At 51.5% G+C, this 105,904-nt stretch overlaps 5 protein-coding genes across 11 annotated transcripts in view; 1 reads left to right on the top strand and 4 right to left on the bottom strand.

The window, feature by feature from the left end:
• The first annotated feature begins 10,480 nt into the window (after positions 1-10,480).
• On the top strand, positions 10,481-35,087 carry cmas (cytidine monophosphate N-acetylneuraminic acid synthetase). The gene is made up of 8 exons (NM_001097281.1): positions 10,481-10,635; positions 10,721-10,863; positions 29,399-29,554; positions 29,680-29,810; positions 30,672-30,766; positions 31,025-31,193; positions 31,408-31,564; positions 34,885-35,087. Exons 1-8 carry the CDS (start codon positions 10,481-10,483, stop codon positions 35,085-35,087), a joined length of 1,209 nt encoding a protein of 402 aa, NP_001090750.1.
• Positions 35,088-36,308: 1,221 nt separating this feature from the next.
• Positions 36,309-50,146, bottom strand: slco1a2 (solute carrier organic anion transporter family member 1A2). 6 transcript variants are annotated; one of them, XM_031897539.1, is made up of 15 exons: positions 50,026-50,146; positions 48,863-48,989; positions 47,992-48,133; positions 46,876-47,008; positions 46,654-46,757; positions 46,342-46,488; positions 44,134-44,232; positions 43,823-44,053; positions 42,485-42,649; positions 42,055-42,250; positions 41,507-41,669; positions 41,250-41,446; positions 40,712-40,776; positions 36,713-36,830; positions 36,309-36,639 (listed from the first exon to the last, which is right to left on the bottom strand). In XM_031897539.1, the coding sequence occupies exons 2-15, from the start codon at positions 48,929-48,931 to the stop codon at positions 36,474-36,476; spliced, it is 1,995 nt and encodes a 664-aa protein (XP_031753399.1). In that variant the 5' UTR covers positions 48,932-48,989; positions 50,026-50,146; the 3' UTR covers positions 36,309-36,473.
• Positions 50,147-54,441: 4,295 nt separating this feature from the next.
• Positions 54,442-72,996, bottom strand: slco1b3 (solute carrier organic anion transporter family member 1B3). 2 transcript variants are annotated; one of them, XM_031897985.1, is made up of 15 exons: positions 72,865-72,996; positions 66,003-66,147; positions 64,077-64,218; positions 63,866-63,998; positions 62,211-62,317; positions 61,810-61,956; positions 61,397-61,495; positions 59,693-59,902; positions 59,448-59,612; positions 57,765-57,960; positions 57,081-57,246; positions 56,256-56,440; positions 55,613-55,677; positions 55,397-55,514; positions 54,442-55,053 (listed from the first exon to the last, which is right to left on the bottom strand). In XM_031897985.1, exons 2-15 carry the CDS (start codon positions 66,123-66,125, stop codon positions 54,837-54,839), a joined length of 2,073 nt encoding a protein of 690 aa, XP_031753845.1. In that variant the 5' UTR covers positions 66,126-66,147; positions 72,865-72,996; the 3' UTR covers positions 54,442-54,836. The 2 variants fall into 2 exon arrangements, with proteins under 2 accessions (XP_031753845.1, NP_001027493.1); NM_001032322.1 differs by having other exon boundaries at positions 72,879-72,919.
• Positions 72,997-78,315: 5,319 nt separating this feature from the next.
• Positions 78,316-91,501, bottom strand: slco1c1 (solute carrier organic anion transporter family member 1C1). The gene is made up of 13 exons (XM_031898427.1): positions 91,357-91,501; positions 90,453-90,585; positions 89,827-89,951; positions 88,241-88,387; positions 87,826-87,924; positions 87,246-87,488; positions 86,642-86,806; positions 85,306-85,501; positions 84,782-84,944; positions 82,560-82,747; positions 82,379-82,443; positions 80,533-80,650; positions 78,316-78,836 (listed from the first exon to the last, which is right to left on the bottom strand). The coding sequence occupies exons 2-13, from the start codon at positions 90,515-90,517 to the stop codon at positions 78,620-78,622; spliced, it is 1,791 nt and encodes a 596-aa protein (XP_031754287.1). The 5' UTR covers positions 90,518-90,585; positions 91,357-91,501; the 3' UTR covers positions 78,316-78,619.
• Positions 91,502-100,739: 9,238 nt separating this feature from the next.
• The window catches only part of pde3a (phosphodiesterase 3A), a 109,964-nt gene continuing 104,799 nt past the window's right edge, over positions 100,740-105,904 (bottom strand). Inside the window, exon 16 of the mRNA XM_031898094.1 lies at positions 100,740-102,954. Within this exon, the coding sequence (XP_031753954.1) occupies positions 102,773-102,954 (182 nt within the window). The 3' untranslated portion in view covers positions 100,740-102,772. The remainder of the gene's footprint in view (positions 102,955-105,904) is intronic.

The raw sequence follows: 105,904 nt of genomic DNA, 5'->3' as shown, positions 1-105,904 counted from the left end.
AAAGAGAGAGATGGACATTAGATATGTAGCTCCTGGGGCAGGGGCTGATGGGAATGGGATAGGGACCTTAGATTGTAAGCTCAAAGCTCACTGGGGCAGGGGCTGATGGAATGGGATAGGGACCTTAGATTGTAAGCTCACTGGGGCAGGGGACTGATGGGAATGGGATAGGGACCTTAGAGTTGTAAGCTCACTGGGGGCAGGGACTGATGGGAATGGGATAGGGACCTTAGATTGTAAGCTCAACTGGGGCAGGGGCTGATGGGAATGGATAGGGACCTTAGATTGTAAGCTCACTGGGGCAGGGGCTGATGGGAATGGGATAGGGACCTTAGATTGTAAGCTCACTGGGGCAGGGGCTGATGGGAATGGGATAAGGGACCTTAGATTGTAAGCTCACTGGGGCAGGGGCTGATGGGAATGGGATAGGGACCTTAGAGTTGTAAGCTCACTGGGGCAGGGGCTGATGGGGAATGGGATAGGGACCTTAGATTGTAAGCTCACTGGGGCAGGGGCTGATGGGAATGGGATAGGGGACCTTAGATTGTAAGCTCACTGGGGCAGGGCTGATGGGAATGGGATAGGGACCTTAGATTGTAAGCTCACTGGGGCAGGGGCTGATGGGAATGGATAGGGACCTTAGATTGTAAGCTCACTGGGGCAGGGGCTGATGGGAATGGGATAGGGGCCTTAGATTGTAAGCTCACTGGGGCAGGGGCTGATGGAATGGGATAGGGACCTTAGATTGTAAGCTCACTGGGGCAGGGACTGATGGGAATGGGATAGGGACCTTAGATTGTAAGCTCACTGGGGCAGGGCTGATGGGAATGGGGATAGGGACCTTAGATTGTAAGCTCACTGGGGCCAGGGGCTGATGGAATGGGATAGGGGACCTTAGATTGTAAGCTCACTGGGGCAGGGCTGATGGGAATGGGATAGGGACCTTAGATTGTAAGCTCACTGGGCAGGGGTGATGGGAATGGATAGGGACCTTAGATTGTAAGCTCACTGGGGCAGGGACTGATGGGAATGGGATAGGGACCTTAGATGTGTAAGCTCACTGGGGCAGGGACTGATGGGAATGGGATAGGGGCCTTAGATTGTAAGCTCACTGGGGCAGGGGCTGATGGGAATGGGAGAGGGACCTTAGATTGTAAGCTCACTGGGGCAGGGACTGATGGGAATGGGATAGGGGCCTTAGATTGTAAGCTCACTGGGGCAGGGGCTGATGGGAATGGATAGGGACCTTAGATTGTAAGCTCACTGGGGCAGGGACTGATGGGAATGGGATAGGGACCTTAGATTGTAAGCTCACTGGGGCAGGGGCTGATGGGAATGGGATAGGGACCTTAGATTGTAAGCTCACTGGGCAGGGGCTGATGGGAATGGGATAGGGACCTTAGATTGTAAGCTCACTGGGGCAGGGGGCTGATGGGAATGGGATAGGGACCTTAGAGTGTAAGCTCACTGGGGCAGGGGCTGATGGGAATGGGATAGGGACCTTAGAGTGTAAGCTCACTGGGGCAGGGGCTGATGGGAATGGGATAGGGACCTTAGATTGTAAGCTCACTGGGGCAGGGACTGATGGGAATGGGATAGGGACCATTAGATTGTAAGCTCACTGGGGCAGGGGCTGATGGAATGGGAATAGGGACCTTAGATTGTAAGCTCACTGGGGCAGGGGCTGATGGGAATGGATAGGGACCTTAGATTGTAAGCTCACTGGGGCAGGGACTGATGGGGAATGGGATAGGGACCTTAGATTTGTAAGCTCACTGGGGCAGGGGCTGATGGGAATGGGATAGGGACCTTAGATTGTAAGCCTCACTGGGGCAGGGACTGATGGGAATGGGATAGGGACCTTAGATTGTAAGCTCACTGGGGCAGGGGCTGATGGGAATGGGAAGGGACTTAATTGTAAGCTCACTGGGGCAGGCTGTGGAAAGGGATAGGGACTTGACTGTAAGTCACTGGGGCAGGGGCTGATGGGAAATGGGATAGGGACCTTAGATTGTAAGCTCACTGGGGCAGGGGCTGATGGGAATGGATAGGGACCTTAGATTGTAAGCTCACTGGGGCAGGGGCTGAATGGGAATGGGATAGGGACCTTAGAGTGTAAGCTCACTGGGGCAGGGGCTGATGCGGGAATGGGATAGGGGCCTTAGATTGTAAGCTCACTGGGGCAGGGGCTGATGGGAATGGATAGGGGACCTTAGATTGTAAGCTCACTGGGGCAGGGGACTGATGGGAATGGGATAGGGACCTTAGATTGTAAGCTCACTGGGGCAGGGGCTGATGGGAATGGGATAGGGACCTTAGATTGTAAGCTCACTGGGGCAGGGGCTGATGGGAATGGGATAGGGGCCTTAGATTGTAAGCTCACTGGGGCAGGACTGATGGGAATGGGATAGGGACCTTAGAGTGTAAGCTCACTGGGGCAGGGACTGATGGGAATGGGATAGGGACCTTAGATTGTAAGCTCACTGGGGCAGGGGCTGATGGGAATGGGATAGGGACCTTAGATTGTAAGCTCACTGGGGCAGGGGCTGATGGGAATGGGATAGGGACCTTAGATTGTAAGCTCACTGGGGCAGGGACTGATGGGAATGGGATAGGGACCTTAGATTGTAAGCTCACTGGGGCAGGGACTGATGGGAATGGGATAGGGACCTTAGATTGTAAGCTCACTGGGGCAGGGCTGATGGGAATGGATAGGACCCTAGATTGTAAGCTCACTGGGGGCAGGGGCTGATGGGAATGGGATAGGGACCTAGAATTGTAAGCTCACTGGGGCAGGGGCTGAATGGGAATGGGATAGGGACCTTAGATTGTAAGCTCACTGGGGCAGGGGCCTGATGGGAATGGGATAGGGACCTTAGATTGTAAGCTCACTGGGCAGGGGCTGATGGGATGGGATAGGGACCTTAGAGTGTAAGCTCACTGGGGCAGGGACTGATGGGAATGGGATAGGGACCTAGATTGTAAGCTCACTGGGCAGAGGGCTGATGGGAATGGGATAGGGACCTTTAGATTGTAAGCTCACTGGGCAGGGCTGATGGGAATGGGATAGGGACCTTAGAGTGTAAGCTCACTGGGGCAGGGACTGATGGGAATGGGATAGGGACCTTAGATTGTAAGCTCACTGGGGCAGGGACTGATGGGAATGGGATAGGGACCTTAGATTGTAAGCTCACTGGGGCAGGGGCTGATGGAATGGGATAGGGACCTTAGATTGTAAGCTCACTGGGGCAGGGCTGATGGGAATGGGATAGGGACCTTAAGATTGTAAGCTCACTGGGGCAGGGGCCTGATGGGAATGGGATAGGGACCTTAGATTGTAAGCTCACTGGGGCAGGGGCTGATGGGAATGGGATCGGGACCTTAGATTGTAAGCTCACTGGGGCAGGGCTGATGGGAATGGGATAGGGACCTTAGATTGTAAGCTCACTGGGGCAGGGGCTGATGAGGAAATGAGTGATAGGGGACCTTAGATTGTAAGCTCACTGGGCAGGGACTGATGGGAATGGATAGGGACCTTAGAGTGTAAGCTCACTGGGGCAGGGGCTGATGGGAATGGGATAGGGGCCTTAGATTGTAAGCTCACTGGGGCAGGGACTGATGGGAATGGGATAGGGACCTTAGATTGTAAGCTCACTGGGGCAGGGGCTGATGGGAATGGGATAGGGACCTTAGATTGTAAGCTCACTGGGGCAGGGGCTGATGGGAATGGGATAGGGACCTTAGATTGTAAGCTCACTGGGGCAGGGACTGATGGGAATGGGATAGGGACCTTAGATTGTAAGCTCACTGGGGCAGGGGCTGATGGGAATGGGATAGGGACCTTAGATTGTAAGCTCACTGGGGCAGGGGCTGATGGGAATCGGGATAGGGACCTTAGAGTGTAAGCTCACTGGGGCAGGGCCTGATGGGAATGGGATAGGGACCTTAGATTGTAAGCTCACTGGGGCAGGGGCTGATGGGAATGGGATAGGGACCTTAGATTGTAAGCTCACTGGGGGCAGGGCTGATGGAAATGGGATAGGGCCTTTAGAGTGTAAGCTCACTGGGGCAGGGGCTGATGGGAATGGGATAGGGCCTTAGATTGTAAGCTCACTGGGGCAGGGGCTGATGCGGAATGGGATAGGGACCTTAGAGTTGTAAGCTCACTGGGGCAGGGACTGATGGGAATGGGATAGGGGCCTTAGATTGTAAGCTCACTGGGGCAGGGGCTGATGGGAATGGGATAGGGACCTTAGATTGTAAGCTCACTGGGGCAGGGGCTGATGGGAATGGGATATAGGACCTTAGAGTGTAAGCTCACTGGGGCAGGGGCTGATGGGGAAATGGGATAGGGACCTTAGATTGTAAGCTCACTGGGGCAGGGAGCTGATGGGAATGGGATAGGGACATTAGAGTGTAAGCTCACTGGGGCAGGGACTGATGGGAATGGGATAGGGACCTTAGATTGTAAGCTCACTGGGGCAGGGGCTGATGGGGAATGGGATAGGGACCTTAGATTGTAAGCTCACTGGGGCAGGGGCTGATGGGAATGGGATAGGGACCTTAGAGTGTAAGCTCACTGGGGCAGGGACTGATGGGAATGGGATAGGGACCTTAGATTGTAAGCTCACTGGGGCAGGGGCTGATGGGAATGGGATAGGGACCTTAGATTGTAAGCTCACTGGGGCAGGGACTGATGGGAATGGGATAGGGACCTTAGATTGTAAGCTCACTGGGGCAGGGGCTGATGGGAATGGGAAGGGACCTTAGATTGTAAGCTCACTGGGGCAGGGACTGATGGGAATGGGATAGGGACCTTAGATTGTAAGCTCACTGGGGCAGGGGAACTGATGGGAATGGATAGGGACCTTAGATTGTAAGCTCACTGGGGCAGGGACTGATGGGAATGGGATAGGGACCTTAGATTGTAAGCTCACTGGGGCAGGGACTGATGGAAATGGGATAGGGACCTTAGATTGTAAGCTCACTGGGGCAGGGACTGATGGGAATGGGATAGGGACCTTAGATTGTAAGCTCACTGGGGCAGGGGCTGGGAATGGGATAGGACCTTAGATGTAAGCTCACTGGGGCAGGGACTGATGGAATGGGATAGGGACTAGATGTAAGCTCACTGGGGCAGGGACTGATGGGAATGGGATAGGGACCTTAGATTGTAAGCTCACTGGGGCAGGGGCTGATGGGAATGGGATAGGGACCTTAGATTGTAAGCTCACTGGGGGCAGGGGCTGATGGGAATGGGATAGGGCCTTAGATTGTAAAGCTCACTGGGGCAGGGGCTGATGGGAATGGGATAGGGACCTTAGATTGTAAGCTCACTGGGGCAGGGGCTGATGGGAATGGGATAGGGACCTTAGATTGTAAGCTCACTGGGCAGGGGCTGATGGGAATCGGGATAGGGACCTTAGATTGTAAGCTCACTGGGCAGGGGCTGATGGGAATGGGATAGGGACCTTAGAGTGGTAAGCTCACTGGGGCAGGGGCTGTGGGAATGGGATAGGGGCCTTAGATTGTAAGCTCACTGGGCAGGGGCTGAATGGGAATGGATAGGGACCTTAGAATTGTAAGCTCACTGGGGGCAGGGGCTGATGGGAATGGCGACTAGGGACCGTTATGAATTGTTAAGCTCACTGGGGCAGGGGCATGGGATGGATAGGGACCTAATGAGCCACTGGGCAGGACTATGGATGGATAGGCCCTTAGAATTGTAAGCTCCCACTGGGCAGGGGCTGATGGGAATGGGATAGGGGACCTTAGATTGGTAAGCTCACTGGGGCAGGGACTGATGGAATGGGATAGGGACCCTTAGATTGTAAGCTCACTGGGGCAGGGGCTGATGGGAATGGGATACGAGGACCTTAGATTGTAAGCTCACTGGGGCAGGGACTGATGGGAATGGGATAGAGACCTTAGATTGTAAGCTCACTGGGGCAGGGACTGATGGGAATGGATAGAGACCTTAGATTGTAAGCTCACTGGGGCAGGGACTGATGGGAATGGGATAGGACCTTAGATTGTAAGCTCACTGGGGCAGGGACTGATGGAATGGGATAGGGACCTTAGATTGTAAGCTCACTGGGGCAGGGACTGATGGGAATGGGATAGAGACCTTAGATTGTAAGCTCACTGGGGCAGGGACTGATGGGAATGGGATAGGGACCTTAGATGTAAGCTCACTGGGGCAGGGGCTGATGGGAATGGGATAGGGACCTTAGATTGTAAGCTCACTGGGGCAGGGACTGACGGGAATGGGATAGGGACCTTAGATTGTAAGCTCACTGGGGCAGGGGCTGATGGGAATGGGATACGGGACTAGGAAGGACTTAGAGTGTAAGCTCACTGGGGCAGGGACTGACGGGAATGGGATAGGGACCTTAGATTGTAAGCTCACTGGGGCAGGGGCTGATGGGAATGGGATAGGGACCTTAGATTTTAAGCTCACTGGGGCAGGGGCTGATGGAATGGGATAGGGACCTTAGAGTGTAAGCTCACTGGGGCAGGGACTGATGGGAATGGGATAGGGACCTTAGATTGTAAGCTCACTGGGGCAGGGGCTGATGGGAATGGGATAGGGACCTTAGATTGTAAGCTCACTGGGGCAGGGGCTGATGGGAATGGGATAGGGACCTTAGATTGTAAGCTCACTGGGGCAGGGGCTGATGGGAATGGGATAGGGACCTTAGATTGTAAGCTCACTGGGGCAGGGGCTGATGGGAATGGGATAGGGGCCTTAGATTGTAAGCTCACTGGGGCAGGGGACTGATGGGAATGGGATAGGGACATTAGATTGTAAAGCTTCACTGGGGCAGGGGCTGATGGGAATGGGATAGGGACCTTAGATTGTAAGCTCACTGGGGCAGGGGCTGATGGGAATGGGGATAGGGGCCTTAGATTGTAAGCTCACTGGGGCAGGGGCTGATGGGAATGGGATAGGGACCTTAGATTGTAAGCTCACTGGGGCAGGGACTGATGGGAATGGGATAGGGACCTTAGATTGTAAGCTCACTGGGGCAGGGGCTGATGGGAATGGGATAGGGACCTTAGATTGTAAGCTCACTGGGGCAGGGACTGATGGGAATGGGATAGGGACCTTAGATTGTAAGCTCACTGGGGCAGGGGACTGATGGGAATGGGATAGAGACCTTAGATTGTAAGCTCACTGGGGCAGGGACTGATGGGAATGGGATAGAGACCTTAGATTGTAAGCTCACTGGGGCAGGGACTGATGGAATGGGATAGGGACCTTAGATTGTAAGCTCACTGGGGCAGGGGCTGATGGGAATGGGATAGGGACCTTAGATTGTAAGCTCACTGGGGCAGGGACTGATGGGAATGGGATAGGGACCTTAGATTGTAAGCTCACTGGGGCAGGGACTGATGGGGAATGGGATAGAGACCTTAGATTGTAAGCTCACTGGGGCAGGGACTGATGGGAATGGGATAGGGACCTTAGATTGTAAGCCTCACTGGGGCAGGGACTGATGGGAATGGGATAGAGAACCTTAGAGTGTAAGCTCACTGGGGCAGGGACTGATGGGAATGGGATAGAGACCTTAGATTGTAAGCTCACTGGGGCAGGGACTGATGGGAATGGGATAGAGAACCTTAGAGTGTAAGCTCACTGGGGCAGGACTGATGGGAATGGATAGGACCTTAATTGTAAGCTCACTGGGGCAGGGACTGATGGGAATGGGATAGGGACCTTAGATTGTAAGCTCACTGGGCAGGGGACTGATGGAAATGGGATAGAGACCTTAGATTGTTAAGCTCACTGGGGCAGGGACTGATGGGAATGGGATACGGGACCTTAGATTGATAAGCTCACTGGGGCAGGGGCTGAAATGGGAATGGGATAGGGACCTTAGATTGTAAGCTCACTGGGGCAGGGACTGACGGGAATGGGATAGAGGACCTTAGATTGTAAGCTCACTGGGGCAGGGGCTGATGGGAATGGGATAGGGACCTTAGATTGTAAGCTCACTGGGGCAGGGCTGATGGGAATGGGATAGGGACCTTAGATTGTAAGCTCACTGGGGCAGGGGCTGATGGGAATGGGATAGGGACCTTAGAGTGTAAGCTCACTGGGGCAGGGACTGACGGAATGGGATAGGGACCTTAGATTGTAAGCTCACTGGGGCAGGGGCTGATGGAATGGATAGGGACCTTAGATTTTAAGCTCACTGGGACAGGGCTGATGGGAATGGGATAGGGACATAGAGTGTAAGCTCACTGGGGCAGGGACTGATGGGAATGGGATAGGGACCTTAGAGTGTAAGCTCACTGGGCAGGGGCTGATGGGAATGGGATAGGGACCTTAGAGTGTAAGCTCACTGGGGCAGGGGCTGATGGGAATGGGATAGGGACCTTAGATTGTAAGCTCACTGGGGCAGGGACTGATGGGAATGGGATAGGGACCTTAGATTGTAAGCTCACTGGGGCAGGGGCTGATGGAATGGGATAGGGACCTTAGATTGTAAGCTCACTGGGGCAGGGGCTGATGGGAATGGGATAGGGGACCTTAGATTGTAAGCTCACTGGGGCAGGGGCTGATGGGAATGGGATAGGGACCTTAGAGTGTAAGCTCACTGGGGCAGGGACTGACGGGAATGGGATAGGGACCTTAGATTGTAAGCTCACTGGGGCAGGGGCTGATGGGAATGGGATAGGGACCCTTAGATTGTAAGCTCACTGGGGCAGGGGCTGATGGGAATGGGATAGGGACCTTAGATTGTAAGCTCACTGGGGCAGGGGCTGATGGGAATGGGATAGGGACCTTAGAGTGTAAGCTCACTGGGGCAGGGACTGACGGGAATGGGATAGGGACCTTAGATTGTAAGCTCACTGGGGCAGGGACTGATGGGAATGGGAGAGGGACCTTAGATTGTAAGCTCTCTGGGGCAGGGACTGATGGGAATGGGATAGGGACCTTAGATTTTAAGCTCACTGGGACAGGGGCTGATGGGAATGGATAGGGACCTTAGATTGTAAGCTCACTGGGGCAGGGGCTGATGGGAATGGGATAGGGACCTTAGATTGTAAGCTCACTGGGGCAGGGACTGATGGGAATGGGATAGGGACCTTAGATTGTAAGCTCACTGGGGCAGGGGCTGATGGGAATGGGATAGGGACCTTAGATTGTAAGCTCACCTGGGGCAGGGGCTGATGGGAAATGGGATAGGGACATTAGAGTGTAAGCTCACTGGGGCAGGGACTGATGGGAATGGGAATAGGGACCTTAGAGTGTAAGCTCACTGGGGCAGGGACTGATGGGAATGGGATAGGGACCTTAGATTGTAAGCTCACTAGGGCAGGGGCTGATGGGAATGGGATAGGGGCCTTAGATTGTAAGCTCACTGGGGCAGGGGCTGATGGGAATGGGATAGGGACTTAGAGTGTAAGCTCACTGGGGCAGGGGCTGATGGGAATGGGATAGGGACATTAGAGTGTAAGCTCACTGGGGCAGGGACTGATGGGATGGGAATAGGGACCTTAGAGTGTAAGCTCACTGGGGCAGGGACTGATGGGAATGGGATAGGGGCCTTAGAGTGTAAGCTCACTGGGGCAGGGGCTGATGGGAATGGGATAGGGACCTTAGATTGTAAGCTCACTGGGGCAGGGGCTGATGGGAATGGGATAGGGACCTTAGAGTGTAAGCTCACTGGGGCAGGGGCTGATGGGAATGGGATAGGACCTTAGATGTAAGCTCACTGGGGCAGGGACTGATGGGAATGGGATAGGGGACCTTAGATTGTAAGCTCACTGGGCAGGGGACTGATGGGAATGGGATAGGGACCCTTAGATTGTAAGCTCACTGGGGCAGGGGCTGATGGGAATGGGATAGGGACCTTAGATTGTAAGCTCACTGGGGCAGGGACTGATGGGAATGGGATAGGGACCTTAGATTGTAGCTCACTGGGGCAGGGGCTGATGGGAATGGGATAGGGACCTTAGATTGTAAGCCTCACTGGGGCAGGACTGATGGGAATGGGATAGGGACCTTAGATTGTAAGCTCACTGGGGCAGGGGCTGATGGGAATGGGATAGGGACCTTAGAGTGTAAGCTCACTGGGGCAGGGACTGATGGGAATGGGATAGGGACATTAGAGTGTAAGCTCACTGGGGCAGGGGCTGATGGGAATGGGATAGGGACCTTAGAGTGTAAGCTCACTGGGGCAGGGGCTGATGGGAATGGGGTGGGGTTGGATTATTACAGGAGACTGTAGGAGGGCCCCAGTGCTTGGGGGGGAGGGGCTATCCCAGCTTAGTCACATGACTCTATGACGCTATATTCATACAGTAATTATAATAAAGCCGCATTTCAGCCCCTCCCCTCACATCTCCCAGCCCCGCCCCTCACATCTCCCAGCCCCGCCCAGGAAGTGCTCCCAAGCGCCACACAGGAGTCAGGTGAGCGAGGTCCCGGCATGCAGTGCGAGCGCTGAGCTGGAAGGGGCGGGACAAGATGGCGGACGGGGAGCGGAAGAGACACCTGTGCGCGCTGGTGCTGGCCCGGGGGGGCAGTAAGGGGATCCCCCTGAAGAACATCAAGGATTTGGCGGGGAGACCCCTGATTGGCTGGGTGCTGCGCGCCGCACGGGATTGTGGGGGATTCGATAGGTAACGCTGTTCCCATAGTAACGGCTGTGTGAGAGGGGGGCGGGGTGTGGGTCGGTTCTGACTCCCGGTTCCGTTCTGTTTGCAGCGTGTGGGTCTCTACTGATAGCGATGATATTGAGAAAGTGGCCCGGGAGTACGGAGCGCAGGTCCATCGCAGGAGCCCGGAAGTCTCCAAAGATACCACTTCCTCCCTGGATACTGTCATGGAGTTCATGGAGCACCACCCAGGTCTGTCTGTGTGGGGGGGCCTGTACCCCAATATGTGCCCCAACATGTGTCCCAGTATGTGCCCCAACATGTGCCCTTATATGTACCCCAACATGTACCCCAACATGTACCCCAGTATGTACCCCAACATGTACCCCAATATGTACCCCAATATGTACCCTAATATGTACCCCAGTATGTACCCCAATATGTACCCCAGTATGTGCCCCAACATGTGCCCTAATATGTACCCCAACATGTGCCCTAATATGTACCCCAGTATGTACCCCAATATGTACCCCAGTATGTGCCCCAACATGTGCCCTAATATGTACCCCAACATGTGCCCTAATATGTACCCCAGTATGTACCCCAGTATGTACCCCAGTATGTACCCCAGTATGTGCCCCAGTATGTACCCCAGTATGTGCCCCAGTATGTGCCCCAATATGTGCCCCAATATGTGCCCCAATATGTACCCCAATATGTGCCCCAATATGTACCCCAACATGTACCCCAGTATGTGCCCTAATATGTACCCCAATATGTGCCCCAATATGTGCCCCAATATGTGCCCCAGTATGTGCCCCAGTATGTGCCCCAGTATGTGCCCCAGTATGTGCCCCAGTTTGTGCCCCAGTTTGTGCCCCAGTATGTGCCCCAGTATGTGCCCCACTATGTGCCCCACTATGTGCCCCACTATGTGCCCCAGTATGTACCCCAACATGTGCCCCAATATGTACCCCAGTATGTGCCCCACTATGTACCCCAGTATGTGCCCCACTATGTGCCCCAGTATGTGCCCCAGTATGTGCCCCAGTATGTGCCCCAGTATGTGCCCCACTATGTGCCCCACTATGTGCCCCAGTATGTGCCCCAATATGTGCCCCAATATGTGCCCCAATATGTACCCCAGTATGTACCCCAGTATGTACCCCAATATGTCTAATAGTGCTCTGTGCTGGGGGAGCCCTGTACCCCAATATGTGCCCCAATATGTCTAATAGTGCTCTGTGCCGGGGGGGCCTGTACCCCAATATGTAGTAATAGTGTTATTTACTGTGCCGGGGGCCCCTGTACCCCAATATGTACCAATAGTGCCAGTCACTGTGCCGGGGGCCCCTGTACCCCAATATGTACCAATAGTGCCAGTCACTGTGCTGGGGGCCCCTGTACCCCAATATGCACTAATAGTGCCAGTCACTGGGCCCTGTACCCCAATATGTACTGATAGTGCCAGTCACTGTGCCCTGTACCCCTATATGTACCAATAGTGCCAGTCACTGTGATGGGGGGCCCTGTACCCCAATATGTACCAATAGTGTCAGTCACTGTGCCCTGTACCCCAATATGTACTAATAGTGCCAGTCACTGTGCCGGGGGGGGGGCTGTACCCCTATATACACTAATAGTGCCAGTCACTGTGCCGGGGGGGCTGTACCCCTATATACACTAATAGTGCCAGTCACTGTGCCGGGGGGGGCTGTACCCCTATATGTACTAATAGTGCCAGGTCACTGTGCGGGGGGGCTGTACCCCTATATACACTAATAGTGCCAGTCACTGTGCCGGGGGGGCTGTACCCCTATATACACTAATAGTGCCAGTCACTGTGCCGGGGGGGGGCTGTACCCCTATATGTACTAATAGTGCCAGTCACTGTGCCGGGGGGGCTGTACCCCCATATACACTAATAGTGCCAGTCACTGTGCCGGGGGGGGGCTGTACCCCTATATACACTAATAGTGCCAGTCACTGTGGCCGGGGGGCTGTACCCCTATATACACTAATAGTGCCAGTCACTGTGCCGGGGGGGGCTGTACCCCTATATGTACTAATAGTGCCAGTCACTGTGCCGGGGGGGCTGTACCCCTATATACACTAATAGTGCCAGTCACTGTGCCGGGGGGGCTGTACCCCTATATACACTAATAGTGCCAGTCACTGTGCCAGGGGGGCTGTACCCCTATATACACTAATAGTGCCAGTCACTGTGCCGGGGGGGCTGTACCCCTATATACACTAATAGTGCCAGTCACTGTGCCGGGGGGGGGCTGTACCCTATATACACTAATAGTGCCAGTCACTGTGCCGGGGGGGCTGTACCCCTATATACACTAATAGTGCCAGTCACTGTGCCGGGGGGGGCTGTACCCCTATATACACTAATAGTGCCAGTCACTGTGCCGGGGGGGCTGTACCCCTATATACACTAATAGTGCCAGTCACTGTGCCGGGGGGCTGTACCCCTATATACACTAATAGTGCCAGTCACTGTGCCGGGGGGGCTGTACCCCTATATACACTAATAGTGCCAGTCACTGTGCCGGGGGGCCTGTACCCCCATATACACTAATAGTGCCAGTCACTGTGCCGGGGGGGGCTGTACCCCTATATACACTAATAGTGCCAGTCACTGTGCCGGGGGGGCTGTACCCCCATATACACTAATAGTGTCAGTCACTGTGCCGGGGGGGCTGTACCCCCATATACACTAATAGTGCCAGTCACTGTGCCGGGGGGGCTGTACCCCTATATACACTAATAGTGTCAGTCACTGTGCCGGGGGGGCTGTACCCCTATATACACTAATAGTGCCAGTCACTGTGCCGGGGGGGCTGTACCCCTATATACACTAATAGTGTCAGTCACTGTGCCGGGGGGGCTGTACCCCCATATACACTAATAGTGCCAGTCACTGTGCCGGGGGGGGCTGTACCCTATATACACTAATAGTGCCAGTCACTGTGCCGGGGGGGCTGTACCCCTATATACACTAATAGTGCCAGTCACTGTGCCGGGGGGGGGGCTGTACCCCTATATACACTAATAGTGTCAGTCACTGTGCCGGGGGGGCTGTAACCCCTATATACACTAATAGTGCCAGTCACTGTGCCGGGGGGGGGCTGTACCCCTATATACACTAATAGTGTCAGTCACTGTGCCGGGGGGGCTGTACCCCCTATATACACTAATAGTGCCAGTCACTGTGCCGGGGGGGGGGCTGTACCCCAATATGTACTAATAGTGCCAGTCACTGTGCCGGGGGGGGCTGTACCCCTATATACACTAATAGTGCCAGTCACTGTGCCGGGGGGGGGCTGTACCCCTATATACACTAATAGTGCCAGTCACTGTGCCGGGGGGGCTGTACCCCCATATACACTAATAGTGCCAGTCACTGTGCCGGGGGGGGGGCTGTACCCCTATATACACTAATAGTGCCAGTCACTGTGCCGGGGGGGCTGTACCCCTATATACACTAATAGTGCCAGTCACTGTGCCAGGGGGGCTGTACCCCCATATACACTAATAGTGCCAGTCACTGTGCCGGGGGGGGGGGGCTGTACCCCCATATACACTAATAGTGCCAGTCACTGTGCCGGGGGGGGCTGTACCCCTATATACACTAATAGTGCCAGTCACTGTGCCGGGGGGGCTTTACCCCTATATACACTAATAGTGCCAGTCACTGTGCCGGGGGGGCTGTACCCCTATATACACTAATAGTGCCAGTCACTGTGCCGGGGGGGCCTGTACCCCCATATACACTAATAGTGCCAGTCACTGTGCCGGGGGGGGCTGTACCCCTATATACACTAATAGTGCCAGTCCACTGCCGGGGGGGCTGTACCCCCATATACACTAATAGTGTCAGTCACTGTGCCGGGGGGGCTGTACCCCCATATACACTAATAGTGTCAGTCACTGTGCCGGGGGGGCTGTACCCCCATATACACTAATAGTGCCAGTCACTGTGCCGGGGGGCTGTACCCCCATATACACTAATAGTGCCAGTCACTGTGCGGGGGGGCTGTACCCCCATATACACTAATAGTGTCAGTCACTGTGCCGGGGGGGCTGTACCCCCATATACACTAATAGTGTCAGTCACTGTGCCGGGGGGGGCTGTACCCCCATATACACTAATAGTGCCAGTCACTGTGCCGGGGGGGGCTGTACCCCCATATACACTAATAGTGCCAGTCACTGTGCCGGGGGGGCTGTACCCCCATATACACTAATAGTGTCAGTCACTGTGCCGGGGGGGCTGTACCCCCATATACACTTATAGTGCCAGTCACTGTGCCGGGGGGGCTGTACCCCCATATACACTAATAGTGCCAGTCACTGTGCCGGGGGGGCTGTACCCCTATATACACTAATAGTGCCAGTCACTGTGCCGGGGGGGCTGTACCCCTATATACACTAATAGTGCCAGTCACTGTGCCGGGGGGGCTGTACCCCTATATACACTAATAGTGCCAGTCCACTGTGCCGGGGGGGGGCTGTACCCCTATATACACTAATAGTGCCAGTCACTGTGCCGGGGGGGGGGGCTGTACCCCTATATACACTAATAGTGCCAGTCACTGTGCCGGGGGGGCTGTACCCCTATATACACTAATAGTGCCAGTCACTGTGCCGGGGGGGGCTGTACCCCTATATACACTAATAGTGCCAGTTACTGTGCCGGGGGGGGGGGCTGTACCCCTATATACACTAATAGTGCCAGTCACTGTGCCGGGGGGGGGGGGGCTGTACCCCCATATGTACTAATAGTGCCAGTCACTGTGCCGGGGGGGGCTGTACCCCTATATACACTAATAGTGCCAGTCACTGTGCCGGGGGGGGCTGTACCCCCATATGTACTAATAGTGCCAGTCACTGTGCCGGGGGGGCTGTACCCCATATACACTAATAGTGCCAGTCACTGTGCCGGGGGGGGCTGTACCCCTATATACACTAATAGTGCCAGTCACTGTGCCGGGGGGGGGGCTGTACCCCTATATACACTAATAGTGCCAGTCACTGTGCCGGGGAGGCTGTACCCCTATATACACTAATAGTGCCAGTCACTGTGCCGGGGGGGGGCTGTACCCCTATATACACTAATAGTGCCAGTCACTGTGCGGGGGGGGGGCTGTACCCCTATATACACTAATAGTGCCAGTCACTGTGCCGGGGGGGGCTGTACCCCTATATACACTAATAGTGCCAGTCACTGTGCGGGGGGGGGCTGTACCCCTAATATACACTAATAGTGCCAGTCACTGTGCCGGGGGGCTGTACCCCCATATACACTAATAGTGTCAGTCACTGTGCCGGGGGGGCTGTACCCCCATATACACTAATAGTGTCAGTCACTGTGCCGGGGGGCTGTACCCCCATATACACTAATAGTGCCAGTCACTGTGCCGGGGGGGCTGTACCCCTATATACACTAATAGTGCCAGTCACTGTGCCGGGGGGGCTGTACCCCTATATACACTAATAGTGCCAGTCACTGTCCCGTGGGGGGCTGTACCCCTATATACACTAATAGTGCCAGTCACTGTGCCGGGGGGGCTGTACCCCTATATACACTAATAGTGCCAGTCACTGTGCCGGGGGGCTGTACCCCTATATACACTAATAGTGCCAGTCACTGTGCCGGGGGGGGGCTGTACCCCTATATACACTAATAGTGCCAGTCACTGTGCCGGGGGGGGGCTGTACCCCTATATACACTAATAGTGCCAGTCACTGTGCCGGGGGGCTGTACCCCTATATACACTAATAGTGCCAGTCACTGTGCGGGGGGTGCTGTACCCCTATATACACTAATAGTGCCAGTCACTGTGCCGGGGGGGCTGTACCCCTATATACACTAATAGTGCCAGTCACTGTGCCGGGGGGGGGGGGCTGTACCCCCATATGTACTAATAGTGCCAGTCACTGTGCCGGGGGGGGCTGTACCCCTATATACACTAATAGTGCCAGTCACTGTGCCGGGGGGGGGCTGTACCCCTATATACACTAATAGTGCCAGTCACTGTGCCGGGGGGGGGGGGCTGTACCCCTATATACACTAATAGTGCCAGTCACTGTGCCGGGGGGGGGGCTGTACCCCCATATGTACTAATAGTGCCAGTCACTGTGCCGGGGGGGCTGTACCCCTATATACACTAATAGTGCCAGTCACTGTGCCGGGGGGGCTGTACCCCTATATACACTAATAGTGCCAGTCACTGTGCCGGGGGGGGCTGTACCCCTATATACACTAATAGTGCCAGTCACTGTGCCGGGGGGGGGGGCTGTACCCCCATATGTACTAATAGTGCCAGTCACTGTGCCGGGGGGGCTGTACCCCTATATACACTAATAGTGCCAGTCACTGTGCCGGGGGGGCTGTACCCCTATATACACTAATAGTGCCAGTCACTGTGCCGGGGGGGGCTGTACCCCTATATACACTAATAGTGCCAGTCACTGTGCCGGGGGGGGCTGTACCCCCATATGTACTAATAGTGCCAGTCACTGTGCCGGGGGGGCTGTACCCCTATATACACTAATAGTGTCAGTCACTGTGCCGGGGGGGGCTGTACCCCTATATACACTAATAGTGCCAGTCACTGTGCCGGGGGGGCTGTACCCCTATATACACTAATAGTGCCAGTCACTGTGCCGGGGGGGCTGTACCCCTATATACACTAATAGTGCCAGTCACTGTGCCGGGGGGGGGGCTGTACCCCCATATGTACTAATAGTGCCAGTCACTGTGCCGGGGGGGGCTGTACCCCTATATACACTAATAGTGCCAGTCACTGTGCCGGGGGGCTGTACCCCTATATACACTAATAGTGCCAGTCACTGTGCCGGGGGGGGGGCTGTACCCCATATGTACTAATAGTGCCAGTCACTGTGCCGGGGGGGGGGCTGTACCCCTATATACACTAATAGTGCCAGTCACTGTGCCGGGGGGGCTGTACCCCTATATACACTAATAGTGCCAGTCACTGTGCCGGGGGGGGGGGCTGTACCCCTATATACACTAATAGTGCCAGTCACTGTGCCGGGGGGGGGGCTGTACCCCCATATGTACTAATAGTGCCAGTCACTGTGCCGGGGGGGCTGTACCCCTATATACACTAATAGTGCCAGTCACTGTGCCGGGGGGGGCTGTACCCCTATATACACTAATAGTGCCAGTCACTGTGCCGGGGGGGGGCTGTACCCCCATATGTACTAATAGTGCCAGTCACTGTGCCGGGGGGGCTGTACCCCTATATATACTAATAGTGTCAGTCACTGTGCCGGGGGGGGCTGTACCCCTATATACACTAATAGTGCCAGTCACTGTGCCGGGGGGGGCTGTACCCCTATATACACTAATAGTGCCAGTCACTGTGCCGGGGGGGCTGTACCCCTATATACACTAATAGTGCCAGTCACTGTGCCGGGGGGGCTGTACCCCTATATACACTAATAGTGCCAGTCACTGTGCCGGGGGGGGGCTGTACCCCTATATACACTAATAGTGCAAGTCACTGTGCCGGGGGGGGGGGCTGTACCCCCATATACACTAATAGTGCCAGTCACTGTGCCGGGGGGCTGTACCCCTATATACACTAATAGTGCCAGTCACTGTGCCGGGGGGGCCTGTACCCCATATACACTAATAGTGCCAGTCACTGTGCCGGGGGGGGCTGTACCCTATATACACTAATAGTGCCAGTCACTGTGCCGGGGGGGCTGTACCCCATATACACTAATAGTGTCAGTCACTGTGCCGGGGGGCTGTACCCCCATATACACTAATAGTGCCAGTCACTGTGCCGGGGGGGCTGTACCCCTATAATACACTAATAGTGTCAGTCACTGTGCCGGGGGGGCTGTACCCCATATACACTAATAGTGGCCAGTCACTGTGCCGGGGGGGCCTGTACCCCCATATACACTAATAGTGCCAGTCACTGTGCCGGGGGGGGCTGTACCCTATATACACTAAAGTGCCAGTCACTGTGCCGGGGGGGCTGTACCCCCATATACACTAATAGTGTCAGTCACTGTGCCGGGGGGGCTGTAACCCCCATATACACTAATAGTGCCAGTCACTGTGCCGGGGGGGGCTGTACCCCTATATTACACTAATAGTGTCAGTCACTGTGCCGGGGGGGGCTGTACCCCCATATACACTAATAGTGTCAGTCACTGTGCCGGGGGGGCTGTACCCCTATATACACTAATAGTGCCAGTCACTGTGCCGGGGGGCTGTACCCCCATATACACTAATAGTGCCAGTCACTGTGCCGGGGGGGCTGTACCCCCATATACACTAATAGTGCCAGTCACTGTGCCGGGGGGGCTGTACCCCCATATACACTAATAGTGTCAGTCACTGTGCCGGGGGGGCTGTACCCCTATATACACTAATAGTGTCAGTCACTGTGCCGGGGGGGCTGTACCCCATATACACTAATAGTGTCAGTCACTGTGCCGGGGGGGGCTGTACCCCTATATACACTAATGTGCAGTCACTGTGCCGGGGGGCTGTACCCCCATATACACTAATAGTGCCAGTCACTGTGCCGGGGGGGCTGTACCCCCATATACACTAATAGTGCCAGTCACTGTGCCGGGGGGGCTGTACCCCCATATACACTAATAGTGTCAGTCCACTGTGCCGGGGGGGCTGTACCCCTATATAACACTAATAGTGTCAGTCACTGTGCCGGGGGGGCTGTACCCCCATATACACTAATAGTGTCAGTCACTGTGCCGGGGGGGCTGTACCGCCCATATACACTAAATAGTGCCAGTCACTGTGCCGGGGGGGCTGTACCCCATATACACTAATAGTGCCAGTCACTGTGCCGGGGGGGGCCTGTACCCCCATATACACTAATAGTGCCAGTCACTGTGCCGGGGGGGCCTGTACCCCTATATACACTAATAGTGTCAGTCACTGTGCCGGGGGGGGCTGTACCCCTATATACACTAATAGTGCCCAGTCACTGTGCCGGGGGGCTGTACCCCCTATATACACTAATAGTGCCAGTCACTGTGCCGGGGGGGCTGTACCCCTATATACACTAATAGTGCCAGTCACTGTGCCGGGGGGGGGGCTGTACCCCTATATACACTAATAGTGCCAGTCACTGTGCCGGGGGGGGGGGCTGTACCCCTATATACACTAATAGTGCAGTCACTGTGCGGGGGGGGGGCTGTACCCCTATATACACTAATAGTGCCAGTCACTGTGCCGGGGGGGCTGTACCCCTATATACACTAATAGTGCCAGTCACTGTGCCGGGGGGGGCTGTACCCCTATATACACTAATAGTGCCAGTCACTGTGCCGGGGGGGGGGGGGCTGTACCCCTATATACACTAATAGTGCCAGTCACTGTGCCGGGGGGGGGCTGTACCCCCATATGTACTAATAGTGCCAGTCACTGTGCCGGGGGGGGGGGCTGTACCCCTATATACACTAATAGTGCCAGTCACTGTGCCGGGGGGGGCTGTACCCCCATATGTACTAATAGTGCCAGTCACTGTGCCGGGGGGCTGTACCCCTATATACACTAATAGTGCCAGTCACTGTGCCGGGGGGGGGGCTGTACCCCCATATACACTAATAGTGCCAGTCACTGTGCCGGGGGGGGCTGTACCCCTATATACACTAATAGTGCCAGTCACTGTGCCGGGGGGGGGCTGTACCCCTATATACACTAATAGTGCCAGTCACTGTACCGGGGGGGCTGTACCCCTATATACACTAATAGTGCCAGTCACTGTGCCGGGGGGGGGCTGTACCCCTATATACACTAATAGTGCCAGTCACTGTGCCGGGGGGGCTGTACCCCTATATACACTAATAGTGCAGTCACTGTGCCGGGGGGGGGGCTGTACCCCTATATACACTAATAGTGCCAGTCACTGTGCCGGGGGGGGGCTGTACCCCTATATACACTAATAGTGCCAGTCACTGTGCCGGGGGGGGCTGTACCCCTATATACACTAATAGTGCCAGTCACTGTGCGGGGGGGGGGGGGCTGTACCCTATATACACTAATAGTGCCAGTCACTGTGCCGGGGGGGCTGTACCCCTATATACACTAATAGTGCCAGTCACTGTGCCGGGGGGGCTGTACCCCTATATACACTAATAGTGCCAGTCACTGTGCCGGGGGGGCTGTACCCTATATACACTAATAGTGCCAGTCACTGTGCCGGGGGGGCTGTACCCCTATATACACTAATAGTGCCAGTCACTGTGCCGGGGGGGGGCTGTACCCCTATATACACTAATAGTGCCAGTCACTGTGCCGGGGGGGCTGTACCCCTATATACACTAATAGTGCCAGTCACTGTGCCGGGGGGGGGGGCTGTACCCCTATATACACTAATAGTGCCAGTCACTGTGCCGGGGGGGCTGTACCCCTATATACACTAATAGTGCCAGTCACTGTGCCGGGGGGGGCTGTACCCCTATATACACTAATAGTGCCAGTCACTGTGCCGGGGGGGGGCTGTACCCCTATATACACTAATAGTGCCAGTCACTGTGCCGGGGGGGGGGGCTGTACCCCCATATGTACTAATAGTGCCAGTCACTGTGCCGGGGGGGGCTGTACCCCTATATACACTAATAGTGCCAGTCACTGTGCCGGGGGGGCTGTACCCCTATATACACTAATAGTGCCAGTCACTGTGCCGGGGGGGGGCTGTACCCCTATATACACTAATAGTGCCAGTCACTGTGCCGGGGGGGCCTGTACCCCATATACACTAATAGTGCCAGTCACTGTGCCGGGGGGGCTGTACCCCCATATACACTAATAGTGCCAGTCACTGTGCCGGGGGGGCTGTACCCCTATATACACTAATAGTGCCAGTCACTGTGCCGGGGGGGGGCTGTACCCCTATATACACTAATAGTGCCAGTCACTGTGCCGGGGGGGCTGTACCCCCATATACACTAATAGTGCCAGTCACTGTGCCGGGGGGGCTGTACCCCTATATACACTAATAGTGCCAGTCACTGTGCCGGGGGGGGGCTGTACCCTATATACACTAATAGTGCCAGTCACTGTGCCGGGGGGGCTGTACCCCTATATACACTAATAGTGCCAGTCACTGTGCCGGGGGGGCTGTACCCCTATATACACTAATAGTGCCAGTCACTGTGCCGGGGGGGGGCTGTACCCCCATATGTACTAATAGTGCCAGTCACTGTGCCGGGGGGGCTGTACCCCTATATACACTAATAGTGCCAGTCACTGTGCCGGGGGGGGCTGTACCCCTGTATACACTAATAGTGCCAGTCACTGTGCCGGGGGGGGCTGTACCCCCATATGTACTAATAGTGCCAGTCACTGTGCCGGGGGGCTGTAACCCCCATATACACTAATAGTGCCAGTCACTGTGCCGGGGGGGGGCTGTACCCTATATACACTAATAGTGCCAGTCACTGTGCTGGGGGGGCTGTACCCCTATATACACTAATAGTGCCAGTCCTGTGCCGGGGGGGGGCTGTACCCCTATATACACTAATAGTGCCAGTCACTGTGCCGGGGGGCTGTACCCCCAATATACACTAATAGTGCCAGTCACTGTGCCGGGGGGGCTGTACCCCCATATGTACTAATAGTGCCAGTCACTGTGCCGGGGGGGCTGTACCCCTATATACACTAATAGTGCCAGTCACTGTGCCGGGGGGGGCTGTACCCCTATATACACTAATAGTGCCAGTCACTGTGCCGGGGGGGCTGTACCCCCATATGTAACTAATAGTGCCAGTCACTGTGCCGGGGGGGCTGTACCCCCATATACACTAATAGTGCCAGTCACTGTGCCGGGGGGGGGGCTGTACCCCTATATACACTAATAGTGCCAGTCACTGTGCTGGGGGGGCTGTACCCCTATATACACTAATAGTGCCAGTCACTGTGCCGGGGGGGGCTGTACCCCTATATACACTAATAGTGCCAGTCACTGTGCCGGGGGGGCTGTACCCCCATATACACTAATAGTGCCAGTCACTGTGCCGGGGGGGGGGCTGTACCCCTATATACACTAATAGTGCCAGTCACTGTGCCGGGGGGGGGGCTGTACCCCTATATACACTAATAGTGCCAGTCACTGTGCCGGGGGGGGGGCTGTACCCCTATATACACTAATAGTGCCAGTCACTGTGCCGGGGGGGCTGTACCCCTATATACACTAATAGTGCCAGTCACTGTGCCGGGGGGTGCTGTACCCCTATATACACTAATAGTGCCAGTCACTGTGCCGGGGGGGCTGTACCCCTATATACACTAATAGTGCCAGTCACTGTGCCGGGGGGGGGGGGGGGGGCTGTACCCCCATATGTACTAATAGTGCCAGTCACTGTGCCGGGGGGGGGGCTGTACCCCTATATACACTAATAGTGCCAGTCACTGTGCCGGGGGGGGCTGTACCCCTATATACACTAATAGTGCCAGTCACTGTGCCGGGGGGGGCTGTACCCCTATATACACTAATAGTGCCAGTCACTGTGCCGGGGGGGGGGGCTGTACCCCCATATGTACTAATAGTGCCAGTCACTGTGCGGGGGGGCTGTACCCCTATATACACTAATAGTGCCAGTCACTGTGCCGGGGGGGCTGTACCCCTATATACACTAATAGTGCCAGTCACTGTGCCGGGGGGGCTGTACCCCTATATACACTAATAGTGCCAGTCACTGTGCCGGGGGGGGCTGTACCCCTATATACACTAATAGTGCCAGTCACTGTGCCGGGGGGGGGGCTGTACCCCCATATGTACTAATAGTGCCAGTCACTGTGCCGGGGGGGCTGTACCCCTATATACACTAATAGTGCCAGTCACTGTGCCGGGGGGGCTGTACCCCTATATACACTAATAGTGCCAGTCACTGTGCCGGGGGGGCTGTACCCCTATATACACTAATAGTGCCAGTCACTGTGCCGGGGGGGGCTGTACCCCCATATGTACTAATAGTGCCAGTCACTGTGCCGGGGGGGCTGTACCCCTATATACACTAATAGTGTCAGTCACTGTGCCGGGGGGGGCTGTACCCCTATATACACTAATAGTGCCAGTCACTGTGCCGGGGGGGCTGTACCCCTATATACACTAATAGTGCCAGTCACTGTGCCGGGGGGGCTGTACCCCTATATACACTAATAGTGCCAGTCACTGTGCCGGGGGGGGGGCTGTACCCCCATATGTACTAATAGTGCCAGTCACTGTGCCGGGGGGGGCTGTACCCCTATATACACTAATAGTGCCAGTCACTGTGCGGGGGGGCTGTACCCCTATATACACTAATAGTGCCAGTCACTGTGCCGGGGGGGGGGGGCTGTACCCCCATATGTACTAATAGTGCCAGTCACTGTGCCGGGGGGGCTGTACCCCTATATACACTAATAGTGCCAGTCACTGTGCCGGGGGGGGGGCTGTACCCCTATATACACTAATAGTGCCAGTCACTGTGCCGGGGGGGGCTGTACCCCTATATACACTAATAGTGCCAGTCACTGTGCCGGGGGGGGGGGGGCTGTACCCCTATATACACTAATAGTGCCAGTCACTGTGCCGGGGGGGGGGCTGTACCCCCATATGTACTAATAGTGCCAGTCACTGTGCCGGGGGGGGCTGTACCCCTATATACACTAATAGTGCCAGTCACTGTGCCGGGGGGGGCTGTACCCCTATATACACTAATAGTGCCAGTCACTGTGCCGGGGGGGGCTGTACCCCCATATGTACTAATAGTGCCAGTCACTGGTGCCGGGGGGGCTGTACCCCTATATATACTAATAGTGTCAGTCACTGTGCCGGGGGGGGCTGTACCCCTATAACACTAATAGTGCCAGTCACTGTGCCGGGGGGGGCTGTACCCCTATATACACTAATAGTGCCAGTCACTGTGCCGGGGGGGGCTGTAACCCCTATATACACTAATAGTGCCAGTCACTGTGCCGGGGGGGGCTGTACCCCTATATACACTAATAGTGCCAGTCACTGTGCGGGGGGGGGGGCTGTACCCCTATATACACTAATAGTGCAAGTCACTGTGCGGGGGGGGGCTGTACCCCCATATACACTAATAGTGCCAGTCACTGTGCCGGGGGCTGTACCCCTATATACACTAATAGTGCCAGTCACTGTGCCGGGGGGGGCCTGTACCCCATATACACTAATAGTGCCAGTCACTGTGCGGGGGGGGCTGTACCCCCATATACACTAATAGTTGCCAGTCACTGTGCCGGGGGGGGGGCTGTACCCCTATATACACTAATAGTGCCAGTCACTGTGCCGGGGGGGGCTGTACCCCCATATACACTAATAGTGCCAGTCACTGTGCCGGGGGGGGGGCCTGTACCCCCATATACACTAATAGTGCCAGTCACTGTGCCGGGGGGGGCCTGTACCCCCATATACACTAATAGTGCCAGTCACTGTGCGGGGGGGGGGGCTGTACCCCTATATACACTAATAGTGCAAGTCACTGTGCCGGGGGGGGGGCTGTACCCCCATATACACTAATAGTGCCAGTCACTGTGCCGGGGGGCTGTACCCCTATATACACTAATAGTGCCAGTCACTGTGCCGGGGGGGCCTGTACCCCCATATACACTAATAGTGCCAGTCACTGTGCCGGGGGGCTGTACCCCTATATACACTAATAGTGCCAGTCACTGTGCCGGGGGGGGGCTGTACCCCTATATACACTAATAGTGCCAGTCACTGTGCCGGGGGGGCTGTACCCCCATATACACTAATAGTGTCAGTCACTGTGCCGGGGGGGCTGTACCCCCATATACACTAATAGTGGCAGTCACTGTGCCGGGGGGGGCTGTACCCCTATATACACTAATAGTGTCAGTCACTGTGCCGGGGGGGCTGTACCCCCATATACACTAATAGTGCCAGTCACTGTGCCGGGGGGGCCTGTACCCCCATATACACTAATAGTGCCAGTCACTGTGCCGGGGGGGGCTGTACCCCTATATACACTAATAGTGCCAGTCACTGTGCCGGGGGGGCTGTACCCCCATATACACTAATAGTGTCAGTCACTGTGGCCGGGGGGGCTGTACCCCCATATACACTAATAGTGCCAGTCACTGTGCCGGGGGGGCTGTACCCCTATATACACTAATAGTGTCAGTCACTGTGCCGGGGGGGCTGTACCCCCATATACACTAATAGTGCCAGTCACTGTGCCGGGGGGGCTGTACCCCCATATACACTAATAGTGTCAGTCACTGTGCCGGGGGGGCTGTACCCCATATACACTAATAGTGTCAGTCACTGTGCCGGGGGGGGGCTGTACCCCCATATACACTAATAGTGTCAGTCACTGTGCCGGGGGGGCTGTACCCCTATATACACTAATAGTGCCAGTCACTGTGCCGGGGGGCTGTACCCCCATATACACTAATAGTGCCAGTCACTGTGCCGGGGGGGCTGTACCCCTATATACACTAATAGTGTCAGTCACTGTGCCGGGGGGGCTGTACCCCTATATACACTAATAGTGCCAGTCACTGTGCCGGGGGGGCTGTACCCCTATATACACTAATAGTGCCAGTCACTGTGCCGGGGGGGCTGTACCCCTATATACACTAATAGTGCCAGTCACTGTGCCGGGGGGGGGGGCTGTACCCCTATATACACTAATAGTGCCAGTCACTGTGCCGGGGGGGGGGCTGTACCCCTATATACACTAATAGTGCCAGTCACTGTGCCGGGGGGCTGTACCCCTATATACACTAATAGTGCCAGTCACTGTGCCGGGGGGGGCTGTACCCCTATATACACTTATAGTGCCAGTCACTGTGCCGGGGGGGGGGCTGTACCCCTATATACACTAATAGTGCCAGTCACTGTGCCGGGGGGGGGGCTGTACCCCCATATGTACTAATAGTGCCAGTCACTGTGCCGGGGGGGGGGGGCTGTACCCCTATATACACTAATAGTGCCAGTCACTGTGCCGGGGGGGGCTGTACCCCCATATGTACCTAATAGTGCCAGTCACTGTGCCGGGGGGGCTGTAACCCCTATATACACTAATAGTGCCAGTCACTGTGCCGGGGGGGGGCTGTACCCCCATATACACTAATAGTGCCAGTCACTGTGCCGGGGGGGGGCTGTACCCTATATACACTAATAGTGCCAGTCACTGTGCCGGGGGGGGGCTGTAACCCCTATATACACTAATAGTGCAGTCACTGTACCGGGGGGGGCTGTACCCCTATATACACTAATAGTGCCAGTCACTGTGCCGGGGGGGGGGGCTGTACCCCATATACACTAATAGTGCCAGTCACTGTGCCCGGGGGGGGCTGGTACCCCTATATACCACTAATAGTGCCAGTCACTGTGCCGGGGGGGCTGTACCCCTATATACACTAATCAGTGCCAGTCACTGTGCGGGGGGGGGGCTGTACCCCTATATACACTAATAGTGCCAGTCACTGTGCCGCCGGGGGGGGGCTGTACCCCTATATACACTAATAGTGCCAGTCACTGTGCCGGGGGGGGGCTGTACCCCTATATACACTAATAGTGCCAGTCACTGTGCCGGGGGGGCTGTACCCCTATATACACTAATAGTGCCAGTCACTGTGCCGGGGGGGCTGTACCCCTATATACACTAATAGTGCCAGTCACTGTGCCGGGGGGGCTGTACCCCTATATACACTAATAGTGCCAGTCACTGTGCCGGGGGGGGCTGTACCCCTATATACACTAATAGTGCCAGTCACTGTGCCGGGGGGGCTGTACCCCTATATACACTAATAGTGCCAGTCACTGTGCCGGGGGGGGCTGTACCCCTATATACACTAATAGTGCCAGTCACTGTGCCGGGGGGGGGCTGTACCCCCATATGTACTAATAGTGCCAGTCACTGTGCCGGGGGGGGGCTGTACCCCTATATACACTAATAGTGCCAGTCACTGTGCCGGGGGGGCTGTACCCCTATATACACTAATAGTGCCAGTCACTGTGCCGGGGGGGGCTGTACCCCTATATACACTAATAGTGCCAGTCACTGTGCCGGGGGGGCCTGTACCCCCATATACACTAATAGTGCCAGTCACTGTGCCGGGGGGCTGTACCCCCATATACACTAATAGTGCCAGTCACTGTGCCGGGGGGGCTGTACCCCTATATACACTAATAGTGCCAGTCACTGTGCCGGGGGGGGCTGTACCCCTATATACACTAATAGTGCCAGTCACTGTGCCGGGGGGGCTGTACCCCTATATACACTAATAGTGCCAGTCACTGTGCCGGGGGGGGCTGTACCCCTATATACACTAATAGTGCCAGTCACTTTGCCGGGGGGGCTGTACCCCCATATACACTAATAGTGCCAGTCACTGTGCCGGGGGGGCTGTACCCCTATATACACTAATAGTGCCAGTCACTGTGCCGGGGGGGCTGTACCCCTATATACACTAATAGTGCCAGTCACTGTGCCGGGGGGGCTGTACCCCTATATACACTAATAGTGCCAGTCACTGTGCCGGGGGGGCTGTACCCCTATATACACTAATAGTGCCAGTCACTGTGCCGGGGGGGGCTGTACCCCCATATGTACTAATAGTGCCAGTCACCTGTGCCGGGGGGGCTGTACCCCTATATACACTAATAGTGCCAGTCACTGTGCCGGGGGGGGCTGTACCCCTATATACACTAATAGTGCCAGTCACTGTGCCGGGGGGGGCTGTACCCCCATATGTACTAATAGTGCCAGTCACTGTGCCGGGGGGGCTGTACCCCCATATACACTAATAGTGCCAGTCACTGTGCCGGGGGGGGGCTGTACCCCTATATACACTAATAGTGCCAGTCACTGTGCTGGGGGGGCTGTACCCCTATATACACTAATAGTGCCAGTCACTGTGCCGGGGGGGGCTGTACCCCTATATACACTAATAGTGCCAGTCACTGTGCCGGGGGGGCTGTACCCCCATATACACTAATAGTGCCAGTCACTGTGCCGGGGGGGGCTGTACCCCCATATGTACTAATAGTGCCAGTCACTGTGCCGGGGGGGCTGTACCCCTATATACACTAATAGTGCCAGTCACTGTGCCGGGGGGGCTGTACCCCTATATACACTAATAGTGCCAGTCACTGTGCCGGGGGGGGCTGTACCCCCATATGTACTAATAGTGCCAGTCACTGTGCCGGGGGGGCTGTACCCCCATATACACTAATAGTGCCAGTCACTGTGCCGGGGGGGGGCTGTACCCCTATATACACTAATAGTGCCAGTCACTGTGCTGGGGGGGCTGTACCCCTATATACACTAATAGTGCCAGTCACTGTGCCGGGGGGGGGCTGTACCCCTATATACACTAATAGTGCCAGTCACTGTGGCCGGGGGGGCTGTACCCCATATACACTAATAGTGCCAGTCACTGTGCCGGGGGGGGCTGTACCCCTATATACACTAATAGTGCCAGTCACTGTGCCGGGGGGGGGGCTGTACCCCTATATACACTAATAGCGCCAGTCACTGTGCCGGGGGGGGGCTGTACCCCTATATACACTAATAGTGCCAGTCACTGTGCCGGGGGGGGGGCTGTACCCCTATATACACTAATAGTGCCAGTCACTGTGCCGGGGGGGGGCTGTACCCCTATATACACTAATAGTGCCAGTCACTGTGCCGGGGGGGGGGCTGTACCCCCATATACACTAATATTGCCCTGTTGCTCGTGTTGCCCCTCCCTGTGCTGAGTTTCTCTCTCCCTATTGGACAGAGGTGGATATCGTAGCGAATATCCAGGCCACCTCCCCCTGCCTGCACCCCGAGACTCTGAAGAAGGTGATAGAGATGATGTGCCGGGACGGCTACGACTCCGTGTTCTCTGTGGTCCGACACCATCTCTTCCGCTGGACCGACGTGAGCAAAGCAGGTACGTGGGGGCTCATCAGCAGTCACGGGGTTAATTGCCCCCCATGCCAATATGTGTAGCACCTATGGGTGGGTTGGGGTTTGCCCGGGACCCCCCTGTAGCAGTAACTGCTGTTCCCTGTGTAGGGGGGCTCACCAAACCGCTGAACTTTAACCCCGACCGGCGGCCCCGGCGACAGGACTGGGACGGGGAACTCTATGAAAATGGCTCCTTCTACTTTGCCACAAAGGAACTTCTTTCCCAGGGCAAACTGCAGGTTGGTACCGAGTCTGCCCCCTACTGGGCCCCTTGGCGCTGGGTACATGGACCCGCATTGTGCCTCCCCCTGGCTCCACCCCCTCTCTCTCTGTGTCTCCACCCCCCGTCTCTCCCCTCCCCTCCCTGTCTCCTCCCCCGTCTCTCTCTCTCCCCTCCCCTCTCTGTGTCTCCTCCCCCGTCTCTCTCTCTCCCCTCCCCTCTCTGTGTCTCCTCCCCCCATCTCTCCCCTCCCCTCTCTGTGTCTCCTCCCCCATCTTTCTTTCTCTCCCCTCCCCTCTCTGTGTCTCCTCCCCCCGTCTCTCCCCTCCCCTCTCTGTGTCTCCTCCCCCCGTCTCTCCCCTCTCTGTGTCTCCTCCCCCCGTCTCTCCCCTCCCCTCTCTGTGTCTCCTCCCCCCGTCTCTCTCTCTCCCCTCCCCTCTCTGTGTCTCCTCCCCCATCTTTCTTTCTCTCCCCTCCCCTCTCTGTGTCTCCTCCCCCCGTCTCTCTCTCTCCCCTCCCCTCTCTGTGTCTCCTGCCCCCATCTTTCTTTCACTCCCCTCCCCTCTCTGTGTCTCCTCCCCCCGTCTCTCTTTCCCCTCCCCTCTCTGTGTCTCCTCCCCCCATCTCTCTCCCCTCCCCTCTCTGTGTCTCCTCCCCCCGTCTCTCTCTCCCCTCCCCTCTCTGTGTCTCCTCCCCCCATCTTTCTTTCTCTCCCCTCCCCTCTCTGTGTCTCCTCCCCCCATCTCTCTCCCCTCCCCTCTCTGTGTCTCCTCCCCCCCTCTCTCTCTCCCCTCCCCTCTCTGTGTCTCCTCCCCCATTGCTCTTTCCTATGAGATTTGCTACAGTTTCCTAATTTCTTGGGTTTTTTTTTTCTTTTCAGGGGGGTAAAATTGCTTATTATGAAATGAAGCCGGAACACAGCGTTGATATTGACGTCGACATCGACTGGCCAATCGCAGAGCAGAGAGTTAAAAGGTACAGCTATAGCCGGAATCCTATTGGGCGCTGGGAGTGGTTATTTATAGGAAGAGATGCCGGGTTATTATAGGGTGTATTTGCCTGCAGTGGCAGTGGGATTCCTCTAGGGGGCACCTCTGTACGTCTGTATCTCCCCCTACTGATATTTATACCCATCATTCCCTGGGGCTGGCAGCTTGTATAGAATGGGCCAATGAGGTTCCTAGGTAGGAGGTGCCAACTTCGGGGCTGTAATTGCTGTATTTGCCCCTGTAGGTACGGGTATTATGGGAAGGGGAACCCCAAGGTGGTGAAGCTGCTGGTTTGCAACCTCGATGGCTGCCTGACCGACGGGCGCGTCTACGTCAGTCTGAACCACGACCTGCTGTCCTACAGCCTCAGGGATATGGACGGGATCCGAATGCTGCAGAGGAAAAATGTGGAGGTGAGTGATACCCCCCCCCCGTAGTCAGTTGTGCCCCCCAATGGGGCAGCAGTTTCCCAGCACACTGGCACTTGTGATTGGCTGCCTCTGGGGTGTGGCTGGGAGGGCGTGGCTTGAACTATAAGGATGCCCCTACATCCTTAGCTGCATGTTGCGCCCCCCGGTGGGGGAATGTGCTGCTGTTTCTCACAGGGGGGGGTCTCTGTGCCGATAGGTGCGTCTCATCTCAGAGAGAACTCTCAGCTCGGCGCTGTTGGACTCTCTCAAACTGCCCTGCAGGGTGGAGCCCGACGTGAGCAACAAGCGGGAAACAGTGGAGCAATGGATGGCGGAGCTGGGACTCTCCTCCTGGGAGCAGGTCGCCTATATGGGTAAGTGGCAGGAATTGCCCCCAAGTAACTGCCCTGAATCCGCACTGGGCTGTGTGTGTGCAGAGCCAACAGCTTGGGGCAGAACGGATCAGAACCAGGATCTGTCGGGGCCCAAATCGCTCACATCCTGGTTATTGCACTAATTATATTCCCTTTGGCAGCTCCTCTGCCCCAGCTGGGAGCCAACTTGCCCCTGGGCTAGGGTGTCCGCCATTCCTACTTGTTCTTGCCAAGGGGGGGGGGTGGGGGGAGGGTCACTATATATAAATATATAAGGGGGGGCAGTAATGAAATAGAGAAAGTACAGGGAAGAGCGACTAAGCTGATAAAGGGAATGGGCTCAGTTATGGGGAAAGGCTGGCCCAGTTGGGATTGGTTACACTGGGGGGGGGCAGTTAAGGGGGGGTCACTATATATAAATATATAAGGGGGGGCAGTAATGAAATAGAGAAAGTACAGGGAAGAGCGACTAAGCTGATAAAGGGAATGGGCTCAGTTATGGGGAAAGGCTGGCCCAGTTGGGATTGGTTACACTGGGGAAGGGGCAGTTAAGGGGGGGGGGTCACTATATATAAATATATAAGGGGGGGGGCAGTAATGAAATAGAGAAAGTACAGGGAAGAGCGACTAAGCTGATAAAGGGAATGGGCTCAGTTATGGGGAAAGGCTGGCCCAGTTGGGATTGGTTACACTGGGGGGGGGGCAGTTAAGGGGGGGTCACTATATATAAATATATAAGGGGGGGGGCAGTAATGAAATAGAGAAAGTACAGGGAAGAGCGACTAAGCTGATAAAGGGAATGGGCTCAGTTATGGGGAAAGGCTGGCCCAGTTGGGATTGGTTACACTGGGGAAGGGGCAGTTAAGGGGGGGTCACTATATATAAATATATAAGGGGGGGCAGTAATGAAATAGAGAAAGTACAGGGAAGAGCGACTAAGCTGATAAAGGGAATGGGCTCAGTTATGGGGAAAGGCTGGCCCAGTTGGGATTGGTTACACTGGGGAAGGGGCAGTTAAGGGGGGTCACTATATATAAATATATAAGGGGGGGCAGTAATGAAATAGAGAAAGTACAGGGAAGAGCGACTAAGCTGATAAAGGGAATGGGCTCAGTTATGGGGAAAGGCTGGCCCAGTTGGGATTGGTTACACTGGGGGGGGGGGGCAGTTAAGGGGGGGGGGTCACTATATATAAATATATAAGGGGGGCAGTAATGAAATAGAGAAAGTACAGGGAAGAGCCACTAAGCTGATAAAGGGAATGGGCTCAGTTATGGGGAAAGGCTGGCCCAGTTGGGATTGGTTACACTGGGGGGGGGGGGGGCAGTTAAGGGGGGGTCACTATATATAAATATATATGGGGGGGCAGTAATGAAATAGAGAAAGTACAGGGAAGAGCGACTAAGCTGATAAAGGGAATGGGCTCAGTTATGGGGAAAGGCTGGCCCAGTTGGGATTGGTTACACTGGGGGGGGGGGGGGGGGGGCAGTTAAGGGGGGTCACTATATATAAATATATAAGGGGGGGCAGTAATGAAATAGAGAAAGTACAGAGAAGAGCGACTAAGCTGATAAAGGGAATGGACTCAGTTATGGGGAAAGGCTGGCCCAGTTGGGACTGGTTACACTGGGGGGGGGCAGTTAAGGGAGGGTCACTATATATAAGGGGGGGGGCAGTTAAAGGAACATTACCCCTGCCCTACACAGTGTTTATTATCCCAAGCACTTTATTCAAAACACCATAAAAATAAATTTATTTTCCTGCCGCCTCATATAAAGGCCAAAGGGCGGTTTAACCCTTCCCAGACTACGAGCCCCACATCAGTCGGTAGCCGGTTGGCAAAGCTACAAAGGATTTTCTAGCCCCTTTTTATTGCCCGTAACTGGGAGGCAGCGCCCATGTCGGCCATAAATCCACAAGGTCAGTCGGCGCTTTCCTCCCCCAGCGCGGGGCAGTTACAGCAATAAGGAAGTTACCCCCCCAGCACACACCCTCGCCAGGAACGGCATTTGCAAGAATGTTTAGAAACAAACGGGCAATAAAAAGGGTCTCGAAAATCCTTTGTTGCCTGAAGTGATTTCAGGGTGAGCAGGAACAGTACAACTTTGTATGGTTTTTGTTTAATTCAAACCACACCCTGGTTGCTAAGGTAATTTGGACCCTAGCAACCACATTCCTGCTGAACAAAAACTGAAATAATTGGAAAACGACAATAAAAAAAAATGAAGACCAATTGCAAAGTGGGTGGTGGAGGAGACACAGAGAGGGGAGGAGGAGGTGCAGAGAGGGGAGGAGGAGACATAGAGATGGGAGAAGACAGAGGGGAGGGGAGGAGGTGCAGAGAAGGGAGGAGACCTAGAGATGGGAGGAGACAGAGGGGAGAGGAGGAGGTGCAGAGAAGGGAGGAGACCTAGAGATGGGAGGAGACAGAGGGGAGAGGAGGAGGTGCAGAGAAGGGAGGAGACCTAGAGATGGGAGGAGACAGAGGGGAGGGGAGGAGGTGCAGAGAAGGGAGGAGACCTAGAGATGGGAGGAGACAGAGGGGAGAGGAGGAGGTGCAGAGAAGGGAGGAGACAGAGGGGAGAGGAGGAGGTGCAGAGAAGGGAGGAGACATAGAGATGGGAGGAGACAGAGGGGAGAGGAGGAGGTGCAGAGAGGGGAGGAGGAGACATAGAGATGGGAGGAGACAGAGGAGGAGACATAGAGATGGGAGGAGACAGAGGGGAGAGGAGGAGGTGCAGAGAAGGGAGGAGACCTAGAGATGGGAGGAGACAGAGGGGAGAGGAGGAGGTGCAGAGAAGGGAGGAGACATAGAGATGGGAGGAGACAGAGGGGAGAGGAGGAGGTGCAGAGAGGGGAGGAGGAGACATAGAGATGGGAGGAGACAGAGGAGGAGACATAGAGATGGGAGGAGACAGAGGAGAGGAGGAGGTAGAGGAGGAGGCGTAGAGAGGGGAGGAGATATAAAGATAGGAGGAGAGGAGGAGACAGAGGGGAGAGGAGGAGACAGAGGGGAGAGGAGGAGACAGAGGGGAGAGGAGGAGACAGAGGGGAGAGGAGGAGACATAGAGATGGGAGGAGGAGGAGACATAGAGGTGGGAGGAGACACGGAGAGGGGAAAGGGGGTGGAGACGCACTCTACATCATATTTAAAATGAACTCAAAGGTGAACAACCCCTTTAATAATTTTAAGTTTTACTGTCCCTTTAAGGGGGTATGGGGTGGGGGGTATCAGGAGATTGGAGGTAAGGAGTATGGTGGCCCCCATTCTGTTTCTCTGGCAGTGCAAGTGAAGCCGCTGACGCTCTGTCTCCCTGTAGGGTGCAGCTATTCGGACCTGGAGTGCCTGAAGTTGGCGGGTACCAGTGGGGTCCCCTCCGACGCCTGCGTGGAAGCCAAAATGACAGACTGTATGGTGTGTAAATACCCGGGGGGCTGCGGCGCCATCCAGGAATTTGCCGAGTACATCGAGCACTCCAAGGAGTCGAAGAAGCGCAAGTTTTGCAACAACCAGGAATCGTGAGGCTTATTCACACCCCCATATCCCAGTTACCCCCCCATTAGTGAGGTTCATGGGGTCCCAGTACCATCTGATTTTTAAACAGTCAAAAAAAAGTTTTTTTTATTTAATGGGTGTGAATGAGAAATCTCTGAAGGGGCAACGTGATTGGTCATGATTAGCCTGGGCCGTTCCTGCTGGCAAGCTACGCTCCCCCTGTAGTAAAGAGAGTTTCACTTTCCCACAGTGCTGCGGTGTGAGTGGGTGGGTGGGGACTGCCATTGTGCTGGTTTTCAAAACCTCAGCCTGATTGGCCTAGGAGCTGTTTACATGAGTCTGTTGTTTTTACAGACTGTTTACATCACCACTCCCCCCAAAAACAGCAGTTTGCATCACTGGTTCGTTATTATTTTGTGTCCTACTAATGTTTTATATGGAAATAGGAAATGTTTCTCTTTTGGCCAGTGTCTACATTTTTCCGTCAGATAAAATGTTCCCCCCTGCCCTCTCCGTCACATACCATGTTTCCCCCTGCCCTCTCTGTCAGATATCATGTTCCCCCCTGCCCTCTCCGTCACATACCATGTTCCCCCTGCCCTCTCTGTCAGATATCATGTTCCCCCCTGCCCTCTCTGGCACATACCATGTTCCCCCCCGCCCTGTCAGATACCATGTTCCCCCCTGCCCTCTTCGGTACATACCATGTTCCCCCCTGCCCTCTCTGTCAGATACCATGTTCCCCCCTACCCTCTCCGTCACATACCATGTTCCCCCCTGCCCTCTCCGTCATATACCATGTTCCCCCCTGCCCTCTCCGGCACATACCATGTTCCCCCCTGCCCTCTCCGGCACATACCATGTTCCCCCCTGCCCTCTCTGTCAGATACCATGTTCCCCCTTGCCCTCTCTGTCACATACCATGTTCCCCCTTGCCCTCTCTGTCACATACCATGTTCCCCCCTGCCCTCTCCGGCACATACCATGTTCCCCCCTGCCCTCTCCGGCACATACCATGTTCCCCCCTGCCCTCTCCGGCACATACCATGTTCCCCCCTGCCCTCTCCGTCACATACCATGTCCCCCCCTGCCCTCTCCGTCACATACCATGTCCCCCCCTGCCCTCTCCGTCACATACCATGTTCCCCCCTGCCCTCTCTGTCAGATACAATATATCATTGGGGCATCTGCACGTAGGAACTGCTTTATGTTTTTGTTGGAAATTGATCTTAATTGAGGAAACCAAAGTATTTTAGAATCTGATGAATATTTATTTTATTTGTATTTAAATCCGGGGCCGATTGTTGATTTAGGAAAGTGATCGGATTGGTCGTTTTGCCTGTGGATTGGGGAAAATATTTCTCAGTCCTGGGTTTATGTTTCTTTTAATAAAAACTTTTTATTTCAGTTGGATCAAATCTCTGTGTTTGTGACCGAGTCGTCTCTAGTCCCTCCCACTCTCTCTGTGGGCGGGGCGCTGTCCTGCGGAGCTTGCTCTCGTTTCAGGATGAGGAGGATCAGAACGCAGGGAATGTAGGAACTGGTCCGGATGATGTTCTCTATCCCATGGAACAGGTATCTGGGGGTAATAACATCGTCATGGGAACCGCCCAGTTCTGCTCCAGTTCAGTCCGACTTATAATTATATTTACCTGAATAAGTCTGTGTCGTACATACGGCAAGCGCCGCGCTCCCCGCACCCCAGAACCCCCCACTTCAGGCACGTGGAGTCCGCCAGCGCCCCGAACGAAACTACCGAGGGGATCCCACCTGATCCGAAATATATAATCATGTGACTGTATCATATAGGCACAGATATACCCCCCATCTTTCCCCCAGCCCCCCCCCACTGTCACAGTGTAACCCCCATATCATATATGCACATAATGTAACTGTATAATATATATAGGCACAGATATACCCCCATCTTTCCCCCAGCCCCCCCCCCCACTGTCACAGTGTAACCCCCATATCATATATGCACATAATGTAACTGTATAATATATAGGCACAGATATACCCCCCATCTTTCCCCCAGCCCCCCCACTGTCACAGTGTAACCCCCATATCATATATGTACATAATGTAACTGTATAATATATAGGCACAGATATACCCCCCATCTTTCCCCCCCCCACTGTCACAGTGTAACCCCCATATCATATATGCACATAATGTAACTGTATAATATATAGGCACAGATATACCCCCCATCTTTCCCCCCCCCACTGTCACAGTGTAACCCCCATATCATATATGCACATAATGTAACTGTATAATATATAGGCACAGATATACCCCCCATCTTTCCCCCAGCCCCCCCCCCACTGTCACAGTGTAACCCCCATATCATATATGCACATAATGTAACTGTATAATATATAGGCACAGATATACCCCCCATCTTTCCCCCCCCCCCCCCCCCCACTGTCACAGTGTAACCCCCATATCATATATGCACATAATGTAACTGTATAATATATAGGCACAGATATACCCCCCATCTTTCCCCCAGCCCCCCCACTGTCACAGTGTAACCCCCATATCATATATGCACATAATGTAACTGTATAATATATAGGCACAGATATACCCCCCATCTTTCCCCCAGCCCCCCACTGTCACAGTGTAACCCCCATATCATATATGCACATAATGTAACTGTATAATATATAGGCACAGATATACCCCCCATCTTTCCCCCCCCCCCCCCCCCCCCACTGTCACAGTGTAACCCCCATATCATATATGCACATAATGTAACTGTATAATATATAGGCACAGATATACCCCCCATCTTTCCCCCCCCACTGTCACAGTGTAACCCCCATATCATATATGCACATAATGTAACTGTATAATATATAGGCACAGATATACCCCCCATCTTTCCCCCAGCCCCCCCCCCCCCCACTGTCACAGTGTAACCCCCATATCATATATGCACATAATGTAACTGTATAATATATAGGCACAGATATACCCCCCATCTTTCCCCCAGCCCCCCCCCCCCCCCACTGTCACAGTGTAACCCCCATATCATATATGCACATAATGTAACTGTATAATATATAGGCACAGATATACCCCCCATCTTTCCCCCCCCCACTGTCACAGTGTAACCCCCATATCATATATGCACATAATGTAACTGTATAATATATAGGCACAGATATACCCCCCCATCTTTCCCCCAGCCCCCCCCACTGTCACAGTGTAACCCCCATATCATATATGCACATAATGTAACTGTATAATATATAGGCACAGATATACCCACATCTTTCCCCCAGCCCCCCCCCACTGTCACAGTGTAACCCCCATATCATATATGCACATAATGTAACTGTATAATATATAGGCACAGATATACCCCCCATCTTTCCCCCAGCCCCCCCCCCCCCCCCCACTGTCACAGTGTAACCCCCATATCATATATGCACATAATGTAACTGTATAATATATAGGTACAGATATACCCCCCCATCTTTCCCCCAGCCCCCCCCCCCACTGTCACAGTGTAACCCCCATATCATATATGCACATAATGTAACTGTATAATATATAGGCACAGATATACCCCCCATCTTTCCCCCAGCCCCCCCCCCCCACTGTCACAGTGTAACCCCCATATCATATATGCACATAATGTAACTGTATAATATATAGGCACAGATATACCCCCCATCTTTCCCCCCCCCCCCCCCACTGTCACAGTGTAACCCCCATATCATATATGCACATAATGTAACTGTATAATATATAGGCACAGATATACCCCCCCATCTTTCCCCCAGCCCCCCCCCCCCCCCCACTGTCACAGTGTAACCCCCATATCATATATGCACATAATGTAACTGTATAATATATAGGCACAGATATACCCCCCATCTTTCCCCCAGCCCCCCCCCCACTGTCACAGTGTAACCCCCATATCATATATGCACATAATGTAACTGTATAATATATAGGCACAGATATACCCCCCATCTTTCCCCCCCCCCACTGTCACAGTGTAACCCCCATATCATATATGCACATAATGTAACTGTATAATATATAGGCACAGATATACCCCCCATCTTTCCCCCAGCCCCCCCCCCCACTGTCACAGTGTAACCCCCATATCATATATGCACATAATGTAACTGTATAATATATAGGCACAGATATACCCCCCATCTTTCCCCCCCCCCCCCCCCCCCCCACTGTCACAGTGTAACCCCCATATCATATATGCACATAATGTAACTGTATAATATATAGGCACAGATATACCCCCCATCTTTCCCCCAGCCCCCCCCACTGTCACAGTGTAACCCCCATATCATATATGCACATAATGTAACTGTATAATATATAGGCACAGATATACCCCCCATCTTTCCCCCAGCCCCCCACTGTCACAGTGTAACCCCCATATCATATATGCACATAATGTAACTGTATAATATATAGGCACAGATATACCCCCCATCTTTCCCCCCCCCCCCCCCCCCCACTGTCACAGTGTAACCCCCATATCATATATGCACATAATGTAACTGTATAATATATAGGCACAGATATACCCCCCATCTTTCCCCCCCCCACTGTCACAGTGTAACCCCCATATCATATATGCACATAATGTAACTGTATAATATATAGGCACAGATATACCCCCCATCTTTCCCCCAGCCCCCCCCCCCCCCACTGTCACAGTGTAACCCCCATATCATATATGCACATAATGTAACTGTATAATATATAGGCACAGATATACCCCCCATCTTTCCCCCAGCCCCCCCCCCCCCCCCACTGTCACAGTGTAACCCCCATATCATATATGCACATAATGTAACTGTATAATATATAGGCACAGATATACCCCCCATCTTTCCCCCCCCCACTGTCACAGTGTAACCCCCATATCATATATGCACATAATGTAACTGTATAATATATAGGCACAGATATACCCCCCCATCTTTCCCCCAGCCCCCCCCACTGTCACAGTGTAACCCCCATATCATATATGCACATAATGTAACTGTATAATATATAGGCACAGATATACCCACATCTTTCCCCCAGCCCCCCCCCACTGTCACAGTGTAACCCCCATATCATATATGCACATAATGTAACTGTATAATATATAGGTACAGATATACCCCCCCATCTTTCCCCCAGCCCCCCCCCCCACTGTCACAGTGTAACCCCCATATCATATATGCACATAATGTAACTGTATAATATATAGGCACAGATATACCCCCCATCTTTCCCCCAGCCCCCCCCCCCACTGTCACAGTGTAACCCCCATATCATATATGCACATAATGTAACTGTATAATATATAGGCACAGATATACCCCCCATCTTTCCCCCCCCCCCCCCACTGTCACAGTGTAACCCCCATATCATATATGCACATAATGTAACTGTATAATATATAGGCACAGATATACCCCCCCATCTTTCCCCCAGCCCCCCCCCCCCCCCCACTGTCACAGTGTAACCCCCATATCATATATGCACATAATGTAACTGTATAATATATAGGCACAGATATACCCCCCCATCTTTCCCCCCCCCCCACTGTCACAGTGTAACCCCCATATCATATATGCACAGGATATAACTATAATATACAGACACAGACTTACCCAGAATCCTCGCTGTCAGTAGATGGAGGCCGAGTCCCAGTGACTTTTCTTCAGGTTTCAGGCTCCTTAGTTTCGGCAGAGACACCAATTAACTCATGGAATCGTGTAATTATTATTAATTAGGTGTAATTAATACAGAACAACAGCTCGGAACAAAGAGATGTGGGTCGGGGGCTGCCGGGGGCATTAGTGAGAGGGGTGGGGGGCCCCTATCCTATTTAAATACATGTGCAAATGAGGATAAGGAAGGGTTAAAAAGAACTTAATCTGCGTCGATGTGACCAAAAGTCACGGGGAACCAAGACACCCCCATATTTGAGCCCGGGGGCAAGGCCCCGCCTGTGTACCCCTGATTTTACATGTGACCTTTCTGGCCAATCCCCACGTCAGTCGGCAACTCCTGGTAACCACTTGCCCAGTGCCCCCCCGGGGGGTATTCTCGGCCATTCTTAAAGGGACTTTATAACGTGAGCTGATCCATTGCCTGCACTCAGACCCAGAGACCCCCCAACCCAGCCCCCCGTTACCGGATCAGCACCATGTAGGCCGGCATGGCTCCGAAGGAGAAGATGAGGCAGCAGACGAAGGACATGACCATGAAGGCCACCAACATGGTGTCACACATCTCCTCCCGGGGGCACTGGCCCAGCGCCGCGCTGCCATTGGTTGGGAAGGGGGAGGCCCACACACAGCTGCAGTTGTGGAAGATCTGGGGGAGTCCAACATACAGAACAGCTATGGTACCCCCAGATTGAGATCATTGTAATAACCCCCAGCCCCCCCCCACTGACTTACTGTGTTCTGCCCCTCTCCTACAGACGTGGCACAGCCGGCGTGGCAGGCAGAGATATAGGCCAGACCATTCTCCCCACACACGGGGTCCCACACGTCCCCGGGGCACCCACAGGGGGCATTGCAGCCGGAGGTAAAGTTTTGGCTGTAGGAGATGTCCCCAGTGCTGGAATAGAATAGGGTGAGGGGTATTAGGGGTTGGGGTATTAGGGTTAGTGTATTGGGGGTATTGGGGTTGGGGTATTAGGGGTTGGGGTATTAGGGGTTGGGGTATTAGGGGTTGGGGTATTAGGGGTTGGGGTATTAGGGGTTGGGGTATTAGGGGTTGGGGTATTAGGGGTTGGGGTATAAGGGGTTGGGGTATAAGGGTTAGGGGTGTTGGGGGGTATTAGGGTGTTGGGGGGTATAAGGGTTAGGGTGTTAAGGATATTAGGGTTGGGGGTGTTAAGGGTATTAGGGTTGGGGGTATTAGGGTTGGGGGTGTTAAGGGTATTAGGGTTGGGGGGTATTTGGGTCGGGGGTGGGGGGGTATTTGGGGAGGGGCTACATACCCCCCGTACGACACCGTCACACCCGCCACCAGGGAATTCTCGCAGCCCATGAAGAAGGCAGAGTAATTGATCAGATACGTGAGGATCTCAGAGTAGAAGCCGATCTGAGCCGCCCGATAGGTGGAAACTTTAAATCTCTTCATGTAGTACCCGCCCAGGAAGTACCCCAGGCTTATTATGGGCAGGTTGTACACACCTATGGGAGAGAGGGAAAGGGTCAGGGCCCAATGGCCGGTACCTCGGGGGCGGGGCTTATCAGGAGGTGTCTCTGGAAGACCATAAAGAGGGAGGAGCCTCAGTCCCATCACACCTACTCACCCACCCACCCACCTACCTACCCACCCACCCACCCACCTACCTACCCACCCACCCACCTACCTACCCACCCACCCACCCACCTACCTACCCACCCACCCACCCACCTACCTACCTATGAGGAAGATGGCTTCGGAGGAGGACTTCCCGTACTGCTGCTCCACAAACTTGGGCAGGAAGGCGATGTACCCGGAGAAGGCGTTAAACTGCAGAACCGTAACGATCATGAACAGCACGTAGATCTTATTCCGGAACAGCCCCCGGATCATCCGCAGGAATTCTGGGAAAGGAAACGGGATGGGTTTTCTACTACTCCCAGCAGTACCTGTAAGCCGCCATGGCCCTACTACTCCCAGCAGTACCTGTAAGCCGCCATGGCCCTACTACTCCCAGCAGTACCTGTAAGCCGCCATGGCCCTACTACTCCCAGCAGTACCAGTGAGCCGCCATGGCCCTACTACTCCCAGCAGTACCTGTAAGCCGCCATGGCCCTACTACTCCCAGCAGTACCTGTAAGCCGCCCTGGCCCTACTACTCCCAGCAGTACCTGTAAGCCGCCATGGCCCTACTACTCCCAGCAGTACCAGTGAGCCGCCATGGCCCTACTACTCCCAGCAGTACCTTTAAGCCGCCCTGGCCCTACTACTCCCAGCAGTACCTGTAAGCCGCCCTGGCCCTACTACTCCCAGCAGTACCTGTAAGCCGCCATGGCCCTACTACTCCCAGCAGTACCAGTGAGCCGCCATGGCCCTACTACTCCCAGCAGTACCTGTAAGCCGGCCTGGCCCTACTACTCCCAGCAGTACCTGTAAGCCGCCCTGGCCCTACTACTCCCAGCAGTACCTGTAAGCTGCCCTGGCCCTACTACTCCCAGCAGTACCTGTAAGCCGCCATGGCCCTACTACTCCCAGCAGTACCTGTAAGCCGCCATGGCCCTACTACTCCCAGCAGTACCTGTAAGCCGCCATGGCCCTACTACTCCCAGCAGTACCTGTAAGCCGCCCTGGCCCTACTACTTCCAGCAGTACCTGTAAGCTGCCCTGGCCCTACTACTCCCAGCAGTACCTGTAAGCTGCCCTGGCCCTACTACTCCCAGCAGTACCTGTAAGCTGCCCTGGCCCTACTACTCCCAGCAGTACCTGTAAGCTGCCCTGGCCCTACTACTCCCAGCAGTACCTGTAAGCTGCCCTGGCCCTACTACTCCCAGCAGTACCTGTAAGCTGCCCTGGCCCTACTACTCCCAGCAGTACCTGTAAGCTGCCCTGGCCCTACTACTCCCAGCAGTACCTGTAAGCTGCCCTGGCCTACTACTCCCAGCAGTACCTGTAAGCTGCCCTGGCCCTACTACTCCCAGCAGTACCTGTAAGCTGCCCTGGCCCTACTACTCCCAGCAGTACCAGTTAGCTATGGGGTAGGAGTAGCTACTAGGGGTCGGTATGAGTGCCAGACTTACCCCGCAGGCCGAGTGCTGGTTTCGTTGGGGTATTTGGACCTTGCGGTTCCGGAGTTGCCAGGGCGACGGTCTCACTTGGTTCTGACCCATTTTCTGCCCCCTCTTTGGGCAGAGACCTTGGGAGGCACCAGAAGGGAAGAGCAGCCAATAGGCACGCGGCTCCACTCACAAGAAACCCCACCCACCAGGCGCCGACCCATCGGATGTCTCTTTGTGTGACTGTCACCTCATCTGGTACAAGGGACACAAGGGGTTAATGTTCCTGAAGGTTCTGGTTCTGTGGGGGGGGGGGGGGGGGTGTGAGACTTTACCCAGATTTATAGATCCGATATCCACATAGAGCTTTGTACAGAGAGCGGCCAATAGGTACCCCAGGAGCGGCCCGGCGATAGAGAGCGTCTGTATTATCCCTACAAACAGCACCGACAGGGTTACTTACCCTTTACTGTCTGGTACATGCGAAATATAACCCCGCCCCCCGCACAGGAAGCAGAGACAGTCACATGGGTACCAGGAAATACACTCCCCCGTGCAAAGGAAGCAGAGACAGTCACATGGGTACCGGGAAATACACTCCCCCGTGCAAAGGAAGCAGAGACAGTCACATGGGTACCAGGAAATACACTCCCCCGTGCAAAGGAAGCAGAGACAGTCACATGGGTACCGGGAAATACACTCCCCCGTGCAAAGGAAGCAGAGACAGTCACATGGGGTACCGGGAAATACACTCCCCCGTGCAAAGGAAGCAGAGACAGTCACATGGGTACCGGGAAATACACTCCCCCGTGCAAAGGAAGCAGAGACAGTCACATGGGTACCAGGAAATACACTCCCCCGTGCAAAGGAAGCAGAGACAGTCACATGGGTACCGGGAAATACACTCCCCCGTGCAAAGGAAGCAGAGACAGTCACATGGGTACCAGGAAATACACTCCCCCGTGCAAAGGAAGCAGAGACAGTCACATGGGTACCGGGAAATACACTCCCCCGTGCAAAGGAAGCAGAGACAGTCACATGGGTACCGGGAAATACACTCCCCCGTGCAAAGGAAGCAGAGACAGTCACATGGGTACCAGGAAATACACTCCCCCGTGCAAAGGAAGCAGAGACAGTCACATGGGTACCGGGAAATACACTCCCCCGTGCAAAGGAAGCAGAGACAGTCACATGGGTACCGGGAAATACACTCCCCCGTGCAAAGGAAGCAGAGACAGTCACATGGGTACCAGGAAATACACTCCCCCGTGCAAAGGAAGCAGAGACAGTCACATGGGTACCGGGAAATACACTCCCCCGTGCAAAGGAAGCAGAGACAGTCACATGGGTACCGGGAAATACACTCCCCCGTGCAAAGGAAGCAGAGACAGTCACATGGGTACCGGGAAATACACTCCCCCGTGCAAAGGAAGCAGAGACAGTCACATGGGTTCCGGGAATACACTCCCCCGTGCAAAGGAAGCAGAGACAGTCACACGGGTACCGGGAAATACACTCCCCTGTGCAAAGGAAGCAGAGACAGTTACACGGGTACCAGGAAATACACTCCCCCGTGCAAAGGAAGCAGAGACAGTCACACGGGTACCGGGAAATACACTCCCCCGTGCAAAGGAAGCAGAGACAGTCACACGGGTACCGGGAAATACACTCCCCCGTGCAAAGGAAGCAGAGACAGTCACACGGGTACCGGGAAATACACTCCCCCGTGCAAAGGAAGCAGAGACAGTCACACGGGTACCGGGAAATACACTCCCCCGTGCAAAGGAAGCAGAGACAGTCACACGGGTACCGGGAAATACACTCCCCCGTGCAAAGGAAGCAGAGACAGTCACACGGGTACCGGGAAATACACTCCCCCGTGCAAAGGAAGCAGAGACAGTCACACGGGGTACCGGGAAATACACTCCCCCGTGCAAAGGAAGCAGAGACAGTCACACGGGTACCGGGAAATACACTCCCCCGTGCAAAGGAAGCAGAGACAGTCACATGGGTACCGGGAAATACACTCCCCCGTGCAATGGAAGCAGAGACAGTCACATGGGTACCAGGAAATACACTCCCCCCTGCAAAGGAAGCAGAGACAGTCACACGGGTACCAGGAAATACACTCCCCCCGTGCAAAGGAAGCAGAGACAGACACATGGTTACCAGGAAATACACTCCCCCGTGCACAGGAAGCAGAGACAGTCACACGGGTACCAGGAAATACACTCCCCCGTGCAAAGGAAGCAGAGACAGTCACATGGGTACCGGGAAATACACTCCCCCGTGCAAAGGAAGCAGAGACAGTCACATGGGTACCGGGAAATACACTCCCCCCGTGCAAAGGAAGCAGAGACAGTCACACGGGTACCGGGAAATACACTCCCCCGTGCAAAGGAAGCAGAGACAGTCACATGGGTACCGGGAAATACACTCCCCCGTGCAAAGGAAGCAGAGACAGTCACATGGGTACCGGGAAATACACTCCCCCGTGCACAGGAAGCAGAGACAGTCACATGGGTACCGGGACAGGAAGTTACCGATATAGAAGGGGGAGTTTTCCGTTTGGGAGAACTCGTCGATGTAGGAGAGGCCAAGTGGTTCCACGGGGGTCTCCCCGATTCCCCTCAGGAGGTTTCCCACCAGCACAAAGATCCACATGAGGGACATGGAGCCGCCCCGACATTCTGTGGGTGCAACACACAACATTATCCCCACAAGAGCAAAACTGGGGGTTAATCAGCTTACCCCCCACCCCTCGCCAGTCACCCAAGTTGGGGGATCAGTGTGGGAAATAGAGATCCTGAGCCCCCCAGAACTGGGCCGGAACCCCATTGGTCCCCATGTCCCACCTCCTTGAGGCTCCGCGCTGCTAGAGAGACTGTGATTGGCCAGACAGAGAGGGGCCCCACTTGTAGTCTGGTTTGGTGACGAGACTGCGCTCCCGTATTCGTACCTGGGGAAGCAGAAACAGACGGACACCATGAAACACTATGGGGGTGTGGCCCAATGCTAATGAATTCTCCTATTGGTCAGGCATTCAGCCAAACGCTCGGTTGCTAGGGGCTACTTACCTGGGCATGAGGAAATGGGGCAGGGCCTCCAGGCAGCTCCCCAGGGACATGATCAGACACCCCAAGGCGATCACTTTGGGGCGATGGAGTTTGGCGCCGAAGTAGCTGACGAAGGCAATGAGCAGCACGTTCCCTGCGCACGGGGGATAAAAACGACCAACCGCAAAGATTTCATCAAACATAGTGAGTGACTTCCCACTGGGACTTACCCTTAGAGCGGGGCACATGGGACCAGTGGGGCAATAACTGGGGGGCCCCTGGTGGGGGGTCCTATGATTGGAGATAGTGGCCTCATGGCTGGATCCCCCCTGACCCAACGGCCTCATCTTTCCCTTTCATAAAAAGTGCTACTGTACTGCCTACCTACCTGCCCCTACTTCTACCTACCTACCTATCTATATATCTATCTATCTCTACCTACCTGCACCTGCCTACCTACTCACCTGTATCTACCTACCTATTCATACTTCTACCTACCTGCCCCTACCTACCCGCATACTTACCCACCTGTACCTACCAGTATCTACCCACCTGTACATACCTACCTACATGTACCTACCTACCTACTCCCCTGTACTTACCTACATGTATCTACCTACCTATTCATACTTCTACCTACCTGCCCCTACCTACCCGCATACTTACCCACCTTTACATACCTACCTACATGTACCTACCTACTCCCCTGTACCTACCTACATGTATCTACCTACCTGTAGATACCCACCTACCCACATGTACCTACCTACTCACCTGTATCTACCTACCTGTACATACCTACATGTACCTACCTACCTACTCACCTGTACCTACCTACCTGTATCAACCAACCCGTACATACCTACCTACATGTACCTACCTACTCACCTGTATCTACCTACCTGTACCTACCTACTCACCTGTACCTACCTACCTGTATCAACCAACCTGTACATACCTACCTACATGTACCTACCTACTCACCTGTATCTACCCACCTGTACCTACCTACCTACCCACCTGTACCTACTATGTGCGGATCCTGCTCTTTAGCAGTCGGTTTAGGCTGAATTCTGTTATTGGGATCCCCCCGACCCCCCCCCCCCCCCCCCCCCGGGGCAGTGGAACGGACTGTACCAATGTCGAAGCTCCCCTCGATGAAGCCGGCGGTGGAGGAGGGGATGCTGAAGCGCCGCTCTATCTGGGTGATGACGCTGTTGGAGTAGGCGAGGGCGAGGGTCTTGGCCACGTAGGCGAACGACAGGGCGAAGATAAACACCTGGAATTATAAATATATATAGGGGTTTGGCATCTATTGCCCCAAATTGGCATCTATTGCCCCAAATATTTCATATTCAGCCCCTTACAGTTACTGACCCCCCCTGATGGGGCCAATGACCTCCTGTGATTCCCTTATGGTTCTATTTGGCCCAGATACTTGGTTCAGTCTTTTTGAGGCCCAAAGTTGGCCACACCCATTAGGTTCTGCTGATTTTGGGCACCACTGGTCATTATCGGATCACTTGGCCCCCGGGTCAACAATTGGGTCATAGCCGGCACCACTGGGAGCATCGCCATGGTAACTGCCAGGCTCTTTATTCTACTGAGTGGATCTTTGGCGCCTTTGGGTTCTGTTTGGATCATGATATAGGGGGAGGGGCATGCACTGCCCATTGGTCCCACCCACTTTCATGGGCCGGTACCAGATGGGAAAGTCCAAGGTGCCCCATTATTCATTAAACCATTTGGTTAGCAATGACCCCCCCATTTTACTCTGTGCCCCAAGATCCCATTGTATCCGAAACAAAGAAGGGCTCCCAGCATGCTTTGGGCTACAGAGCACAATCCGGCAGGTAGGTGTCCCTGACTGACCCTTTAGCCACTGGGCAGACTGTGGGTGCTGATGGGGCAATGAGATGTGGGCCCCCAGTGGTGCCCATTGAGTATATAGGGGGCACATATATATATACGGTAAGTCCCCCCGGCAGATTTGTCGCTGGGTACCTACCTTTAGTTTGGAGATGCCACGTGGCTTCTTGTCCGACCCATTGGTAGCCGCTTGGCCCATTGTTACCATTGGATTTACCTTGTACCTCGGGGTATTTCCAGGCCGGGGCCTTGACACACAGGGGCACCTACCGTATGGAAAAGCATCAGTATCAGGTAGGTCCCCCCTGGGGGGGGTAAATATCAGCCTCCCCCCATCTATTCCTTCCTTGTTACTAACACCCACAGTGTCATTTAATTACCCAGCCGGGGGGCAATGCCAACCTTCTTACTGTGGTACCTACCTACCTACCCTTAGCCTCCTGGGTGGGCACCAACTGGGTAACATTTGCCCACAGTAAGGAGTCAGGGGTAAGTAATATGGCAGCCCCTCATACTAAAGTGCCCCCCCCCCAGCACTGGGGGTAGAAATGGCTGCCAGTTGCCCTGTAAGGGGGTAAAGGAAACCTCTTGTACCTCATTTTTATGCCCCTCAATAACAGCAAATGTCGCCCAGTGAAGCCTATCTGCCAGCTGCCCAGGCTCCCTTCCTGCCAATCAGTGACATCACGTGAGGGCGGAGCTACAAGGGGCCCCATCCCTGTATCCAATCATTGGAGCCTGGCCAAGAGATTCCATTGGGTCGCTGGAATGAAGCAGCGGCAGGGTCAGGCCAGGACATGGGAAATTCTTAGTTACCCATTCCTGCCCCTTTGTACCCGCAGGGCAGATTCACTGGCAGGCTTAAAGGGGCAGCAGCCTCTAAAGCCCCGGGAAAGTCAGTCCTAATACCCCCGGGTGCATTGGCCACAGGGTTGGGCGGCCGGTAGCCCAGGGCCAGTAGCCCCGAGTATCATTTCCACTGCATGCCCCATAATTGCCCCAGCAAATCTTTGCCCTCTGCCATGTAAGGGGGTACAAGTATAGCCCTTAGGAATGATGTATTTATGGGGTGCTAAAGGGGCACCTATGGGTGCAGGGCCCTGGGGTTCAGTTCAGCACGAGGGCACAGAGGGCACCGGCATGGCAGGGGGGTCATTATCCAACCTGGTGTTTGTGCCCACAGGCCACAGGGGGTGATGCCCAGGCACAAACAGATAACAAATCAGCGCCAGTTATGCCTGGCTAATTAATAACCAATAATAAACATTGGTACAAAGACCTTATGCCAATAAAGGTGCCAACCTGCAGCAGCGGCGCAGCCCGTTACCATGGGAATGCCCTGAGGGCGAATCTGTCAGAGAGAAATCGGATCCTGCAGAAGGAGAGTCCCATTGGGTCCCTGTCAGCCCCGAGCAGAACTGCTGGTGAGAGGAGCAGATTTTGGGACTTTGCCCCCTGGGGGGATAGTTCTACCCCCCCCACCCCCCGAGGCCAATCCCTTCCAACCCAATTGTGCAATCTATTTCTACAGAGAGGGGCGGCATCTGCTAATATAGGGTCGAAACTTAACCACTACAGTAACCATAGCAACCAGGTAGGTGTTTCACTAGCCTGGCCCCTGTCGGGGTACGGTCGGGGTATGGTCAGAGTATGGTTAGAGTATGGTTATGGTATGGTTGGGGTATGGTTGGGGGTACGGTCGGAGTATGGTTGGGGTATGGTTAGGGTATGGTTGGAGTATGGTTATGGTATGGTTGGGGGTACGGTCGGAGTATGGTTGGGGTATGGTTAGGGTATGGTTATGGTATGGTTGGGGTATGGTTATGGTATGGTTGGGGGTACGGTCGGAGTATGGTTAGGGTATGGTTGGGGGTACGGTTGGAGTATGGTTAGGGTATGGTTGGGGGTACGGTCGGAGTATGGTTGGGGTATGGTCAGGGTATGGTTGGGGGGTATGGTCGGAGTATGGTTAGGGGGTATGGTCGGAGTATGGTTAGGGTATGGTTATGGTATGGTTATGGTATGGTCAGGGTATGGTTGGGGGTACGGTCGGAGTATGGTTGGGGTATGGTTATGGTATGGTTAGGGTATGTTGGGGGTACGGTCAGGGTATGTTTGGGTAAGGTTGGTGTATGGTCAGGGTATGGTTGAGGTATAGTCAGAGTAGGGTTGGGTACTGTTGGGGTATGGTCAGGGTATGGTTGGGGGTATGGTCGGAGTATGGTTGGGTACTGTTGGGGTATGGTTAGGGTATTTTGGGGATACGGTCAGGGTATGGTTGGGTATGGTTGGTGTATGGTTAGGGCATGGTAAGGGGAATGGTTGGTGTATGGTCAGGGTATGATTGGGGGTACGGTCAGATTATGGTTGCGTACTGTTGGGGTATGGTTGGGTACGGTTGGGGCAAGGTTGGGTATGGTTGGGTTATGGTTGGGTAAGGTTGGGTATGGTTAGGCATGGTTGGGGTATGGGCGGGGTATGGTTGGATACTGTTGGGGTATGGTTGGATACGGTTGGGGCAAGGTTGGGTATGGTTGGATTATGGTTGGGTAAGGTTGGGTATGGTTAGGCATGGTTGGGGTATGGGCGGGGTATGGTTGGGTACAGTTGGGGTATGGTTGGGTAGGGTATGGTTAGGTATAGTTGGGGTATGGTTAGGCATGGTTGGGGTATGGGTTGGGTATGGTTGGGTACAGTTGGGGAATGGTTGGGTACAGTTGGGGTATGGTTGGGTACAGTTGGGGTATGGTTGGGTACAGTTGGGTACAGTTGGGGCATGGTTGGGTACGGTTGGGGTATGGTTGGGTACAGTTGGGGTATGGTTGGGTACAGTTGGGTACAGTTGGGGCATGGTTGGGTACGGTTGGGGCATGGTTGGGTACGGTTGGGGTATGGTTGGGTACAGTTGAGGTATGGTTGGGTACGGTTGGGGTATGGTTGGGTATGGTTGGGTACAATTGGGTGCAGTTGGGGTAAGGTTGGCTATGGTTGCTCTATAAAACCTAATTATTTATTATGGGACAGAAAATCCAGTGTCAACTTCATGGGGGTGCCCTGCACTCTGCACTTTGTATGGTGGGTGGGGGTACTGGGTGCAGTGCAGGCTGCAGCGGGATATATTTCTTTTGTACCCTTCTGAAATTTTCCCACAATCCTCTATTCTAACTGTTGCCGCTACCCCCCTTGGGGTACATACACCTACATACCAGTGCCCTGGCAGCTGCCATTCTGCGGGGGCGGGGCCTGAACAAGGCGGGGCTGCTGGTTCACTTTAACCCTTAAGTCTTTGGCAGAGATAGGGGCACCAACATGGGGGGGTTCTAAATTCTGCACCCCCTTGATTGCCCAAAACACCCCACAAAATACACACAAACCCCCCCAGTTTGATACTAAGCTCAGGATGATAAGGGGGGGGCTCCATTTCTGATTAAAAATGCAAATGAACAGCAGTGTTTGGGGGGCAGGAACCCCATCTCCTCCCCATATTCATTACCATGACAGTTTGCCCCGCCCCTTTATCAATATTATTTGGATATTAGCTGTCACATGATCAGCGGCTCCCCTGTAATGACATGCAGTTAGCACAGTGGCCACCAGGTGTCAGTATCACCCAAAGCCGCTTCCAATCTCATTCTGTATTGGGCCCAACCCAACAGCGATGGCGCTTATTGCAGATTTGCCCCAGGGCAGTAACCCATGGAAACCAGATATTTGTTTTCATTATTCTGCCTGCGGGAGATCCATATTAGAGCTCGTTGCTGGTTGGTTGTCATGACACCAAAATCAGTGGATCAAAGTTTGGAGGCGAGTGATTGGCCGGTGGGGACTTTATTATTGTTTTTTCTTTATAGAGAAACTTTTTGTCTTCAGCATTTCAAAAGTCTGGGCGCCGACAGGGCGATACATACTGCCCAGTTGGGTACCTGTATAGACCCAGTGCCCAGTTGGGTACCTGTATAGACCCAGCGCCCAGTTGGGTACCTGTATAGACCCAGCGCCAAGTTGGGTACCTGTATAGACCCAGCGCCCAGTTGGGTACCTGTATAGACCCAGCGCCCAGTTGGGTACCTGTATAGACCCAGCGCCCAGTTGGGTACCTGTATAGAACCAGCGCCCAGTTGGGTACCTGTATAGACCCAGCGCCCAGTTGGGTACCTGTATAGACCCAGCGCCAAGTTGGGTACCTGTATAGACCCAGCGCCCAGTTGGGTACCTGTATAGACCCAGCGCCCAGTTGGGTACCTGTATAGACCCAGCGCCCAGTTGGGTACCTGTATAGAACCAGCGCCCAGTTGGGTACCTGTATAGACCAGCGCCCAGTTGGGTACCTGTATAGACCCAGCGCCAAGTTGGGTACCTGTATAGACCCAGCGCCCAGTTGGGGTACCTGTATAGACCCAGCGCCCAGTTGGGTACCTGTATAGACCCAGCGCCCAGTTGGGTACCTGTATAGACCAGCCGGGACGGCCAGCGCCCAGTTGGGTACCTGTATAGACCCAGCGCCCAGTTGGGTACCTGTATAGACCCAGCGCCCAGTTGGGTACCTGTATAGACCCAGCGCCCAGTTGGGTACCTGTATAGACCCAGCGCCCAGTTGGGTACCTGTATAGACCCAGCGCCCAGTTGGGTACCTGTATAGACCCAGCGCCCAGTTGGGTACCTGTAAAGACCCAGCGCCCAGTTGGGTACCTGTATAGACCCAGCGCCCAGTTGGGTACCTGTATAGACCCAGCGCCCAGTTGGGTACCTGTATAGACCCAGCGCCCAGTTGGGTACCTGTATAGACCTAATGCCCAGTTGGGTACCTGTATAGACCCAGTGCCCAGTTGGGTACCTGTATAGACCCAGTGCCCAGTTGGGTACCTGTATAGACCCAGCGCCAAGTTGGGTACCTGTATAGACCCAGCGCCAAGTTGGGTACCTGTATAGACCCAGCGCCCAGTTGGGTACCTGTATAGACCCAATGCCCAGTTGGGTACCTGTATAGACCCAGTGCCCAGTTGGGTACCTGTATAGACCCAGTGCCCAGTTGGTACCTGTATAGACCCAGCGCCCACTTGGGTACCTGTATAGACCCAGCGCCCAGTTGGGTACCTGTATAGACCCAGCGCCCAGTTGGGTACCTGTATAGACCCAGCGCCCAGTTGGGTACCTGTATAGACCAGCGCCCAGTTGGGTACCTGTATAGACCCAGCGCCCAGTTGGGTACCTGTATAGACCCAGCGCCCAGTTGGGTACCTGTATAGACCCAGCGCCCAGTTGGGTACCTGTATAGACCCAGCGCCCAGTTGGGTACCTGTATAGACCCAATGCCCAGTTGGGTACCTGTATAGACCCAGTGCCCAGTTGGGTACCTGTATAGACCCAGTGCCCAGTTGGGTACCTGTATAGACCCGGTGCCCAGTTGGGTACCTGTATAGACCCAGCGCCCAGTTGGGTACCTGTATAGACCCAGCGCCCAGTTGGGTACCTGTATAGAACCAGCGCCCAATTGGGTACCTGTATAGACCCAGTGCCCAGTTGGGTACCTGTATAGACCCGGTGCCCAGTTGGGTACCTGTATAGACCCAGCGCCCAGTTGGGTACCTGTATAGACCCAGCGCCCAGTTGGGTACCTGTATAGAACCAGCGCCCAATTGGGTACCTGTATAGAACCAGCGCCCAGTTGGGTACCTGTATAGACCCAGTGCCCAGTGTGGTGCCAACTTATTGAATGAGTTGCCTTTAAACCCCACTTTAATTCTATTCCAATCTGGTCAGTGGGGGCGGGGCTAGAAACATTAGGCTCCACCCCCTGACAGTTACAATGTTGCGCTGCAAAATATATTTAAAGAGACAGTGCCCATTTCCAAAGCTGTTTGATTGGAGACCAGGAAATTACCCAGAAGGCTGCTGTAGTTGAATGGGTGTGGCCAATGCTGGGCTGCAGTGAGGTACTGGTTACCGGCTCAAGAACTACTGGTAGATCACAAAGTACCTTTTGGGCCCCCCGGCTAAAAAAGAAGAGGGGGGGCTTTTCCATTATCTTATTGCCCCCATAAGTCCAGTTTGGGGGTGGGGCTTATCCATTGTCCTATTGCCCCCATAAGTCCAGTTTGGGGGGGCAGTTCCCATTAGATATGGGTTTCCTTCTCCGCCTGGAAGGCCACACACTCGTCCGCGCTGGCGCCGTTGGCATAAAGCTCTTTCTTATCGCAGTTTTCTGCCTTCTCGTGGGGTTGGGGGGCCCCAGTCCCGGTGGGGGGCCGTCTCTTCACCATCACAATAAAGATGAAGAAGAGAATGTAGGAGGGGGCGCGTATCCCGGCGGTGAGCCCCAGGAACCTCCTCCTGCAAAGACACCCCAGATTTAGGGGGGAGGCTTATTGGCTACAAGGGGGCTTATGCTCAGTTATGGGGGAGACCACCTGGACCCCTGGGTATGGGACCCTGCAAACAAGTAAAGTGGAAAAAAAATGCCCCTTGCATTGTGGATGCACCCCCACCCATAATCTGCCCCAGCCGTTGCCTATTTATCCCAAGCCCCACCCACTTGCCATAAGTCCAGCCCCTTTTGCTTTTCCATCATGGGGCCCCCTTTACTGCTCACTACAGTGACCCCTTTACACCCCTGATGGCAACTATGGGCACAACCATATTCATGTGCTGGGGGGGGGGTGTCCCTGAGATTTACCTGAAGGAGTCGGCATCGTACAACCGGCAGGCCCCTCGCCCCCCGCACAGCCTGGTACCCCACTTCAGACAAGACTTGTCAATGATCGCCCCAAAGTATATTGGGGCCGGAATCCCCGCTGAGAAGCAAAGACACCAATTAGTGAGCAGTGATCACTAGAAACACCATGTGACCCCCTTCTTATGCCCCATGGGGCAATACAAGCCCCCCACTTACCCAGTGTCCGTATGAGCAGCATATAGACCCCCACAGCCAGCGACTTCATTTCTGGGTTCACACTCCTGTAACACAAATACCAACCAATTAGACACAATCAGATACAATCACATACAATCACATACAATCAGATATAATCGGATACAATCAGATACAACCAGATACAATTGTATGCAATCAGATACAACCGGATACAATCAGATACAATCAAATACAATCAGATACGTTCCGATACAATCGGATACAATTAGATACAATCACACACACACACACACACACACACAACCGGATACAATCACATACAATTAGATACAGTCAGATACAATCACATACAATCAGATATAATCGGATACAATCAGATACAATCACATACAACCAGATACAATCACATATAATCACATACAACCAGATACTATCGGATACAATCACATACAACCGGATACAATCACATACAATCGGATACAATCACATACAATCGGATCACATATAATCGGATACAATCACATACAATCAGATACAATTGGATACAATCACATACAATTGGATGCAATAGGACACAGGACATTGCCCAGACCCAGTGGGTTCTACAGGGTTTCCAGGTCGTATCTGCAGCTTTAAGGCCCCCCCCCAGGCTGGGACTCACCAGAGAAGCAGGACGTAGGCCGAGGATGCCCCTAGGGCAAATATAAATGTGTTGATGGCTTGTGTGACGACATAAAACATGAACATTCTGCTGCAATCGGGCCCTCGGGGGCAGGACCCCAAATGCGCCGAGGAATTTACTGCCGTGGAGAGTGCGGTGTCAATACATGAGCAGTTGTGATAGACCTGAAACAAACCCACAATTCACTGTCACACAATCACCCGTCCCATGTAAATTGTACCCCCTACTGTAAATGATAAGGATATTAGCAGTCACTGAGGGGTTCTGTGCCCCCCATATAAAGGCACAAGGCTGCAGGCTGAGTTATACAGGGAACTCTGAGTATCACTCATGTATTATAAGGGATAATGTACCCCCTACTGTAAATGATAAGGATATTAGCAGTCACTGAGGGGTTCTGTGCCCCCCATATAAAGGCACAAGGCTGCAGGCTGAGTTATACAGGGAACTCTGAGTATCACTCATGTATTATAAGGGATAATGTACCCCCTACTGTAAATGATAAGGATATTAGCAGTCACTGAGGGGTTCTGTGCCCCCCATATAAAGGCACAAGGCTGCAGGCTGAGTTATACAGGGAACTCTGAGTATCACTCATGTATTATAAGGGATAATGTACCCCCTACTGTAAATGATAAGGATATTAGCAGTCACTGAGGGGTTCTGTGCCCCCCATATAAAGGCACAAGGCTGCAGGCTGAGTTATACAGGGAACTCTGAGTATCACTCATGTATTATAAGGGATAATGTACCCCCTACTGTAAATGATAAGGATATTAGCAGTCACTGAGGGGTTCTACTCACCGTGCCCAGTCCAGAACCAGTTGAAGCTTTACACCCGGCCAGACAAGCGGACACGTAGGTGACACCATTCTCGCCACACACCGGGTCCCATTGCTTTGATGAGCAGTGACAGTCGGAGTTACAGGGAGAATATATAATTCTGTCTTGAAAATTATTCACTTTGACCCTAAATGGGAGGAAATGGGGGATGTGAGATGTTTTGATGATGAGAAAAGAAGGTTTGGTTCTTATGGGGCAGCTCCGTGTGTTTGTGAATACAGAGCCATTGGGTCGGGCATCTCGGTACCAAAATCCAGCCTGACCCAGTGGGGACGATTGCCCTGAAAGTACCCCCATCAATCACACCCAACACCATATGTAAAAGAATATTAATGTCAGCGCTAATACTTTATTCACCTAATTACTCGCTCCTCAGGGGAGGGGCTACTCACAGGAGGGGCTACTCAGGGGAGGGAATGAACTATATGAATGTTCTGCTTCACTGACCCAAATGAGAACAGTTTTGTTCCAATTCATCAATCTCTTGGTACAACAAAAACAAACCAAAATGGCTTCCCTTTGTACCCCATTGTAACCCCATGGTTTAGGGGGGACAAAGGGCACTTGTTTTAGGGCAAATAGTGAGGATTATGACGCTAGCTACAGAGCTGAAACCAATCAGGTAAGGGGGTTGTATCTACTCACCTATCATATGTCACCGTTATTCCTGCAACATTGTTGTTCTCGCAGCCAATGAAAAAGGCCGAAAGAGACAGGAGAAACGCCAGGAGGGAGGTCCCATATGCCATCTTAGATGCCCCGAGCAGCCCAAACTTATACCTCTTCATAATCAGGCCCCCCAAGAACATCCCCAGTGCTGCTGCTGGTAATGTAGATACCCCTAGGAGAAATGGAGAAGAAATGTTTTGGATGAGATATTGGGGGGTATAAGTGATATTGGTTCCTCTCTTTGGCCAGTGGGACACCGCCGACCCAGCCCCGATGAGATATTGGGGGGTATAAGTGATATTGGTTCCTCTCTTTGGCCAGTGGGACACCGCCGACCCAGCCCCGATGAGATATTGGGGGGTATAAGTGATATTGGTTCCTCTCTTTGGACAGTGGGACACCGCCGACCCAGCCCCGATGAGATATTGGGGGGTATAAATGATATTGGTTCCTCTCTTTGGCCAGTGGGACACCGCCGACCCAGCCCCGATGAGATATTGGGGGGTATAAGTGATATTGGTTCCTCTCTTGGACAGTGGGACACCGCCGACCCAGCACCGATGAGATATTGGGGGGTAAAGGGGTATTGGTTCCTCTCTTTGGCCAGTGGGACACCGCTGACCCAGCCCCGATGAGATATTGGGGGGTAAAGGGGTATTGGTTCCTCTCTTTGGCCAGTGGGACACCGCCGACCCAGCCCCGATGAGATATTGGGGGGTATAAGTGATATTGGTTCCTCTCTTTGGACAGTGGGACACCGCCGACCCAGCACCGATGAGATATTGGGGGGTAAAGGGGTATTGGTTCCTCTCTTTGGCCAGTGGGACACCGCCGACCCAGCCCCGATGAGATATTGGGGGGTATAAGTGATATTGGTTCCTCTCTTTGGACAGTGGGACACCGCCGACCCAGCACCGATGAGATATTGGGGGGTAAAGGGGTATTGGTTCCTCTCTTTGGCCAGTGGGACACCGCTGACCCAGCCCCGATGAGATATTGGGGGGTAAAGGGGTATTGGTTCCTCTCTTTGGACAGTGGGACACCGCCGACCCAGCCCCGATGAGATATTGGGGGGTATAAATGATATTGGTTCCTCTCTTCGCCAGTGGGACACAGTGGACCCAGCCCTGATGAGATATTGGGGGGTATAAGTGATATTGGTCCCTCTCTTTGGCCAGTGGAACACCGCCGACCCAGCCCTGATGAGATATTGGGGGGTAAAGGGGTATTGGTTCCTCTCTTTGGCCAGTGGGACACCGTCGACCCAGCCCCGATGAGATATTGTGGGGTAAATGGGTATTGGTTCCTCTCTTTGGCCAGTGGGACACCTCTGACCCAGCCCCAATGAGAAATTGGGGGGTATAAGTGAAGTTGGTTCCTCTCTTTGGCCAGTGACACCACGGACCCAGTTCAGATCCCAGCCTCCTGGTGGTGGGTGAGTGGGTGGTTGGGCCCCAGAGGAGGTCTGAGGGCCCCATGGGTAGCAGCCCTAGCTTTTGGGTAGCACACCCCAGTCTGAGCCTGCATCCTACCTGGTCTAATGAATGATGGACAACTGCACCTACTGATGCCAGAGAAGCCTGGAGCTTCCAACACCGTGAACATCCCAGTAACTCCAGGGTTTCCCCAGTGGGCCCTTGGGTTTAGCCATTTACTCACCAGTGACAAAGTTGGCCTTGGAGATGGACTGGCCATACTGCTGCTCCATGTACTTGGGTTTGTATGTAATGAAGCCAAGGAAGCTGTTGGTCTGCAGGAGGGTGAGGCACATCAACATGACAAATAATCGGTTGAAACACAACGTCTTCAAGGCGGCAAAGAAACCTACAATGAGAATTAAAGAGAAGATCAATGGGAAAGTCCCAAGTGTTTTTCAATGTCAAACCGAAGAAGAAGCAACTGACCTCGCAACGTGGGCTTTTCTTTTTGTTTGTGCCCCTTTTCTTCCCCTTGCTTAGTCTGGGGTTTCTGCCCCTCTCTCTGCTCTTCTTTCAGGCTCTCGGGTAGGAAAAAGAAGGGGATGGCAGACATGAGATTCACGGCTCCGGAAAGCAGAAAACCGATCCACCAGGCTCCGACCCAACGTGTATCCTGCGGCGTAATGGTTATTGTATCTGAAACAGAAACTTGTGTCAGTACCGGCCCCCAGGGGCCTTACATTGGGTAACACTGAGAGACGAGATGTCCTCCCACAACTCCAAGCCACAATTGTATATTCAAGTTGGAGAAAATCTGAAAAATCCAGAGCTTTAAAGTCACATGACTTAAAAGGTTTGGATTGGGTTGAGTATGAAGATAAAGAATGAAGAGGAAGAAGAAAGAACAAGAAATACAAGAGGAAGAAAGAAAGCCAAAGGAGAGGAAGAAAGAAAGAACTAAACAGACTTTAATTAATGATGAACAGAAAGAACCATATTGTAAGATTTACTTCAGTAGAACATTTCCTGGAAAATGGTTTAAAATATGGGCCAAGGTCTCAAACCAAATCAAACTGAGGTTTAAGATGGCTTTCTGTGTTTGTGAATCCATAATTATCTATCTATATGGACCATAAAGAAGAAGAAAAAAAAGACGAATGTCTTTGGCCAGTGGGACACCGCTGACCCAGCCCCGATGAGATATTGGGGGGTATAAGTGATATCGGTTCCTCTCTTTGGCCAGTGGGACACTGCCGACCCAGCCCCGATCCCAGCCTCCTGGCAGTGGGTGAGTGGGTGGTCGGGCCCCAGAGAGGGTCTGAAATGTAGAAGAAAGAAGAAGACAAAGAAAGAAGAAAAATAAAGAAGATGTAAGAAAAAAAGAATGAAGAAGAAGAAAGAAGCTGAAGAAATAATACAAAGAAAGAAGGTGGAAGAAATCAAATTGGGGTTTAAGATGGCTTTCTGCATTTGTGAATCCATAATTAACTAGCTATATGGACCGTAAATAAGAAGAAAAAAGAAGATGAATGTAGAAGACAAAGATGGAAGAATAAAGAAGAAAGCAAGATGACAAAGAAACAACAATAAGAAAGAAAATGGAAGAAAAAAGAATACTGGAAGGAGAAAGAAGAAGAAGAAAAAGAAAGAAGAAAGAGAAAGAAATAAGAACAAGAAGAAACAAGATGGAAGAAAAAAGAAGAAAGAAAGAAGAACGAAGACTAAGAAAGAAGATGTAAGAAAATAAGAACAAAGGAAACAAAGAAAAAACAAAAAGAAAGAAAATGGAAGAAAAAAGGGTACTGGAAGGAGAAAGAAGAAGAAGAAGATAAAGAGAAAGGAAGAAGAACAAGAAGAAACAAGATTTAAGAAAAAAGAAAGAAGATGAAGAAAACAAAAACAAAGATGTAAAAAAAAAGAAGAAAGCAAGAAAGAAGACTAAGTAAGAAGAAATAGAAAGAAGATATAAGAAAAAAAGAAGAAAGGAAGAAGACAAAGAAACAGCAAAAAGAAAGAAAATGGAAGAAAAAAGGGTACTGCAAGGAGAAAGAAGAGGAACAAAAAGAAAGAAGGAATAGAAAGGAATAAGAAAGAAGAAGACAAATAAAGAAGAACAGGAAGAAACAAGATGAGTTCAAGAGAACTTGAGTTACAATACGCAGATATAATGATATTGTGAGACTTACTTACCCGTATCCACAAAGCCGATATCGACATAGAGTCGGGCAAGAAAGGAACCCAACATGAAGCCGGTCATAGGGCCAAACATGGCTACGGTGTGTAAACAAGCTGCCGACAGAAAGGCCAATTACCTCATGATATGGTTTATATGGGAGCCCAGGGTCACCCAAGGGAACCATCAGCTTATTTATGGGTGCTACACACAAGTTTCCCTATAAGTGAACTTTCACTAATGGTGGACAACATTGGTTGTCCACCCCATTCACATGTCACTAAACCCTAAACAAATCCAGCATGCCCATAACCTTGGTAATTCCATGGCAAGCCCCACCCCTTTCAGGGCATGTGGATCTGGGCCATCAGGAGGAACGTGGCCCCCATCCCCCCAGTGATGGCCCTGGGAGTTCGACAGAGGAACTTACCAATATGTAGGGGAGTGTTTTCCGGTCTAGAAAAATCATCCAGGTAGGAAATTCCAAGAGGGGCTATGGGGGTTTCCCCTATTCCCCGTAAAATATTCCCCACCAGCAGGAAAACCCACATGTGGGAACCGTTTTCTGTTACACAATCTGAAAAAGGAAAATTCCGGGATAAAATATCAGTTTGGTGGAACGATGTAAATATCAAAGGGCAAGTAACGTTTTCATACAAGGAAGCCACCTGGGTAAGGGTCAAGTAACAGGAAGGGCCAGAGTCACATGACATGACCTATTCTTCAGGTGGGTATAAACCTGGTAATTCCAAACCAACACACATAGGATAGACTTAGAGTTGGATGATGGCACAAGACTCCACCCATAGACAGCTTCAATCCTGTCTTTACCTGGTTTAGGGGTGTCGACCAGTGACCGATTAGCCAAACAGGGGGACACGTTGATGGTGGCATTGCTGTTTAGTGAGGTAGGGCCTCCCACTGTCTCGTACTTGTACCTGTGAAATAATATCAGCAACATCACTTATACGGGTAAGTTGCACCCATAAACCCTTGTCTTGGGCAAACTTGGCCTACACAGTAGAGATTTGATGCATATCTGTATATATAATAGAGTTGTGAGGGTTCCCTCTACCTGGAGTAAAGTTGTGAGGGTTCCCTCTACCTGGAGTAGAGTTGTGAGCGTTACCTCCACCTGGAGTAGAGTTGTGAGCGTTACCTCTACCTGGAGTAGAGTTGTGAGGGTTCCCTCTACCTGGAGTAGAGTTCTTGAGAGCTATCTGTACATATAGTAGAGTTCTGAGAGTTATCTATACATGTAGTAGAGTTGTGAGGATTACCTTTACCTGGAATAGAGTTCTAAATGCTATATGCACATGTAGTAGAGTTTTGAGGGTTACCTATACCTGGAGTGGAGTTCTAAGGGCTCTATGTACCTGTAGTAGAGTTGTGAGGGTTACCTGTACATGAAGTAGAGTTGTGATGATTGCCTATACCTGGAATAGAGTTCTGAGAGCTATATGCACATGTCTTAGAGTTGTGAGGATTACCTGTACATGTAGTAGAGTTGGGAGGGTTATCTGTACATGTAGTAAAGTTAAGAGGATTACCTGTACATGTAGTAGAGTTGGGAGGGTTACCTGTACATATAGTAGAGTTGTGAGGGTTATCTGTACATGTAGTAGAGTTGTGAGGGTTACCTGTACATGTAGTAGAGCTGGGAGAGTTATCTGTACATGTAGTAGAGTTGGGAGGGTTACCTGTACATATAGTAGAGTTGGGAGGGTTACCTGTACATGTAGTAGAGTTGGGAGAGTTATCTGTACATGTAGTAGAGTTGGGAGGGTTACCTGTACATATATTAGAGTTGGGAGGGTTACCTGTACATGTAGTAGAGTTGGGAGAGTTATCTGTACATCTAGTAGAGTTGGGAGGGTTACCTGTACATATAGTAGAGTTGTGAGGGTTACCTGTACATGTAGTAGAGTTGGGAGAGTTATCTGTACATGTAGTAGAGTTGGGAGAGTTATCTGTACATGTAGTAGAGTTGGGAGGGTTACCTGTACATATAGTAGAGTTGGGAGGGTTACCTGTACATGTAGTAGAGTTGGGAGGGTTATCTGTACATGTAGTAAAGTTAAGAGGATGACCTGTACATGTAGTAGAGTTGGGAGGGTTACCTGTACATGTAGTAGAGTTGTGAGGGTTACCTCTACCTATAGTAGAGTTGGGAGGGTTATCTGTACATGTAGTAAAGTTAAGAGGATTACCTGTACATGTAGTAGAGTTGGGAGGGTTACCTGTACATGTAGTAGAGTTGGGAGGGTTACCTGTACATGTAGTAGAGTTGGGAGGGTTACCTGTACATGTAGTAGAGTTGGGAGGGTTACCTGTACATGTAGAATGATAAGGGATTCATGTACATATTGGGGGGCCTATTATATATTGTGAGGGCCTGGTCATAGCCCGGCATTAGTTGGGTGGGGTTGATGGGAAGGCCAACTTGCTCAGGAAGGGGAAGTTTTCGGGGTAGGTACAATACATACAGTCCCATGAAGAAGTGCGGCATTGCCGTCAGGAAACTCCCAAGGGACATCAGGATACACCCGGCTGCGATGATCCTCGGCCGGTGGAACTGCGCCCCAAAGTAACTAACGATGGCGATCACCATCAAGTTGCCTGTAACCGAAATCCAAGGTCCATCAGTGCATAGCAACGAGAGCGGAGCACAGAATAGAGCCAAGAGTCAGGAGTTACCAATCTCAAAGCTTCCGTCGATCATCCCCACTGTAGACGACGAGATGTCGAACCTCCTCTCGATCTGCGTGATGGAGCTCTTCATGTAACTTCCCGAGAAAGCTTTGGCAAAGTAGCTGAAGCACAGGGCCACCAGGAACATCTGCCAGGAGAAACATCATGTTGGTCCACCAGACGGCTGGTCAGTGGCCAATTGGGCTTCTCCGCTCCCTACACTGATGCATTTCCATTGCCCCATCTGATTTAATGGAGGTTTGTGAAGCTTCATAAACAGACAAATCTGGTGGAAACCATCTCCTTCAGCTCTTGGGAAAGAGGGACCTGTTGGCTCTTATCAACCATCAGAGCTGGAACATTTCTCAAACCTTTAATGTTCTTACTTTGATGGAAAAAAGTTGCCCCCTTTCAGATTTTAGTGCCCACAGGGGAAGCCAAAAGGATTCCCCTCCTTTTTTTCAAGGAGTCACAAACCAAGACATTGGGGCCCCTAACCAGTCAATAACCAAGACTAGGTCTATGGGAAAGAAAGGGGCAAGAGTGGGGCAAATCATGGATCTTCCCCATGTCCATTCAGTCCCTCCATGGATTGCTGGGCCCCCAGCAGTCAGTCCTATAAAGAGAGACCTGGGGGGGGGGACAGTGAAGCTTCCCACTTTAAATACCAAACTCAGATTAAAAAGGAGCAAGGCCTCGCCACCGAGGTGCATCTTGGTATCCCAGAATTCTCCACTGCAGTCAGAAATCCCCTTTGGAGAAATGTTCCCTTTGGAGAAATGTCCCCTTTGGAGAAATGTCCCCGTTGGAGAAATGTCCCCGTTGGAGAAATGTCCCCTTTGGAGAAATGTCCCCGTTGGAGAAATGCCCCCGTTGGAGAAATGTCCCCGTTGGAGAAATGTCCCCTTTGGAGAAATGTCCCCATTGGAGAAATCCCCGTTGGAGAAATGTCCCCGTTGGAGAAATGGCCCCGTTGGAGAAATGTCTCTGTTGGAGAAATGTCCCCTTTGGAGAAATGTCCCCGTTGGAGAAATGTCCCCATTGGAGAAATGTCCCCGTTGGAGAAATGTCCCCTTTGGAGAAATGTCCCCGTTGGAGAAATGTCCCCGTTGGAGAAATGTCCCCATTGGATCAATGTCCCCGTTGGAGAAATGTCCCCTTTGGAGAAATGTCCCCGTTGGAGAAATGTCCCCTTTGGAGAAATGTCCCCATTGGAGAAATGTCCCCATTGGAGAAATGTCCCCTTTGGAGAAATGTCTCTGTTGGAGAAATGTCTCTGTTGGAGAAATGTCTCTGTTGGAGAAATGTCCCCTTTGGAGATATGTCCCCGTTGGGACGGTTGATGGGTGGGGTGGGGGCTCTTGGTGGTTTCCATTGGATCTGACCATTTATGAAGCAGGACAGCAGATACTCTCTATGGCCAAGAAGAAGGTTCCACCAGGTTCTGATTTGCTGGAATTTTGACTGGAGATTTTGTCTGTTGAAGCAGAAAGGTCATTATTTGCCCCTAAAGGAGATGGGGTGGGGGCTGGGGGGGGGCACGTGTCTTTGTTTGACATCCCATTGAGCACTCAGAGATAAAAGATTTCCGGTGATTAAATATTACCCAGCCTGCCCCCTGCTATCTAACTCAAACAGCTCTCTGAACCCCAGCCAAGGCCACAGCCATATTTGCCATGGACATCACGTGGCACCAGGTCGGGCACAAGCCGTTGGCCAACACGTGGACAAAGTTCTATATAAACAACACTGTACACGGGATGAGCCTCTCATCTACGTTCCTGGGGGGGGGGGGCTTCATCATTACAATAAAATATTGACCAATAGAGGCTCCGACATCATTTCCTCTCTATCAATCAATTGGGCGCTGATCCATTTCTGTTACGTTGCTGTGGCCCCAGGTGAATAATAATGGGAGGAGCCTTGAGTTACCTTTAGGTTGGAGCAACAGGAAACCTTTTGGGGGGGAGTTTCCCCACCCCCATTGCTCATCAGAACCTCAGGTGGATCCATGTTTGGGTTGTTGGAGTCACTCGGTTCCTTCTCCACCGTCATGTTGTGCGATTGGAGCAATGACCTGTGGGGGTGAAAGGGTTCAATGTTTCAGTTGTCCACAAGGGAAGCCAAAAGGATTCCCCGCTTTTTTTCCAGGGGTCGACACTGGGGTCCCAAACCAAGACATTGGGGCCCCTAACCAGTCTATAACTAAGACTAAGTCTATGGGAAAGAAAGGGGCAAGAGTGGGGCAAATCATGGATCCATGGAGTCCCCCCATGGATTGCTGGGCCCCCAGTCAGTCCTATAAAGAGAGACTGGGGGGGGCAGCTTTTTGGGGGGTCAGCAGTGAAGATTCCCACTTTAAATGCCAAATTCAGCTTAAAAAGGAGCCAGGCCCCGCCCCCGAGGAGCATATTGGAATCCCAGAATTCTCCACTGCAGTCAGCAATTATTATTATGCATCAGACTTGCTCATTTCATCTGTCCAATAGGATTAGAGAATGCTAAGACCATTTTCTCTATTATACAGACCGGGGGGGGGGGGGGCAGGGGGGGCAGGGGGGGGGCAGGGGGGGGGCAGGGTGACCTTTATCCAAACCAAATATTTGTCAAACAGGGACTGAACGTCTCTCGGGGGAATTTGCACAATCAGGTCTAATGTAATCTCATCCTAAAGGGGAAAATCACTGTCACAGGGGAGTAGTAGGTTGGTAGGGAGTAGTAGGTGGGTAGGATGTAGCAAGTGAGCAAGGAGTAGTAGGTGAGCAGGGAGTAGTAGGTTGGTAGGGAGCAGTAGGTGAGGAGGGAGTAGTAGGTTGGTAGGGAGCAGTAGGTGAGGAGGGAGTAGTAGCTTGGTAGGGAGCAGTAGGTGAGGAGGGAGTAGTAGGTTGGTAGGGAGCAGTAGGTGAGGAGGGAGTAGTAGGTTGGTAGGGAGCAGTAGGTGAGGAGGGAGTAGTAGGTTGGTAGGGAGCAGTAGGTGGGTAGGGAGTAGTAGGTTGGTAGGGAGCAGTAGGTGAGGAGGGAGTAGTAGATTGGTAGGGAGCAGTAGGTGGGTAGGGAGTAGTAGGTGGGTAGGGAGTAGTAGGTTGGTAGGGAGCAGTAGGTGAGGAGGGAGTACTAGGTTGGTAGGGAGTAGTAGGTGAGTAGGGAGTAGTAGGTTGGTAGGGAGCAGTAGGTGAGTAGGGAGTAGTAGGTTGGTAGGGAGCAGTAGGTGAGGAGGGAGTAGTAGGTTGGTAGGGAGCAGTAGGTGAGGAGGGAGTAGTAGGTTGGTAGGGAGCAGTAGGTGAGGAGGGAGTAGTAGGTTGGTAGGGAGCAGTAGGTGGGTAGGGAGTAGTAGGTTGGTAGGGAGCAGTAGGTGAGGAGGGAGTAGTAAATTGGTAGGGAGCAGTAGGTGGGTAGGGAGTAGTAGGTGGGTAGGGAGTAGTAGGTTGGTAGGGAATAGTAGGTGAGTAGGGAGTAGTAGGTTGGTAGGGAGTAGTAGGTGAGTAGGGAGTAGTAGGTGAGTAGGGAGTAGTAGGTGAGTAGGGAGCAGTAGGGGAGTAGTAGGTGAGGAGGGAGTAGCAGGTGAGGAGGGAGTAGTAGGTGAGGAGGGAGTAGTAGGTTGGTAGGGAGTAGTAGGTTGGTAGGGAGTAGTAGGTGAGTAGGGAGTAGTAGGTGAGTAGGGAGTAGTAGGTTGGTAGGGAGTAGTAGGTGAGTAGGGAGCAGTAGGTGAGGAGGGAGTAGTAGGTGAGTAGGGAGCAGTAGGTGAGGAGGGAGTAGTAGGTTGGTAGGGAGCAGTAGGTGGGTAGGGAGTAGTAGGTTGGTAGGGAGTAGTAGGTTGGTAGGGAGTAGTAGGTGAGTAGGGAGCAGTAGGTGAGGAGGGAGTAGTAGGTTGGTAGGGAGCAGTAGGTGAGGAGGGAGTAGTAGGTTGGTAGGGAGCAGTAGGTGGGTAGGGAGTAGTAGGTGGGTAGGGAGTAGTAGGTTGGTAGGGAGCAGTAGGTGAGGAGGGAGTAGTAGGTTGGTAGGGAGCAGTAGGTGGGTAGGGAGTAGTAGGTGGGTAGGGAGTAGTAGGTTGGTAGGGAGCAGTAGGTGAGGAGGGAGTAGTAGGTTGGTAGGGAGCAGTAGGTGGGTAGGGAGTAGTAGGTTGGTAGGGAGCAGTAGGTGAGGAGGGAGTAGTAGGTTGGTAGGGAGCAGTAGGTGGGTAGGGAGTAGTAGGTTGGTAGGGAGCAGTAGGTGGGTAGGGAGTAGTAGGTTGGTAGGGAGTAGTAGGTTGGTAGGGAGCAGTAGGTGAGGAGGGAGTAGTAGGTTGGTAGGGAGCAGTAGGTGAGTAGGGAGTAGTAGGTTGGTAGGGAGTAGTAGGTGAGTAGGGAGCAGTAGGTTGGTAGGGAGTAGTAGGTTGGTAGGGAGTAGTAGGTGAGTAGGGAGTAGTAGGTTGGTAGGGAGTAGTAGGTTGGTAGGGAGTAGTAGGTTGGTAGGGAGCAGTAGGTGGGTAGGGAGTAGTAGGTTGGTAGGGAGTAGTAGGTTGGTAGGGAGCAGTAGGTGGGTAGGGAGTAGTAGGTTGGTAGGGAGTAGTAGGTGAGTAGGGAGTAGTAGGTTGGTAGGGAGTAGTAGGTTGGTAGGGAGTAGTAGGTTGGTAGGGAGTAGTAGGTTGGTAGGGAGCAGTAGGTGGGTAGGGAGTAGTAGGTTGGTAGGGAGCAGTAGGTGAGGAGGGAGTAGTAGGTTGGTAGGGAGCAGTAGGTGGGTAGGTAGTAGTAGGTTGGTAGGGGAGCAGTTAGGTGGGTAGGGAGTAGTAGGTTGGTAGGGAGTAGTAGGTTGGTAGGGAGCAGTAGGTGAGGAGGAGTAGTAGTTGGTAGGGAGCAGTAGGTGAGTAGGGAGTAGTAGGTTGGTAGGGAGTAGTAGGTGAGTAGGGAGCAGTAGGTTGGTAGGAGTAGTAGGTTGGTAGGGAGGTAGTAGGTGAGTAGGGAGTAGTAGGGTTGGTAGGAGTAGTAGGTTGTAGGAGTAGTAGGTTGGTAGGGAGTAGTAGGTGAGTAGGGAGTAGTAGGTTGGTAGGGAGTAGTAGGTTGGTAGGGAGTAGTAGGTTGGTAGGGAGTAGTAGGTTGGTAGGGAGTAGTAGGTTGGTAGGGAGCAGTAGGTGGGTAGGGAGTAGTAGGTTGGTAGGGAGTAGTAGGTTGGTAGGGAGCAGTAGGTGAGGAGGGAGTAGTAGGTGAGTAGGGAGTAGTAAGTTGGTAGGGAGTAGTTGGTTGGTAGGGAGCAGTAGGTGAGGAGGGAGTAGTAGGTGAGTAGTAAGTTCCTAAATATCATGAATTGCAAATAGATTGCAGGGAATATTATGGAGTTCAATGACGTTCCCTAAACTGTACTGTGATTGGTTGGTTCCGACCCTCAGGCTGACACAAATGGGCTTATGCTGGTCCCAAGAGCTGATTATCCGCCACACTGGTTCTGTTGTACAACAAGTCTGTGACTGCCCAATAACCCCCGCCAATTACTCCTCCTTTACTTGCCCAAACCCTAATACCCACGACACCCCAAAACTCCTTCCATTGCCCACAAGTCACCCCCACTTTAGCCAATGGGGAGGGGCAGCAAGCACTTTGGAACCAGGAGTTGGGGAGTCCAAAAGTGCCATTGGCTTTATAGAGTCCGGCCCATTCCCTCCTAATAACAATAGGCGGCCCCTCACTTCCTCGTTATCTGTCCCTTAATTGGCCCCTCCAATGAGCAGCATTAACATACAATCCCCGGAATAAAGGGACATTGTACGTACAGAGCTCTCCCATAGTGACGGAATCCTCTTTCCCCCACACTGAGCTGAATGGTAAATTCAAGGGTAAGTTATACAGTTACTTGTGGCTGAATTAATGGGAAACCAGGGAGAAGTGTCAGGACCCCCCAATATATTATATAATAAAGATATAACAGGGGTGAGCGACAGGGGCCCCCGATATATTATATTACAAAGATATAACAGGGGTGAGCGACAGGGGCCCCCAATATATTATATTACAAAGATATAACAGGGGTGAGTGACAGGGGCCCCCAATATATTATATAATAATGATATAACAGGGGTGAGTGACAGGGGCCCCCGATATATTATATTACAAAGATATAACAGGGGTGAGTGACAGGGGCCCCCGATATATTATATTACAAAGATATAACAGGGGTGAGTGACAGGGGCCCCCAATATATTATATTACAAAGATATAACAGGGGTGAGTGACAGGGGCCCCCAATATATTATATTATATTATATTACAAAGATATAACAGGGGTGAGTGACAGGGGCCCCCGATATATTATATAATAAAGATATAACAGGGGTGAGCGACAGGGGCCCCCAATATATTATATTACAAAGATATAACAGGGGTGAGCGACAGGGGCCCCCAATATATTATATTACAAAGATATAACAGGGGTGAGCGACAGGGGCCCCCAATATATTATATTACAAAGATATAACAGGGGTGAGCGACAGGGGCCCCCAATATATTATATTACAAAGATATAACAGGGGTGAGTGACAGGGGCCCCCAATATATTATATTACAAAGATATAACAGGGGTGAGTGACAGGGGCCCCCAATATATTATATTACAAAGATATAACAGGGGTGAGTGACAGGGGCCCCCAATATATTATATAATAATGATATAACAGGGGTGAGTGACAGGGGCCCCCAATATATTATATTACAAAGATATAACAGGGGTGAGTGACAGGGGCCCCCAATATATTATATTACAAAGATATAACAGGGGTGAGTGACAGGGGCCCCCAATATATTATATTACAAAGATATAACAGGGGTGAGTGACAGGGGCCCCCGATATATTATATAATAAAGATATAACAGGGGTGAGTGACAGGGGCCCCAATATATTATATAATAAAGATATAACAGGGGTGAGTGACAGGGGCCCCCGATATATTATATTACAAAGATATAACAGGGGTGAGTGACAGGGGCCCCCAATATATTATATTACAAAGATATAACAGGGGTGAGTGACAGGGGCCCCCAATATATTATATAATAATGATATAACAGGGGTGAGTGACAGGGGCCCCCAATATATTATATTACAAAGATATAACAGGGGTGAGTGACAGGGGCCCCCAATATATTATATAATAATGATATAACAGGGGTGAGTGACAGGGGCCCCCAATATATTATATTACAAAGATATAACAGGGGTGAGTGACAGGGGCCCCCGATATATTATATAATAAAGATATAACAGGGGTGAGCGACAGGGGCCCCCAATATATTATATTACAAAGATATAACAGGGGTGAGCGACAGGGGCCCCCAATATATTATATTACAAAGATATAACAGGGGTGAGCGACAGGGGCCCCCAATATATTATATTACAAAGATATAACAGGGGTGAGTGACAGGGGCCCCCAATATATTATATTACAAAGATATAACAGGGGTGAGTGACAGGGGCCCCCAATATATTATATTACAAAGATATAACAGGGGTGAGTGACAGGGGCCCCCAATATATTATATTACAAAGATATAACAGGGGTGAGTGACAGGGGCCCCCGATATATTATATAATAAAGATATAACAGGGGTGAGTGACAGGGGCCCCAATATATTATATAATAAAGATATAACAGGGGTGAGTGACAGGGGCCCCCAATATATTATATAATAAAGATATAACAGGGGTGAGTGACAGGGGCCCCCAATATATTATATAATAAAGATATAACAGGGGTGAGTGACAGGGACCCCCAATATATTATATAATAAAGATATAACAGGGGTGAGCGACAGGGGCCCCCAATATATTATATTACAAAGATATAACAGGGGTGAGCGACAGGGGCCCCCCGATATATTATATAATAAAGATATAACAGGGGTGAGTGACAGGGGCCCCCAATATATTATATAATAAAGATATAACAGGGGTGAGTGACAGGGGCCCCCAATATATTATATAATAAAGATATAACAGGGGTGAGTGACAGGGGCCCCCAATATATTATATAATAAAGATATAACAGGGGTGAGTGACAGGGGCCCCCAATATATTATATAATAAAGATATAACAGGGGTGAGTGACAGGGGCCCCCAATATATTATATAATAAAGATATAACAGGGGTGAGCGACAGGGGCCCCCAATATATTATATAATAAAGATATAACAGGGGTGAGTGACAGGGGCCCCCAATATATTATATTACAAAGATATAACAGGGGTGAGCGACAGGGGCCCCCCGATATATTATATTATAAAGATATAACAGGGGTGAGTGACAGGGGCCCCCAATATAGTATACAGATATAACAGGGTCCCCCGATACAGTATACAGATGTAATAGGGCCCCCATCCCATAGATATAAGGGGGGCTACATGTAACCGGGGGGCCGCACAGGACTAAGTCGAGGGGCAGAAACAGATTTACAAAGAGATTTAATATAAATCCGTTGCCGAGCGACGGAGAAACTGGAATCGGAGCGGAATTCCGAGAATAATCCCAATAATCAGCGGGGAAGTCGCCCCCATTTTGTTGCTAACGAGGGAAATTCCTCCCATAGGAACTGATTAAAGGGGAAGTAAAACTGGAACCCATTTATTTCCTGCAGGTTTCTGGGGGTCTCTGTGATTTGGGGGCGACACAGAGGAACAGACCCCCCCAGGCAGGTCTCATAGACACAGAGATACCATAAGGGGCCCTAACAGCCCCGGGGCCCCCACATCACTAATGTAACTTCACCCCCATATCCTGGGCAGTAAATTCTCATTTTTCTCCCAACTCCTTCCATTCCCCAAAACTCACCTGGAGCCACTTACCCTGCGTTGTCAGAAGTCGGAACCGACTGTGCAGCCCTGGGGGGAATCTCAGCTGTGAAACATTTTCTCCTTTGCTCCAACTCCCTCCAACGGGGCAGGAAAGGACTGGGAGGGGCAGTCTAACACCCCCCCATAGCAAAGACTGAAGGAGGGGCTTGAACACTGGAGTGAGAAGGTGTAGTCTCACCTTTAGCTTCAATAGCCCCTTCCCTATTGGTCAGTCACTCACCTTGGTATTGTGTTTGTATTCCCCACCATCAGCATAGGAAGGGGTTCCTTACTGTAAGGGCAGTCAGGTTATGGGGTTCCCTACCCAGAGAGGGGGAATGATTGATACATTGGGGGTGGGGAGGAAAGGGGATCTCACCATCAGCATAGGAAGGGGTTCCTTACTGTAAGGGCAGTCAGGTTATGGGATTCCCTACCCAGAGAGGGGGAATGATTGATACATTGGGGGTGGGGAGGAAAGGGGATCTCACCATCAGCATAGGAAGGGGTTCCTTACTGTAAGGGCAGTCAGGTTATGGGGTTCCCTACCCAGAGAGGGGGAATGAGTGATACATTGGGGGTGGGGAGGAAAGGGGATCTCACCATCAGCATAGGAAGGGGCTCCTTACTGTAAGGGCAGTCAGGTTATGGGGTTCCCTACCCAGAGAGGGGGAATGAGTGATACATTGGGAGTGGGGAGGAAAGGGGATCTCACCATCAGCATAGGAAGGGGTTCCTTACTGTAAGGGCAGTCAGGTTATGGGGTTCCCTACCCAGAGAGGGGGAATGAGTGATACATTGGGGGTGGGGAGGAAAGGGGATCTCACCATCAGCATAGGAAGGGGTTCCTTACTGTAAGGGCAGTCAGGTTATGGGGTTCCCTACCCAGAGAGGGGGAATGAGTGATACATTGGGGGTGGGTAGGAAAGGGGATCTCACCATCAGCATAGGAAGGGGTTCCTTACTGTAAGGGCAGTCAGGTTATGGGGTTCCCTACCCAGAGAGGGGGAATGAGTGATACATTGGGGGTGGGGGGGAAAGGGGATCTCACCATCAGCATAGGAAGGGGTTCCTTACTGTAAGGGCAGTCAGGTTATGGGGTTCCCTACCCAGAGAGGGGGAATGAGTGATACATTGGGGGTGGGGAGGAAAGGGGATCTCACCATCAGCATAGGAAGGGGTTCCTTACTGTAAGGGCAGTCAGGTTATGGGGTTCCCTACCCAGAGAGGGGGAATGAGTGATACATTGGGGGTGGGGGGGAAAGGGGATCTCACCATCAGCATAGGAAGGGGTTCCTTACTGTAAGGGCAGTCAGGTTATGGGATTCCCTACCCAGAGAGGGGGAATGAGTGATACATTGGGGGTGGGGGGGAAAGGGGATCTCACCATCAGCATAGGAAGTAAATGAAAGTGAGAGAAGGGAGGTAGAAACCTCATTAGGACAGTGGCCCCTCACAGCACAGACCCAGGACCCACATCAGAGCCAAATACCAGGATTCCCTGTTTGTCAGCCCAGAGGTTCCTGGGGCTCATTGTCCCCCGAGGGGAGGGTCGGAGGGAGGCAAATAATTGTAGGTAATTAAGCTCAATTAACAAAGGTGTCAGTGTGTCTTTAAGTGCAGGAGTCACATCTCAGTGGGGACACAAGGTTGTGCTTTGTCATTGTGTGTCTGCAGAACTGACCTGTTACATAATTTCAGGAGTCAGAACCAAATGGTCAGACAGACACAGTGACAGTTACACATAACTATAAACCCAGTGAGAATGAGGGATGAATGGGTATTGGGGAGTTGTATCAGGAGTCAGAACCAGCAGTGCAGGGAAGGGAAAGGGACAGACACAGTGACAGTTACACATAACTATAAACCCAGTGAGAATGAGGAATGAATGGGTATTGGGGAGTTGTATCAGGAGTCAGAACCAGCAGTGCAGGGAAGGGAAAGGGACAGACACAGTGACAGTTACACATAACTATAAACCCAGTGAGAATGAGGGATGAATGGATATTGGGGAGTTGTATCAGGAGTCAGAACCAGCAGTGCAGGGAAGGGAAAGGGACAGACACAGTGACAGTTACACATAACTATAAACCCAGTGAGAATGAGGAATGAATGGGTATTGGGGAGTTGTATCAGGAGTCAGAACCAGCAGTGCAGGGAAGGGAAAGGGACAGACACAGTGACAGTTACACATAACTATAAACCCAGTGAGAATGAGGAATGAATGGGTATTGGGGAGTTGTATCAGGAGTCAGAACCAGCAGTGCAGGGAAGGGAAAGGGACAGACACAGTGACAGTTACACATAACTATAAACCCAGTGAGAATGAGGAATGAATGGGTATTGGGGAGTTGTATCAGGAGTCAGAACCAGCAGTGCAGGGAAGGGAAAGGGACAGACACAGTGACAGTTACACATAACTATAAACCCAGTGAGAATGAGGAATGAATGGATATTGGGGAGTTGTATCAGGAGTCAGAACCAGCAGTGCAGGGAAGGGAAAGGGACAGACACAGTGACAGTTACACATAACTATAAACCCAGTGAGAATGAGGGATGAATGGGTATTGGGGAGTTGTATCAGGAGTCAGAACCAGCAGTGCAGAGAAGGGAAAGGGACAGACACAGTGACAGTTACACATAACTATAAACCCAGTGAGAATGAGGAATGAATGGATATTGGGGAGTTGTATCAGGAGTCAGAACCAGCAGTGCAGGGAAGGGAAAGGGACAGACACAGTGACAGTTACACATAACTATAAACCCAGTGAGAATGAGGGATGAATGGGTATTGGGGAGTTGTATCAGGAGTCAGAACCAGCAGTGCAGAGAAGGGAAAGGGACAGACACAGTGACAGTTACACATAACTATAAACCCAGTGAGAATGAGGAATGAATGGATATTGGGGAGTTGTATCAGGAGTCAGAACCAGCAGTGCAGGGAAGGGAAAGGGACAGACACAGTGACAGTTACACATAACTATAAACCCAGTGAGAATGAGGGATGAATGGATATTGGGGAGTTGTATCAGGAGTCAGAACCAGCAGTGCAGGGAAGGGAAAGGGACAGACACAGTGACAGTTACACATAACTATAAACCCAGTGAGAATGAGGAATGAATGGGTATTGGGGAGTTGTATCAGGAGTCAGAACCAGCAGTGCAGGGAAGGGAAAGGGACAGACACAGTGACAGTTACACATAACTATAAACCCAGTGAGAATGAGGAATGAATGGGTATTGGGGAGTTGTATCAGGAGTCAGAACCAGCAGTGCAGGGAAGGGAAAGGGACAGACACAGTGACAGTTACACATAACTATAAACCCAGTGAGAATGAGGAATGAATGGGTATTGGGGAGTTGTATCAGGAGTCAGAACCAGCAGTGCAGGGAAGGGAAAGGGACAGACACAGTGACAGTTACACATAACTATAAACCCAGTGAGAATGAGGAATGAATGGGTATTGGGGAGTTGTATCAGGAGTCAGAACCAGCAGTGCAGGGAAGGGAAAGGGACAGACACAGTGACAGTTACACATAACTATAAACCCAGTGAGAATGAGGAATGAATGGATATTGGGGAGTTGTATCAGGAGTCAGAACCAGCAGTGCAGGGAAGGGAAAGGGACAGACACAGTGACAGTTACACATAACTATAAACCCAGTGAGAATGAGGGATGAATGGGTATTGGGGAGTTGTATCAGGAGTCAGAACCAGCAGTGCAGAGAAGGGAAAGGGACAGACACAGTGACAGTTACACATAACTATAAACCCAGTGAGAATGAGGAATGAATGGATATTGGGGAGTTGTATCAGGAGTCAGAACCAGCAGTGCAGGGAAGGGAAAGGGACAGACACAGTGACAGTTACACATAACTATAAACCCAGTGAGAATGAGGGATGAATGGATATTGGGGAGTTGTATCAGGAGTCAGAACCAGCAGTGCAGGGAAGGGAAAGGGACAGACACAGTGACAGTTACACATAACTATAAACCCAGTGAGAATGAGGAATGAATGGGTATTGGGGAGTTGTATCAGGAGTCAGAACCAGCAGTGCAGGGAAGGGAAAGGGACAGACAGACACACTCCCCCCGTTAATCAAATAGGCAGAACAAATAGTTGGGAAGGTACAACTCAAGCACAATGTGGGGGGGTCAGTGTGTGGCTCTGGAATCCCATTGGTTAATAAGTCGAATGAGGGACCAATGATCTGGCAGATTTGCTAAATGAATAACCTGATCTTTTTTAAAGGGAAAGTATTCCACTGTGTGTGTGTGAGGGGGGGGGGGGCCTTCTCCCAGCTGCCATGTTACAAACTGAAGTGGGCAGTCTGGGGCAGAATAAATGCCCATTGTTTCTACATGTGCAGAAATTACCCCCAAGTAAAGGGCTCTTCTCTGGTTCCTGGGGCAATTGGCCATAGTACCCACAAGGAAAGGGGGTGAAGGGGTTAACAATTTGGAATTCCTGAGTTGGCACCAGTGTTTTGCCCCAGGAGGGGGCACCTTTACCCCTTGCCATAGGCGTCTAAGTTGACAAATGCCCTTCCCTAAACAAAGATCTAGTTGCCATGGTATGCCTTGCCCTAGCAACCCAACTGTGTGACTTTCTCACATACAAGGAAAACAAAAACGACTCATTTGCGTATGCGCTTGTATCATTTCCTTATTATTGGGTAGGCGGAGCATAGAGTTCGTTATACAAAAGGGAGGAGCTAAGCGCTCGAAAACGATTCCGGTACAAACGAGATGAAAACGAATTAGAAAAAGAAATAGAAAAATAGAAATAACTAGAAAAATAGTGCAACATATTAATATTTACAGCACAACGAAGGGAAAAGGTCCGGTACATATAAAAGTTCTGGCAGAACCGAGACCCGAGGAAGAGGTTCTGCCACATCAGATCCAAATGATTTACTCACCAGCCAGCAGTGCTGTAAATGTAAAGGGCAACTAATCCTGCCACAAGAGACTAAGTGTATATCAAGAATTCCTGCCATAAAGCAGGATAAGACTGTTGTACTCTAGCAGACAGGAAGTCACATGAGTAACAGGAAATACATTCCCCCTAAGGACTAGGAGCTATTATTTCCCTACTATACATACTATGTTACATACAGTTGTATAGGTGCATGCACTTATATATTAAGCATACTGCCCCCTATAGGCTCTCTTAGCAACTGGGAATACACATTCCCCTTTCCCACTGACTGGGGTAACTGGTCCCGAGGGACTTGCAAGAAGAACGTATTGGGGGTAAAGGCAAATCTCATTTGCCCCCAAGGTTAGTGCAAGAATCAGTGGTTTCTATTGCCCTAATTACCCCCCTAAAGTCCTTAACTGTCTCCTTTATAGGAAATGAAGGCAAATTCCTGGTCTGAGAACATGATACAAACAATTACGCAGTAAATAAGCCCCTAAATACAGAGCCCCGCCCCCTGCCCCACCCCCAATATAGGTCCACAAGGATCTTGAGTGAAGAGAGTCTCTTATATGTATGAAAGTTAAAAGGGAATTCTGGGAAGGAAACCCACTATCACTCCTATAGGCTGTAGTTCAGCCACTGGGTTATAAGACACAGCCAGTGTAGGTGCTGATCCGATCCCAACTAGAGACCAGTTTAGTGCAGTGCAGGATGTTCTGATCAGCAGGTTGAGCCAAGGAAGTGGATCCATCTTCTCCAATTGGGGGAACCTTTGGTTATTAAGCCCAATGGAACTTTCCATTCCAGAACATCTCCATTTCTCTCCCTTTAGAGTCGGGTCTCCTTTTGGGCCCAGTGTGTTGTTTGTAACAAATGTAAATTACTGGCAAGATTCCCATTCTGGGGCAAAGCTGAACTTGCACACCCATCATCCTCAGCCTTATTCTCTGTTGGGTGGAAGCGTTTTTGTACCATCAGTACAACAGCCGCCGTCATAAAGATAAACACTGTCCCCAGTGCCAACGTCATGCCAAGGTATATGTACCTGCAAAACAGCCAATGAGATGGGCACCGGGCCCCTGTAGGGTCAACCTGGATGCAACAAGTAAGTACAGGGGCAAATAAGAAAGAAAAACAGAAAAGGGATCTCTAAAATAGAATTTGAGGAAAGAGAAGGGAATATGGGGATTGAAACTGAAGAAGAATCATGCAGATCATAAGAAAAGAGATGGAGAAAGAAGAACAAAGAGAAGGAAGAAGAATGAAGAGAAGGGAAAATGAGGAAGAGAAAGGAAAAAAGAGAAGGAAGAAGAAGAAAAGGAGGAAGAATAATGAAGAAGGAGGAGAAGAAAAAAACAAAAGGAAAAGGGAAGAAAAGAAAGAAGAAGAACAAAGATGGGAAGAAAATGAAAGAGAAGGAAGAGGAATTAAGAAAAAGAAGAAGAAAGAGCAGAAAAAAAAAGAAGAGGAAAAAGACAAAGAGAAGGAAGAAGAATGAAGCAGAAGATGAAAAAATAGAAGGAAAGAGAAAAAAGAAAGACGAGGAAGAGAAGGAAGAAAAGAAATTGGAGAAAGAAAGAAAAGAAGAAAGAAGTAAGAGGAAAAGGAAGAAGAATAAAAAGGGATAAAAAGAGCAAAGTATGAAGAAAAGAAAAAAGCAAGAGAAGAAAGACAAAGGGAATAAAGGAAGAAGAAAGAGAAAGAAGAATGAAGAAACGGAAGAAAAAGAAAGAGAAAGAAGAATAATGAAAAGGAACAAGAATGAAGCAGAGGATAAAGATAAAGAGAAGGAGAAAAAAAAGTAATAAAAGGAAGAAAGATAATGCAAGATGAGGAAGAGAAGGAAAAAAAGGGAAAAGAAAGAGAAGAAAGAAGAAGAATGTGAAGAATGAAGAAAAAGAAGAATAAAACAAGGAAGCAAAATGCAGAAAAACAACGAGAAAGAAAGGAAGGAGAATGAAGAAAGAGATGGAAAAAAATGAAGAATAGAAAAATGGAAGAGAAGGAAGAAGAAAAGGAAAGAAGAAAATTTAAGAAAATGAAGAATAAGGAAGAGAAGGAAGGAGAAGGAAGAAGAAAGAAGATAAGGAAAGAGAATGAAGAAAAATGAAAACAAGTAAAAAGTTTGAAGAAAAGGAAAAAGGAAGAGAAGTAAGAACAAGGGAGAAAAGGAAGAAGGAAGACAAGGAAAAAGAAAGAAGCAGAGAAAAAAGAATAAAGGAGAATTAAGCAGAGGATGAAGAAGAAAGGAGAAAAAAAGAAACTGAAGGAAGAAGAATAACAAAAGATGAGGAAGAGAAGGAATAAATAGGAAAAGAAAGAGGGATACGAAGAAGGAAGAATGAAGAATAAGAATAAAAATGAGAAGAAAAAGAAGAATGAAGAAAAGAAAAGGGAAGAAGAAGTAAGAAGAGGAGCACAAGTGGGGATGTGTAGGTAGAAAAGCAAAGAAGAAATTTAGATGGAAGGTTGTTGAAAGGAAGGGAGGGACATTGAGGGAAGAAGGAAAGGAAGTGAGGGGGGAAATGAAAGCAGAAGATGGGGAGGGGGTAGAGAGAGGATCAGAGAGGGAAGGGTGCCATGGAGAAGAGAGGGGTTAATATAAAGGAAAGGAGTGTAGGGAGAAAGAGGGTGAGGGGCTGATGGAAGGTGCAATAAAGAGAAGGTGAATTAGGGGGAAGGGGCAGATTGGCCATTCCCTTTGTATTCTGATCTTCTCCCCAGGGTTCATCTCCACTTACCGGAAAGCGTCCGTGTTGTAGAACCTACAGGCCCCTCTCCCAGCGCAGCTCCTGCTGCTCCATCTCAGGCACACGGTGTCTATTAGCGCCCCCAGGTACATGGGTGCCGGGATCCCCGCTGTGTGAGGGAAACACGGGGAGAATTCCATTTATTATATACTTACCCCAAGGGCTTTCCTCCCTGTTGTACTGTGTGTAGCCTACTGTCTGGCACCCTGAGAGCTACTCACTGCTCTCTCCTACCTAGTGGTACCTTGCCATGTGACTGTCTCTGCTTCCTGTGCACGGGGGAGTGTATTTCCCGGTACCCGTGTGACTGTCTCTGCTTCCTTTGCACGGGGGAGTGTATTTCCTGGTACCCGTGTGACTGTCTCTGCTTCCTTTGCACGGGGGAGTGTATTTCCCGGTACCCGTGTGACTGTCTCTGCTTCCTGTGCACGGGGGAGTGTATTTCCCGGTACCCGTGTGACTGTCTCTGCTTCCTTTGCACGGGGGAGTGTATTTCCTGGTACCCGTGTGACTGTCTCTGCTTCCTTTGCACGGGGGAGTGTATTTCCCGGTACCCGTGTGACTGTCTCTGCTTCCTGTGCATGGGGGAGTGTATTTCCTGGTACCCATGTGACTGTCTCTGCTTCCTTTGCACGGGGGAGTGTATTTCCCGGTACCCATGTGACTGTCTCTGCTTCCTTTGCACGGGGGAGTGTATTTCCCAGTACCCATGTGACTGTCTCTGCTTCCTTTGCACGGGGGAGTGTATTTCCCGGTACCCATGTGACTGTCTCTGCTTCCTTTGCACGGGGGAGTGTATTTCCCGGTACCCGTGTGACTGTCTCTGCTTCCTTTGTACGGGGGAGTGTATTTCCCAGTACCCATGTGACTGTCTCTGCTTCCTTTGCACGGGGGAGTGTATTTCCTGGTACCCGTGTGACTGTCTCTGCTTCCTTTGCACGGGGGAGTGTATTTCCCAGTACCCATGTGACTGTCTCTGCTTCCTTTGCACGGGGGAGTGTATTTCCCGGTACCCGTGTGACTGTCTCTGCTTCCTTTGCACGGGGGAGTGTATTTCCCGGTACCCGTGTGACTGTCTCTGCTTCCTTTGCACGGGGGAGTGTATTTCCTGGTACCCATGTGACTGTCTCTGCTTCCTTTGCATGGGGGAGTGTATTTCCCGGTACCCGTGTGACTGTCTCTGCTTCCTTTGCACGGGGGAGTGTATTTCCTGGTACCCATGTGACTGTCTCTGCTTCCTTTGCATGGGGGAGTGTATTTCCCGGTACCCGTGTGACTGACTCTGCTTCCTTTGCACGGGGGAGTGTATTTCCCGGTACCCGTGTGACAGTCTCTGCTTCCTTTGCACGGGGGAGTGTATTTCCCGGTACCCGTGTGACTGTCTCTGCTTCCTTTGCACGGGGGAGTGTATTTCCCGGTACCCGTGTGACTGTCTCTGCTTCCTTTGCACGGGGGAGTGTATTTCCTGGTACCCGTGTGACTGTCTCTGCTTCCTTTGCACGGGGGAGTGTATTTCCTGGTACCCATGTGACTGTCTCTGCTTCCTGTGCATGGGGGAGTGTATTTCCCGGTACCCATGTGACTGTCTCTGCTTCCTTTGCACGGGGGAGTGTATTTCCTGGTACCCATGTGACTGTCTCTGCTTCCTTTGCACGGGGGAGTGTATTTCCTGGTACCCATGTGACGGTTTCTACTTCCTGTGCACGGGGGAGTGTATTTCCCGGTACCCATGTGACTGTCTCTGCTTCCTGTGCATGGGGGGCAGTTTAGTGCACATATTTGCCCCAGCAGGGGGGCCCTGTGCATGGATAGTGGGGCAGGCAGGGATTGGACTCACCAAGAACCCGTATGACCAGTGTGTAAATGCCCAACGCAAAGGATTTCAGCTCCGGCTTGATGCACCTGTGGGGGGGGGGGGTAAATGAGAGACGGGTACCCCGGGTATCAGAGATTGGGGTGTCACAAGTAAAACTGTCCTCTTATTGGCCCCAATGAACCAAGAGGCTGCTGGGAGTTACCTGAGGAGGAGCATGTACCCGGGGGTGCCCCCTAGTGACAGGGCGAAGGAGGTCATCACGGACGTCACCACAAAGTAAAGGAACATGTTGGAGCAATCGGTTCCTCTTGCACAGGGACCCGCCACTGCGGAACCGCCCCCCCCGGGCTGGGACATCGGGGCCCCCACACAGCTACAGTTATAGAACTCCTGTAGGGGAGAGACAGGGGGCACGTTACCCCCTAAACATCAGTCCTACTGGGCATGTAGGTCCCTGGGTTCTTGGGGTGCACGGACAACTACTGACCCATGTACCCATCTATTGTATGTGGGAAAAGCTTAGGGCCACACCTGGGCAGGGAGGAGATGGGGTTCTACTGTCATTCAGCCCCAACTCCCCAATATCCATTCATTCCTCATTCCCTGCACTGCTGGTTATGACTCCTGATACAACTCCCCAATACCCATTCATTCCTCATTCTCTGCACTGCTGGTTCTGACTCCTGATACAACTCCCCAATATCCATTCATTCCTCATTCTCACTGGGTTTATAGTTATGTGTAACTGTCACTGTGTCTGTCCCTTTCCCTTCCCTGCACTGCTGGTTCTGACTCCTGATACAACTCCCCAATATCCATTCATCCCTCATTCTCACTGGGTTTATAGTTATGTGTAACTGTCACTGTGTCTGTCCCTTTCCCTTCCCTGCACTGCTGGTTCTGACTCCTGATACAACTCCCCAATACCCATTCATTCCTCATTCTCACTGGGTTTATAGTTATGTGTAACTGTCACTGTGTCTGTCCCTTTCCCTTCCCTGCACTGCTGGTTCTGACTCCTGATACAACTCCCCAATACCCATTCATTCCTCATTCTCACTGGGTTTATAGTTATGTGTAACTGTCACTGTGTCTGTCCCTTCCCTTCCCTGCACTGCTGGTTCTGACTCCTGATACAACTCCCCAATACCCATTCATTCCTCATTCTCACTGGGTTTATAGTTATGTGTAACTGTCACTGTGTCTGTCCCTTTCCCTTCCCTGCACTGCTGGTTCTGACTCCTGATACAACTCCCCAATACCCATTCATCCCTCATTCTCACTGGGTTTATAGTTATGTGTAACTGTCACTGTGTCTGTCCCTTCCCTTCCCTGCACTGCTGGTTCTGACTCCTGATACAACTCCCCAATACCCATTCATTCCTCATTCTCACTGGGTTTATAGTTATGTGTAACTGTCACTGTGTCTGTCCCTTTCCCTTCCCTGCACTGCTGGTTCTGACTCCTGATACAACTCCCCAATATCCATTCATCCCTCATTCTCACTGGGTTTATAGTTATGTGTAACTGTCACTGTGTCTGTCCCTTTCCCTTCCCTGCACTGCTGGTTCTGACTCCTGATACAACTCCCCAATACCCATTCATCCCTCATTCTCACTGGGTTTATAGTTATGTGTAACTGTCACTGTGTCTGTCCCTTTCCCTTCCCTGCACTGCTGGTTCCGACTCCTGATACAACTCCCCAATACCCATTCATTCCTCATTCTCACTGGGTTTATAGTTATGTGTAACTGTCACTGTATCTATCCCTTTCCCTTCCCTGCACTGCTGGTTCTGACTCCTGATACAACTCCCCAATACCCATTCATTCCTCATTCTCACTGGGTTTATAGTTATGTGTAACTGTCACTGTGTCTGTCCCTTTCCCTTCCCTGCACTGCTGGTTCTGACTCCTGATACAACTCCCCAATATCCATTCATCCCTCATTCTCACTGGGTTTATAGTTATGTGTTACTGTCACTGTGTCTGTCCCTTTCCCTTCCCTGCACTGCTGGTTCTGACTCCTGATACAACTCCCCAATATCCATTCATTCCTCATTCTCACTGGGTTTATAGTTATGTGTAACTGTCACTGTGTCTGTCCCTTTCCCTTCCCTGCACTGCTGGTTCTGACTCCTGATACAACTCCCCAATATCCATTCATTCCTCATTCTCACTGGGTTTATAGTTATGTGTAACTGTCACTGTGTCTGTCCCTTTCCCTTCCCTGCACTGCTGGTTCTGACTCCTGATACAACTCCCCAATATCCATTCATTCCTCATTCTCACTGGGTTTATAGTTATGTGTAACTGTCACTGTGTCTGTCCCTTTCCCTTCCCTGCACTGCTGGTTCTGACTCCTGATACAACTCCCCAATATCCATTCATTCCTCATTCTCACTAGGAAACCCAAATTCACTCACCGCCCTCTTCCCCGTCCCATTGGAGACCCGGCATCCGGCAAAGCAGGCAGAGTAGTAGGTAAGTCCATTCTCCCCACAGACTGGATCCCAGTGGGTCTGGGGGCACTTGCACCCCACATTGCACTCAGACACCTCATTTTCTTGATAGGAGATCTGGGCAGAGCTGGAGAGGGCACAATATCGGGGCATTGAATTATTATAACAGGTGATCGGATCAGAACCTTATGGGTCAAGCACAGAACCCTTGCCACAAAGACATTGTTAACTGAAATCATTCTGGAGCTGTCAGTCTGTTCCATGTAAGGCGACTGCATAGAAACCCAACTTAGATCTTCAATAAATGATCCACAGTGACCTCTAGTGGAGAGATTGTGCACTGCAGGTGGAGCCCATTAATATACTTTCATGGGGGCATTTTGATGGGGCTATTGGTATTTTACTGCTTGAATAACCTTCCAAACTCCCCTCATCCAGGACAGATATAATAATAATAATAATAATAATTGCCTCTATCTCTAACTTACCCTTGGTAAGAGACGGTCAGTCCGGCCACGGAGGAGTTCTTGCACCCCATTGCGAACAACGAGAGGAGCACCAGGTACCCCAAGAGTGAGGGACCCAGTAAGAGTTTTGCTGCCCCCAGGATATTTATTCTGAACCTTTTCATGATGACCCCCCCGGAGAAAATGCCCAGGGCCACGGCCGGGATGTTGATGAGACCTGGGAGAAAAGCACATGGACTTCTGGTTAACATGGAGCTTTGGGTTCTGATGGAGCTCAGAAGCAGTGACGGAGGGGGGAACCCACAAGTAAAGGTACATGAACCTGAACAACTTGGGACGGAACACAATGAGAAGTTCTTTGGGTCCCACAGAGATGGTGCCATCTTCTTCTTCCAACTATCCGAGGCTCAGACCTAGTGGCCCCATCAGCCCTACTGCTTCATACGGCAAGTAGTGGTTCCTCAGGGTGGGCCCAAGCTCTACAGCCAGTCAGGAAGGGAATTAAGCCCTTTTGGCTCTTTAACGAGACAAGTCCATGGACATCATTCCATTTACAAGGAGGCCAATGGGCAAGTAAGACACAAACCCAGTGCCTGCCTCTTCCATAGACCTGCTCTTCCACTTCTCCATGGAATGTAGGGCTATATGGAAGCCAAGGGTTACTAGCACTAAGGTAATGGGGGAGGGGGCAGACAGAAACCACATCTCTGGCTCTCTCATTGACTCTCACTGACTCTCTCATTGACTCTTATTGACTTTCTTTGACTCTCTCATTGACTTTCTCATTGGCTCTCTCATGGACTGTCAATGTCTCTCACACTGAGTTCCTTATTGACACTCTTGTTGACTCTCTCATTGACTCTCATTGACTTTCTTTGACTTTCTCATTCATACTCTTGTTGACTCTCTCATTTACGCTCATTGACTTTCTTTGACTTTCTCATTGATACTCTTGTTGATGCTCTCATTGGCTCTCTCAGTGACTCTCAATGACTGTCTAATTGACTCTCTTGTTGACTCTCTCATTGACTCCTATTGACTCTCTCAATGACTTTCTTTGACTCTCTCATTGCTACTCTCGTTGACTCTCACATTGACTCTCTCATTGACTCTCTCATTGGCTCTCTCATTGACTCTCTCATTGACTCTCTCATTGGCTCTCTCATTGACTCTCTCATTGACTCTCTCATTGACTCAAAGCTCCATCAGTTGAACCTTCTGCAATGGACCTTCCCCATGGACCCATCGCCAAATCCAGTCCATTCCATTAGGAGAGCAGAAGATACCACTGATGGATTTCCCATGAGCCCATTGGGGTTGAGGGGTATCAGGAGGCCGTGGGGCATCAGTTCTGTACCTATTAGGAAGTTTGTCTTGGAGGAGGTTTGTCCGTACTGCTGCTCGATGTACTTGGGTTTGTAGGTGACCATGCCGATCAGGGAGTTGTACTGGAAGACGCTCCCACACAGATACAGGAAATACACCGGGTTCCCAAAAAGATCCTTCACCGACGGCAGGAAATCTGCAAAGAACAAGGGGGGCAAGTCGCTTATTTACCCCCCCATGAGGAATGGTAGCTCATTCGCTGGACTAGAACACATTAAACCAATCACAGTTCAAGGAAGGGGGAATTGGTTCATATCTTCAGCCAATCAAAGAAAGGCTGAGACCAAGTTCCTACTGGGTGGGAGGTTTCCATAAGATGAGATCCCACTGAATCTTTAATTGGTTATCAAATCCACCAATTATGGCATAGTATGACATGTTTCCATGGTAACTTAGTTGTTTGCTTGTCTGCCCAGCAGGGAGGGGGCAGATCTTCCTTTACCTATGGGGCAAGGCTACCAATGTAGTTGGCATCTAGGAGACTGGCACTAAGTTTGCCCAGTTTGCTATGGGTTATTGCTCCTGGGCAAACTTAGTACCTTTTATTACATATGAGGGTACATTTGTGGGGACACCTTTCGCCATGTTCAGCAAATGAACCCCATCTTGCTCCGTAGTTGCCTCTTTCTGCTCCTCAAGGATAAATCTCGACTGCTCGGAGGGGGTGCTGGGAGTTTTGCCCGTTTCTACTCGCGGCTGCTCCTTGGGTAGGAACCAGAAGGGTATGGTGGCCAATACGATGATCCCTCCGGCTATTAAGTACCCCAGCCACCAGGCTCCCACCCACTGGGCGTCGGCCGGGGTGATGGTAACGCTGTCTGCAAACAATAAAAGGAGGGTTAAATCAAAGGCGGCCAATCACATTACAGAGCCGCTATAATCTGATTGGAGCTCAGCTGGATATCAGCCTGGCTTGAAACTCCCATTGGACGAAGAACTTACTGGGCTTTGGACATGGGTGTTTTTTCTTGGCTCAATTCGCTCTACAAAAAAACCCAACCCAGGGGCCAAACACTCAAGCTCCACGGGATCCACCACCTTGATGCTAGAGGGTGGGACTTCTACTGATTGGCCAACTGCCGCTAATGACCCTACTGATGTATGGACGGGAATAGCAGGGGTAATTATAGGATGGAAAGTGCCCCTTCCAATCACCTAGGTTCACTGATCCAATGTCAACGAAGAGCTTGGCACACAGGGATCCCAAGAGGAAGCCAAATATTGGCCCAATAACGGCCGACGTCTGCACACAGCCTGAATGGGAGGAGAAACAAGGCATCAGGGGGCTTCTAACCAATGGGGGTCTGTTTTACAATATTAGTGTGGAACAGAGGCCGTGTCATTGGTTACTGTCTCCTATTGGTGTAAAATAGAGGCCATGTCATTGGTTGAAGTTTCCTATTGGTGATACAGCAGCCATGTTGCTTGTTACTGGTGGCCCCTAGGGGCATCACTGGGACCATGGTGGGAAAAAGTAGTATCTCAATGGCAAATGAAGCTCAGAATGAGCAGAATTCCCAGTCCCACTGACCCGGTGGATCAGCTCAGAGAGTAAAGGGCAAGTCAGTACCAATATAGAAGGCGGTGTTGTCCTCACTGGCGTAGTCATCAATGTAGGAAATGCCCAGCGGTTGGATGGGGGCTTCTCCGATTCCTCGCAGGAGATTTCCCAACAAAACGTAAATCCACATTGAGTTCCCGAAGTCTTTGTCACATCCTGAGGGTCAAACACAGAAAGGATCCACTCAGGAGTCACAACTCGAGGTCTAACATCATTGGGGTGGTAGAAAGTTACCCTAACTGACTATATGCCCCCTTGGGTATTGCCACCTAGAGATTTGGTGGTTAAAAGGAACAATGGGAGAGCTCCCTGTACCATGTGATGGGAGATGAGGTCACTACCCCTAGGGGCCTACAAGAACACCCTAACCCTACCCCTAGGGGCCTACAAGAACACCCTAACCCTACCCCTAGGGGCCTACAAGAACACCCTAACCCTACCCCTAGGGGCCTACAAGAACACCCTAACCCTACCCCTAGGGGCCTACAAGAACACCCTAACCCTACCCCTAGCCCTACTGCTAACCCTAGCCCTACTCCTAACCCTAGCCATACTGCTAACCCTACTCCTAACCATAGCCTTCCCCTACTCCTAGCCCTATTGCTAACCCTAGCCCTACTCCTAACCCTAGCCCTTCTCCTAACCCTAACCTTAGCCCTACTGCTAACCCTATTCCTAACTCTACACCTACTCCTAACTCTAACCCTAGCCTTACCCTACTCCTAACCATAGCCCTACTCCTAACTATTACCCTAGCAATAACCCTACCCCATATCTAACCCTAACCCCACTCCTAACTCTAACCCTACTCCTAACTCTAACCCTAGCCATAACCCTACCCCATATCTAACCCTAACCCTACTCCTAACTCTAACCCTACTCCTAACTCTAACCCTAGCCTTATCCTACTCCTAACTCTAACCCTAGCCATAACCCTACCGCATATCTAACCCTAACCCTACTCCTAACTCTAACCCTAGCCTTATCCTACTCCTAAACCTACTCCTAACTATAACCCTAGCCATAACCCTACCCCATATCTAACTCTAACCCTAACCCTACTCCTAACTCTAACCCTAGCCTTATCCTACTCCTAACCCTACTCCTAACTCTAACCCTAGCCATAACCCTACCCCATATCTAACCCTAACCCTACTCCTAACTCTAACCCTAGCCTTATCCTACTCCTAAACCTACTCCTAACTATAACCCTAGCCATAACCCTACCCCATATCTAACTCTAACCCTAACCCTACTCCTGACTCTAACCCTAGCCTTATCCTACTCCTAAACCTACTCCTAACTATAACCCTAGCCATAACCCTACCCCATATCTAACCCTAACCCTACTCCTAACCCTACCCCATATCTAACCCTACCCCATATCTAACCCTACCCCATATCTAACCCTACCCCATATCTAACCCTACCCCATATCTAACCCTACCCCATATCTATCCCTACTCCTACCCCTTGGGAGCTTTAGGAGACACAATGATACTTTTATACACCCCCCCCCCCCTCTGTAGATGGAACAGAACCTACTACACCCCCGGCCCAATGACACATCCCATAATCACAGGAACTGGACCTACCGGTGCCGAGATTCACGTGAGGATTTTCCGTGGGAATAACCGTCGGGTTCCTAGAGTCTCGGGCACATGGAGAGACGTTGATAGAAGAATTAGCAGAAGGCACTGGGGGTCTCTCATAGGTATAACTGTGTGGGAACATACAGACCCGTCAGCTTATTGCACTCTGTACCCCCCCAAACTCACCCCTCTGGGGACCCCAGAAACTAAACTACAAATCTTCTAAATCTGATTGGCTCCCTGTGCTGTCTCAGGACTCATCAGTCTGTGGCCCCTGAATGGTGGGGTCCTAAATTCTCAAATCACCCCCCCACCATCTGTAAATGACAGGGATCCTCACTGCCCTCCTATTGGCCCATATATTCACACACCTCCCCAAACACCAATCAGAGTCCTGCTGTGTTCCCATATGGGTGGCCCTGGTGTTGTTTAGGTGCCAGCTGAAATGCATCCTGGGAAACCATTGTTCCAATAACATGGAGTCTCCCCTGTTTGCCCCCATGTTTGTATTGTGCCCCCCCCAGTCATGTGTGAGGGGCCCCGGTGGGTCTCTCTAATCCGCCCCTTTGTGTCGCACTGAGAATTCACTTTAATCTGAAACCCTCGCAATTAGGCGACTTCCGACTTACCGACCCATAAAGAAATGCGGCATCGCAATTAGAAACGTTCCGGCCGCCATAATCAGGCAGCCCATTCCGATGATTCTGGGTCTATGTAACCGAGTGCCGAAATAGCTCACCAACGTGATCACCAGCAGGTTCCCTGGGGCAGAAGAACATCCCTTAGTCATGTATTATAAGGATAATGTACCCCCGACTGTATATGATAAGGATATCAGCAGTCACTGAGGGGTTCTGTGCCCCCCATATAAAGGCACAAGGCTGCAGGCTGAGTTATACAGGGAACTCTGAGTATCACTCATGTATTATAAGGGATAATGTACCCCCTACTGTAAATGATAAGGATATTAGCAGTCACTGAGGGGTTCTGTGCCCCCCATATAAAGGCACAAGGCTGCAGGCTGAGTTATACAGGGAACTCTGAGTATCACTCATGTATTATAAGGGATAATGTACCCCCTACTGTAAATGATAAGGATATTAGCAGTCACTGAGGGGTCTGTGCCCCCCATATAAAGGCACAAGGCTGCAGGCTGAGTTATACAGGGAACTCTGAGTATCACTCATGTATTATAAGGGATAATGTACCCCCTACTGTAAATGATAAGGATATTAGCAGTCACTGAGGGGTTCTGTGCCCCCCATATAAAGGCACAAGGCTGCAGGCTGAGTTATACAGGGAACTCTGAGTATCACTCATGTATTATAAGGGATAATGTACCCCCTACTGTAAATGATAAGGATATTAGCAGTCACTGAGGGGTTCTGTGCCCCCCATATAAAGGCACAAGGCTGCAGACTGAGTTATACAGGGAACTCTGAGTATCACTCATGTATTATAAGGGATACTGTACCCCCTGCTGTATATAATAAGGATATGAGGAGTCCCTAGGGAATGATGCTGCAGACTCACCAATCTCAAAGCTGCCATCGATGACGCCGACAAGGGCAGAGGGGATGTCGAATCGCCGCTCTATTTGGGTGATGGTGCTTTTCAGGTAACTCCCGGCCAGCGCTTTGGCAAAATAAACGAAACACAACGCTGCCAAGAAAATCTGTGATGATCAGAGAGTGACACACGTAACACACATGTAACATACACGTAACACGTAAAGATGTTATTAGGTTACGAGTTCCCCGCACCCAAACACACATATTAGAGAATGCTAGATTGTGAGCTCTTTGGGCAAAAGAATATGGTAAATGTTCTGTTATTTCCCATGTGCAGCTGATTCCATTCCATACATGAAGCACAGTAAGGATTGCATCATAAACTCCACCCAGTGATGTGCCCAGTGATCTGCCCAATGATGTGCCCAGTGATCTGCCCAATGATGTGCCCAATGATGTCCCCAATGATGTCCCCAATGATGTACCAATGATGTGCCCAATGATGTCCCCAATGATCTGCCCAATGATGTCCCCAATGATCTGCCCAATGATCTGCCCAATGATGTACCCAATGATCTGCCCAATGATGTACCCAATGATCTGCCCAATGATGTACCCAATGATCTGCCCAATGATCTCCCCAATGATCTGCCCAATGATGTCCCCAATGATCTGCCCAATGATGTACCCAATGATGTACCCAATGATCTGCCCAATGATGTACCCAATGATCTGCCCAATGATGTCCCCAATGATCTGCCCAATGATGTCCCCAATGATCTGCCCAATGATCTGCCCAATGATGTACCCAATGATGTACCCAATGATCTGCCCAATGATGTACCCAGTGATGTACCCAATGATGTACCCAATAATCTGCCCAATGATGTACCCAGTGATCTGCCCAATGATGTACCCAGTGATCTGCCCAATGATGTACCCAATAATCTGCCCAATGATGTACCCAATGATGTACCCAATGATGTACCAATGATGTACCCAATGATGTACCAATGATGTGCCCAATGATGTACCCAATGATCTGCCCAATGATGTACCCAATGATGTACCCAATGATGTGCCCAATGATGTACCCAATGATGTACCCAATGATGTACCCAATGATGTACCCAATGATGTACCCAATGATCTGCCCAATGATGTACCCAATGATGTACCAATGATGTACCCAATGATGTACCCAATGATGTACCCAATGATGTACCAATGATGTGCCCAATGATGTACCCAATGATCTGCCCAATGATGTACCCAATGATGTACCAATGATGTACCCAATGATCTACCCAATGATGTACCAATGATGTACCCAATGATGTACCCAATGATCTGCCCAATGATTTGCCCAATAATGTACCCAATGATGTACCCAATGATGTACCAATGATGTGCCCAATGATGTACCCAATGATCTGCCCAATAATCTGCCCAATGATCTGCCCAATGATGTACCCAATGATGTACCCAATGATGTACCAATGATGTGCCCAATGATGTACCAATGACCTGCCCAATGATGTACCCAATGACCTGCCCAATGATGTACCCAATGATCTGCCCAATGATGTACCCAATGATGTTCCCAATGATCTGCCCAATGATGTACCCAGTGATGTACCCAATGATGTACCCAATAATCTGCCCAATGATGTACCCAGTGATCTGCCCAATAATGTACCCAGTGATCTGCCCAATGATGTACCCAATAATCTGCCCAATGATGTACCCAATGATGTACCCAATAATCTGCCCAATGATGTACCCAATGATGTACCCAATGATGTACCCAATAATCTGCCCAATGATATACCCAATGATGTACCCAATGATCTGCCCAATGATGTACCCAGTGATCTGCCCACTGATATTCCCAATGATCTGCCCAATGATGTACCCAGTGATCTGCCCACTGATATTCCCAATGATATTCCCAATGATGTACCAATGATGTACCAATGATGTGCCCAATGATCTGCCCACTGATATTCCCAATGATATTCCCAATGATGTACCAATGATGTGCCCAATGATGTACCCAGTGATCTGCCCACTGATATTCCCAATGATATTCCCAATGATGTACCAATGATGTGCCCAATGATGTACCCAGTGATCTGCCCACTGATATTCCCAATGATATTCCCAATGATGTACCAATGATGTACCAATGATGTACCAATGATCTGCCCAATGATGTACCCAGTGATCTGCCCACTGATATTCCCAATGATGTGCCCAATGATGTACCAATGATGTGCCCAATGATGTACCAATGATGTGCCCAATGATGTACCAATGATGTACAAATGATCTGCCCAATGATGTGCCCAATAATTTGGCAATGATGTACCCATAGATGTACCAATGATCTGCCCAATGATGTACCCAATGATCTGCCCAATGATGTACCCAATGATTTGCCCAATGATGTACCCAGTGATGTGCCCAATAACATGCCAATGATGTGCCCAAGACTAGCGAAGGGGAATGAGGTTTGGCAGGGGGTAGTATATATTATATTTCATGCTAGTTCCCCTTTAAGTTTGTGTGGGAGGTGGGATGGTGAGAGTTTATGGGGCCCCCCAGTTACACCAGTTACACCATAACTGTCTCTAATAATCTCCTTGTAACCTGGGAACCCAGGGAAGGCAATTACCTCCAGCCCCTTAAAGCAACCCTTCCCTACAAGGCCAGACCCACTGGGGTGCAACCTCTCTTGGCCACTGGGGCAACAGCACCGCTTCTTGCTGGGTAATTCCATCTCCGTCTCTGGTGTTGGTTCTGAAAGAGAAGGAAATCGGGTTTCATGGCTACATCCCAGTGCAGGCAGCAACATGGCAGCTCCGCCATTTGCCGGTTATTAGTTTTGGGGGGGACACCAGGTACCTCTCTGTCCCTTTGTCCTTTCTATTTATTTCTCATATTTCCCAATGTGACAGTTACATGGAGGCGGAGCTAAAGGGGTCGGGGCTTAAGAATTGCAACAAACTTGGGGTCTACGGCAATAAGGGGCCCCCTGGCTCCAACGGCATTCATTGCCAACACTTTCTATACCAGTCACCCAGTAGAGCCGATTTGCACGGACTTAACCCTCGCACTGCTGCCTAGGGGCAGAATAGGCGTGCGATTAACCCTTAAGCTCCTGCCCCGGTCCAATGGCATGCTGGGTAACAAATACTGCGCATTCTCCCGTTCTTATACGACCTTCCTTTACTCTATAGGCCAGGCACATTCTGAAAACTGTCCCCCCAGCCTGCCCTCCCCTGTATAAGCCCCCTCCAGGTACCAGTTATATATATCATAGGGCAACTTCAGAGGTACTTGGTTGGGGGGGTAGATTTCCTCTTTGCACCACTAACTTCCTGCTTTAGTTTATAGTTAATGGCCCCTCCCAGCCCACCACAAAGATGCAGTCTCACCCCTCAAAGCTAAACCATTCACTCTGGAACGGCACTCCTACTGGCAGCTGGGGGAACTGCACCCTACACAATGCAGGGGGGTGTTATAATGGGATTATTTTGTCTAATCAATGAGCCCCCCCATTTAACTTTATGGCAGCCAAGCTTGGGCTCCTTCCTGGCTGGGAATCCCCCCCTCTCAGCCCCCCATTCTGAGCCTTTCAGGGTGCAGGAGATGCTTGGCAGTTACCCCTACCCAGGGCAAGAGAGATAAAGGGCAGTTACCTTGAGGATGCCGGGGCAGAGCGGGGAGAGCAGGCAGAGGGCTCCGTTCCAGCAGGGATTCCCATGCTTTGTGGGGCAGACAATGTAGAGATGCTGAGACTGCCCCTGCAGCCGTGTTGGTAGCACGTGTCTCACTGGCAGCGTGAAGGCTCCGGGGAGGAGGAGGAGGTCTGGCCACTCGCCTGGGGACTTCATGCCTTTTATGCCTGTGGCAGGAGAGGGACCCAGAGCCCTGATCCCTTCATAATACGTCTCTTTTCTCTCCAATTAAGCAAAGGGCCTGGGGGGGGGCTCAGGCGTTCCCAGGGGCGCTGACGTCCGTCTCCCCCGTAAGGACAAATCCCCATGAAAAAAAAGAAAAAGAAACATAATAAAGAACTTTGTTCTCCACGTAGGGGCCTGTTAATGAGCGGGACCAAAGCGTGGCGTCATAACGTGACGCACGTGGGCCCCTCCGGGGGGTCCCAGATTGTCCGACCCTCGAGTGGATTGTAAGAGCCACAGTACGAGACCCTTAAACCACCCCCTGGACCCTCTATTGACCTCTTGACATTGGCTGTGTTCCCTATGGTACAATGTACTGGCGTCATAACTAAACCAACAAAGCCCAATCCCAGTCCAACCGGACCCTGGGCCAAGATTCCAGGGACAATGGAAACTCAGGTGGAACAGGAGGTTGGTGATGCCAATGGGTGGCCATGGTGATATCTCCCCTCATCTCTACTGCAGGGAGGTAACTTGATGGAAGGGATATCTATGTAGGCATTGGCTCCTGGTTCCAGGGGCTAAAGGTCTTTCCACTGGAAGAGATTTTGGTTCTGTAGGCTAGAATAGATAGCCCATCTAGGTTTGGGTGAGCCCATTATGAGGAGACCCGATCATAAGCACCAAAGAAGAATTTGGAGCAGAATCCAGCCCCTCCACCTTTGATCTGCATATTTTGGTGGCTGAGTCTGCAGAACATTGAAGTTCAAAGTAACTCAAAGAGCAGAAGACCATTGGGAGTCTATGTCAGAGCAAAATGGTTCTACAGAATCAAAATGAACTCCAAGTCAATCTTCAAATCAATTTACTGAATCGTTTGTACCAAAGTCATAGCTTGGACCTCAAAAGCTTCTCTGGTCAAATGAGTTGGTGGGAAAGTTTAGGTCTTCAAAGTCTTGAGGGGTAAAGGGAGTTTTTAGGAGATCCTGGAACTCTGGGGCTGAGATTGTGGGACCAGGGGACTAGGACATCTCCTGATGGCTCATTGGGTTCTGCTGTTCTAGAACCCATTGCATCTCCTTCTCATGATGGTAATGAAGATATCTCTCCTCAGCTCAGTTCTACGTAAGGTTCTGCCAGGGGAGAGCGTTGGGTTGGGGCAATTGGCAATGTAACCTTGGTATTGGGTGATTACAATGAACGAGACCTGCTGGAAGGTGGCATTTAGCAACGTAACTCCCTTTGCCCAGGTGGCCAACCATGTCAGGTGTCTAATGGCCAAACTGCAGGACTGAGTTGCTCACAGAATTGGCCAATAGGGACGAGATAAAATATAACACAAACATCCCATTGAAAGGGTCATTCCTTTGCCCCCCCCCCCTTTGAGCTAAAAGTGCTGTGTGAATGGGACAGAATGTTCTCATTGGATCAGGAGTGAATGGCTCGGGGTATTTTTAGAACCCAAATAAAAGGAGGAATTGAAGGAATAAAACCCATAGAATGTTCTTCTTTTTATTTATCGTCTTAAATATAGAAAAGGGGAAATTAGAGCTAAAATACCTGAGGTTTAATGGCGTCGGGGGGGGGAATTATATTTACGGGACCCAGTTTAGCCGCTCAATGGGGCTTTTGTTTCTCACGACAAGAATAATCTGCATTCCTAACGACTATCCCCTCGTTAGTGACTGGGAGTAACCTGAGCCGGGAACACAATGTCTGGGCAAATCTCACTTTATATGTAAGCGCATTACCCAATGAGCCAAGCGGGTCACGCCCACTTCCTACTCTTCTAAATACCCCCCCCCCCGGTACCCGTGTGACTGTCTCTGCTTCCTTTGCACGGGGGAGTGTATTTCCTGGTACCCGTGTGACTGTCTCTGCTTCCTTTGCACGGGGGAGTGTATTTCCTGGTACCCATGTGACTGTCTCTGCTTCCTTTGCACGGGGGGAGTGTATTTCCTGGTACCCGTGTGACTGTCTCTGCTTCCTTTGCACGGGGGAGTGTATTTCCCGGTACCCATGTGACTGTCTCTGCTCCCTTTGCACGGGGGAGTGTATTTCCCGGTACCCGTGTGACTGTCTCTGCTTCCTTTGCACGGGGGAGTGTATTTCCCGGTACCCATGTGACTGTCTCTGCTCCCTTTGCACGGGGGAGTGTATTTCCCGGTACCCGTGTGACTGTCTCTGCTTCCTGTGCACGGGGGAGTGTATTTCCTGGTACCCGTGTGACTGTCTCTGCTTCCTGTGCACGGGGGAGTGTATTTCCCGGTACCCATGTGACTGTCTCTGCTTCCTGTGCACGGGGGAGTGTATTTCCAGGAAGCAAGGATATAATTGGCTGCAATATGAGCATTTCATTATCTATGACATCACACATCTCATTATCTATGACATCACACCGCACATTCACAAAAGAAAAGGCAGAAACAACGCGGAAATGTCAAAATTATTGCACTTCTCTTTATTTTCCGTGACTTGGGCATCAGGAGACACAGTGACGGGACACAAACAGGAGATCAGCGCAAGGGTCGCCCCGCCCCCTCCCGTACGCCGGGAAAGGGGGCGGGGCATGAAATTTGCCAATAATTAGGTTCAATTTACTAATAAAGAAACCAAAAAGCAAATGTGGACTCAGCAATAAATCAATGGCCAATGTGCCCGACTGCCCCACCCACCTGTGATGTCATGGGGGTCATTCCCTTAGCTACATAAATAGGGAAAAATGACATCACCGATTTCTGAACCAGTGATAACACGAGGGGCAACAAGCTTCCCTCTTGCCCCAGGGTGGGTACAATGGCCGCCATGACTGACCTTAACCCTGAGTGTGGGCCCAACGGCACCGGTTCCCTCCGCGGCGCAGCTGGACTTTTGCGTGGAAATTGCGCTTTTTCTTCTCCGCTGATTCACACAAAGCGCTGAAACACATTCGCCAGACTGCGGCCATTTTACCAAATTTGTCTTTTTTTCAACCCAACGCAACAGTGAAAATTTGGCAACGGCACAAGAATTTCATAGAATTTTAGTCATATTTTCCCCAAATTTTACAAAAATATTTGACAAAATTATTTCATTTCAACCAATTTGTAAAAATTTCTTTCTCAAAACAAACATTTGGCCGAGAAATTTGCTCGGAGTCGCGGAATTTTAGTAAAATTTTCTCAGATTTGTCTTTTTTAAAAAAAAACAAAAACATGAAAATGGCAGAAATGTTTCACCGCTCGGCACAACTGTTGGCGGAACCGGTGAAATTGTGAAATTTTTAGAATTTCGTCGCATTTCTATTTACGACGCGGCCGAGACTCTCGCAGCCCCCCGACTTTGCTTGGAGAAAGTGGCGCTTCCTTAGCACGTCGGCAGTTGCTATTTTGTGGCTGAGATTTGGAGGTGACTTGGGGTTACAGACATGGGGTGACTTGGGGTTACTGACATGGGGTGATTGGGGTTACAGGTATGGGGTGACTTGGGGTTACAGACATGGGGTGACTTGGGGTTACAGGCATGGGGTGACTTGGGGTTACAGACATGGGGTGACTTGGGGTTACAGGCATGGGGTGACTTGGGGTTACAGACATGGGGTGACTTGGGGTTACAGGCATGGGGTGACTTGGGGTTACAGACATGGGGTGACTTGGGGTTACAGGCATGGGGTGACTTGGGGTTACAGGCATGGGGTGACTTGGGGTTACAGGCATGGGGTGACTTGGGGTTACAGGTATGGGGTGACTTGGGGTTACAGGCATGGGGTGACTTGGGGTTACAGGCATGGGGTGACTTGGGGTTACAGGCATGGGGTGACTTGGGGTTACAGACATGGGGTGACTTGGGGTTACAGACATGGGGTGACTTGGGGTTACAGGTATGGGGTGACTTGGGGTTACAGGCATGGGGTAACTTGGGGTTACAGACATGGGGTGACTTGGGGTTACAGGCATGGGGTGACTTGGGGTTACAGGCATGGGGTGACTTGGGGGTTACAGGTATGGGGTGACTTGGGGTTACAGACATGGGGTGACTTGGGGTTACAGACATGGGGTGACTTGGGGTTACAGACATGGGGTGACTTGGGGTTACAGACATGGGGTGACTTGGGGTTACAGACATGGGGTGACTTGGGGTTACAGACATGGGGTGACTTGGGGTTACAGACATGGGGTGACTTGGGGTTACAGACATGGGGTGACTTGGGGTTACAGACATGGGGTGACTTGGGGTTACAGGCATGGGGTGACTTGGGGTTACAGGTATGGGGTGACTTGGGGTTACAGGCATGGGGTGACTTGGGGTTACAGACATGGGGTGACTTGGGGTTACAGGCATGGGGTGACTTGGGGGTTACAGGCATGGGGTGACTTGGGGGTTACAGGTATGGGGTGACTTGGGGTTACAGGCATGGGGTGACTTGGGGGTTACAGGTATGGGGTGACTTGGGGTTACAGACATGGGGTGACAGGCATGGGGTGACTTGGGGGTTACAGGCATGGGGTGACTTGGGGGTTACAGGTATGGGGTGACTTGGGGTTACAGGCATGGGGTGACTTGGGGTTACAGACATGGGGTGACTTGGGGTTACAGGCATGGGGTGACTTGGGGTTACAGACATGGGGTGACTTGGGGTTACAGACATGGGGTGACTTGGGGTTACAGACATGGGGTGACTTGGGGTTACAGACATGGGGTGACTTGGGGTTACAGGCATGGGGTGACTTGGGGTTACAGGCATGGGGAGATGGGGTTACAGACATGGGGTGACTTGGGGTTACAGACATGGGGTGACTTGGGGTTACAGACATGGGGTGACTTGGGGTTACAGGCATGGGGTGACTTGGGGTTACAGGCATGGGGTGACTTGGGGTTACAGGCATGGGGAGATGGGGTTACAGACATGGGGTGACTTGGGGTTACAGACATGGGGTGACTTGGGGGTTACAGACATGGGGTGACTTGGGGTTACAGGCATGGGGTGACTTGGGGTTACAGGCATGGGGTGACTTGGGGGTTACAGACATGGGGTGACTTGGGGTTACAGGCATGGGGTGACTTGGGGGTTACAGACATGGGGTGACTTGGGGTTACAGGTATGGGGTGACTTGGGGTTACAGGCATGGGGTGACTTGGGGGTTACAGGCATGGGGTGACTTGGGGTTACAGACATGGGGTGCATTTTATGATGTGGGGTGCAACCTGTGCAAAAGGGGGTGCAGGGGGGACTAGTGCAAGAGGATGCTAAGTTACTAAGGTGGGCGCGGGGCAAAGACACCCCTCCGTACCCCGAGGAGCCCACTTACCCCTTAGGACCCGTATCTATCCAGGTAGAAATCACGAAACAGAACCCCAACATTGTGCGTCTGAGACCCCAAGCGCCAAGTGCCCACACACAGCAGGCGAGTCAGGAATCGGGGCGCATTCTGGTTGTACCCGCTTTATTTGAGGCACAGTCATCGGAGTGACCCCGACTTTGCAGACCCCTGACCCGGGCAGCAGCTGAACCAATGGCGGCTCCCAATCTGTGGCCAAAGACTAATAATGTTCCTTGGCGAAGTGATGGGCAACGCTGGGCATGAAACCCTTCTGCCACCATGTGCCCCCAACACAGGCAACTGATGTTCTGGCTCCAACCCTGAGGGTGAGATCTGCCCCTGCAACAACCTCTCTACCCCATCAGTGGGGCAGCTGGCACCTATGGCTTCCACTCCCCATCATCATGTCCCACAGAGGGCACCATACCCACCATACCCCGTGCCCATGGAATACCTCCTACGGCTGCTCGCTTGGCTTCCATCACTCAGTACCCCAAATTAACTGCTGAATTAATGGTACCCTGTGAGTATTAATGGCACTCTATGGGTATTATTGGTAATCCACTGGTACTAATGGTACCCTGTGGGTATTAATGGCACTCTATGGGTATTATTGGTACTCCACTGGTACTAATGGTACTCTGTGGGTATTAATGGCACTCTATGGGTATTATTGGTACTCCGCTGGTACTAATGGTACTCTGTGGGTATTAATGGCACCCTATGGGTATTATTGGTACTCCACTGGTACTAATGGTACTCTGTAGGTATTATTAGTGCTTTGTGGCTATTAATGGCACTCTATGGGTATTATTGGTACTCCACTGGTACTAATGGTACTCTGTAGGTATTATTGGTACTTTGTGGCTATTAATGGCACTCTATGGGTATTATTGGTACTTCACTGGTACTAATGGTACTCTGTAGGTATTATTGGCACTCTATAGGTATTATTGGTACTCCGCTGGTACTAATGGTACTCTGTAGGTATTATTGGTGCTTTGTGGGTATTAATGTTGCTCTGAGGGCATTAAATGTACTCTGCCAGTAATAACGGTACCCTGGGGGTACTAATGGTACTCTACAGGTATTATTGGTACACCGTTGGTACTAACGGTACTCTGTGGGTAGTATTGGTGCTTTGTGCGTATTAATGCTACTCTGATAGCATTAATTGTACTCTGGGGGCATTAATGGTAGTCTGGGGGCATTAATTGTAGTCTGGGGGCATAAATGTTACTCTGCAGGTATTGTTGGTGCTCCGCTGGCACTAATGGTATTGTACAGTTCAGCACCACAATAGGAAGACCTGGATGTGGGTGATGCTCTTGGTGCGGTTCCTGGACCCCCAGTTGCCATAGAAACAGATGATTATACAATGTACCCCTGAGGCGCCCCCCCAAGCAATTTCAGACCAGACATGAAGACATTGGTGTAAATTCCCTCAAAAAAAGGTAAGTTCCTCCCTGGGAGGTTTGGCTGCTTCTGTCCATTGCTTTCTGGGCGGGGCAGGGGGCGTGGCTTCACTGTGATTGGCCCCCCCCAGCGTTCCCTTTATTTTCACGCTCGTAGAAAAGAAAAATAATAATCTATACAAAAAACGGTGGGATTTTTCCTTCTTACAAAAGAGTCTCCTATCTACAGGAACCGATAAAAATCTCCCCGATTATTTACAGCGAGACGGCGGCGGCGGCGGCCGAACACGCCAGTGCGAAATAAAATACGGAATTCGGTGAAAAAAAACAAAACAACAAAAATCAGCTTTAAATAGAGGTTTCGGCTCGGAACCCTCCGTCCCGGGGGGGCGGTTTTATCCACGCGCCACGGGGGCCACAAACGGGCGGGATACGTGGGATTCCGCTCACGCTTTTACACCCCGTGTCCCACGGAACTCCCCGCGCCGCCGTCTCATTGGGTACCTGGCGCTTGGGGGCGGGGCACCTTCCAACATGTGACCATTATACATACATATATATATAGATATATCCGTGCTTACAATGTCTCTATATATCTTTGTGCTGCTGTAATACTGGCTTCCTATGGTTCCACCATCACCACGATGATGATGATGATGATGATGAGGGTTTGGGCGAAGCCGGGCATGGGGGCCAACGGTCTCCGTTGGTGGTGGAAGGGGAACACCCCGAGGCTCGGTGCCCCCAACGTTCTACAGTGTTGTGTCTAAGGATTGTGCTGGCTTCTCTCTAGCGCCCCCACCAGTCCTTTCCCTTCATTCATCGTCAGAATTGTCCCTCTTGGGGTTCCCCTCCTCTTCCTCCCTGATGGCCTGGATTTGTTCGGAGCTTTTGGGCTCGAGCTGCTCGTCCTCCATCACTTTCTTCCACATCTTGTGGTTTTCCATGAGGTGCTGAGTGATTTGGCAGTAGATTTTCCGCTTGCACTTCTTCTTCTCTGCGGGGAATAAATGCACATTAAAGCTGGGAGTCTGCATCGTGCGCCCCCAATAAGGTTCCCCCCGACAGCTGAGGAGAAGGTTCCGCACAATAAATACATTTTGTACTGAACTTACATAAGAGTGACCCCCCCCTCTAAGAGTTACCCCCCTGCTCAAAGAGTTACCCCCCTGCTCAAAGAGTTACCCCCCTGCTCTAAGAGGTACCCCCCCAGCTCTAAGAATTACCCCCTGCTCAAAGAGTTACCCCCCGCTCTAAGACGTTCCCCCCAAATCTATGAGTTACCCCCGCCCTAAAGAGTTAACCCCCTGCTCTAAGAGTTACCCCCCAGCTCTAAGAATTATCCCCTGCTCTAAGAGTTACCTCCCCACGCTCTAAGACGTCCCCCAATCTATGAGTTACCCCCCGCTCTAAAGAATTACCCTCTCTAAGAGTTACCCCCCTCTCAAAAGTTACCCCTGCTCTAAGAGTTACCCCCCTGCTCTAAGAGTTACACCCCGCTGCTCTAGAGTTTACCCCCCTGCTCTAAGAGTTTACCCCTGCTCTAAGAGTTACCCCCCCTGCTCTAATAGAGTTACCCCCTGCTCTAAGAGTTACCCCCCCTGCTCTATAGAGTTACCCCCCCTGCCAAGAGTTACCCCCTCATCTATAGAGGTTACCGCCCCCTGCTCTAAGAGTACCCCCCCTGCTCTAAAAGTTCCCCCCTGCTCAAAGAGTTACCCCCCTGCTCCTATAGAGTTACCCCCCCTGCTTCAAGAGTTACCCCCTGCTCTAAGAGTTACCCCTGCTCTAAGAGTACCCCCCCTGCTCTAGAGAGTTTCCCCCTGCTCAAAGAGCTTACCCCCGCTGCTCTAAGAGTTACCCCGCGCTCTAAGAGTTACCCCCCCTGGCTCTAAGAGTTACCCCCCCTGCTCAAAGAGTACCCCCCCCTGCTCAAGAGTTACCCCCCATGCTCTAAGAGTTACCCCCCGCTCAAGAGTTACCCCTGCTCTAAGAGTTACCCCCCTGCTCTAAGATTCCCCCTGCCTCTAGAGTTACCCCTGCTCGTAAGAGTTACCCCCCTGCTCTAAGAAGTTACCCCTGCTCTAAGAGTTTACCCCCCTGCTCTAAAGAGTTACCCCTCTGCCTCTAAGAGTTACCCCCCCCTGCTCACAGCGTTACCCCCTGCTTAAGAGTTACGCCCTGCTCTAAGAGTTAACCACCCCTGTCTAAAGAGTTACCCCCCCTCGCTCTTAAGAGTTTACGCCCCCTGCTTTAAGAGTTACCCCCTGCTGCAAAGAATTACCCCTGCTCTAAGAGTTACCACCCCCTGCTCTAAGAGTTACCCCCTGCTCTAAGAGTTACCTCCCCTGCTCAAGAGTTACCCCTGCTCTAAGAGTTACCAGCCACCTTGCTCAAAGAGTTACCCCCTGCTCTAAGAGTTACCCCCTGCTCTAAGAGTTACCCCCCTGCTCTAAGAGTTACCCCTGCTCAAAGAGTTACCCCATGCTCAAAGAGTACCGCCCCTGGCTCTAAGAGTTACCCCCGGCTCTAAGAGTTACCCCCTGTCTAAAGAGTTACCCCCTGCTCTAAGAGTTACCCCCTGCTCTAAGAGTTAACCCCCCTGCTCTAAGGGTTACCGCCCCCCCTTGCTCTAAGAGTTTACCCCCCCTGCTCTAAGAGTTACCCCCCCCTGCTCAATCAGCGTTACCCCCCTGCCTACAGAGTTAACCCCCTGCTCTACAGAAGTTACCCCTGCTCTAAAGTTACCTCCCTGCTCTAAGGTTAACCCCCCTGCTCTAAGAGTACCCCCCTGCTCTAACGAGTTACCCCCACTGCTCTAAGGGTTACCCCCCCTGCTCAAAGAGTTACCCCCCCTGCTCAAGAAGTAACCGCCCCTGCTCTAAGAGTTACCCCCCCACTCTTAAGAGTACCCAAATCTAATGATTCCCCCGCTCAAAAGAGTTCCCCTGCTCTAAAGAGTTTACCCCCACCCTGCTCTAAGTACCCCCCTGCTCCTAAGAGTTACCCCCCCCCTGCTCTAAGAGTTACCCCCCTGTCTAAGAGTTACCCCCTGCCTCTAAGAAGTTTACCCCCTTGCTCTAAGCGTTACCCCCCTGCTTAAGATTCCCCCTACTCTAAGAGTTACCCCCCTGCTCTAAAGAAGTTACACCCGCTGCTCTAAGAGTTACCACCCCCAGCCTCTAAGACGTACCCCAAATTCTATGAAGTAACCTCCCCGCCTAAGATACCCCCCTGCTAAGAGTTACCACCCCCTGCTCTAAGAGTTACCCCCTGCTCTAAGAGTTTACCCCCCTGCTCTAAGTAGTTACCCCCTGCTCTAAGTTCCCGGCCTAAGAGTACCCCCTTGCTCTAAGAGTTTTACCCCCTGCTCTAAGAGTTACCCCCCTACTCTAAGAGTTAACCCCCTGCTCTAAGAGTTACCCCCTGCTCTTAAGAGTTACCCCCTGCTCTAAGTATCTTACCACCCCTATCTAAAGAGTTACCCTGCTCTAAGAGTTACCCTGTCTAAAGAGTTACCCCTGCTCTAAGAGTTACCCCTTGCTCTAAGAGTTACCTAAACACTAACTCACAGAGTACCCCCCCTGCTCTAAAAGTTACCACTATCCCTCTTAAAGAGTCCACCTGAGCTCTAGAGTTAACCCCCTATCTCTAGAGTTACCCTGCTCTAAGAGTTTACCCCCTGCTCTAAGATTACCCTGCTCTAAGATTACCCCCCCTGCTCTAAAGAGTTAACCCCGGTCCTGTCTAAGCGTACCCCTCTACCTAAGAGTTACCCTCCGCCTGCTCTACGAGTTATACCCCCTAGCTCTAAGACGTTACCCCCTGCTCCTAAGAGTTTACCACACCTAGAGTTACCAACTTGCTCTAAGAAGATAACTCTAAGAGTTACCCCTCATGCCCTCTAAGAGTATACCCTCCTGCTTCTAACCAGACGTACCCAAATC

Source organism: Xenopus tropicalis, chromosome 3, assembly GCF_000004195.4.
Source record: "Xenopus tropicalis strain Nigerian chromosome 3, UCB_Xtro_10.0, whole genome shotgun sequence".
Classification (NCBI taxonomy): Eukaryota; Metazoa; Chordata; class Amphibia; order Anura; family Pipidae; genus Xenopus; species Xenopus tropicalis.
This window is presented reverse-complemented; position numbering and strand designations above follow the sequence as displayed.

Coding starts and splice junctions, on each gene's coding strand:
- slco1b3 (XM_031897985.1), bottom strand. CDS start 66,125: ATGACGGTGGAGAAGGAACCGAGTGACTCCAACAACCCAAACATGGAT. Junction 61,957..62,210: donor GGTCGACACCCCTAAACCAG/GTAAAGACAGGA, acceptor TTCCTTTTTCAG/ATTGTGTAACAGAAAACGGT. Junction 59,903..61,396: donor TATCGGCTTTGTGGATACGG/GTAAGTAAGTCT, acceptor TTTCTGTTTCAG/ATACAATAACCATTACGCCG.
- cmas (NM_001097281.1), top strand. CDS start 10,481: ATGGCGGACGGGGAGCGGAAGAGACACCTGTGCGCGCTGGTGCTGGCC. Junction 10,636..10,720: donor GATTGTGGGGGATTCGATAG/GTAACGCTGTTC, acceptor TTCTGTTTGCAG/CGTGTGGGTCTCTACTGATA. Junction 10,864..29,398: donor GTTCATGGAGCACCACCCAG/GTCTGTCTGTGT, acceptor CCTATTGGACAG/AGGTGGATATCGTAGCGAAT.
- slco1c1 (XM_031898427.1), bottom strand. CDS start 90,517: ATGGGCTGCCTGATTATGGCGGCCGGAACGTTTCTAATTGCGATGCCG. Junction 87,925..88,240: donor CAACACCGCCTTCTATATTG/GTACTGACTTGC, acceptor CCTCCCATTCAG/GCTGTGTGCAGACGTCGGCC. Junction 85,502..86,641: donor CAAGACAAACTTCCTAATAG/GTACAGAACTGA, acceptor CTTTTCTCCCAG/GTCTCATCAACATCCCGGCC.
- slco1a2 (XM_031897537.1), bottom strand. Junction 44,233..46,341: donor AAACTCCCCCTTCTATATCG/GTAACTTCCTGT, acceptor TGCTGTTTGTAG/GGATAATACAGACGCTCTCT. Junction 44,054..44,133: donor TATCGGATCTATAAATCTGG/GTAAAGTCTCAC, acceptor CCCTTGTACCAG/ATGAGGTGACAGTCACACAA.